The sequence below is a fragment of the Coenobita brevimanus genome, chromosome 67, assembly GCF_032717465.1.
Source record: "Coenobita brevimanus isolate Jiangsu-jjx chromosome 67, ASM3271746v2, whole genome shotgun sequence".
In the NCBI taxonomy this organism is placed as follows: domain Eukaryota; kingdom Metazoa; phylum Arthropoda; class Malacostraca; order Decapoda; family Coenobitidae; genus Coenobita; species Coenobita brevimanus.
In genome coordinates this window covers 11,322,959-11,467,137 of record NC_137020.1, presented here as the reverse complement: position 1 = coordinate 11,467,137, position 144,179 = coordinate 11,322,959, and the positions used below count along the sequence as shown (strand labels likewise).

Below are 144,179 nucleotides of genomic sequence, written 5' to 3'. Positions count from 1 at the left end.
CTACTTTCCCTAATGAGGGAGTGATAGCTTGAATCACAAGTTTCGTGAAATTTTGCCAAGTGAGCTCCGGAACGATTTTCAGTGCTATATTAGCTCTCGCTTTGCCTAGTAATGGGAGCGTGACTGCGATTTTTTGCTTATCATCCTCGATTCCGATATCCAGCAAAGGTTTAATAACTGCCAGGTATGAACATCATACTGTTCAGGGTCGAATTTTGCAATTGCACATGCGGTTTACTTGCCATTTTGATAGTATTTCCTGATCACCTCTCTCGTATGTCCAGGTCAAGAACGACTGCTGTCCATCAGTGTAATGCTAGGTGTTTTAGGGTCGGCCTCCCGTCCCTAGAGCACCTAGTGCAGTGATTTTCAACCAGTGTGCCGCGGCACACTGCTGTGCCACGAAGCAACTGCAGGTGTGCCGTGGGAATTGGGGAAGGAAGATTGATCCTTCCTCAAACAACATGCACATGGCAAATGTGACATCTATGAGTATGAAACTATCATGTGTCACGGCTTAATGACAATGAATTTAATTAATTGTGAAATTATATTAGACCCTATTTGTGGGGGACATACCACACTGTATCTACGAACTGGTAACCCTTATTCCGCCGGGCCTTCAGGCTAACGGATTTTCTCAGCCAGACGGGCCTTCACCACAGCGGCACTTGGATGCGCTGCCCGGCGTCCCTCTTCCTTGTATACATCTTAAAAATAAAGATCAGGACATATGGATAGATTTGTAATTAAGGAACGAACGTTAGAAGATGAGGGCAGTGAAGCTAGTGTGGCCGGAACTAGTTCTGGAAGCAAGACAATTAGGACAGAAAGTATTACTTCCAAATCAGTTGTGCGACAGTATAAAGAAGACTACTTGTCCTTCGGATTCACTTCATCTGGAGAAGAGGAACCACGTCCTGTCTGTGTTGTCTGTGGCGAAAGACTAGCGAATCAAGCGATGGTTCCAAGTAAACTTAAAAAACATCTTCAGACAAAGCACTCTCATTATGTGAGAAATCAACTGAATATTTTAAAAGGCTTATCACTGACCAAACACGCCAGTCTCAACAAATCACCAGAATCATGACTGTACCTGCCAAAGCTCAAGAAGCAAGTTATGCTGTTGCAGAAATAGTTGCCAAAAAAATGAAATCACATACAATTGCAGAGTCAGTAATATTACCAGCATGTAGCAAAATTGTGAACATCATGTTTGGTGAAAAATGTGAAAAAGAGATTTTGAAAATCCCAATGTCAGATAACACCATCAGTCGTCGTATTTCTGATGTCTCAAGACGTTGAGACACAAGTCATAGCTCGTATCAAAGAAGTGAGAATTTTTCCCATCCAGTTGGATGAGTCAACTGACATCACTGGAAAAACTCAACTCTTAGCATTTATCAGGTTTGTAATGAAGACATAATTGAACAATTTTTATTTTGAAAACCACTTCCAGAAACAACACGAGGTCAAGATATTTTTGAGGTGGTTGACCGCTATTTCAGCTCAAATGATTTGTCATGGAAATCATGCATGAGTATCTGCACAGACGGTGCCCCTTCCATGTCAGGGAGCATAAAAGGATTCATTGCACTTGCAAAACAGAAAAACCCTGGCATTGTTTTTACACATTGTTTCCTGCCAGAGGCCCTTATTTCAAAATCATTGGTTCCTGAGTTGTAGCAAGTATTAGATGAGACAATCAGAATAGTTAATTATATCAAAAGTAGACCATTAAAATCAAGGGTTTTTTTCAAGTCTTTGTTCTGCCATGGAATCTGCTCACACACAACTGCTACTGCACACAGAAGTGAGGTGGCTATCTCGAGGGCGAGTTCTTTCAAGGTTTTATGAACTAAGAGAGGATCTTCTTATATTTCTAATGTAATGCTGTGTTTTTAAGGCGACTTCTCGTCGTAAAAACACTAGCTACTGAAGCGGGGTCCTCTTTCTAGACCGGAAGCAAAGCACTAACAAAGGAACAGGACATAAAAACCAGGCAGTATACCTTAACACATCTATTACCTTAATCCTACTCGTAACAATACACATAGAATGATATTCAAGATACAGGGACACAGAGATACAGAGTTAACACTTGGCTCCACAGAGCAATCATATACACCACAATGTTCACACAGGGAGATCGTGAATTATCTATAATATGGTTTACACGTCACTTGGAGGCAGGATATAAATAGGATTGTTCACATGAGGAATAAACAAGGTTGGGAGTCTAGTTTGGGAATATTACTATAAAAGAGGTAGGGTGCGGACAGCGACACTCGACTCTGTCACCTTGTCACGGAGACACGCACACTTAGCTTTTGACTAGCCAGCGCCCTTACCTCAGATGTTCACAGAAAACTCTCTGGCTCTCTTATATGGGGAGGGACTAGGATAATTCACAAAGTTCACTTTCTGTCCTGTTAACACTGAGTTCTGATGGGCCACTATTGACTACGGTTTCTTACGGAGTCACTGTCACTGTTTTCCCTGTTTCCTGGGTAATAGTCACTCTATCTTTCACTTGAAGGTATGGTGCAGGGAGGCTTTCCCGTCTGGGGGCCTCAACCTGGGAGGCGGCCCTTGTAATGGGGCCGCGCCGGTGGGGTGCAGGGAGGCCCTTTGGTCTGGGGGCCTCGACCTGATAGGTGGCCCTCGGGACTGGGGCCAAACAGCCGGAGTAGTCGGGCCTGCCTTTTCCGACTGCGGGGAGTGAGGGAGCCCGAGTCGCCTTCGTCGAGGGTTGGAGAGTCTGGCCGGGGTGTCCTGGGGCTGCGGGCACCAAGGGGGAGAGGCGCCGTCAGGACTAGGCTGCGGCAGCGTCTCCCACGGGGCTCCGTCAGGAACAAGGAACTCCCGGGTGCAGGCGTCTCCTCCGGGGCTATATTCCCGGGTGGTGACGAAGGGCTCCCCGAAGGGAAAGAGGCGAAAGGAGGACTCACGTTGCCCGTGTCCTCTTGGGTGTGTCTGGAGGCCAGAGCCTGGGGTCACCTTCCCCTGTCACACACTCTGGCTGTAGCCGTGTACTTGCCCAGCGTACGGGGGACACCTGTCAGACGTACGGGGCCGTCCTTGCACTGCGGCTGAGGGCCGCCGGCGGGGTGTAGTTCCCGTAGTACGAGACAAGTCGGAGTGAGGGGCACAGAAGCCACACTCCCTCCAATACGGATTGAGTCTACCTTCAGGGGCTTCTCTACCCTGGTACGTGCCCCGGCTGGAGCCGAGTGTCTACCCGTACGGAGAACAACTGCCGGGCGAACGGGGTCGCCCTCACGCCACGGCTTAGGGCCGACGACGGGATGTTGCTTCCGTAATTGGAAAGTGCTACACGTACAGTAGCAGGGGCTCTTTACCCTGATCCGTACTCTGGCCGCAGCCGGTAGCTGATCTACCCTAGCAGGAACATCTGCCGGGCGAACGGGATCGCCCTCACACCACAGCTTAGGGCCGATGACGGGATGTTGCTCCTGAAGAGGAGAACAGCAAGAGAGAGATGCGCTGGGGCAACTCTTTCCTTCTGGTGTGTTAAGGCCAGAGCCTGGGGTCGCTTTCCCCTTCACACTCTGTATCAGGCCTTAGCCTTGGGCCTCTTGCCCTTGGGCCTCCTGCCCTAGAGGGTGTAACAAAGCCGTCAATACGGTGCTACCTGGGACTGATTCTGCTTCAGTCCCACCCCTCTTCTGTTGATCACTGCTCCGCCCACAATGTAGTTTACTTCCCCTGATCACCTGGGGTTGGGGCAATTGCGAGGAATAAGGACCTAGGACCGTAATGTCCTGATGACCCTCTTGACTGAGGTCACTAAACTCACCGGTGTGTCCTCCTGGGGTGGTGGTGGGGTGGCGGCCCGGTGGTGGTGTGGGGGGTGGTGAGGTGGGAGGTCCGGCGGCGGGCACGGCGGGCATTTTACCACCCTCCGTGTTGCTGAAGTCACAACCCTGTGACTGGAGGTGGTAGGTGGTGGAGGTGGATGTCTGGTGGGCCGGGGTAAGGTTTTGGGTGAGGCTGGCCCAGTGGGTGGTGAAGGTGTTGGGCTCCTGATGGGGGTTGAGTGTGAGGTGGAGGGAGGACGGATGGTTGGTCCGGCGTAGGAACTGGAGCAGGTGGTGGGTGCCCCTGATTCTGGTCTGTGGGCAGTTGTAGGGTTTCCAGTGCACTCTCGTCACCTTCATCTCGGAGAATGGTGCCTGGTGGAGAGATGAAATTTGAATGCTGGAGAGTGACGGGAGGTTGGTGGTTTTATGGGGACTAATTCGGTGGGAGGAGCGTTGTCCTTTGGGGAATTGGGATTTGGGAAAATTCCATCGTGCTTGGTGGAGGGGGAGGGTTATGGGGGAGGTGTTTGGGGGGGTATGTGGAGGGGGTGGGTGTTGGGATGGGTGTGCGATGAGTGGAGGTGTTGGGGTGTACCTCACGGGTGGGCGTGAGAGGCGTCCTGATCTGGTGGTGGGAGTAATGATGGTGGGTGTGGGTGGCGATGGTGGTTGTGCGCGTGGTGGTGGCGAGGGTGTGCGGAGGTTAGGGGGGGCGATGGCTGGGGGTGCGGTGTGGCGCGTATAATGAGAGTGGTCATGGGGGAGGGTGGTGGTGGGTGTGGAGGTGGTGAGTGGTGCGGTTTTCGGGGGTGGTGGTTTTGGGCGGTGGTGGTGGTGTGGGCGGCATGAGCGGAGTGGGTTGGAAGGTGGTGGGTGGACAGGTGTTAGGTAGGTGAGTTGTAAGTTGTGAAGGGGTGGTGGTCTCGGCCTGTGGTGGTGGGGTGTCGGGGGGTGGGCTGGTTGTTGGTGAGTTTGAGGGAGGGGGTAAGAAGGAGTAGGAGTAGGAGTCTGGGGGGTAATTCTGAGAAAAGTCGGGGTGGACAGGTGTGCGGGCAGGGGTGCAGATAGGCCTAGCGCGGGGGTGGTCAGTGTCGGGTGGGTGGAAGGGCCGCACGTGGCGATTCCTGTATGTGCGGTGCTGTCCTTGTTGATCTATAATGACTTGGTATGGGTTGGGTACTCGAACAATTTTGTAAGGTCCATTGAATCGGGGGGAGGTTTTGGATGGGGTAGGTAGGTTTGCGACGACTACGGATTGACCAGGTTTGTATGGGTTGGAGTGGGTTATGTCGGGTGCTAGGTCTTGTTGTGAATGTAGATGGTGGAGGCGGCGTTTGAGGTGGTGGAGACGGTCGGTAGTGGAGGGTGGGGTGGGTGGCTGTAGGTTGTGGCGGAGTGGTAGGAGTAGAGGCGATTCCCCGAAAACTCTTTCATGTGGAGTTATTCCGTCTTCTCGTGGGCATGTATTTAAACCCCATTGGATGATCTTGACGTGGGCAGGCCAGTCTTCATTTCCTGTTTGCATAATGCATGTGCGGACCTGGTTCATAAGGGAGCGATGGTTTCTCTCGCAGATGCTGTTACCCTGGGGCCGGTAGGGGGATGAATGGGAGATGTGGTATCCGAATATGTTTGCCAGTTCTTCCAAGACTTTTCCCGTAAATTCTGGGGCATTATCTGAGTGCAGTGCTTGGGGAATACCAAAATAAGGGAATACATGTCGGGTGAGGGCATTGGCAACTGATACTGCACTGTGATCTTTGGCGGGGCATGCGATGATAAACTTCGAATATACATCCACGAAGGTGATTATGTACTTGTACCCTGCTTTGGGTGTGAGGGGGCCGATGACGTCTAAGGAAAGTAGTTGCCATGGTTTTTATGCTGTTAATTTTCCTCCAGGGCCTGGTGTTCGGGTGATGTCCTTTCCTAAAGCACAGGCTCGACATGATTGTATAATGTTCTTGGCGATGATGGATGGATTAAGGGTCCAGTACATGTCGGTAAAGACTTGTAGCAGTTTCTTTGTTCTCAGGTGGATGCCGTTATGGGCATGGAGGTGGAGCATGGTGTTGTGGGCAGTGGTGGGGCTTAGGACGATGTGTCCGTTTGGGTCGAACAGGTGTTCGCCGTGTGGGTGGAGTTTAGCGAATGTGTTCGGTGGGATCCAGGTAGGGCGTTGTTTGTTGTGCCACATTTGGACCAGGTCTAGCTCTGTCGAGATTGCGTTGATTGGAAGATGGGACAGGGCGTCAGCGTTTGTGTGGAGTTTGCCTGGTCGGTATGAGATTTCAAAATCATACTCTTCGAGTGTCTCTTGCCACCATATCAGTTGCGCGTTGGTGGTGTTTGATTGCCGTAGCCATTGCAGGGATTGGTGGTCTGTAAAGACTATCACATGGGTGCCTGAGATGTAGGAACGGAAGTATTCTAGGGACCAGATGATCCCCAGGCACTCACGTTTGGTGGTCGCGTAGTTCCGTTCTGCAGGATTCAGGGTGCGGCTGGCACAAGCGATGATATGCTCCTGCCCATCTTGTACTTGTGCAAGGACAGCCCCTATGGCGATGAGCGATACGTCAGTATACAGGAGGAATGGGAGGTTCTAGTCTGGGAAAGCAACTACTGGGGCAGAGGTTAACTTGGACTTGAGGGTGGTAAATGCAGTTTTCCTTGGTTCGGTCCACACGAATGGCTCGCCCTTTTTTGTTAGGTCGTGTAGGGGTTCGGCGATATCAGCAAATCCTTTGACGAACCGCCTGTAGTATGATGTTAAACCTAGGAAGGCTCTAGTTTCATGTACGTCACGAGGTAGGGGAATGTCAGCGATGGCACGTAGTTTATCTGGGTCTGGTGAGATGCCTTCAGCGTTAATTAGGTGTCCAAGGAAAGAAACAGATCTCTCGGCCAAGACGCACTTTGTTGGTTTTAATTTTAGCCCTGCTTGGCGTATGCGGTGGAACACTTGTTTGAGGCGGTGCAGGTGGTCGGCCCAGGTATGACTGAAGACGATGACATCGTCGAGATACGCCAAACAAGTCTCCCAGGTTAGTCCACTGAGAACTGACTCCATCAGACAGGAGAATGTGGCAGGGGCGTTGCAGAGTCCGAAAGGAAGAACGTTGAATTCATAATGCTTCCCGTTTGATGTTGAGAAGGCGGTTTTGTGTTTGTCGTCAGGGTGTACAAGGACTTTCCAATACCCCGATTGCAGGTCTAGGGTGGAGAACCACGTCGAGCCATGTAAGGAGTCCAGTGAGTCATCGATTTGGGGTAGGGGCGTTGCATCTTTGACTGTGACGTCGTTGACTCAGCGGTAGTCTACGCAAAAGCGCATTGTCCCATCTTTTTTCCGTACGAGTACAACTGGTGAGGACCATGGGCTAGTGGAGTTGGAGATAACGCCGGCGTCGAGCATATCCTGGACCTGCCGGTCTTCTTCTGCCCGTTGCTTTGGATTCTTTCGTCGTGATGTTTGGCGAATTGGAGGTCCGGTCGTGTGTATCTCATGGCTGAGATAGGTGGTATGGCCAAGGTCGGTTGGGCCGGAGGAGAATAGGTCCTGAAAGTCCAGGAGGAGTTGTCGGAGGTTGTTGGTTTGGGCAGGGGATAGGTGTGATGGTAGGTCGGGGAGAGTGGGATGGTCTGGGGGTGGTGCTTGGCACGGTTCGGCTTCTTCTGTGTCGCCAATGATGAGTCCTCTTGGTAGGGTTAGTGGGGTTGTGGCGAGGTTGGTGATACGGATTTCGTGGGCATGTGGGGGGAGGAAGGTGGGGCTTACTAAACAGGAGGAGAGTGGTCCGGTGGGGATGGATGGTGAGAAGAGGACGGAGGTATGTGAAGGTTTGTTCAGCTTTACCCAAGCTTCGTGGTGGGGTGGAATGGTGATTGAGGAGGCGATAGTGGCAGGAAAAGGTAGGAAGGGGTCCAGATGACGTGTGGTGGGGGGTGGTGATGGGGGGGGATGGGGTGAGGCATTTTGCGAGGTTGGGTTGGGGTCAGGTGTACGAGTGGGTTGGGACAGGTGAGTGTTTGAGGGTAGTGTGTGTTTGCGTGGTGCGGGAGGGGTGGTGTTCCTGATTTTTCTTCGATGTTTTTTTTTTCTTTCTTGTTGATTGATGCTTGGTTGGGACGGGCTGGACTGAAGTGGAGGCGGCACTGATGGCAGTCAATGGTGGTGTGGAGTTTCTGGAGCAGGTCCAGCCCAAGATATCCATCATATTGATCGCATGTCGAGTCAAATATGATGAATGGGTGGTTAGTGGATATTTGTTGGTGGGTGTGGGTTTGAAGGGCCCGTGTTTCCCCACGGATAGGCAGGGGGCCGTCCCCCGCATCGACGAGGTTGGCTGAGGTGGGGAGAAGGGGGCCGAATGCAGAGGTGTGGCGGGAGTAGAAGTGGGAGTAGAGGCACGATCTGGCTGCTCCCGTATCCACCAGTAATCGTGCCTTGACCCCGTTCAGCCAAATCTTGTTGTAGACTGGGGGTCTGTAGTTATGTGAGGTGGCCCCCGCCACCGTGGGGAGGTGCGGGGGCGTGCCTAAAAATCCATCTGTTGCGGAGTGGGGTCGTCGTGGTCGTCGTCGTCCATTCCCGAGCAGTGTGTTGGCGGTGCGTCGTCTTCCGGGGCATCGTCGTCTAGGGAGGAGACTTTCTTGCGCCCTTGGTGAAAGTTTCTGCGCCTGCTAGCCTTTAGCTGTTCCCTTATGTCGTGCAAGGGGCAGGCGCGACTGCAAGCCATGAACTCCCAGGGATTTATCGTGATGAGGTTTCCTTGTTCCCTGGGGTTTTGGCGTTTTTTCTGCGGGTAAGCTCTAGGCACAGTGGGAGATGGCTCTGTAGTTGGCTGGTGAGGCGGCAGCTTAGGTTTGGGTGGAGGGTTTTGTTTTGTCGGAAAACGTGTCACCGCGTGGAGTGGCTGTGGTGTGGGGCGGGCGGCGAGGAGACGTTTGACGAGTTGCAGGTCGTTTTCCATGTCCCCTGAGGGATCGTAGATTGAGAAATGCTCCCTGACTGTCCTAGGGAGAATCCTCAGTAGAGCATTAAATGCATGTATATCCCGGGCATTTGTAGGTGCCTCGGGATAGGCAGCGCTGACGAGGCGCCGAGCCTGGATGAATGTATCGTCCAGGTTCCCGTCATAGGTGAGGGCGTCGAGTTGAGAGAGAGCGACAACTCTGCCTATTGATGGCGTAAAAGCCTTTCTCACTATTTGTGAGAATTGATCCCATGACAGTTCTGGGACGATTTTTGGTGCGACGGTAGCGATTATTTTCCCCAGGTTAGGTAGTGTGACTGCTATCTTTTCTCTGTCTGAGTCGAACCCTATGTTTAGGAGGGGTTTGACCATATCTAAATACACTTCTATGTCGCATTGGTCCGGGTTGAATCTCGGTAATTGGATGTGCGGTTTGGCTGCCATTGTGCAAGTTTCCTTTTTTCGTTCCTCCGTGCTTTTACTCGGATCCAGAACCACCGCTTGCCACCAGTGTAATGCTGTGTTTTTAAGGCGACTTCTCGTCGTAAAAACGCTAGCTACTGAAGCGGGGTCCTCTTTCTAGACCGGAAGCAAAGCACTAACAAAGGAACAGGACATAAAAACCAGGCAGTATACCTTAACACATCTATTACCTTAATCCTACTCGTAACAATACACATAGAATGATATGTAAGATACAGGGACAAAGAGCTACAGAGTTAACACTTGGCTCCACAGAGCAGTCATATACACCACAATGTTCACACAGGGAGATCGTGAATTATCTATAATATGGTTTACACGTCACTTGGAGGCAGGATATAAATAAGATTGTTCACATGAGGAATAAACAAAGTTGGGAGTCTAGTTTGGGAATATTACTATAAAAGAGGTAGGGTGCGGACAGCGACACTCGACTCTGTCACCTTGTCACGGAGACACGTACACTTAGCTTTTGACTAGCCCGCGCCCTTACCTCAGATGTTCACAGAAAACTCTCTGACTCTCTTATATGGGGAGGGACTAGGATAATTCACAAAGTTCACTTTCTGCCCTGTTAACACTGAGTTCTGATGGGCCACTATTGACTACGGTTTCTTACGGAGTCACTGTCACTGTTTTCCCTGTTTCCTGGGTAATAGTCACTCTATCTTTCACTTGAAGGTATGGTGCAGGGAGGCTCTCCCGTCTGGGGGCCTCGACCTGGGAGGCGGCCCTTGTAATGGGGCCGCGCCGGTGGGGTGCAGGGAGGCCCTTTGGTCTGGGGGCCACGACCTGATAGGACTGGGGCCAAACAGCCGGAGTAGTCGGGCCTGCCTTTTCCGACTGCGGGGAGTGAGGGAGCCCGAGTCGCCTTTGTCGAGGGTTGGAGAGTCTGGCCGGGGCGTCCTGGGGCTGTGGGCACCAAGGGGGAGAGGTGCCGTCAGGACTGGGCTGCAGCAGCGTCTCCTACAGGGCCCCGACAGGAACAAGGAACTCCCGGGTGTAGGCAGTAAGCCCGATATCGGGCCTTGCCACCACTCTAGCATCTCCTCCAGGGCTATATTCCCGGGTGGTGACGAAGGGCTCCCCAAAGGGAAAGAGGCGAGAGGAGGACTCACGTTGCCCGTGTCCTCTTGGGTGTGTCTGGAGGCCGGAGCCTGGGGTCTCTTTCCCCTATCACACACTCTGGCTGTAGCTGTGAACTTGCCCGGCTTAAGGGGGCCTCCTACCCTAGAGGGTGTAACAAAGCCGTCAATACGGTGCTACCTGGGACTGATTCTGCTTCAGTCCCACCCCTCTTCTGTCGATCACTGTTCTGCCCGCAATGTAGTTTACTTCCCCTGATCACCTGGGATTGGGGCAATTGCAGGGAATAAGGACCTAGGACCGTAATGTCCTGATGACCCTCTTGACTGAGGTCACTAAACTCACCGGTGTGTCCTCCTGGGGTGGTGGTGGGGTGGCGGCCCGGTGGTGGTGTGGGGGGTGGTGAGGTGGGAGGTCTGGCGGCGGGCACGGCAGGCATTTTATTTAACTTCAGAAGGGTCTCAACTGGCTGACCTACTTAGTGATGAAACCTGGTGCAATAAAGTGGCATTCCTAGCTGACATTTTTCAAGCACTGAACACTCTCAATAAGAGTATGCAGGGAAAGAACGAAAACATTCTTACTTGTACAGATAAAATTTATGCATTTAAGGAAAAACTAACGTTGTGGGGATCCAGAATAAAAAAAGAGAACAAAGTTGAAATGTTTGAATTAACAAAAGATTGCAGACTGGACAAAAATCTTTTTACGTTGATTCTACAAAGCTTGTCGCTACTAAGAACACTGAAAAGTATTTTCCATCATTTGAGATATCGTGCTTGGACTGGGTAAGAAATCCGTTGGTGGTAAGTACGTCCGAGTCAGCAGAGCTAACAGTTACCGAAAAGGATGAGCTGACAGAAATCAGGAATGACAGATCACTAAAACTAAAGCATGACTCCACAAACATGACTACCTTCTGGTTGTCCCTTCGAGATGAATACCTTACCATTACTAAGAAAGCAGTTGAAGCTCTTCTTCCTTTCTCAACTTCCTATCTGTGTGAGGCTGGCTTCTCTGCAATGAACACAATAAAAAACAAGAACAGGTCGCGGCTTCAGACACTGGAGGAGGACTTGAGGGTATGCCTCTCCACCATTCGACCTCGGATGAGGCACATTATGAAATAACACCAAGGTCAAATTTCCCATTGATATCTGTATGTATGGAGAAGGCTTTTATTTTTAGTCATGGTTTTACTTAAATGAAATCAATATCTTCAGTTTTAAATTTTCATGTACATTTCTAATGGCTAGTAACTTTATCAAGGACATTGAAATGCGTGGCTTACAAGATAGTGCCCCCGAAAACAAGGTGAGAGAAGAACAGCGTAGTGCCCCCAGAAGCACACCGACACCCCTACCCGGACCCCACGGAGTAGCTGCATCCACACTAGGGAATCCAATGTGACAACAGCATAAGGCAGCCCGGACCGTGCGCCCTTATAACACCCAACCGTCGCACCGCCACCCTAGGAGGAGGAGGACACTACATTCGGGGAGTGGGATTGCCAGATCAGCACGGGGTGGAGCTGATATCTCAGTTCCTGACAGCGCCCCTCTGGAGACGGCCAACTGCCGCTCCCACCTTCGTCAGTCGGCCAAGCGTCGCACGGAAGGTGTTTCCCTCGAGACGGCCTACTGCCGCTCTTCTCTTCTGCCCAAGGAGATGGCCTACTGCCGCTCCTCCCTCCTGCCCAAGGAGACGGCCTACTGCTGCTCTGAAGGCGCTGCCCCTGAGATGGCCTATTGCCGCTCCTCCCTCCTGCCCAAGGAGACGGCCTACTGCCGCTCTGAAGGTGCTGCCCCTGAGACGGCCTATTGCCACTCCTCCCTCCTGCCGAAGGAGATGGCCTACTGCCACTCTGAAGGTGCTGCCCATGAAACAGCCTATTGCCACTCCTCCCTCCTGCCGAAGGAGACGGCCTACTGCCACTCTGAAGGTGCTGCCCCTGAGACAGCCTATTGCCACTCCTCCCTCCTGCCGAAGGAGACGGCCTACTACCACTCTGAAGGTGCTGCCCCTGAGACGGCTGATTGCCGCTCTTCCTTCCTGCCGAAGGAGACGGCCAATTGCCGCTCCAAGGGCACTGCCCCTAAGACGGCCTACTACCGCTCCACCCTCCTGCAGAAGAAGACGGCCTACTGTCACTCAAGAGGTGACCAGAGGAGCGCTGACTCCCCCACACAGGCCATGGCCAATTGCCGGGCCTTGGCTCCCTATAGTTGTGCCCCTGGGCAGCCACGGGCAATTGTCGGGCCCCACAGCCAAAAGGAGGTGTTGTCATCGCCCCTGCATGAGGCAGGCGCCTGGCTCCCCAGCACCAGAGAGACCCCTCGAGGCCTGACGGCTTCCCCTGGCCTCCGGTCTCTACGTTTGGCCCTGGAGAAGACTCACCTGATGGACCCTAGTGCAGGATGGTGCCGCAGCCCCTCCCTGACGGCGCCCCTCGATTCTGGGGACCGCAGTCCTCAGTCCCTCCAGGCCCTCCCCAGGACACCCGGGCGCAACCTCTCCACGCCTAAGAGACGGCGTAAGACCTCCACCTCCGGCCGAAACCTGAGCCAGAGATTCCTGGACCTGTTCGGCCCCAGCCCTGAGGGCCACACCCCTAAACCTAGCCCAAAGACTGCGGGCTCCTGTGCCACCTGCAGCCCTGGAAGCGAGAGGACGCCCCTGCGAGCCGTCCCGTGCCCTCTCGGCACGCCCTCTCTTGGCGGTGCCCCTAGTCCGGCAGAATAGACGCCGGCGTGTCTCCCCGCCGCCCCCACGACACGAGTGAATTATGTTAAGTGTGGTGTTGCCCCAGAACTAGGGAAGTGAAATTATGTTAAGTGTGATGTTGCCCTAGAAACAGGTTACAGTGATACAGTGACTTAATGTATGTCAAATATCAGGGTGAGTGAAATCACGGGCGGATGAGTAAGAACAAGTACCTTGAGTGAGTTCTGAGGAATCCGACTTACAAGTGACGCCCTTGTAGAAAACCAGTAAGACTCTTCCCCTGAGGAATCCTCTGTAGTGAAAATATACCCATGTCCCTTGTTACCACAAAATAATAGAGAAAGTGAGAATAATATCCTCCTGTTTATATTACCATAAACACAGTGAATATCCAGTGCCCCTCTACTCCCTCGCTTCCTAACGAATCTCCTCCCAACAGCTAGCGTAACGTAAACAAGAGATAGAATCAAATGTCAAAACCCTTTAGCTATCAGATGATACTAAGTTTGAATTAAAAATACTTACCCTTTCCCCATATTACTATAACTGTTCCGGTCCGTCACGAGTCCTTCCCCCTTCCCCCCCCTCCTCCCAGCTTGAGCTCTCTCTCCCCGCGCTCTCACGCGCGCCTGTGTTTCCTGTATACCTGCAAGCTAGACTTTCTGTATTGGCAACAGTATTAGTTAAGCCAGTATCCTGCGAGATACTAATATCCTAGTTAAGGTTTTATTTCTGTGTCATATATTGTGTTGTAATATCTGCTGCTTTTGTCCTGTGTCTGACTGTGGTAATATACGTGTAAAAGGTTATTGTCTGAAGTTTTTGTGTTCTGTCTCTCTTTCATTGCACTAAGCTCCGGTCATGAAAGAGGACCCCGCTACACGTTAGGTGCTTTAGGACCGAGGAGTTGGGCCTTTTTCACCTAGCATTACACTGGTGGCCAGCGGTGGTTCTTGACCCGGGCATAGAAGAGAGGTAGTGAGAAATATTTGGCAACATGGCAACTAAACCGCACGTACAGTTACCCAAGTTTGACCCTGACCAGTACGATATACACACGTATCTGACAATAATTAAACCCTAAAGGAATACTGGGTTTGAAAATGACCAGCAGAAAATTGCAGTCACACTTCCACTATTGGGCAAAGCGACTGCGAACATAGCACCGAAAATCGTCCCGTAGCTCACCTGGCAGAACTTTACAAAGTTCGCTGTTCAAGCCATCACCCCATCATTAGGGAGAGTGGTGGCTCTATCCCAATTGGATAGTTTTTCATTTGACGGGGATTTAGACAATACCCTGATACAGGCAAGACGCCTAGTTACTGCTGCCTACCCGGAGGCAAACGAAGAAACCCGGGATCAGCACATGTTTAACACTCTACTCAGAGTGCTTCCGAATGTCGTCAGACAACAATTTACTATCCACGACCCAACTGGAGACATGGATAGGGATATCCAGCTAATACAGCATCTCCTGACCGCCTGTCCTACTCCCCAGCCGATTAATGTGGTGAAGAGATTTCCCACTCAACCTCCGGCTCCTCGAACCATGCCACGACCGCCCATGCCTCACACCAGCCTTACCCCGGCACCCAGTCCACCTAGGGCACACCCTTCCCGTCGGCGCCCCGCCCCGCAGGAAAATCCGAATGTGATTTTGGTGAATCCGTGGGAATTCACAGCTTGCAGCTCCTGCTGTCCCCTACATGATATACGAGACCAGCTCAAAGCTGCTTGCCGCAGACCCACGCTCCTGGGTTCACATAAGGTGTCCTCTTTGGAAGGTGAGGCTCCAGAAGACGAGCTGGCACCCATGGACGAGCTCCATGCGGGAGAACAGGAGCAGGAACAGGAGAATGAAAGCCCCAGACAGCTGGATTTTTAGGCCGGCCCCTGCACCAGCCCCTGCACCAGCCCATGGTGGCGGGGGCCATTACCCCTAAGTATTGCCCCCCAGTGTACCACAAGATGAAATTAAATGGCGTGAAGGCCAGACTGCAAGTCGATACGGGAGCATCCAGGTCCTGCCTATACAGCCACTATTTCTCCCGTCACAGATCGACCTTTGGCCCACCCTGCCCTACCACCACTCACCTTGTGGACGCGGGGGATGGACCCCTGCCCATCTGTGGGGAGACTCAGGCCCTACGGGTCGACACCCATCAGCCGGTGTCCACCAGCATCAATTTATTATTTTTAACTCCTCCTGCCGGAGTTACGACGGGTATTTAGGACTGGACTTCCTCCAAAAACTCAGAGCTACCATTGACTGCCGCCACTGACAGCTCCAGCTCTGTTCCCCACCCCGCCCCACCCAGGCCGTTTGCACCTGCACGCCGCAGCCCCAGCCGGAAGATTCGTCCCCTCCCTCCCTCCCGCCCCCTCTCCTTCTTCCCTCCCTCCATCCCCCTCTCCTCCTCTTCCAGTGTTCCCCCCCCACCCCTGCTCCTTCCTTCCCCACTACCGTCTCCGCTGCTGTTACCATTCGCTCTCACCACGAGGCTTGGGTGCCCCTTAACTGGCCCTCCGGCCCCTCTGTTCTGTTTTCCCCCCTCCTCCCATCGGGAGCCCTTTCTGCCTGCCTTTTATCTCCCACTTTTCTCCCTCCCCACCACACTGCCGTCCGCAAAGCCAACCTCACCCCTTCCCCCCGTACCCTCCCCAGAGGACTCGATATCAAAGAGATGGAGGAAGCCGAGCCTTGTGCCCCATCCTCCTCCCATTTCCCCACCCCACTACCCCCTATTCCCGACCATCTCTCCGCCTAGCAGTCAGACACCCTACATCGCCTCCTCCTGGATTTCCAGGACCTGTTTGTGACAGGACCAGCAGATACAGGGCATACCACATACCTGTCTCATGAAATCCATACGACAGGCCCACCGATTAGACACCCTTCCCAACGCAAGAACCCCAGACAAAGGGAGGAAGAGGACTGCCAAGTACGTGAAATGATCAAGGCCAGCGTCATTTCCCCCTCCACCAGCCCTTGGTCCTCCCCTGTCGTTCTAGTATGGAAGAAGGATGGCATGATGTGATTTTGCATTGATTACCACCGCCTGAACAACATTACCGTCAAGGATGCCACTCCCCTCCCACGAATCGACGATTCCCTAGATTCCCTTTATGGGGCATCATGGTTCTCTACCCTCGAACTCCAGTCTGGGTACTGGCAGGTCCCGGTACACCCAGAACACCGAGGCAAAACAGCCTTTTCCACGAGCAACGGCCGACACTTCGAATTCAATGTCCTGCCGTTTGGCCTTTGCAATGCCCCTGCCACCTTTTCCCAGCTAATAGAATCTGTCCTGAGCAGCCTCACTTGGGAGATATGTCTGGCCTATTTGGACGACGTCATCGTTTTTAGCCAGACCTGGGCCGACCATTCGCAGCGCCTCCGCCGGGTTTTTACCAGGATCCACCAGGCAGGCCTCAAACTTCACCCCTCTAAGTGTGTCCTGGCCACCAGGACTGTCTCGTTCCTGAGACATGTTATCTCCCAGGCAGGAATCTCCCTGGACCCTGAGAAGCTCCGCGCCATAGCGGACATACCGCCACCGCAGGACGTCCATGGCGTCCGCGCCTTCCTAGGACTCACGTCCTACTATCGTCGTTTCGTGAAGGGGTTCGCACAAATTGCAAAGCCTCTTCACGATCTGACCAGGAAGGGGGAACAGTTCATATGGACTGAAGAAAGGCGAGATGCTTTCCAACAGCTGAAAGACAAACTCATCTCTGCTCCCATCATGGTCTTTCCCGATTATGCCCTCCTTTTTCACCTCTACACAGATGTTTCTCTCACCGCAATAGGTGCCGTGCTCGCCCAGGTACAAGCCAGCCGAGAACACATCGTTGCATGCGCCAGCCGCACCTTGAATCCAGCCGAGAAGAATTATGCCACAACCAAGAGAGAATGCCTCAGCATAATTTGGGCCCTCCAACACTTTAGGGTTTACCTTTCCGGGACCCAGGTCACGATCATCACTGACCACCAGTCCCTCCAGTGGTTACGCCAGTCTGACTCACATAACGCCCAACTCATCAGGTGGCGCGAAACCCTGGAAGAATTTCAGTATGAAATTTCCTACAGGCCTGGGAAGCTACATACCAACGCAGATGCCCTCTCCCGCCTCCCCATTCACGCGGTACAGCCAGATTCGGACCTCTTACACCTATGGCATGCAAGGAACGGCCCCCCTGGATTCCCGCCCACTTGTTCATTAAACCATGCCGACAGGGCGACCACCTTCTAACCCCGTCCAGGCATATCCTACTGACCCCCGATGCGGCACGTGATGCCCTGCACCACCTCCATGCCCATAACGGCATCCACCTGGGTACCAAGAAACTAGTACAAGTGTTTAACGACACTTACTGGGCGCCAAACCCCTCCACCCTCGCCAAAGAAATCATTCAATCTTGCTGCACATGTGCACTAGGAAAAGATGTCACCCGGACCACCGGACCCTTGGGCCACATCGCCGCCCATAAATCCTGGCAACTCCTGGCGAGAGATGTAGTAGGCCCCCTCCCCTCCAAATCAGGGTACAAATATATGATCACCTTTGTTGACACATATTCGAAATTTGTAGTAGCCTGTCCAGCGAAAGAGCATCATGCCGTCACTGTTGCCGATGCCCTTCTCTGGCACGTATTCCCTTATTTTGGCATCCCTCAAGCCATTCATTCTGACAATGCCCCAGAGTTCTCCGGAAAAATCTGGGAGGAACTTGCCAAGATCTTTGGATATAAAATTTCCCATTCCTCGCCTTATTGGCCACAGGGAAACGCAGTGTGAGAACATAGTCATCGTACTCTTATGAACCAACTATGTACACGCATTGAGGCTACGAAAGATGATGACTGGCCGGGCCATGTGAAAATCATTCAGTGGGGCATGAACTCCTGTCCCCGGGAGGACGGGTTTTCCCCACATGAGAGAATATTTGGCGAATCCCTTCTCCTGCTGCCACTGCGCCAACACTTGCAACCACCTGCCTCCACCCCCACTACAGACCCGATGCACCTTCTGAAGGGCCAACTGCACCACTTACAGAAAATGCTGGACCTCGGCCCCAACACAGCCTCCAACCCTTTCAGCCCGGGGGACAATGTTGTCATCGCCCAACTTCCGACTCCCCACAAACTCGCCCCCGCTTCACGGGGCCCCACAAAATCACCCATGTTCCAAACCTCTACCAGGTTGTAGTAGATTACAACGGCACTCTGCGCACCCTCTGAAACCGCCACATGCGCCCCTTCCTCACCCCCGCCCCTGCCACCCCGACCCCACACCCCCAACCTCCCCCTTCTCCCGCACCACCTGTCACTTCCACATACGAGTGCTATGTTTCCTCCTTGCCTTCCCCCTCTACCCCTCTACCACCTGAGCCTCCCCCGCCGCCACCACCCCCCGCACTTCACCTGACATCTCACCTGTCACACCAACCTCCCCTCGCTCACCCTTACCCCTTCCCTCCGCTGTCCCACCCTCTCCGCCCCAGCCCACATGTCCCGTCCACACCGCCACCCCCTCAAGACAACCCACTACCACCGCCCTCTTCCCACCACCCTTGCGCACGCCCACTCTGACGGCCTCACCTCCCACCGCGCCCCCAACACGCGGACCAACCCATGCTAACCAACCCTGCCCACCCGGCATGCCCACTTCCCCACCCACACCCACCCTCAGAACCACCACCACCCGCTCCGGCCGACTCTCACGCCCACCCGCCCGATACACCCATACCCCTACACTTCCCGCCTCCCCACAACTTCACACCATTATGATACATCAGGCCCAAATCCCCTCCACCTATACTCCCCAGAGACTCGACACCGCATGACCACGGCACAAAACCCAGCCTCAACCCTCAGTGTCCAGCATACAGACCCCTACCACACCAGCAACATCACCGTCCAGAATGAAGGTGAGACAAGCCATATGGGCGCCTACCATCGGCAAGAATCATCGACTCAGAGGACCACACCACCTGCTTACCCTTCTCCGGTCCACCCTCACCACCTCCATGCTCTTCCTCACCTGCAACGCTGAGCAGGAAGAAAACTCTTACACCACCACTTGGCAAGCCGTATTCCAGCATCTCCAGCCTGCATACGCCACCCATGACACTCACATATACCACCTCCAGCCACCCACTGGGATGTGACTTTTTTCAAGGGGAGAGTGGTGAAATGCATGGCTTACAAGATAGTGCCCCCGAAAACAAGGTGAGAGAAGAACAGCGTAGTGCCCCCAGAAACACACCAACACCCCTACCTGGACCCCACAGAGTAGCTGCACCCACACTAGGGGATCCAATGCGACAACGGCATAAGGCAGCCCGGGCCGTGCGCCCTTATAACACCCAACCGTCGCACCGCCACCCTATCAGGAGAAGGACACTACCTTCGGGGAGTGGGATTGCCGGATCAGCCCGGGGTGGAGCTGATATCTCAGTTCCTGACAGCGCCCCTCTGGAGACGGCCAACTGCCGCTCCCACCTTCGTCAGTCGGCCAAGCGTCGCACTGAAGGTGTTTCCCTCGAGACGGCCTACTGCCGCTCTTCTCTTCTGCCCAAGGAGACGGCCTTCTGCCGCTCCTCCCTCCTGCCCAAGGAGAGAGCCTACTGCCGCTCTGAAGGCGCTGCCCCTGAGATGGCCTATTGCCGCTCCTCCCTCCAGCTGACGAAGACGGCCTACTGCCGCTCTGAAGGTGCTGCCCCTGAGATTGCCTATTGCTGCTCCTCCCTCCTGCCGAAGGAGACGGCCTACTGCCGCTCTGAAGGTGCTGCCCCTGAGACAGCCGATTGCCGCTCTTCCCTCCTGCTGAAGGAGACGGCCAATTGCCGCTCTGAGGGCACTGCCCCTGAGACAGCATACTGCCGCTCCACCCTCCTGCAGAAGAAGACGGCCTACTGTCTCTCAAGAGGTAACCAGAGGTCTGCTGACTCCCCCACAGGCCATGGCCAATTGCCAGGCCTTGGCACCCTATAATTGCGCCCCTGGGCAGCCACGGCCAATTGCCGGGCCCCACGGCCAAAAGGAGGTGTTGTCATCGCCCCTGCATGAGGCAGGCGCCCGGCTCCCCAGCACCAGAGAGACCCCGAGAGGCCTAACGGCTTCCCCTGACCTCCGGTCTGTACGCTTGGCCCTGGAGAAGACTTACCTGACGGACCCTAGTGCAGGATGGTGCCGAAGCCCCTCCCTGACGGCGCCTCTCGATTCTGGGGACCGCAGTCCTCAGTCCCTCTAGGCCCTCCCCAGGACACCCGGGCGCGACTTCTCCACGCCTAAGAGACGGCGTAAGACCTCCACCTCCGGCCGAAACCTGAGCCAGAGATTCCTGGACCTGTTCGGCCCCAGCCCTGAGGGCCACACCCCTAAACCTAGCCCGAAGACTGCAAGCTCCTGTGCCGCCTGCGGCCCTGAACGCGAGAGGACGCCCCTGCGAGCCGTCCCGTGCCCTCTCAGCACGCCCTCCCTTGGCGGTGCCCCTAGTCCGGCAGAATAGAAACAGGTTACAGTGATACAGTGACTTAATGTATGTCAAATATCGGGGTGAGTGAAATCACGGGCGGATGAGTAAGAACAAGTACCTTGAGTGAGTTCTGAGGAATCCGACTTACAAGTGACGCCCTTGTAGAAAACCAGTAAGACTCTTCCCCAGGAATCCTCTGTAGTGAAAATATTCCCATGTCCCTTGTTACCAGAAAATAATAGAGAAAGTGAGAATAATATCCTCCTGCTTATATTACCATAAACACAGTGAATATCCAGTGCCCCTCTACCCCCTCGCTTCCTAAAGAATCTCCTCCCAACAGCTAGCGTAACGTAAACAAGAGATAGAATCAAATGTCAAAACCCTTTTGCTATCAGATGACACTAAGTTTGAATTAAAAATACTTACCCTTTCCCCATATTGTGTATAATTTTAAAATGTGTAAAGTAAATTTTTAAATATAGTAAATTTCTTTTTAATTCTCCGTTGTTATATATATACATCAACCTAAGACTTAGACACAGAATTATTATAACTCTGTTCCGGTCCGTCACAAGTCCTTCCCCCTTCCCCCCCCCTCCCCGCGTGAGCTCTGTCTCCCCGCGCTTTCACGCGCGCCTGTGTTTCCTGTATACCTGCAAGCTAGACTTTCTGTATTGGCAACAGTATTAGTTAAGCCAGTATCCTGCGAGATACTAATATCCTAGTTAAGGTTTTATTTCTGTGTCATATATTGTGTTGTAATATCTGCTGCTTTTGTCCTGTGTCTGACTGTGGTAATATACGTGTAAAAGGTTATTGTCTGAAGTTTTTGTGTTCTGCCTCTCTTTCTGTCTATCTTTCTATCTATTGCCAGACGCCTCAATCCCGTTTGGGGTGGCCACAAACAAATCGCCTCCAAGTCGCCCTGTCCCCCGCCATTTCACTGCCCTGCTCCCAACTCACACCCCCCTCTCTCATATACCTCTCCACCCCATCCCTCCATCTCATCCTCGGCCTCCCCCTCCCTCTTCCCCCCTCCACCTCACTCACATACACTCTCTTCGTCAGCCTTTCACCCTCCATCCTCTCCACATGGCCAAACCACCTCAGTGTGTTCCTCATAACGCTTCCTATCACATCCACATCCACACCACAACGCTCCTTTATATCCTCATTCGTCAGCCTGTCTCTCCATGTGACTCCACAGGCTCCTCTTAAATAACTCATTTCCACTGTCTCACTCTTGACTTGTGTCCTTCCAACAATGTCCAAGCTTCACTTTCATTGCACTAATAGTCCAGTAATTAAAGTAAAAAAATCCACTCAGGTTGGACAAAATTGCTTTATTTTGTTTCTCAACTGATTTTGACAGGAAATTAGGTCTACTAATCAGGATAAAAAAATCTACCCTGATCTGCTCACTGCTAGTACCCCAAATTTGCCCTAATCCAAGATGGCCGCCATCGCGGGTACCGAATGCCAAAAATTAGCATATCTTCCAAACTAATAGGGCTATAAATGCAAACAAAGTGTCTAATCCTATGTTTTTCAGGTCAAGGAGTTCATTTATTATGGTATTATTTGTCTGTATGTGACCTATTGGCAGATAATTGCAATCATACTCTAAATTTTGTGCAAAAAATTGTCATATTATTCTACTTTTTTCTGCCTTATTTGTAATCCACAGCATGCCTTCACTGTCGTTATTTGAAATGTTTCTAGATTGTAAATGGCTTTCGTTTAATTTCTACAGGTTGCATGTGCATGGAATAACAGCATATTTGTGGTGGAGGATAGATGAACTAACTTAAAGACTGAACAGAGATGGCGTGTGTTATCTGCAGAGAAGTGATTGACCTAGACAAGTCCAATGACTATGTCAAACTGACAGAGAAAGGGTGTGTTGGCATTAACAAAGCGAACAAAGAGAGAAACTTAGATGTCCCAGATTTGGTTTTTGACAAAAATCATGATATCCTTGTGCACAAAGTATGCAGGAGCAGGCACACAAATCCCAAAACCATCAAATCTGCCAAAAAGCGTGATTCTTCCGAAGTGGTCAAGGCAAACCTGAGATCAGCTGAGGAAAATGTCTTTGATTTCAAAACCCACTGCCTCTTCTGTGGTGTGTTTGTTGAAATGTCTCTTGCACAGAAAAATTCTACCAAAGCTAGTTACAGATACAGTCATGTTATGACTCTAGGATTTCAAGAGAACATTCTAAGTCACTGTCACACCAGAGAGGATGATTGGGCCTTGAAGGTCCAGTCTCGTCTCTCAGTGGTAAATGACCTACCAGCTGAGGAGGCCCTATACCACCAAACGTGCAAGGACCTGTTCATGAAGGGAAAGGCCCCTCCGGAAATTGCATCTGAAGAATGCAATTCTTCCACCAAAAGAAGAAAAGTTGGTCGACCTAGAAGCACATCCAAAGTTGGTCTATTCAATATGCAATCGACTTTCTGGAAAAGAACGACGATGAAACCATTACATTGCAAGACCTGTACCAAGTTATGCTCAGAGAGAGTGGCATGACCGAAGAGGAAATCTACACCCCCAAGCAACTGAAGCGAGAGCTGGAGAACCACTATGGAGCAAGGGTGTCAATTACCACCATCAGACAACGCCCTAATGTCGTCACTCTGACGTCCAATGTTAAATCCATCATTCAAGAAGCCCATGACAGAGCAAGTGAAATGAAAGAACTCTCCGATATGGACAGGCTTATTGAAACTGTTGGGAAATTCATAAGAACAGAGATAAAGTCCATGGAACGTCAAAAAGAGGAGTATCCAACTTCAGAGGATATGCGTTCTGTTGATTCAAATGTTGCATACCTGCCTCATTCATTGCAACTACTCCTAGGCAGCATTATCAAGAGCAGAAATGCAAAGTTGCATGTGGCCTCAATAGGTCAGTCTATCATGCAGTCCACGTGTCCTCGCTCATTTCTCCCACCCCTGCAAGTTGGTCTCAGCGTGACACTGGAACACAAGTATGGTCACCGTGATCTGGTTGACATGATCAACAAACTTGGCTTCTGCTCATCACATCATACACTGAAGCAAACAAGTACAGAAGCAATGCTGCGGTAGTGCAAGGTGTTGATCTCCCAGAACAAGTTGCATGTTCCTTCCTCCAGTACCAAGCAGACAGTGTTGACCATGCCTCCAGAACCTTAGATGGCCACGGATCAATCCATGTAATGGGCCAAATGGCAACATTCCCCCCAGTTATCCAGAGTACCAGGAGAATCCCACGACTTAAGGTGGACATGGAGGTCGTCAGTGCCAGGAGAATCCCACGACTCAAGGTGGACATGGAGGTCGTCAAGCAATTATAGTCTGACAAATCTAAACATAGGGTTTGGGTGGAGTCACCCCCTCCCTACACTATTGCCATGTTTCCTAACCCTACGATGTATAACGCCTGTGGTTTGTGTAGTAGGAATGATACATAAACATAACTCATACTAATATAACTGTAATGAAAGTGCTGACATGTATCAAGGAAGAATAAAACTATTCTGCATACTATATTATACGATAATAGAGAAACGTGGCATAAAAATTTGGCAGTGTTGCTCTAAAAATATTCTAATTATTATTAACTTCCCCAACACTTCTAACATTGCTAATTAATTTAGCAAGTATAATTGCAAGAAAATTTGAAGGGATAAAAGTGGGAAGAGGCGATCCTTTCATAATTAAAATAAATATATCAAACAGCTCTGGGGTGGCAGCACTCACGCGACACGTGTTTGTGTGTATGCTATGGGAGGTCACCAACCCCCTACAGGATTTAGGCCTATTGGGGAAACCTCTATAAAAAAAAAACGCGCCGTGACTTTTACCTCAAGGGTGGTGCGGAAATAAAGTCAAAATTATAATCCATACATAAAAATGGAAGTAAAAAACCATGGATGACACATAACAAAATCTAGCGAGAGAGAGAGAGAGAGAGAGAGAGAGAGAGAGAGAGAGAGAGAAATAATAATAATAATAATAATAAAACTTTATTTCCACTAAACAGTGGGTATTCTTATACATTATACAGTAGTACAGCATACAGTATGAAAGTTCTATACACAATATAATACAAGTTGATACATATGGTGGAGAATAGTGACAGAGAGGTAAATGGTTTAAAAGGTGTGGGGACACTTAGGTTAAAAATAGATCAATTAAGGGATTTAGGAATGAAGGCAGTGGGAAGGATTAAGACAGATGGGATTGTAAGATTAGGGAGTTTGAGCAATAGGGTAGAATGTATGCTCTCAATAAAAGTATAGCAATTATCAACGGCTAATTATTATACAGGTGTTGATGGTGGGGGTCTATATTTATAGGAGGTGTTGGTGGTGGAGGTATAGCGGGTGTTGTTGATGGGGGTGTTGTTGGGGGTAGGGGTATAGGGGGTGTTGGTGGCAGGGGTATAGGGGGGTATTAGAAAAACGGAGATCACAAGAGGGAAACAGTGTCAAGGTCATCGCTGATGGAGAGGTCAGCTCGGAAACGTGGCAACAGTGCAGGGAGGGGGTGACTCCACCAAAACCCTACGTTTAGATTTGTCAGACTATAGCAAAAGTGAATCTGGTGGAACAGAGAGATCCAAAGACAGTTCTTTTCAAGATTATGTGCACCAATGTTGAAGTGTTCCAGCGAGACATACAGAATGACAACCTTGATGTGATGTGGACAGTGGCCTTCCACCTTCTAGAACCACAACCTATGTGGTCATGGTATATGCAGAGGCTGCATCGCAACATCCCACATCCTGGAAAAAGCTCTGACATATTCTTGCCCATGATTGACCTCACCCCATCTGACCCTACCTGTGTGCGCTCCACTTTGGAGTATGTTGTGGACATGCTAGACGGTACAACACAACTCCAGTCATCACCTTCGACCAGCAGTTGTGGTGGATTGCCTTCATGATCATCGAATCTCAGCCTAGAGAGAGTCCACTGCATCAGATCGTCCTCATCCTGGGTGGATTCAATACACAGATGAGCTTCCTGGGCTCTACTGGTAGTCTAATGGCTGGTTCCGGCTTGAAGGAGGTGATGTCCCAAGTGTATGTTGAAGGTAGTGTGGAGCACATGCTGTCTGGGAAGGCCATGGCACGTGCTGTCAGGGCTCATCTGCTGGTGGACTCTGCTCTGAACACCATGGCTACAGCACAGATGCTCGGTGTCCCTGTACCCTGTGTCTTCAGCGAGGAGGACTCAAGTCTCATAGGTGATCAGATGGAAGGTAGTTTTTCCCTCTCATGTACTTTGTAAATGATATCAATAACTGACAATGTTCTCCTGGTGTTGCATGTTATGACCTCGAGCAGACGCTTGAAAAGTGTGGTGCTGTGTTTTTTTCAGAGTCTTGTTCCTGCTTCTGAATCAGTTGAACGAGACTTGGGTGTACAAGACTTAGTACATGATGACGTACGGGACATGATGGATGAGCATGAAGATGATGATGAGTGTGCAACTTGTGTCTGTATGTAGCATCAAAAGTTTCATGTAGATTTGGTTACATTAGTCATGCATTTATTCTAATTAATGGTGATGGTAATGCACATTAATTTTTTTGCATGTGTAATGCATGGTGCCTGTAGTGGTGGTGGCATGATATATGGTGGTGGTGTTATCTTTCAGGTCCTCAGAGCAGTGCAGAAGTTCTGACAGCAATAGAACATCTTGTCAAACAAGTTTCAGAAGACACCTTGACCCTGGACGAAGCTCTCTCATCTGCAAATATATCACAGCTTAAAGCAGCTTCTGCAGAATGGCGTGAATCTCTGAGTGAACACCGCACAGCCAAGCTCTGGCTCATGTACTTGACTCTTGTTGCTATTCTCCGTGCATTCATCAGGGCTGGTCGCACAGGAAACTGGCTGCTCTATCTACAAGCTCTGAAGGAGATGTTGCCCTTTCTGGCTGCTTCAGGACATCAAAACTGCACAAAGTCCCTTGTCTTGTACTTGAACAAGATGGAGAAGCTTCAGGATACTCATCCACATGTATACAGCAAGTTTGTTGATGGCCTCTTTGTCCTGAGAAGAAGCGAGGACTACTGGGCAGGTATATACAGTGACCTGTATATTGAACAAGTTCTCATGAGGAACGTTAAGGCGGTTGGTGGTCTGACAAGAGGCCGGGGGTTTGAAGTCGACAAGTCTGATATGGTTGCTGTCCACCCCAGCATGTCGAGAAGTCAACAGGGCCATGAGAGAAGTGACCGGCCTTCAAGACATCAAGGAGTAGAGGTCCACAAGGACAGGTCAGCTGCTAGGATGACCAGAGATGCCAAGGATGTGCAGACCATCCTGAACTACTTCTCTGAACGAAAACCCTTCTCCTAGGATTCAAGGGAACTGCATAGTCTGTCATCTGGAGTCATAGCTGACAAGTCTGTGAATGTAGAAAGAGCAGAGTCAGTTGGTCATGCCATACTGAAATCTATGCAGGGCAAACCGGTAGCAGAGCACACGTTCTGCAAGAAAGATCAGGTCACCACACTTGCTGCCTCAACTTACATTGCCGTTGAAGGAGAACGCCTGGAGATCGCCGAAACAGTTGTTCCAGCGCTTCGTTGTGACAGGAACAGGGACTGTTGACACAGAAAGCTTGTTCACATACGAGTTGTCAGCTTACCCCACAGCTCTGTTTGACAACAGTCTCCTGATGCGTCTGCCAGACAAGGCCAGTCTCCAGACAGGCCTCGTGAAGAAGGTACCATCCTGTGTAGTAAGTCGATGTCCAGATGATGTGGTGTACGTCCTTGATGGTGGTGCACTCTTGCAACGGCTACCATGGCCCAACCAGACAACATATGCCAATCTATCCAGTTTGTGTGTGCAGTATGTACATCGCCACTACAGACATGCTGTTGTCATATTTGATGGTTATGGAAGTGGTCCCTCTATTAAGGATGAAGCACACCAGAGACGTTCCAGCTCAAACAACATCGGAGCAGAAGTTGACTTCAAGGCAGAAATGCAGCTGACCATGAAGAAGAAGGCATTCCTCGCAAACCCCAGGAACAAGCAGAAGTTTCTGTACTTCATTGGCAGTGAGCTGGAGAAAGCTGGAGTTGAACTCCACCACAGTGCTGGTGATGCTGACTACGACATTGTGTCAACAGCATGTACTATGGCCAAGAGGAGATCAGTGGCAGTTGTTGGGGACGACACCGACCTGCAGGTCCTGCTGCTGCACCATCTCAGTCCCCAGACATCATGTCATCTTCCTACAGACAGCCAGCAAGATCCTCAACATCCGGATCCTACAAGATCATCTAGCCCCTAACCTTACTGCATCGTTGCTCTTCCTACATGCCGTCACAGGGTGTAATACGACTGCCACGGCAAGTGCGACAAAAACCTGTTCCTGTCGCAAGAATGGACTGCTGTGCACCCTGGCATGTGGTCACTGCAAGGGAATCACCTGCACCAATGCTGGAGTGAACAGTGAAGAGGTTCTAGATGATTAGACTGTCTGGGTGTTAGATTTGGGAATTTGATGTGGATAAGTTCAAGTAGACTAGACTATACACAGATAGTTTGAGTTGTTTAATTCATTGGGTTAGATCATGCCCTGTACACTGACTTGTGGTCATAGCAAGGAAATCGCCTGCACCAATGATGCAGTGAACAGGAAGCGGAGTCTCTGGATGACTATTCTCTCAGGATGTTAGATTAAGTTCGACATATATGATGTGGATAAGTTCAAGCAGAGTAGATTATAGGTAGTTCGAGTTTTCTAACTGGTGGTGGTTGTCTGATTTCCCTGGGTAGCATTAATATTTTACACTGGGCCTAAGCGTGGTCTTACCGAGACGTGCCGTCACTGTTGGACAGAGTATTCACTGTACCTCAGCCCGCAGATCACTATTACACTACTTCACTATGTACCCGGGTGGAGCTGGCGGTACTGGAATTTCAACACAGGGGCCTACGTATGATCTTCATGTGATACGGCGGCACTGTTCACTATGGTAGACTTGTCCTTCACTGTCTCACTATTGCACTATCTTTTTCCACCACTTTCTTTTCTGCTCAAACCACCGGCTCACTTTACTCTGTCACTCCTACACTGTCTTTATGCTGCATGTGCTCATTTTCTCTCACTGTCAGGTCGGACGTGTCACAGTCGGGCACAGGGGCGATGGCAGAGTCTCAGCCTCCCTACTGACGGGGCTGGGATCCGCCAAGGGCTGCTAGGTCCTGGTCGTGGGGGACATCGTGTAGGGGCTTCCTCTCTTGTCCAGGGCTGCTGGGAGTGTAGGGGCCCGAGGCTTCTGGGCTTGGGGTGGGAGTCTGGCCTTCTGGGCTGGAGCCGAACAGTTGCCTGAACTTTTGAGTCAGGCACCTGATGGAGGATGAGGATCTCTGGCGTCTGGGGGCAGGGAGGTCCCGCCTGGGAGTCTGAGGGGCGGTCGGGAGTTTGCGCGAGCTGCGGCCCCCGATGGTCGGGGACGCCGTCAGGAGTGAGCTGTGGTGTTGGCCGGTGTTGGGGTCGGTCAGGGGCATCTCCACCGGCTGTAGGGAGAAGAGCCCAGTGATGGTCACAGGGCCTCTCCAATACTCCTCCAGGCTGGGAACCCCCTCCAAGTCGTGGGTGGGTGGACCGGGCTCAGCACCTGACGAAGGAGCAGCTTCAGGCTGTCTCTGGCTGTAGGGCCCAGCTACTGGTCGTGGCTGTCTCGGGGCACCTTTGGAGTGGCCACCGGCCGCCTCTTGCAGGATGGTAGAGCGGTTGCAGGCCGACTTTCTGGAGGCACCTTCAGAGCGGCTGCCGGCCGTCTTCTGATGAAGGCGGGAGCGGCTACCGGCCGTCTCCTGATGAAGGCGGGAGCGGCTACCGGCCGTCTCCTGATTGATCTCCGGAGCGGCTTCAGGCCGTCTCCTGTAGGAGGGGGAGAGGCTACAGGCCATCTCTCCAGGGGCACCTTCAGAGCGGCTTCTGGCCATCTCCTGATGAAGGCGGGAGCGGCTACCAGCCGTCTCTTGATTGACCTCTGGAGCGGCTTCAGGCCATCTCCTGTAGGAGGGGGAGCAGCTACAGGCCATCTCTCCAGGGGCTCCTTCAGAGTGGCTTCCAGCCGTCTCCTGATGAAGATGGGAGTGGCTACCGGCCGTCTCCTGATTAGCCTCCGGAGCAGCTTCAGGCCGTCTCCTGTAGGAGGGTGAGCGGCTACAGGCCGTCTCTCCGAGGGGCACCTTCCGAGCTGCTGCAGGCCGTCTACTGATGAAGGCTGGAGCAGCTTCAGGCCGTCTCCTGTAGGAAGGCGAGCGGCTACAGGCCGTCTCGTTATAGGGCACCTTCCGAGTGGCTGCAGGCCATCTACTGATGAAGGCAGGAGCGGCTTCAGGCCGTCTCCTCATTTTCTCCAGAGCAGCTTCAGGCCATCTCCTGTAGGAGGGTGAGCGGCTACCAGCCGTCTTGGCTGGGGTGCTGTTAGGAACTGGAGAAATAGTTCCACCCCGGTCTGACTGATGGGCAGCTCGCTCTGCAGTTTGTCTTGTATTCCTGCTATGGTGGCAGCAGGCTAGTTCCATGTCATAGGGGCGCGCGGCCCAGGTGGACTTAGGCCGTTTCCGCCCGCAGCTCATTCGCGCCGTATATACTCCTCAGTAAACTCATTCTGGTGGATTGTTGCTGTCTTTTTCGATGTCCTGCAGTATTTTAATATACACGTAATATCTGTAGATTATTCGTATAATTTTAATGCATACCGATCGTTCACTTAAGGTTATTAGGCAACTATATAACATAAGGCTTGTAGGCAGCCCCTCGTCAGGAGTGTCGTGCCCCTCAGCTGCAGCCTCCCCAACCCCGCAGAACACAGCGGAAAAGGCTGCAGCTCGACGCTCCACTAAACATGGCGACTACCACCACCACCGCCAGCCCTCCACAGCCCATGGACACCGACAGCGCTCACCCTGACTCAGACCTGCGCAACACACCGCCAGCTACCGAGGAGGACACCGCCTCTCCCGTCCCACCCATCTTCCAGGACGTGGGAGATCGTCCTCCCACTCCATCACCATCTGCTGACGGTGTGTCACCTGCCGATCCATGCACTCAGGAGGTCCCTTCCCCTTCTCTCAACCCACCATCACCGAGGAGAAACAAGGGGAACACTGCTACAAATCCCCCTCCCACCAAACACCGTGCCTTGCCTCGTGACGCCTGCGAACCCACGCCCAGGAGCCCTTCTCCTGCCGCCGACGATCGACCCTCTATCCACGTTGCCCCCTACGAATTCATCACTTTCAGTAACAGCTCTCCCAGTCCAACTTCCTCTCTAGCTACATCACCCATCCTTCATCATTTCCTACCGACTAGCAACTGCTACCCCTTCGTTATCTGCTTCCACTGGCGGGCCTCACACTGTAGGCCCGCTCCCATACTGCTTTAACAGGTGGGAAAATCTAAACATGTATGCAGCCTGTTAAACCACGAAGTGAAACATCGTTCAGTACATATCTGATTTGCATTTCATTATATTTATCTATTTTTTTCGTTCATACTATTTGATGCCACATTTTCATTTACTATAGGAACAATAAACCACAATCACTTCCCAACCATATAACTCAGAATCTAGTATATACAGTGTGCTAAATAAACTGGCATGATAATACATGACGGGGAATCGTTCAGACGGCGAATTGTTTTGTTTTGTTGTTGTGAGGGCGAGTTGTGCCGGCACCTTGACTAATCCGCCAGCCACCACACAGATAAGCCTGTGTGTCGCACTAACTCCACGTCCACCTACATCAGCATCTGTAGCTTTGTGGGTCTTTTCCCCGTCAGGACGATCGTGTGGAAGGGGCATGTAAATAATTTAAAACTGCATGAACTAAATGGTCAACATATTAATTCCAGTCTTCGTTAGTTGTGTGTAATTCCGAAATAATACTCATTACTCTGGCATTCAAGAAGAGTCATCACCGGTAAGTTATTGTTATCGATGTGATATGCCAATTTTGATGTTTATCCGGTGTTCTTCGGTTCGTTTTAATTTTTCATTCTTTTTTCAGAGTTTTCAAGCTGTAGTCACTTGTATAGTAATCATCCAATTTTCATGACAAATGTAGAAATTATTGGCTTTAATACTGGGAATGGTAAATGTAAGTTACGTTTTACATCATGCAGTAAATTGATCTTACCAATTCAATCCATATTACTCCAGTTTGTTCTCTATTTTCTGACTTCATGGTGGTAAACAATATATATGTGATTCATTCTTCACAAAATGAGCACAGCCTTTCCTTATTTTCTGTTGAAATGAGTCTTTCACAGGTAACCTGGATTACCACATTTACTTGGCACAATTATAAACTCACCCCTGAAAGCTCGGTTAGGTTTGGTGAAATCCCATTGCTTTGACACAGGATACACTGATGCATCTAGTCGGAGCAGTGGTTGGTAAACATTGCAGCCAGCTGGATAGATTGTCGGTAAACATTGTCGTGGGCGACCTGGCCACTTCCAGAAATACCCAAAATAGGTATGGTATAGTTTTTGCCTTTGTCCATTCACTTCTTGCAGTCACAATGGAACAGTTATCTGTGTTGTTTTGTACCAGAATTACTTACCGGTACCTTGAGATTGTGAGTTTGGTATAATATAGGTGGAATTGTTGTGCCCGTTTGGTAAATCATTACCATTTTCTGTTGACTTTTTCACTTTTGTTTTTATCATTACCGGCATGTGCCTTAGCCTATGTCAAAACAGCACTTGTAATGACAGTAAACGTACGGTACGCTTTACTTGAAGCAGCAGAAGGACTTTACCAATTCAGCTCATATTCCTTCAGTTTGTTTTCTTTTTTTTTCTGACTATTTTCAGGGTGGTAAATTACCATTTCCTGCCGAAAAATTTTCCACTTTGTATCTTTGACCTTTAAGCCGTACCTACGATTGTCTATCCAACTCAGCATACTCAAAGGTGGTTTTCATTTCCCAACTTCCCAACTGGATGCTAGGCAAAGCTAGTTTAGGTTAAGTTAAATTAAATTATTAGGTACAGTTAAGCTCAGTTAGGTCAGTCCCTTCCACCATCGATGACCAAATGAACTGACACAGCAGAACATAGCAAAAAACAACAGACAAGCGGATTTCACATGAAACATTTACTTACCACCTCAGAAATAATGAGAAAAATATAACAGACTGTCAGGAAGAAGAACTAATTTGGTAAGGTGCTTCTGCTGTTTCAAATAAAGCGTGTGTACATGGCAGACTTACTGGGTAGCTGAATCTTGGTTAAGTCAGGTTAGGTCAAATTTCTTGGTTAGGCTGAAATGTACTGGGTAGCTAAGGTTAGGAAGAGGTACAGTCGTGGCCATAAATAATCACCTATCCTCTTGAACCTCGTGCCTCAGACTGGCTCGTTTATGCACGACATGTCACGCTGGAGTAAGAGGGGCGGAGAAGAAGGGGCCCGAGAGAGAAGGGAAGGTGGGTGGGAGGGACCAGTGATGGTGTTGGGGTGGATTGAGGGAGGGGATGGAGGGTAGGCAAGGGAGGGAGAATGAAATTTGAAATTGTGGTCACATAATTTGTCTATTTTCTTTCATTCATAGGATGATATAAAGGAGAATTAATAAGCTTTAGATACTGTAGGTGGTGATATCAAGGGCTGGCTCATGAGAGAAGTATACTGACGTGACAGATCAAACATTAGTGCGGAGCCAGATATTTGTGTTTGTCTGTGTATTTTGACATTGGACGCAGAATGGAATCTGGATGGCTTTGACTTCCGTAATGTTTGTGTAAGAAATGTCCTCTACCCTTACATGTAATTAATGTTTGAAACTAAATATTATATGCAACCTTTGACATGGCTTTGTCCACAGTAAATAAATGATCACCCTTGCGGTATACACTCCCTCTATACAGTCACCATCATTTCAGATCGATAATTATTTAATGTCATCTCTATATGAAAAGGCTATTTAAAATAATTGTGCATAAAAGGTAAATAAATTTGATGTCTCTGCCCGTGGGTGGATATGATAACGGTATCTCTCATAATCTGTTAGAAGGAAAATGAAACAAAATCCTACCCAAACTCCCAAAATATATCTATGTCAATGTTTACCGACACTGGTCAAGCCAGAGCAACCAGGAATGCCTTAGTAAGTAGTCCAGTGGCCTCATGCAGCTTTCACGGCACCGAGGAAACAGTGTTGTTGATGGTTTGCTGGTTTCGCTTGAACAGCTCCCACTCGTCGTTGGTGTGCTGGAGGAGGCTTGCCCGTGTCCTCTTGTTCTCTGGCTTCCACGCGTTGACAATCTGGGCCTACACAATCTCAATGGCTCTGCACTAATATCTGATCTGTCATGTCAGTTTATTTCTCTCATGAGCCAGTCCTTGACATCACCGTCTATCTAAAGTTTGTTATCGTTATCTGACGCCGCTATACAAGGTGTAATGCAGCTTTATCTACAGAATATTAACTCCTTCATAATATAATTCCCTCAATGAAAGAAAATACACAACTTATGTGGCCACAACTTCACATTTCATTCTCCCCTCCTACCTTCCCTCCCTCCCATCCCCCACTCCACCCCAGCACCATCATTCATTCCCCCCACCCACCTTCCCTTCTCTTTTTGGCCCCTCCCTCTCCGCCCCTCTTAGTCCAGTGTGACTTGCCACGCATAAACAAGCCAGCCTGAGGCACGAGGTGTAGGAGGGTGGGTGATTATTTATGGCCACGATTGTACAGTGGCTACTAAAAGGTGACAGGGACATATGTTGGAGTAAGTGTCCGCCATTACTCTTGAGAAACAGTCGATACAGCAGAAGGAACATGGCTAAAAACATTAGGGAAAGAAGTACACATTCATTTACCACCCCAAAAATAACCAGAAAACTTCAGATCAGGAAGAAGAAGTGAATTGATAAGGTGCTTCTGCTGCTTAAAGTAAAACTTACTTTTACCCTGGGAATTATTTCACTTGTAGACTGTCAGATGTTGATTTTTTTTTCTTTATTAAGCGAATCATGAGAACAGTACAGTCATATCCCGCTATATCATCCACTCACTTGATGTAATGCTGCCTACTTCCTTAGCTTTTATCATTCTTTTTCTGTGCCTGCCCTCCTCTCTTCCTATTTCTCCTATCTTTCCTGTCACTTCTTATTCCTTTTCTTTCCGTTACAGGTGGCTTTACATTGAGTGACAAGCCAAATGGTTTCCTGTAAGCCAAGAAATTATTTACAACGCTGTGTGACTCTCTGTTCTTGTAATAGGTGAGTCTTGAGTTTTTATTATTATTTTGATAATTGAATAGCAGTAGGAGTTAAAGATCAATACATGGAGTTGATCTTGATTTATTATCTTCAGAGAAAGTCTTAAGTTGAGCAGCGTATGTATTATAGAGACTTAATATACTAAGTCTAATTGGACCCCTCTTCTTATTCACTCTCTCCACTATCTGTCGGTTCTATGGCTAACCTCCTTCTGAGCTCTGCTTCCTAAATTCTGGTGTACCAGGTCGTGTCACGTGTGTTACACTGTTGTTGAAATGTTCTAGAAGCCTGTGTGTAAGAATGTGTGTATGGTCACTAGGCGTTCTTCGTATGCTTATCTCGCTGACACACTATCTATCTCATCCCCTGACTTGCTGCTTCCGTTGTATTGTCAACATTTCCTCACTTACACTTGCAAGCTCATATCCCGTTCCCAGGCTTGCCTGGTGCTCTGTCTATCTATCTATCTATCTATCTATCTATCATGTTTTCTATAATTAATTGTATTTATAATATGGAGTCCTGACACTGCTCGGTCACGCACTGGAGGTCCTCCGACAGTAATTATCATTGACATATGCTAATCTATTAGTACATAATATTGATTATAATATTGTATACAGATATTCATTCTTAGATCTTTAGTGGAAAAGTTTCTAGAGAAGGGAAAGAAGTTGTATGTGGCTTTCATGGATTTGGAGAAAGCATATGACAGGGTGGATAGACAAGGATTGTGGAAAGTGTTAAGAATGTATGGAGTAGATGGGAAGTTGTTGAATGCTGTGAAGAATATGTACGATGGTGCGAAGGCTGCAGTGCGTGTGGATGGTGAACTAAGTGAATTTTTCTCTTTGAAAGTTGGTTTGAAACAGGGATGTGTCATGTCTCCATGGTTATTCAATCTGTACATGGATGGGGTAATAAAAAAGGTACAAGGTAGGGTAGTGGATGTTGGAGTGGCCCTGGTGAGAGAGGATAGTGTTTGGAAACTCCCTGTACTGTTGTTTGAAGATGATACTGTGTTGTTGAGTGAAGACGAAGGGGAGCTGCAAGGCTTGGTGGATGAGTTTGGGAGAGTGTATAAGAAACAGAATCTAAAGGTGAATGTAGGGAAGAGTAAAGTGATGGTCTTTGAGAGAGGTGAAGTCAGTGAATGTACAGCGAGGTTGGATGGTGAGGAATTGGAAAATGTGAGTACGTTTAAGTACTTGGGTAGTGTGATGAGTAAGGATGGAGGTTTGGAGGGTGAAGTGCTTGAAAGGGTACAGCAGGGAAGAAAGGTTGCTGGTTCTTTGAAAGCAGTGATAAGAAACAGGGAAGTGAGCATGGAAGTGAAAAAGTTACTACATGACAGTATTGTGATACCAACTCTAACGTATGGAAGTGAAGCTTGGACGTTGTTGGAAGGACACAAGTCAAGAGTGAGAGCAGTGGAAATGAGTTATTTAAGAGGAGCCTGTGGAGTCACATGGAGAGACAGGCTGACGAATGAGGATATAAAGGAGCGTTGTGGTGTGGATGTGGATGTGGTAGGAAGCGTTATGAGGAACACACTGAGGTGGTTTGGCCACGTGGAGAGGATGGAGGGTGAAAGACTGACGAAGAGAGTGTATGTGAGTGAGGTGGAGGGGGGAAGAGGGAGGGGGAGGCCGAGGATGAGATGAAGGGATGGGGTGGAGAGGTATATGAGAGATGGGGGTGTGAGTTGGGAGCAGGGCAGTGAAATGGCGGGGGACAGGGCGACTTGGAGGCGATTTGTTTGTTGCCACCCCAAACGGGATTCAGGCGTCTGGCAATAGATAGATAGATAGATTGTATACATACAGTAAAAGTCCAATATTTCGGCATCCAATTCCCCGGCAAATCTGACATTTCGGCAGTTTTGAGAAATAGTCCCATTTACTAAAATCTCCGATCGTTCGGCAGATTCTCCAATTTTTTTTGTCAGTCTTGAAATTCTCCATGAGGCTCGCCAGCTAGCTACCCGCCTTTACCCGCCTTAGTGAGTGAGATAGTGAAAGTGATGGAACAAGTCTACCACTGCCATGAAGCTCAGAGGCTAGCTCTTTCTCCTATAGCATAAAGAGAGGACAAACATGTAGTGAGTCTAGCATGGGAAAGAGAATCTGTTTTGCCATTCTTCCGAGTTGTTGCCGTGCTGCTGCCGACTTCTCTTGATTCTTCTGTGTGCTTTGTGAACTTCGTACCGAAATACCTCTGAAATTACTATTCGAGTGTGCTGGGGACTTCTTCCAGCAGTAGCAGACTCCAATCAACCCCTTCTATTGTACATATGTAAATAAGGAACCTACTATAAGTTTAGGTAAGTGCATGTGAACTTGTAGGCCTACTGTACCATTACATTGATATACAGTATGTTCACTAATTTCTTTATTTTTCATATTCATGTACAGAGATAGCCCGATTATCCGGGCTATATGGTGTTAAGGGGTGCCTGATTAATCCGAAAGCACGATTAATCCGGCGGAAACACAAGTACTGTACTGTTAGACTGATTTATTTACCGGTAAATGTACACTTAAGTACCAGAAAGACCTTTCCAGTTCAATCTATATTCCTCCAGCTTGTTTCAGTATTTTTCAGACTATATTCAGTTCGGTAAATCACGTTTTCTTACTGAAAGATTTCCTCCCTGTTAGTATTGTCACGTTCTAAAGCTGTACCTACGATTGTTTCCAGCACAATGGACGAAACTCATCGTACTCAAATGTGGACTTCGTTTCCCAACTTCCCAACTGAAGATTAGGTTAGGTTACATTATTAAGTGCAGTTAAGCTAGGTTAGGCCAGATTTAAACACTTAGATTAGAACAGTGTCTTCTGCCATTACGTTAACGAATCAAGAGTCGTCACACCAGAACAGATAAAAACAGCGGGGAAAGATTTAACAAGAAATGTTTATTTACCAGCCCAGAAATAATCAGAAAAATATAACAGACTATCAGGATGAACTGATTTGGTAAGGTGCTTTTACTGCTTACAGCAAAGCGTATGTTTACCCCCCTCAAATACTCAATGTTCGTGAGTTCAGAAATTTGTGTACTCCCGTGGCAGACCTTGAAACCATTTTTTCAAAGTTATAAAGTCAGTTTCTTTTTCTTACAGATGTGAAAAGACTCGTCTGGTACACCTGGCTTTTTCCCCTCCTCCCTAAACCCATCTTGTGATTTGTTATGATTCGTGAAAGAAAATTAGGGGGCATGTTACATTAGAATTTAAACATAAAGTTAGGGTGCATGTTACTTTAGCATTTAAACATATCGGCGAAAACATCTGGGATGAAAGGACCGCCGAGCTGTTTGGGATTGTAGAATAGGGTCGTATAAACATACCAGTGACCTTGGTTCCCTTCCCATAATTGTTCGCAGTTTTTATGGCTCTCCCTAACTTAACGTTACTGACACCGGTACAGTAAAGCATTGTTCAAGGCTAACAGCCATAAGGGGTTAATGGAATACATTATTGTTTGTATCAATACTCTCTTTCACACATACACGAACGAACAAAAGAATGTGCAATAAATGTACACTTAACTGTAAGGAGCAGAAATAACTGTATGCTCTGTCGGTCCGAAATGTGTTGGGAAGCGACATCGAACAATGAATGTGGAACTGAATGCCACCTTACAAGAACACGTGAGATGAAAGTATTTTTTCTTATTAGTAAACATAATTGTTCCATTTCGTCCCCTATAATTGTGAAACTCTTAAATTTTCGTCCAAGCATACAGCGTAATAACCTTACCAATTCAATTCATATTCTCTAGTTTGTTTTTGTATTTTTCTAGTTTGTTTTCTTATTATCATAACGTTCCTTAACCCGCCCCGTCCCGACGACGTATGGGTACGTCACCACGATTTGCATTTGCCAGTCCCGGCGACGTACCAGTACGTCGTGCAATTGCAATGTGCATAATTTCGACAATTTTCAATTTTCGCGCTTGATTTGCGGTACGTACCCTCGCCTGACCTTCCCCTACCTGCCACCAGGCGGGGACGCTCGGCGACCCCGCGCGACCCGCGCTAGCCCGCCACTCGTCCACTCACCTGGTAGCCACGGTCCTGCTCAGACATGGCTAAGAGAGGTCTCTCAGAGAGCGAAATTTAAGTCGCCCTGGACACCTTTACCGGCGACAGTGATTCCCCACTGGATGATGAGGAGATGGACAAAGATTATGTGCAGCCAGAGGAGGAAGAAACCACCAGCAGTGACGAGGAAGTTCCGTCACCAAGGAAGCGGCAGTACGTGACTTACCGTGCTGCAAGAGAGGGGCAGGAGGCAAAGAAGGCACGTGGTATGTCATATCCCTATCCCCAGCGTGCCTTGGAAGCCGAATTCGAGGTCGAGGACGAGGACGAGGACGAGGACGAGGACGGAGACGTGGGACGTGCTGCCACGTGGTATGGGCGGGAGGTGATTACGCATCGTGGCCCAGAGCGCACACCACGTCGTCTAAGCAGGTGTGGGCCTAGCATTCTGTTTGGGGCGGTAGGAAGTGAAGTGGAGGGAGTGGAGAGTGAAATGGACATTCCTGGGATTAGGGAAAGTGAGAGTGAGGTGGGTGAGTCATTGCTCTCCCTACGCAGTGTGAGGCGGCAGAGTGGATCACGTGGGCCAGTGCGGGTGCGTTCCTTATCACGTGGGGTTGTGAGGGAGGGGGAAGGTGGGGAGGAACCACTCCAAAGCACGTCTTATGCTCCCCAATATCCCCTAACACGTGGTCGAGCAAGGTTGCGTGAGAGAGCACGTGGTGTGGTAATGGAGGGGGAAGGTGGGGAGGAACCACTCCCCAGCACGTCTTCTGCTCCCCAATATCCAACTATTTCATCCCCACAGCCCCCTAATGTTCCTCAAGGCCGTAAGGGTAAGGGAAAGGGAAAGGGTAAAGGCAGAGGAAAGAGGAGTGACAGTGGGGAAGCCCTCCGTACTCCTTCTCCCCAGCCTCCCCAACCAGGATCTCCTCCCCACCCAGACGAAGGCGGTGATGGGGACGAGGGATTTGTGTCATGGGATTGGGAGGATGGGAGTGATTCAAGCAGGTTGGATTTTTTCCACCTGTTTTTCAGTGAGGCCTTCGTTGATCAGATCGTGTTTCAAACAAACCTGTTTGCAAGCGGCCAGCGGCTAGAAAGTGAAAGATTGGGAACAAGGAGTAGGCATTCAATGATTTATGATTACCCTGTCTCCATTCCAGAAATGTTCTTATTTTTTGCCCTTGTCCTTTTGATGGGTATAATAAGAAAAAATAGAATTCCTGCTTACTGGACTAGGGACCCTGTTATGTTTACCCCCATATTTGGTCAAGTGATGAGCCGTAATCGGTTTCAACAAATTCTAAGTCGCCTCCATTTTTATGATGCTAATGACCCTGCAAATGCAAACAACACGGACAAAATGAGGCGAATTAGGCTGGTCTTTGATCACCTCAGGCAAACCTTTCGATCCTCATTCTATCCCTATAGAGATCTCGTCATAGACGAGAGTCTCGTGTTGTGGAGAGGCAATATTTCATTCAGACAGTATATACCCAGCAAAAGGCACCGTTTTGGGTTCAAGATCTTTGTTATGTGTGACTGTAGGACTGGATACGTGCAAGACATAGTCTTGTACACCGGTGCACAGACAGACATAATAGAAGATCGAAGTATAGGACTTTCGGGAGCAGTGGTAAAGACGATGATACAAGACTACCTTCATCGTGGTCACGTTCTCTATCTCGACAACTGGTACACTAGCCCTCTTCTCGCTCGTTATCTTCACAGACATGAAACGGGAGTCTGTGGAACCGTAAAGGTGAACCGGCGTCACATAGTCAAGGTAGGGCGGAAACTTGCAAGGAGTGAGGTTGTCTTCTTCAAAGCAAACAACATCCTTGCAACAATGTGGATCCACAACAGAGAAGTAAGCCTCTTGTCCACGGTTCACCGCCCCTTGATGCACCGTACTGATTCTGTTGATTACCATAGCGAGAGCAGGCGTCGTGTTTGGAAACCTGAATGTGTCATGGACTATAATATAAACATGCGCCTCGTGGACCAGTCAGACTCCATGATATCGACGGTAGAGTGTGCCAGGACCACGATGAAGTGGTATAAAAAACTGTTCTTTCACTTGCTAGATATCACTGCTCTGAATTGCCACCACCTTCACGCCATGACCACAGGAGTTCAGGAAACCTTTGAAGGGTTTGTGAGGGAGCTCACACGAGAAATCTTTGCAAAGTATGCTGTTGAAAGGCCCCAACAGCGCCCCCGCACTGCCCATATTACCCACACTCCCCAGAGAATATCCGCCCGCCATTTCCCCACTCCTATCCCGCCCCAGCCCAACAGACCTAGGCCCCAGCGCAGGTGTCACGTGTGCAGTCATTCCCAGGTGAGACTCCACGACACAGAGGAAGGACACCCGCTATGAGTGCGTGCAGTGTGACGTGGGTCTGTGTATTCACCCATGTTTTAGTGAATATCACACGTTGCTGCACTTTTAGCATGGTGTGAATGCGAAAGGACGCAGAAATTATGATGTAAATGCGACAGACAGACGCTCTGTGAAAATATCAGTCATGTGGATCGCCAAATATTAGTATAAAGTGCCTACGGGTAGAACATAAGTGAAAACATTGGGTGTAAGTATATAAATCTGCCCTAAGTTGAAACTTACATAGAGAGGGTTGTTTGATGCGATATTCTGTCGCTCAGTGCAATAAATACGGCCCCTTATTATAAATTTTCTATTATGTGACATTCTTACGGGTATAATATAAGTTCAAATTATTGTATATGATGATGTATTTCCTAAGTCAAATATTCATAGCGTGTCTGTAAAGATAAGATTTCCTGACGCTTAGTCGAATGAATAAGGCACGTATTAGTCAAAATAAAAGTCAGCAAGTGATAAAGTGAATAATTAGTATATAAGTGTGTGAGTGAATTAGTATATAAGTGTGTGAGTATTATGTATGACGTAACATTCCTTGCGAGGGTATTTTCAGGCGATATTCTCACGCTCACTTGAATAAATAATGGCAGTAAGTATGTACAGTGCATTGGAGGGGTGTAAACGTGTGTAATGTAAGTGGGAAAATATAATTGGAGTGAATAAATAAAGTAGATGATGAAACACGAGTGTTTGAGATCGTGGTTGCTACGTGAATAGGCGCTAGCATATCGCTAAATGCCCTCGTAATGAATGAAAATAATTGAAAACCTTCACAGTGGTGGGGGAAAGGTTCTATGTAAATGGGAAAATAATTGGAAAGTGATTAAACAATTTGGTATGTTGAAATACGAGTCATAGCGAGTGCGCTTACTAAGCTGATGTGCGCTAAACTTATGCTGCATGTCATCATAATGAATGAAAACATCTGAAATCACTTACAAACAGTTGTAATTGGTAAATTGTCATTGAAACAGAAGTATACAAGTAGAAAAAATGATAGGTTGACTCATACCAGAAACTTAGCATATAGCATGTTACGACTCGGACCTAACTCGCTATGCTCGCGCGATGGTACAATGCTTATTTTTCCTATATATGTGTCTGAAATACATTATATTGTTACTGTTATTGTTTATTAGTACAAATTCAATAAATGTAGAGGTGTTGTGTGTTGTTTGTCCCATTACTCCTTACCATAGAAAACGTTAACGCATATCCAGCCCATTACAGAATACGATACCTGCGGGGGGAAACCGCACCTGTATAGACCACTTATAGACCGCAGAGACCACTTTCTTCAAGATTTTCCATAGTTTCTCGACCTAAGCGGAAGTTTCATAAGAAAAATTTTTTTTCCAAAAAGGCTCGGGACTGGGGGATGTCATAGGTGCGGAAAGGCTCGGGACGTGACGGGTTAAGCCTTACCTACGTTTGTTTCCGGCATATTGGAAGAAACTTACTCATAATTAGGGTGCATGTTACATTAGCATTTAAACATATCGGCGAAAACATCTGAGATGAAGTGGCAGGCCGCCTGACTGTTTGAGATGGTAGAGGAGGGTCGTGAAAACATACCAGTGACCTTTGTTCCCTTCCCATAATTGTTTGCAGTTTTTTATAGCTCTCGCCAACCCAACATCCCTGACACCGGTACAGTAAAGCATTGTTCGAGGCTGACAGCTATGATGGGGTTAATGGAATGCATTATTGTTTGTATTAATTCTCTCTTTCACACATACAGTACACTTAGGAACGAACAAAAGAGTGAACAGTAAATGTAAGAGGAAGAAATAACAATGCTCTGTTGGTCCGAAATGTGTTGGGAGGCGCGATACCTAACGAAAAATGCAGAACTCAATGCTAACTTACGAGAACACATGAGATGAGTATTTTTTTTTTCTGATTAGCAGACATTCTTGTTTCATTTCGTTCCCTAAAACTAGGAAACCCATTACTTTTCGTCTAAGCATACAGCCTAAAGACCTCACCAATTCACTTCATATTCCTCCAGTTTGTTTTCTGTGTTTTTCTATTTTGAGGGTAGTAAATTACCTTCTCTTGCTGAAAGATTTTCTCTTTTATCACGTTCTTTAAGCCGTACCTACAATTGCTTCGGGCATAATGGATGAAACTCATCGTACACAAAAGTGGATTTAGTTTCCCAATTTCCCAACTGGAGCCCAGGTTAGGTCAGGTTAGGTTAAATTATTAAGTAGTTAAGCAAGGTTAGGCTACGTCAGGAGTAACAGTTGCCTCACCAAACTCCATCCTACCACCCTTGTGATCGAGTTGTGAGCAGGAGGTGTGGGTGGGGGCAGGGTGAGCAAGACTCTCTCTGGTTTATCCATGCCTCTCTCCCTAGAAACTGGATGCTTCCTGTTTAAACCGGAGCTATCGGACGGATAATTCTATGAATTACTATACCACTGAACCATTGGGTCAGGGCCTGGATATACCGAAAGCTGGATAATCGAGCTTCCACTGTATAGTACTGTATTCATTACAGTATTTTACAGTATCAAACAGTATACAGTACTCTCTCCAAACACATTTGTAATGATATGAGTAATGATAATAGTGTTCACCGAAACATATAAGGTACTGAGTGGGTAGGGTTTTCGATAATTCGGCAATTTTGATATTTCGGCACTTGCCTGGTCCCATAGATGCCGAAAAATTGGACTTCTACTGTATGATATTCATGGTAAATTGCAGTGATCTAGTGATATTACATTTTAAACAAGTTGTATACATATTTGAATAAATGCACTAAAGTTAAACTATTTAACTGTAATACAGTTTGTAAATCGGTTATTGTAGTAAAATGCATACATGCAAGAAAAATAAAAATAGTTTAAAGTTAAGATTATGGTAAGAGCTATTAATATTTCATTTAAAGATAATGCTACTAGTATAGCATACTTCTATATCATGGGTCATTCTTCTTTGTATTATATATATAATTAATACTAAAAGGATTGGCGGAGGGCTAGTGCCCCTTCCTGGAAAACAACTAACTAAAAAAACAAACAACAAGCCTCGGACAAGGACTGACCAAACGATGACGACCCAGGACCGGACAAAGGACTTGGTAATGGCTACGTGGAATGTAAGAGGAGCGAATGATGAGGTGAAAGAGAGAGAGATTGTCCAGGTGCTTGAGGGTGCGAAAGTGGATGTATGTGGAATAACTGAAACAAAATGGAGAGGAGAAAGTGTGAGAGAATGGGAATATGGATGGGGTATATGTGCAGGAGTAGGTGAGAATGAGAGGGCAAAGGAAGGAGTATGTATAGTTGTGAGTAAAAGATGGAAGAGGAGCATAAGACAGTATGGATCAGTTGGGTCAAGGATTGTGTGGGTAAAGTTGAAAGTTGGAATACAAATGTGGGCGATTGTGTGTGTGTATGCGCCAACACAAGATCGTGCTAGAAGAGTGAGAGAAGAGTTCTGGACAAATGTAGAAGTGTGCATGGAAAAGTTTGGAAGGAATGAGAGAGTGTTTTTGATTGGTGATATGAATGGTAAAGTTGGGAATGTGAAAGTGGATGGAATAGTTGGTGAGCGGGGTGTGCCTGCTGAGATAGATGAGAATGGGAGTGCGTTAGTGGACATTTGTGCTGGGAGGGGGTTGGTGATAGCCAATACCCTCTTCAGGCATAAAATGATCCACAGGTATACATGGCGAGTAATGAGAAGGGTGGGTGGTGAACTGAATGAAAGGAAGGCGATGATTGATTATGTGTGTGTGGATGAAAGGATGCGAAGATGTATAATGGATGCAAGAGTTTATAGAGGCTGGGGGAGTGGACTTTCTGACCACTACTTGGTGGTGGCCAGAATTAAAATTCAAGTAAGATGGAGGAATAGAAGAAGGGAAAGACGAGAGGAAGGAGTAGTTGCAAGGAGAGTGGAAAGGTTACAAGAGGATGAGAAAAAGGCAGAGTATAAGAGAGAAGTGGAGGAACGATTGGGCAATTATGAATTGGAGCAGATGGGAGACATGGAAGGTGTGTGTAGGATATTTACAGAAGAAATATGTGCAGCATGTGATGTGGTGTGTGGAAGGAAGAGAAGACGGAGGGGGGGTGCAAGGAACAGCGTGGTGAACTGAAGAGGTGAAACAGGCTGTGGCACAAAAAAAGAAAGTATACAATGAATGGATGAGAAATAGGGCCGTGGAAGAAGTTGAGAGGCGGAAGAGAGAGTTATATGTAGAAAGAGAGAGAGAGGTGAAAAGATTAGTAAGAGAGAGTAAGAAGAGAGTGGATGAGGAATTTGGAAGGAATTTGAGTGTAAAGTGGAGAGACTGTAAGAAAATGTTCTGGAAAGAGGTGAAAAGAGTAAGGCAGGGTGGAAGTGAAGTTAGCAGGGGAGTGAAAGATAAAAATGGTAGATTACTAGTGGAGAAGGGAAAAAAGGGAGCAGATGGAGAGAACACTTTAAGGAATTGTTGAACGTAGAGGATGGAAGTAATGCGAGTATAAGTGGCTGGGGAATGGCTGGGAGAAGGAGGGAGGTGAGAAGACAGGAAGAAATCAGTAGGATAGAAGTTGTGGAAGCAATGAAGAAAGTTAAATCAGGGAAAGCCCCAGGAATTGATGGAGTGTGTGGTGAAATGCTGAAGCATGGGGGAGAGATAGTAGTAGAATGGATGTGGAAGATGTGCAGATTGGCCTGGGAGGAAGGTAGAGTCCCGGAGGATTGGAAGTCAGGTATAATTATTCCCTTGTACAAAGGAAAAGGGGAAAAAGAAGTGTGTGGTAATCATAGGGGCATTTGTCTTCTTAGTATAATAGGAAAAGTGTATGGTAGGATACTTATTGACAGAGTTTGAGAAAGAACAGAGAAATTAGTTGGAGAAGAACAGGGAGGCTTTAGGAAGGGAAGAGGTTGTGTAGATCAGATATTCATTCTTAGATCTTTAGTGGAAAAGTTTCTAGAGAAGGGAAAGAAGTTGTATGCGGCTTTCATGGATTTGGAGAAAGCATATGCAGGGTGGATAGACAAGGATTGTGGAAAGCGTTAAGAATATATGGAGTAGATGGGAAGTTGTTGAATGCTGTGAAGAGTATGTACGATGGTGCGAAGGCTGCAGTGCGTGTAGATGGTGAACTAAGTGAATTTTTCTCTTTGAAAGTTGGTTTGAAACAGGGATGTGTCATGTCTCCAAGGTTGTTCAATCTGTACATTGATGGGGTAATAAAAGAGGTACAAGGTAGGGTAGTGGATGTTGGAGTGGCCCTGGTGAGAGAGGATAGTGTTTGGAAACTCCCTGTACTGTTGTTTGCAGATGATACTGTGTTGTTGAGTGAAGACGAAGGGGAGCTGCAAGGCTTGGTGGATGAGTTTGAGAGAGTGTGTAAGAAACGGAATCTAAAGGTGAATGTAGGGAAGAGTAAAGTGATGGTCTTTGAGAAAGGTGAAGTCAGTGAATGTATAGGGAGGTTAAATGGTGAGGAGTTGGAAAATGTGAGTACGTTTAAGTACTTGGGTAGTGTGATGAGTAAGGATGGAGGTTTGGAGGGTGAAGTGCTTGAAAGGGTACAGCAGGGAAAAAAGGTTGCTGGTTCTTTGAAAGCAGTGATAAGAAGTAGGGAAGTGAGCATGGAAGTGAAAAAGTTGCTACATGACAGTATTGTGATACCAACTCTAACGTACGGAAGTGAAGCTTGGACGTTGTTGGAAGGACACAAGTCAAGAGTGAGAGCAGTGGAAATGAGTTATTTAAGAGGAGCCTGTGGAGTCACATGGAGAGACAGGCTGACGAATGCGGATATAAAGGAGCATTGTGGTGGTGATGTGGATGTGATAGGAAGCGTTATGAGGAACACACTGAGGTGGTTTGGCCATGTGGAGAGGATGGAGGGTGAAAGACTGACGAAGAGAGTGTATGTGAGTGAGGTGGAGGGGGGAAGAGGGAGGGGGAGGCCGAGGATGAGATGGAGGGATGGGGTGGAGAGGTATATGAGAGATGGGGGTGTGAGTTGGGAACAGGGCAGTGAAATGGTGGGGGACAGGGCGACTTGGAGGCGATTTGTGTGTGGCCACCCCAAACGGGATTGAGGCGTCTGGCAATAGATAGATAGACTATATACAAAATATTTATGCTTCATTCAGGGGGGTTAACTTGGATGTTAACTCTACCCCCACTAAATACTGACTCCAAATTTGCAATTCTTGCATGCATTCTGTGCATTGCGAACAGCACTACTGCAAATACAATGCAGAAGATTATAAAGGCAGTAGGTGCTGGGCTATACACATAATATGGGTTGAACATACTCAAACTCAAATCATCCCAGGGCTTCATTGTTTCATTGATCATTTGCATAGTTTCAAACTTAGGTGAGGTCAACTTAATACTTGTGCTCATGTTTAAGTTCATATCAGGCAGTGGGTTGAAATGTTTGTGTGTATGATTGAGGATGGCGTAGTGATTGATGGTGGATAAAGTGGACATGCCTGGTATAAATACCGCACAGTAGTCTGGTGCTATGTATAATCCTGAGGGTGAAGTATGAGATGGTGGTATATCTGGACAGACTATGTAAACTGATGTGTTATGAGTGAAATAAAAAAACTGTGAGTGTCCGATGCATTGATGGTGTACAAGCTTATCTGGAGCAAAAGTAAAGTTACAGTGATGATGCATATTGTTATTTCTGATGATAGTCATTTCACAAGGGACTGTATCAGTAGGCTGAAACGTGAAAATGTACGCAGGACAAAGATGAACAGCATGTAAGGATGTGCGGCACTTTCATTCAATCGTTGATTCACTTGCGAAAGTGACAGTGTTCTGTCTCTTGGAGACCATGATGAGTTCGGTGTCTGTGTTGATGTTGATGATGACCAAAGTGTTATTATTTTTAGAAGGGAAGGGGTGTATTTGGTATACTGTGAACAGGTCTTCAGTTATGAATGGTACATGAACTACTACTGATGTTGGTGTTAGTGTTGCTTCTAAATATGGATAATATTGCATGAATTCCCTACTTCGGAACAAAGGCTTCAATTTATGTTTATGTATGCCTTGACTAATTATCTGACGTAGCTCATGAACTGGAAGTAAGTCAATTGGGATCTTGCCATCACCAGCATTCGAAATTCCTTGCATAAGTGCCCTGTAACGAACTCTAGTGTTGTCTAATTGTAGTAGAATTGTGTCAATATGTTCTGTGATGATGGAGAAGTGTTGGAAAAGTGTTATGTTACCTTCCATTTCATTTATTTTATCTACACTTTCGAGAGCTATGTTTTCTGCCTTTTTCAGATTTTTCACAATTATCTTCATTGCTGAGTTATGTCCTGTGATGAATTTATCTTGGTATGTTAGTGCCTGAGCTATTTTATTAAATTTGTTGTTTACTTCTTTAAGGTCTTCCTCTGTAGCCAATCCAAAGATGTTCCCAAGAATTGCGCCACCCAGGTCAAACAAACCGTGCTTTTGGCGAGTACGTGTGATGTTCTTGTTGATCAATACCTCCGTTCCATAAGATGGGAGATCTTGGATCATGATGAGCATAGTTGACTTAGCCTGTTCTATTTTCCATTTCGCTAACTTCACTATTTCATTCACTTCCTTTGTGTTATGTGCTTGTGAAACATAGCCTCCTATCATGAAGGCCAGGGTTCGCATTGGTCTTTCGATATTTTCTAGATAAGAAGGTAATTCATACAAGTAATCCAGACTTATTTCAGTACTCATGACGTCTTTTACGATTGAAGTCATGGCCATTGGAGCTGTGAGGCATCCTTGCCGCACTATGTGTTGGGGGTCTAAGTGCGCATATCCTCTTGCTATGTAGAGGAGAACCCATAGCATAAGTCCCTTCATCGATGATAGTGATGATGTGCGCCTTCATCGATGATAGTGATGATGTGCGTTACGGTTGATTGTTATTTCATTTATAGAAGGCGTTTAAATCGATATTTAATTCTCGTAAATGATGTACTGTAGATTTTATTGGAACAGTTGCACCTATGTTTGATTGTTTGGAATATGACCTTAATTTATTTTTGTAATTATTGTTGTTTTCTTGATTGGTTTCTTGAGTTACGTTCGCTTGTTCGGTTGTATCCGATGCTGAATAATTATTGGATAATTCCCTTGAAACTCGTTTTAAATGGTCAGTATGAATTTGTTTCTCTTTGCCACTAGACAGTGACTTAATTAAAACTTTGTTTGCTTTTATATTAATTACTCTGTATGGGCCCTCAAATTCTGGGGATAATTTATTGTCTCTCGTATGAATGATGCCATAAACAATGTCTCCTAAGCTGATAGGTGAATCTCTTGCCTTCTAGTTAAATGCCTCCGTCATTTCTTCCTTAGACATCGTTAATTGTTTTTTGACTCTTTTGTGAATGTCCTGGAATTCACGTAAACGGAATTTAGAGTAATCATCGTAATTGTATATGGGCATAGTGTCACCTTCTAGGAGCTCATATGGTAGTTTTTTATCTGTTCCATATGTAATGAAATGTGGTGTGTCACCTATGGATTTATATATAGATCCATTAATTGAGGCTTCTACTCTGGGAATCCAATCATCCCAGCTTGCATAATTTTCACTGAGAATGTGTCGTAGCACATCTAATACTTTTTTATTATGTCTCTCTACCAACCCATTCGATGCTGGGTGATAGGCTAAAACGTTAACCTTTTTGATGTTCTATTGTTTACATATTTCTTGTAAGATATCAGAATTAAATTCTCCTCCATTATCACTTATTAGTACCTTTGGAGTAGTAAAGCGACATTTTACATTATCTGTTATTGCCTTTCCTACTGTCTCTGCTGTTTTATCTTTAATTGGAGCTAAAATGACATAACGGGAAAAATGATCTGTTGCTACGAATAGGTATTGGTTATTATTGTATGATAATGGCATCTTGAGTAAATCAACAGCGACAACGTCCCATGGTTGATGTGGTACAGGGTAAGTACCCATCGGTGCAGGTGTGATTGGGTATCCTTTGTGTTTTGCACATGATTCGCATCTGTCTATATGATTATTTATATCTTTTCATAATGAAGGCCAGTAATATAACAGCTGGGCTTGTTTGAATGTCTTATCCTTTCCAGCATGTCCTGCATGTGGGCTATCGTGTATCGTTCGTAATACTTGGGGTATCATGTCATTAGGTACTACCAACTGGTTAGTATTTCTTTGGTGTTTTGGTTGTTTCGGGTTGATCTTGTATAAAGTATTATTGACTACTGTGAATTGTTCAAGTGGTACATGCAGTTTGGGTAATTGTATGTCATCTCCTCTTTCTAACTTGTATATAACTTTAGACCATATTGGGTCAAGTCTTTGTGCTTTTGCGATATCCTCGTGGTTTGGGATATTTCCTTTGAGATCTAATGCTGCGACCTGAATTGTGTTCGGGTTCCTAGATAATGCGTCGGCTACTTTGTTAATTTTACCTTGTATATAATGAATTTGTACATTGTAGTTTTCAACTGTACATTTCCATCTTGCTCTCCTCCCAGAGAGGAGTTTTTCTTTAACCTCTAAAACGCTGCCATGGACAGCCGACCCCCCCCGGGTGGCGGGGTTGGATCGCGGTCTGAGTATCTGTAGGAAAATATTAGCCAAAAATCAGAGATTAACCCTAGAACATTATACTTGGTATGGCAGATAGTACTTACATTCAGCTTTCTCCAGAGACAGGTGTTGAGCCTTCGTGGACTACCCAAGGACTTGTGGAGACTTGCAAAGTTTGGTAACAAAATCTTCACTTTCACACCTCCAGCAACCCGGTTTCCCCTCTACCACAGCCTCATTCTGTCACAGTAAACTTTACACTACAACGTACAGGTAGTTTGGAATCCATATTTCTACAATAAGTACTGAAAATCAGGCTAAAATCAATGAAGCGTACGGCCGACATGCAGCGCGGCGGCGGTCTTCCCGTCACTCAACAAACATTTCCATTTTCACAGCTAAAAACACGTATACTACATTATTTTCAGTCATATTACTTCCCAAAAGATCACCACGGCGCGCTTTTATTCTGCCTTACGCCCGTCACTTTATTCTCGTTCCTGTCGGCCGCTCACACTGACTCGGAAGAGCTAGAACTCGCTATAATGTCACTTTGAAAGCCTGCGTTATACTGATGCTAAACAGGGGCAAAATGCGCGAAAAAAAGCTAGTATGACAACTGGAGAAACAAGCATTTCCTATTAGCATAAACTGCTTGTGAGAGGAGAGCGCAGATTTACAGTTCTGAGCAGTCAGAGCGCTGCCATACATCACAGCCAGGCTGGCCGGGCCGTGGTGGGGGGGGGAGGGGGGAAAACGCGATACTTAGCAACAACGGAGGTCAGTAGTACAAAGGTCAAGTATGCTAATTGTAGCTAAAGGGTGTTGGTACTGATAGACAGTACCAGCTGGAACATCCTTGCCCGCGTTTATTCAAAATTAACTCAAATCGCAAACGCGATGATCCGCTGTTATGTCCTTTTTGGCGATCGTCGCAAAAGCGACGATCTGCCTTTAAAGGGTTAAACATACCCACTAATGGTTTATGGTCGGTGAATAAGTGTATTTCGTAACCATATACCAAATCTCGAAACTTTTGTAATGCAAAAACCACTGCAAGTGCCTCTAAGTCTGTAGTGCAATAATTTTTGTCCGCTGGCAAATGCAATTGGTTGATTCTGTCCTCTTTTATCTTCCTGCATCAGTACAGCCCCTAATCCTTTAACTGATGCGTCTGTACAGATAATAAATGATTTTGTGAAATACGGATATGCCAAACAAGGTGCATTTGTTAGTTTAATTTTTAGATTGTTAAATGCTTATTTTTGTTCTTCTTCCTATTGGAATATAGCATCTTTTTTGAGTAGTTGGAATAGAGGAAAGGCTATATGAGAGAATTGTGGTACAAATGACCTATAGTACCCAGCTAGACCTAAAAATTGTCTAACTTCGTCAGTCGTAGTGGGTTCAGGAAAATCTCTCACTGCCTGTATTTTGTCATCAGTGGTGTGAATAGCATTAGAACTTAATTTGTGGCCTAAGAAATTTATTTCCTTAAAGCAAAATTTGCATTTAGAAAGCTTCAATTTAAACCAGCATCACAAAGCTTTTGAAAGAGTAAGTCTAATTTCTTGAGATGTTCTGTAATATTTTTCGTTGCGAATATAATATCGTCAAGATAAACAAATATTCCTTGTCCTAAAATTCCGAACAATACGCAATTCATAAGACGCTGGAATGTACCTGGAGCTGTCCTCAGTCCCATCGGCATCCTTGTATATTGGTAGTGTCCTCTATGTGTGGAAAAGGCAGTGTATTTACGTGACTCCTCTTCAACCGGTATTTGATAATAGCCATTTAGTAGATCGATTGTGGAAAATATATTATTTTCCGGTCCAATATTCTGTAGAACGTCGCCTAGCAATGGTATGGGAAATCGGTCTGGGATTGTGTGATTGTTTAGTTTACGGTAATCTACTACCGCACGCATTTCTCCATTTCGTTTGGGCACGAAGAATAATGGGGCATTCCACTGGGAGACTGAAGGTTCAATAATTCCAAGTTTTAACATTTCATCGACATACTGATTTGCAAGTGTATGTTGAGTTTGTGGGATGCGGTTGGCTGGTACTAAAATTGGTGGTGTTTCTGGATGCACATTAATCTTGTGATTAATCAGGTTAGTACACGCTAATTGTTCTCCGGGTAATGCTACGGTGTCCCTGTGTGTTTCCAGCAGGGTTAACAAATCATTTTCTTCATCAAAGGCACCTGAGTGAATTAAATTCTCTTTTATGCTTTCTCTATCCGTAGATTTTATCTCACTTGTGACTCCAGCTATAACTATTTCCTTCACAGGGGCGGGACATTTTTCAATATTAACTATGCAAGTCCCCTTTTTCAACTGTACTTCCCCATTCATGTGATTAATTATGAATATCTGAGTTTGCCCTTCGTCGTTCATCTGACATAATGCGTTTTCTACTGACAGTCCCTTTACTTTACATAATTCTTCTAAGACAAGAACAGTACTATTCCGTATTTTGCTCTTTATGGTAACTTTCATATAGGAATTAGGTGGTATAACTAAATCATTGGTGAGATGGGCGGGAAAAACTGATAAATCAGTACTGTTATCTGGGTCTCTAATTCTGGAGGCTGGGGCTGGTGGTGGGAGTGGATCTATACACTCATCTGTTTGTGTATGTTTGTTTAAGCCTTTAATATTACCAATTCTTTTTGGTTCTCTTTTACTAATCGGTGAGGGCTCTGATGGTATTTCCTCTATGAATTCATTGTCAAAGTCTATTCCATTCATTTGTGGGAGTCAAGTTATGTTCTCTGCTCTCATGCATCTTAAGCCCAGTAACATATGAGCTTTAATTGCTAAGTTCTCAACGATACAGAAAAATGCAGAGAATGGTCTTGTAGTCTCTGTGAAACTGATATTTAACCTTATCATACCTTTTACTGTGATTTTTTTCCCATCTACTGTATATAAATCTAAATCAGCTTCTTCCAGAAAAGTTACTTTCTTCTTATTTTTAAGAATTCTATTTATTTCTTCATGTGTTATTAAGTTCACTGGAGAGCCTGTGTCTAAAAATAAGGAAACGTTTTGATCCTCACATACAGCTGGTATCAAGATACTGTACACTCATTTCCCAACATGCCTCCTATGTGAATTTTAAACTTGCTTTTCTTTACGTTTGTCCGTTTTTTGTCATGACATGGTCGTCCCCCGATTTGAACATAGACACAATTTTTTCTACTGTTTTGCAGTTACTGGTCCAGTGCCCGTGGCATCTATGATGCCTACAGTATGGACCAAATCCTTGTGTCTTTTGTCTATCCTCTTTTGTTTTGATAAAGCATTCATTCTTTGTGTGTCCTGGTTTTGCACAATAATGATATAGATTGGACCTATCTCTTGACTGTGATCTACGAGGTGATTTCCCATATGTAGTGTTGTTTGTGGCGCGAGATCTTCTTGGGCTGCACGAAAACTTATGAAACTGCCTGTAGCCTGGTGTTTGTGATCGAACCCTTGACACGTTTAGTTGTTTGCTCTGCCTGCTTTCGGGTCATGATCGATTTTGTTCTCTGTTTGGGGTTGTTGTAGATGTTTTCACAGCTGATACTGTCTCAGGTACTCTCATTCTACTAGAATGTACATGTGTTTCGATCATCCCTGCTTTACTGCACTGCATCTCTACCTTGTTCATTAAGTCTAGTAAGCACATGCCTGGGGTGTACACGATCGTCTTGGCGATCTTAAGGGTCTTATCAGGTAATTTACACAAGGCAGCTATATGACCAATGATGTCCACGACAAGGTCTGGGGACATCTTTCCATCATCTGTTATCCAGTTTGAGTTTTCCAAAGTAACTATGTGGAGACATCAGCAGTTATTTCACTGAGCACATGGTTTGTAGTGTGCTTCCTTACAAGATCTACAATCTTATGTAATTCTGGAATTATACCTGGCAAGAAGTTCATTCCTCCAGAAAATTTCTTCAAAAATTCAGTTTTAAATTCATCGTATGTCTTAGCCTTGAGGAGCTTATCTGATCTTAGTAAATTGCTTGCTGGACATCTTTCCTGGCTTATGCAAGATAAAAAAATGGCAATTTTCTCTTGTTCATCTAGTATGTGTCTTTTGATAAAGATTTGTTCGCACTGACTGACCAAAGAAATGACATCAATACGATCTTTTTCTGTGCCAGAGAATTTTGGGGCAGTTTTATCATCATGATAAACATAAACTTGAGGTGAGGATGTTTGATCCGCGGTATGTGTTGTGTTATTCATTTTCACTGTTTGCTCTGTTGATTTAACTTGGACTTGTTTATCGTTGTGTGAGGGAATGGTGGAATAGGTTCGGCCTGAATGGTGAACCCATTTAAGTATATTGTCATATGTGTGCAAGTCAGCGACAAAGTCCTCACTTGCTACGTCAGAGGGGGTTTCCCACTCATCATCTAGAACTGACGTATTTGTTTCTTGATCTATAGTTTGTGTTGAGTTTTGTACAATGGATGTGTTGCCTTGGTGCACTCCTAATTGTGGATCCGCTGTGGGCGCTAATTGTTTATCATCTGGTATTAACGTGGGTGGTGGCGAAAATATCCGTTATTAAGGTATGGTGTTATGAAATACGCCTTTTGTTTATGTCCTAACTAAATAGATGAGTAAATGAGTTGTAATAAATGATAGATAGTGAGTGTATATAAGTGTATATTTAGAAATAAGTAAAGGAGTTGAATATACCTAATTTTAGCACTGAGAAGAAATGAGTAAGTATAATTTCACCCACTTGATACAGATTGGAGAGGCGTGTCGATGCAACTGTCGATCTCGGAAGAAAAATACAGGGTTGAGTGAAGATCTCTTGATAATTCTAGGGCTGTGTTGATGGACGATATTACTCAGGAAATTCCATGGCCTGGTGCTTGTGGTGGTTAACAGCTGTAGTCACAAGCAAACCTCAGCATAGAACGTCGAATTTCCAACTCAATACTGTGGAAATAAATGAGTATGAGTAGGAGCTATGTGGATTATGAGTAGTGAGTAGTATGTGAGAGAGGGGGGTGTGAGTTGGGAGCAGGGCAGTGAAATGGCGTGGGACAGGGCGACTTGGAGGCGATTTGTTTGTGGCCACCCCAAACGGGATTGAGGCGTCTGGCAATAGATAGATAGATAGTAGTGGGTGAGAAGTGCCTGGTGTCAGTTACACGTTGAATGGCGTGGCCTTGTGTCAGCAAACTCGCGTGGTGATGTCATCTCAGCAGATACACATGGTGACGTCGGCTTCCCACACTGGTATCTGTGGTGAGTAACTGAGTAGCGATGAGTAACCTGAGTGAGGAAAGGTGAGTAAGATGCGTTATAAATGTGGCTCTGGTGTTTTACTGTGTCTTGACCTCTGCGTCAGCGATGGAGGTAGGCGGGAGAGAGTGTTGGGGTTTTGTGTGCTTGTTGCTTTGGTCTTTCTTTTCCTTTACTTGCTTTGTTTTTTTTCTTCTTGCTGCTGCTTGAAGTTGCGTGAAGATTATAGAGTTGTTTTGTAGACTTGTAGGCTCATAGGCTTGTAGGCTGTATTTTGTAGGAATTCACTGTAGAACTGAAGCTAATCTTGTAGTCTCTCGCCTGCTTTTGTAGAAATTCACTGTAGATTCGTAGACGAGGTTTGTACGTTCGCTGCCGCCAGTGTGACTCTCTGTTCTTGTAATAGGTGAGTCTTGAGTTTTTATTGTTATTTTGATAATTGAATAGCAGTAGGAGTTAAAGATGAATACAGGGAGTTGATCTTGATTTATTATCTTCAGAGAAAGTCTTAAGTTGAGCAGCATATGTATTACAGAGACTTAATACAGTATACTAAGTAAGTCTAATTGGACCCCTCTTCTCATTCACTCTCTCCACTACCTGTCGGTTCTATGGCTAACCTTCTGAGCTCTGCTTCCTAAATTCTGGTGTACCAGGGGTCGTGTCACGTGTGTTACACTGTTGTTGAAATGTTCTAGAAGCCTGTGTGTGAGTATGTGTGTATGTGTGTGTATGGTCACTAGGCATTGTTCATATGCTTATCTCGCTGACACACTACCTATCTCATCCCCTGACTTGCTGCTTCCGGTGTATTGTCAACATTTCCTCACTTACACTTGCAAGCTCATATCCTGTTCCCAGGCTTGCCTGATGCTCTGTCTATCTATCTATCTATCTATCATGTTTTCTATAATTAATTGTATTTATAATATGGAGTCCTGACAACTGGGTGGTAACCATATAACCAAAACATACGTGCTCCCTACGTGTCAGCAAGTGGGTTGGGGGAGGGTTGGTGCCCCTCCCTGTAAAACAACTAACTCATTGTCAAATGGCCACCCTTTACGGGATTATGGTGTCTGGCAATAGATAGATAGATGAATCCCCTTTATGCAATAGCCCACCATTGCGATATAAAACAATTAACACCCTTCCCTGCCTATCAATGGCCAGTCCCTGGTTATCTGATGAGAGTTGTTTGTTGATTAAAACTTATTTTAATTTTTTTCAGATTTTCATGATATTTTAGACTTAATTTTTGTATTTAGGTTGAATTATAAACTGTTTTATGACTTAGCTTAATGTGTTTTAGTCATAGATGGGGTGGACACTCATATTGAGGTACAATTCACTAAGTTTTTTTTTTTTTTTTTTTTTTTTAATGATTTTCAGATTTTATTTTTGGGTTAAGATGAGTTATAAACCCTGACACAGACAGAGGGCTGGTACTACAATCCCAGACAGATCATCTTTTCATGCTGAACAATCTAGACCAACATATCCATATCCCACACCAAGCCCTCTTCCTCCTATCATCTCCAGACATCACCTTCTGCTCCCTAAACCTCGCTCCCACTACATCATGGAGAGCGGTCAAAACCCTAGGTTCTGATCACCTCCCAATCATCATCACTACCAAAACCAGAATCACCCCAGCTGGCCACAAACACACATACACTAATTATAAGAGAGCCAACTGGGAGGCCTTTGTAACTGAAACAGAACAACATTTCGAAACACTAAACAGTACACCCATCACAGACATCAACACCGCTGTGCACACTTTCAATACAGTTATACAAAATGCAGATAAAAGACACATCCCTAGAGGCAACAGAGACACAACCCCAACGTCACACTAGAAATTCAAGGCCTCATCAGACAATGGGACACACTGCGACACTACCCAACACCCCATACAGAATACACCATACAAAAGTACAAGAACTTAACACTCAAATAAAGAATAAAATATCAGAACAGCAAACACTACACTGGAAAAACTACCTCCAAACACTTGACCACAAAACAAACATCAGCAAACTCTACAAAACACTAAACAGTATCACACTTTCCAACAGCAACACCACACAATCACACGCTGCCATCACAACAACAGACACCATACCCTCAAGCAGTCACTCTCATCAATCACTTTTCACAAGTCAGCCATCTAAACCCCCATCCTGAAGATCGACGTATCATCCAACGTAAGAGACAGTTCCCCACAGACCCAGACTACACGCCATTCACTTACAACCAGACAAAGCACATCATTAACAACCTCAAGCACTCATCTGCCTGTGGACCAGACAACATAAGTAACATTCACCTTAAACACCTTGGACCACAAGGCATACAAGCACTCACCAACATATCAAACTACAGCTGCTCACACAACATAATACCCAGCATCTGGAAGCATGGCATTATCATCACTATCCCTAAACCCAACAAAGACCCCATGTTATCCTCCTCACACCGCCCCATCACACTCCTATGCACCCCCTCTAAAGTCACTGAACGACTGGTACTACAACTAGTCAAACCTCACATTCCCCTAGCCCAGTCACAATATGGCTTTAGGCCACTACACTCCACAAACACCCTTCTTAAACACCTTACACAGAGAGTTTTCGATGGCATGAATTCAGCTAGGCCACCACGCAGAACACTTCTAATCACACTAGACATAAGCAAAGCTTTTGATGCCATCCCCCGCCACAACCTAAAAACAAAATACTCAACACAAACATGCACAATAACACAAAAAGATGGTTGGCAAACTACTTAGCAGGCAGATATGCACATGAAACATTTGCCAGTCAGTCTTCTAACATCAGAAACTTCTCAAATGGCGTCCCCCAAGGATCTGTTTTGTCCCCTACACTCTTTAACCTATACATGCACGACATACCCACACACCACAGATGCACATAGCTTCCTATGCAGATGATATAACACTTACATGTATGGACCAAAACACAAACAGTGCTGCACACATCCTCCAACCTTACCTCAACACACTACACAAATGGTTCACCACAGACATGCTCAAAATAGCCCCAGCCAAATCTACAGTGACCCTTCTCACAAACTGGACAGCAGAACACAGTCACATCCCACACCTCACCATAAACAAAACTCCCCTACCACACACACACACACACACACACACACACACACACACACACACACACACACACACACACACACACACACACACACACACACACACACACACAAAATCCTTGGTGTAACATACAATACATCAGTGTCATTTAAACAACACACCACAAACATTAAAAATAAAATAACACCAAGACTCAATGCTTTGAGGTCACTTGCCCATACAACATTAGGACACAACAAAGAAACCACCACCACAGTATACAAACAATACATACATTCAGTGATGAATTATGCAAGCCCTGCCTGGGCATCTAACCTCACCAAAACACACTACAACACTCTACAGACCATACAGAACAAGGCCCTAAAAATAATCACAGGCTGCACTACTACTACACCCAGTTTCTTGCTGCAGCCTCCTCAAACTCACAACATCCAATTTATTACATGGCAGCACATCCACCCACACCAAGGAACATCAAAACAACACCCAGCACACGATACCATACACAAATACTGTCATCTCTTCCCCCTCGCCCACCTCAGACCAGCTTTCAGAAACATATCCACACTCAGATCACTCGCCGCTCCATTCAGTCACTTAAAGACAACACACAGCTGCATGCATGACCTCCTGACATCCAAACTTCTGAATCCTATCTCCCTCGTGAGGACAGGGTCCACCTGGCTAGGCTGAAATGTGGGCACCATCCAGCCCTATTAAGCTACCAGAAGAGGCTGGATGACTTTGTCGCTGATGCCTGTCCAGGATGCAACACAGCACCCCATACTATTAAGCACATTATGGAAGATTGCATTGCACACAATCACCTACGCCAACAACACAACATACATTTTTTGAGAGCTCTATGGGAAAGCCCGGTCTCGGCCATGGCCATCCTAAGGGACTTGGGGCTGTTCGGCCAGACTACCTAGGGAACAACTACTACTACTACTGCTTTTAGGCTTAGTTTAGCTTGTTTTAAAGCTATCTGGGGGTTTAGGTGAGCTAGAAACTTGTATTTGGACTCATTTGGGTGGGTTTTGGACTTGGTTGGGGGGGAGATCCCAAGGCTCCCAAATGCATCCATATACAGTACTGTACTTTTTATGTTTGAACGTCCTCGGTAACTGATACTTCGGTTCAGTGATGGGTTTTCTCAAATGCACCTCATTGTTATAATAGGGAGCTACTGTACCATTCCGCTACGCAGTCTTCACAAATATTGTTCCACTATGCAGTCTTCACGAGTGGTACTGTACTGTACTTGCACATTCATTATAGGGCAATAATTAAAGTGAGGATTTCCAGACTCAGGGAAGTCAAGCTGGCTTTTCAGAAATTAAAGTTCAAGATGCAAAGTCGTTTGATAATTGTCAAACTTCTGTGTCCCTTTTTAGTAGATTGGTTTGTATTATGCTCATAAATAGTTTGAACAGATGGTATGATTGAAGAATGATCTGGTTATGACCAAAGATATCTTCCATTTTTGTTTGGTTTGAAAGTTTTTAATTATAATACCCTGAATTTCACTTTTTTTTTTCAGTTAATACATTTCCTTAAGGGACATTCTTTGACCCATAACTACAGAGATTGTTTTCTACTAACTTTTTCAAGTATTTGACTTTAACCACGGGATCACAGAAATATGTGGAATTCCATGGTAGTATGGCCAACCATCTACAAATTGTGAAATGGATCTACAACTTTCAAAAAGTCCCATGGCCTAGATCACGTGTTTTTGCCCTTAAAAAAAAAAAAAAAAAGCAAATGAGGCATTTAGTCAGGTAATGACGAACATGCCAAATCAATGTTTTGAGATAAACAGTGTTAAAATTTGTTTCATTGTAGCTCGTTAACCAGTAGCCTGAATTCATTAAACATGTCTCAAAAAATAGAGCTGGTAAAATACTTTAAGACACATGAGAATAAAATACAAAATATATGATATATCAGGTTATAATGCTGTTCAGTTATTAACCCAATACTATTGTACCTTTATGGAAAAAAGAAAAAAACTAATTTGAAAATAACCAAAAATATGAAAAGGACAATTACCAACCCATATACAGTACTGGTGCATGTATTTATGTACTGTGGAGGGTGTGAGGATAACGGTAGGCTAGTGTATTATTGGTTTCCTGCCTTCCGTTCATCACTAACTTGTTTCAGATTAGGGCCAGTGCCTCGCTTGTCAGTTTCCACTGATCCAGCTACAGTCATTTTGTCGAGTACAGAATGAACTCTACGCTCACGTAAACCATGAACGCTGAGGAATGATGTTCGACAAACATCGTAAGTCACATTGGCATACCGATACTCAGCACAATAACTAATCATACATGATGCCTATTTTATGGCCTTTGACATGAGGCTGCTTCATAGCAACACTTTTCACATGACTGGCAAAGTAACTGGTCTGTCTGTTATAATCACTATTGCCTAAAATGCTGTAAATAGATCACTTACTTTTTTCATTGCCCAAGTTGTTGAAGCAGCTGAGCCACACTTCCAGGAAGGACCAGTTTTCCTAGCTGGTTATTCCTTTTTTGTGCTATAACTCACGTATGCATCCCCAGCATTTTGCTTTTGCTTGGCAGCTGCGTGTTTTCAAAAAGATGGATTATGTTTTCAATTCACATTATCACTTCTGTGTATGCTCAGAGGCCTCCTGGTTGTTACCACTGTTAGTCACTCATGTTGTAATGTAAATCACTGTAAATCTGAGGTGAAAATAATGTAATAAACCAAAAGCACGTCTGTGTGGGTAACAGTGTAAACAGAAGTAGGAAGGGCAGGATCTGGTCACACCCACCAGCTGACACACCCACAAAACACGGCCACTGATTGGCTGTGAGTGTGACGTCGTAATGAGACCCACCGCTCATTGGCAGCCTGGAGGAGTGCTTGCTGGCATGTTCGTTTTTCTTCCATTACGCCTTTCTTTGGGAGAGACACAGGCCATGTGTACCAACCTGCAGCATGTTGGGACAAGAATCTACTCTGTTGTACTGTATGGACTTTCGACCATGTTTTAAAGACGAACATGCTGTGAAAACGTATCTACCGGATAGAAAAGTGGCAGACGGGTGTGTTGCGACCTAAATCTTAATTTTAAATGTTTGGCACGTTTGTTGTTATTTGAGTAAATGCCTCAAATACAGTTTGGTCTCGCTAAACAGGAGGGTTGTGTCAAGTGAAAACCTGTTGCATAATGATTTATTGTATAGTGAGGTTGATATAGGTTCAGTGAAGTTAGGGAGGGTGCCCTCATCTGCAAAGCCTAAAATGCCCCAAAAGCCTCTGTCACAAACCTGTAGTGGTACTTTATTTGGGAGTAGCTCTACATTGAGTCGCAAGCCAAATGATTTCCTGTAAACTAGGAAATATTTGATATGCTGGGTGTTAGCCTTATAACCAACCAACACATGTTCCTTATGCACCAGCAAGTGGATTGGCAGAGGGTTAGCGCCTCTCCCTGGAAACCTATCTGTCTATCTATCTATCTGTTGCCAGATGCCCTAATCCTGCATGGGATGGCCACAAACAAATCGCCTCCATGTCGCCCTGTCCCCTGCCATTTCACTGCCCTTCTCCCAGCTCACACGTCCCTCTCTCATATACCTCTCCACTCCATCCCTCCATCTCATCCTTGGCCTCCCTCTCCATCTCCCCTCATCCACCTCACTCACATATACTCTTCTTATCAGTCTCTCACTCTCCATCCTCTCCTCATGGTCAAACCACTTCATTGTGTTTCTCCTAATGCTTCCTATCACATCCACATCCACACCACAACGCTCCTTCACATCCTCATTTGTTAGTCTGTCTCTCCATGTGACTGCACAGGCTCCTTTCAAATAACCCATTTCCACTGCTTTCACTCTTGACTTCTGTCCCTCCAACAAGGTCCAAGCTTCACTTCCATAGGTCAGAGTTGGTGTCACAATACTGTCATGTAATAACTTTTTCACTTCCATGCACACTTCCCTGTTTCTTATCACTTCTTTCAAGGAACCAGGAACCTTTCTTCCTTGTTGTACCCTTTCAAGTACATCACCCTCCAAACTTCCACTCTTACTCATCACATTACCCAAGTACAGTACAGGTAAGCCCTTAACTCACGCGAGGGTTACATTCCCAAACCCTTCACGTATGTGGTAAATTCGCGTATATGTTCTGCCCTTGTGTGCACATAATTACCCATGTCTACTAAGTATATTACTTCTGAATAATACTGTTTATGCACTACATACACCTTATAAACTAGCATAAAGTATGAAAAACAACAAAAATGTAAGAAATTTAACACTGAAACCTGACAAGCACAGGTGTAGATGGAGACACTTCAGCAGTCTGGTGCACAAGCCCTCATTGCTTCCCATATGCTACATTCTGCCTTCTTTATTGTCCAAACAGTTGACTCATTCACCCCAAACACACGGTTCCAAGCCAGTTCATAGGCGTAGGTGGAGACACTTCAGCACAGTCTGGAGCACTAGCTCTCACTGCCTCCCATATGCTACGTTCTGCCTTCTTTATTGTAAGAAGAGTTGATTCACCCCAAACACACGGTTCCAAGACAATTCACCACGAAGTCAATTCACCATCAAAACATGGATGATTTCCTGTCATTCTATAAATATACTTATTATTGATTAATTAATACTTTAATAACTAATTTTCAGGGGGATTTTATAACTTATATACGTAAAAAACTAGTGTACTGTACTTGCTAAATAAACTGGTATGTACATAAATGACGGGGAATCGTCCTGACAGAGAATTGTCGCTGACATTCCTCCCTTAAGTTTGTCCAACACTTTAACTTTGTCAGCAACATCACTTTACTAGTCCGTTTTGGTGTGTTACCACATGCATCACTAGCACTACACTTAGGCCCCATGTTGGCAGACAAGGCAAGCAATCACTGGAAGGCAGAAAAATAAGCCACAAATAACGATTCGCGAGTCACGCATGGTTCGACTGTCGGATTCAAACTGACTGTGTGGTGCGTGGTAGACCAACCTCCCACACACACACACACACACACACACACACACACACACACACATATGTATGCACACGGGCAGCAGGTAGGCATTTTTATATTTTATTTATTTCTCTTGTATATTAAAATTATTTATTTGAATACTATAATTTTATATTTTAATTATTGTAAGAAAAATTCGTGGATAACCGAAATCACGTGAAAAAAGTTCACGTGAATTAAGGGCTTACCTGTACTTAACCCCTAAACCGCGGGGTTGTTTTGGCTCGACTTGTGTGTCCTGCTTGGATATTCGCACTCCGACAGACTTTCTAAAAATATTTGCCAAAAATCAGTTATTAGTCCTAGAATATTAAAATTACATATGCATATGGCACATACCTTCAGCTTTCTCCTGGGATGTTTGTTGAGCCTTTGTCGAGTACCTTAGGACTTGTGGAGACCTCTGAAGTTGGGTAACGAAGTCTCCACTTTACACTTCCTGACAACCCATAATATGATTACCACAGCCTGATATCACTAGAAACACTATTCTATGATTTTCAAATAGTTTGGAATCCATACTCCAAAAAAAAAAAAAACACAGTGAAAGCAATGAAAATTACGAGCTCGTATGACCTTCCCACTTTTTCTCATTCGCCGCTGGTATTCTGTCATTTATTATTCATAAAACACTCACACTTTATATTCCTGTTACTATATAACACATATATATATTTTCAGTCTTTATCCATAAGTTTCTTTCAGTAATAGTAGTTTATTGTCACTATAGGCATTCAATTTCTCTTTCAGTAAAATACGTAGAGAGCCACGTTTTCACTTTCACTGTCATTATTTCAAGTATTTGTACTCATATTCTTATATTACTAATTATTTACATTTCTCTTTACATTTTCTTTTGTATTTTCAATATTTACACTTCTATTTTACTTACACTATGTAATGCACTGTCCCTTGCAGTAACTTATAAAACTATATTACACTGTTCCATCATATTTACATCCATTGCTTTCACTGCTTCAGGCTGTGGTAATCAAAGAAGCAGGTAACGCAGAGGGGAACCTGGCACTCAGCGCACTGCCAAGAGGTGCGTTTGTGCTCAGGTGTGCGTCAGGTGGTATGTGCACACACCTGGCACCTGTGGATTGCAGCCTTCCTCTTGGTTGTGGCAGGCATTTGCACCAGTCTGTGCCGATCCATGTACGCCCTCAGCTCAATTCTGTTGGGAAGTCTTACTGCATGCCGCCTTGGAGTTGCTGCTGTCACCCTACCATATCTCTCAAGCAGCTGCTCAACACAATCCTGGTGGACAACCTCAGGGAGAAGGACTTGGGTGGCCTTACTTTCATCTTGTACAGGATGAAGGCGTTCAGCATCGTCATGTCTATGAGATGCAGAAAAACTTTCCTATACCACCTAGTGTTCTTCCTGAGGCAGTCGATCTCTCCAATCATCATATCGGACTTGTCCGTCAGCTGCATGTTGATATTATAGTCTATGACAGCATCAGGTTTCCTCACAGGCTCGCCTGTCCTACGGTCAACCTTCATTTCCCCCTTGTGTACAGTGGTGAGCATGTGCACGACCCTCTTGTCATGCCACTGTATTGCCAGCATCTTCTCACATTTGCGTAGGTGCACGTCTCCTCGCTGTGAGTTTCCTGCCTCTGGGAATTTGGGGAAGTGGGCACGATTGCTCTTCACAGTGCCACAGGAGCCGATCCCATGCTCTGAAAGATATTTAGCAAGTTTCAGTGCTGTATAATAGTTGTCAGTATACAGCACATGATTCCCACCAAAATATCTTTCAAGCAGCACTTTCACTACACAGTCTGAGAAGCCTAGGGGGTGTGTTTTGTCCAGATCGACGGTGCTGGCCGAATAGATGACGAAGTCAAGGATGTACCCCGTCTTACAGTCACACAGTACAAAGAACTTGATTCCAAAGCGATGGCGTTTGCTTTGAATGTACTATACAAACCTAAGACGTCCTCTGAACAAAACCAAGGATTTGTCTATGACAAACTTCTGAAAGGGGTGGAAGAATGTCATAAACTTATCCTTCATTCTGCTCAGAATCACCTGGATCTTCCAGAGTGGGTCAGTTTGGGAAGGTACATCGTTGTTGGCAAAGTGCAGGTTTCCCATAATGTTCCGGAAGCAATCTCTGGCCATGTATTTATTGAAGGTGGGTGAGGGTAGTAAGGGGTCCATGGACCAGTATTCTTCCAGCTCATGCTTTTTTGAGTGTGGCATGAGAAGCATGAGGGCGAAGAACACATACAGCTCCTGCACTCCCAGCACGGTCCACTGTTGCATCTTCGTTGCACCTGCACAACTTGCCGCACGTTGTGATTTGTACCTGTTTGTCTCATCACATATATGCTGCATGACTTCATCATTGAGGAAGGCCAAAAGGAAGTCCACACACTCAGCATCCTCATCAAGAGTGAAGGCAGGCTGTATCCCTGAGGAACTCTCGTCAAAATGAAGATGTTCAGTGACGAAATCGGAACCTTCCGTCCACACGAAGGCGTCCAGAATTCCCTGTCGTGGCGGTGTAGGGTAGGTGAGAGTGGAGGGTGGCTGTGAGGCAGACTGGGCTGTTTCAAGGTCACTCTCACTGACCCTAGGTTGCCGTGTAGCACTAGCAGCCCTTACTCTAGTTGCTACTCTACTTTTACGAGTCAGTGATTTACCTCGTCTCCTACGGCCTGCCTTCACTGTAGGTGCTGGTGGAGACTCTGACGACAAAGACTCAGGAGAAAATTCCTCTGAAGATGAGGAAGAAATTAGTTGAGAGGCTGTGGGAGCAGGGAGGTGAATCACCTCAGGACTCATGGTGGCCTGGGTCACTCGGTGCCATTGTTTCAGGGCTAACCCGCCGCCTTTTCACTCCCTTCCCAAATTCCTTCCATCTTTGCATTAAGGGGTCCTTTCCCCTGGAGCTAGGGATAACTTGGGACACTGAAGCACTCGTACTAGGAGTTTCTGTAACGATTTCCTCCCCAGGCTTATCACACGATTCACCCGAAGGATTAAAGTCACGATCCATCATTATCATAGATGATTCTCCCAGTTCACGTTCCACTGCCGAGTCACTAAGTCCTTTACTGCTTCCCACACGAGTTTTTCTAGGGGTAGAGGTCACAGGGCCCTTTGCAATGGGCGTAGAATAGCGGAAATGGCGGGACACGCTTGCAACGTGGTTTCACCTCAGAAGACGACAAGAAACTGATTTCTGCGGCATATATGGGCAGGCAAGGGTTGACAAGGTCAATAGGGTGACAGTTGCTTATTTACATGCTATTAAGCAACGTTGGGTCTGGTTAGTATTTGGATGGGTGACCGCCTGGGAACACCAGATGCTGTTGGCATCCCTACGTGTCAAGTGGGGTTGGTGGAGGATTAGTGCGCCTCCCTGTAAAACAATCAACTCTAAGCCCTTGGCCACCCCGTTTGGGATACATGGCGTCTGGCAATGAATGAATGAATGAAAAATGATTGGTAGGAAATCTCTGTCTATCTATAGCCTGACGCCCTAATCCCGCAAAGGGTGGCCGCAGACAAAACGCCTCCAAGTCGCTCTGTCACCCACCATTTGACTACCCTCCCCCCACTTAACCCCCCCCTCCCTCATATACCTCTCAACTCCATCCCTCCACCTCATCCTCGGTCTACCTCTCCCTCTCCCTCCCTCCACCTCACCTACATACACCCTCTTAGTCAGTCTTTCATTTTCCATTCTCTTCACATGTCCAAACCACCTCAGTGTATTTCTCCTAATCTTCTCAACCACATCCACTCCACAGCATTCCTTCGCTTCTTCATTCGTCAACCTGTCCCTCCACGTCACTCCACATGCTCGTCTCAAGTAACTCATTTCCACTGCTCTCACTCTTGACTTATTCCCTTCTTGCAAGGTCCATGCCTCGCTTCCATATGTCAGGGTAGGGATCACAATACTATCATGCAGTGACTTCTTAACTTCCATACTCACCTCTCTATTTCTCATCACTGCCTTCAGTATACCAACGACCTTCCTTCCCTGCTGTACCCTTTCACTCACTTCATCCCCCAAAGTTCCATCCTTACTCATCACACTACCCAAGTACTTGAATGCACTCACATTCTCCATATCCTCACCATCCAACCTCACTGCACACTCTGTGACTTCATTCCTCTCAAACACCATAACTTTACTTTTGTTTACATTAACTTTCAGATTCCTCCTCCTACACACTGTCCCAAATTCATTCACCAAACCTTGCAACTCCCATTCATCTTCACTCAACAGTACTGTATCATCTGCAAACAGCAACACCTGAATCTTCCAAATCTCACCCTCATTCATTAGAGCCACCGCCACATCCACTGCCCTGCCCTGCACCTCCTTTACAACCCCATCCATGTATATATTAAACAGCCATGGAGACATCACACATCCCTGTTTCAGTCCCACATTGAGATCAAAGAACTCACTCAGCTCACCATCCACTCTCACCGTAACCCGAGCTCCCTCGTACATACTCTTCACAGCACTCAACAATTTCCCCTCCACTCCATATATTCTTAATACCTTCCACATACCTTGCCTATCTATTCTGTCATAAGCTTTCTCCAAGTCCATGAAGGCAGCATACACTTTCCTTCCCTTCTCTCGATACTTCTCCACTAAACATCTTATAACAAATATCTGATCTACACACCCTTTTCCCTTCCTAAATCCCCCTTGTTCTTCTCCAACTATCTCGACAATACATAAAAAAATGGGTAGTTCCAGGTGAATGTAAATATCACTTCGGCTTCTCCCTTCCTTTCATATACAGTAATCCCTCTACTTTCCGGACGCCCACTTTCCGGACATTCCCACTAACCAGACATAATCATCCCGGGATCCAATATTCCCAAAATGGTCCGAAAACCGCAAAAAGTTCGAAAAAAAAAATATTTTTTCCTGCCCGTAATTTGAACTTGGCACACGGGGCACGGGACAGCTTTGTTGTGGCGCATCATTCCTCCGACGTCCGCTAGAGCGCCCCTGCATCCTCCCCACTTTCGGCCTGTCTCTTGTCGCGAGTGAACGTTCGTCGTCATGGCTGCCCATGTGCTCGCTTTTTTGGTGGTGCCTTACCTGCTGCAGGCACTCCTGCTGCTCTCGTGCCTCTCCTTCGTGTGTATGATGATGGCCCCGCCGCCTGAGAAGAGGAAGAGAGTGGTATTGACTCTGGAGAAGAAGCGGGAGATATTGGAGAAAGTAGATGCGGGATGGTCTTCTTCACGCATCCTCCGTGAGTTTAACCTGGCCCGATCTACTTTGTTTGATGTTAAGAGATCCCAAGACAAACTCATGCAGTACACAGCGGACTTCTCGTCGAAAAGGAAACGCATCGTGGAGAGGAAGATGATGTTTACTCCCAAGTTTGCTGAAGTCAACCGCTCCACGTTGATTTGGTATCGACAGCAAAGTGCTGCTGGTGTGATGGTACGTGGTACAGAGCTGAAGGCTGCTGCTGAGAAGTTCGCAAGGCTTCACGACACCTAGACTTCAAGGCATCCGAGGGTTGGCTCTTTGCGTTTAAGTTACAGCATGGCCTTACCAACCCTAAGTCTCATGGCAAAGCTTTGGACGCTAACGAGGATGGAGTAGAGGAGTTATGGCACAAGGTGAAGGGCTTGATCGACAGAGAGGGCCTCACTCTCGGTCAAGTCTACAACGCTGACGAAACTGGTTTATTCTATCGCTCTTTGCCAACGAACACTCTAGCCGAGGAGACGGAGAAGCGTGTACCTGGCTGCAAGCTCTCCAAGCAACGGCTATCTGCTTTGTGTTGTGCCAATGCTAACGGCATGCACCGGCTTAAGCCCGTTATTGTTGGCCGTGCAAAGCAGCCTTGGTGTCTTCGTGGGGTGATGGATGTCCTTCCTGTCGTCTGGTACCATTCTTTGAAGGCATGGTTCACAGCCCAGATTTTCAAAGACTGGTTCCACCGCCATTTCGTCAAGGAGGTCATGCATTACCAGATGGAGATACTGGGAATCCCACGCGACCAGGTAAAGGCCCTCCTTCTCCTTGACAATGCACCTGCCAACCCGTGCGACAAGGACTTTGTGGCTGAAAATGGCCGCATTAGGTGCATGTTTCTGCCACCTAATACTACTGCTGTCATCCAACCAATGGACCAAGGAGTGATTGTGGCAACGAAGCGCCTATACCAACGGAAGTTCCTGGACGAGGTGATGGTTGTTCTCAAGGATGAGGACGAGCGCAGGGAGGGACGGGACATCCGAGGCCAGCAGACTTTGGAAAACCTTCGCCGCTACAACATCAAGTCTGCCATTTACAACTGGGCCAGTGCATGGAAGGAAATCCCTGTCAAGACTCTAGAAAATGGTTGGTCTCGTCTGCTTCCCGGAATGGATGCAGAGTACGATTTCCTAGGTTTCAACGTGGATGACTTCCATGCACATCTACGTGCGCACGGCAATGATGTTGATGTGGACAAAGTGTGTGTGAGTGGTTGGATGATGACGAGGGCAGTCCTGGGTATCAGACCCTGTCTGATATGAAGATCGCATCTTCAGTTGCAGGTGTCAGTACCCATCTTGAAGATTCTGACGAGGACGGCGACGATGATGCGGACTCCTCTCGGCATGACAGAACTCCAGCCATCCCCAAGCTGAGCGCACTCTGGGAACACCTAGAGTTCGTTCTGGGCTACCTGGAACACCCGAACTGCGACAGGGAGATGGGGCCCTTAGGACTTGTGGAGGAAGTGCATGCTTTCAGGCAGCGCATCATAAATTGTCAGAATCATCGTTCCTTGCGTCAATCAACGATTGACAGCTTTTTCAGGCCCATGACCCCTGCTGTGCCCAGCCCTGGCTCCACTCTGTTGCCTTCCCAAGACAGGCCCTCATGCTCCGAGCCACAGCCCAGCACATCAGCCACGGTGGAGTCACCGCTCGACGTGAGTTTGCGTCTATCTTCAGAGTCATCTGCAGTGGGTATGCCATCACCACGACCCAGTGACGCACCCCTAGGTCACTTGCCAGCGATACTCTCAGACTCAGACAGTGATTAAACGGCAAGAACTTCTCCACTAGACCACACGGGAATTTAGTGTTGTGCAGTGAAAGAAAAACAGTGCATACAGTATTGTAAAGAAAGTAGAAATTTGAGTGAAAAGAAAATTTTTAGACTAAATTTAACATAAATACTGTACACTTGTGATTTGTTTTGAAATTGGTTTTATGAGTGGAAAGACTTAAAGTGCAGATTGCAACACTTATTAAGTTACAATGAAGCATAAGTAAGACAAAGAGTGTGCAGTGTGAAGAGAATGGACTTCTGAGTGCGAATAACTAAGTTCAGTGCAAGACTTCATGAACAGTGTACTGCAAGTGCTGCAGGAAATCCTTCTTACTGTCAGACTCTGAGAGGAGGCGGTTATTCATCGAGATGGCCATGGATTTGCTGTAAGTAGGCAGAATGTTTCATACTGTACTGTATTTTCCATACTATCTATTTATCTATATAGCACGGGCCGAACAGGGTAGTACTCCCGAGGGGAATGGGAATGCTGGTGATAGGGAGAGCTGGAGCTCCTGTTTCACTAGCTATCTAACCATCCCCCTTTGCTGACCTTTTCAGTGTGACAGTAACATGGAGAGTAGACCAGCATACTCTCCCAAACATTTCCTCTAACTATCTATGCACTACACCACATGCACTTTACATTTCACACAACGTATCCCACTACGTTACAGGGGTTGGCGCCAGCAAGGGCATGCGGCCAGAAAACTTTGCCCCCGCTACCTAGTGGCGGACTTCTGGGGGGAGGCGTGGCGGGGGTTCCGCCGGCATAGATCATGGGTCCAGGGCGAGATGGGGCTCGGGGCCTGTGCTAGAGGGTACAGGGCACTGCGGTTCCCAGGCTGCCGCTTCCGCCCAATAGAGAGGGGCCCGAACCTGGGAGTAGCGTCCCAGGAGGCTGCCCTATCAGTGGGTGTATAATGGCGGGATAGTTGCAGTGCCAAGACGCGCTTGGAGGGTGTCCCTGCAGCTGTCCTGGCAGGGTGCCCCGAGGCGACTACCACAGCCACTGGTAAGCTGGTGGGCTAGGGGTCCCAGATCCATTGCCTGGACCTGGGATTGTGCGGTGAGTGGGACCTGTGCTGTGTCTGTCCCCATTTATTAATACTGAAGATGACAAAACAAAAAAGGTTTCAAAGCAAGCCTGAGGACAGTAAATCACCCATGGGGATGAGGGTGGGTTCATGGAATGTGGGAAGTTTGAGGGGAAGAGCAAGGGAAGTCGTTGAGGCATTCAGTTGGAGGTGGGTGGACGTGGCGTGTTTGTAGGAAGTCCGGTACAGGGGTGGATCAGCCAGAAAGATTGTTGGGAAGGACTGTTGCTATAAGTTGTTTTGGCAGGGGAGGACAGACGGATATGGAGGTGTTGGTGTGATGGTTGCGGAGAAATGGGTGGAATATGTTATGAATGTTTTGAGAGTAAGCGATAGGATATTGGTTGTGAAAATTCTGTTGGGAAGAAAGATAGCTGTGATTATATCGGCATATGCTCCACAGGCAGGATTGGATGAATCAGAGAAAGATAGATTTTGGGATGATTTAATTCGTGTAGTGGGTGGTATGCGGGATGATGAGATAGTGATTTTGGGAGGGGACTTAAATGGTCATGTAGGTGAAGCAGCCCAAGGTTATGAAGGAGTGCATGGGGGATGTGCATATGGTCTAAGGAATGCAGAAGGGGAAAGGATACTCGAGTTTGGGGAGGCAACGGACATGATTGTGTGCAACACATATTTTAGGAAAAGAGACAGTAGGTTAATTACGTATGAGTCTGGGGGAAATAGCAGTCAGATAGATTATTTTCTGGTTAGGAGGGCCGATAGGAGGTTAGTGAGGGATGTTAAAGTTATAGGAAGTGAGGAGTGTGTGCAGCAGCACAAACTATTGATTTGTGATATGGTGCTTAAAGAACAAATGATGAAAAAGAGGACTTATGTACCTAGGAGGAAAATATGGAAGCTGAAAAACCAAGTAGTAAGGGATGCCTTCTATAGCGAGTTGAGGAGAGTGGTGGCTGAACAGGGAGCTGTAGACAGAGGCGTTAATGAACAGTACAGAGCCCTCAAGAACAATTTCTTGAGAGTTACTGATGTAACATGCGGCTGGACAAGAGGACCACCAAGACATAAAGTAACTTGGTGGTGGGATGAGGGTGTAGAAGTTGCAATTAAGGAGAAAAGAAGGCTTTTCCGGGAATGGAAGAAGGGTGGTAGCAAAGAGAAATATTTGGCTGCCAAGCGTAGGGCTAGGAGAGAGGTATACAGGGCAAAGTCTGAGTCACAGAGACAATTACTTGATAACCTAAATCATGGGGAAAGGAAAAATATATTTAGGGTGGCAGGTCAGGTGAAGAGGGATAATCGGGATATCATAGGTGAGCAGTGTGTGAAGAATGATGAAGGAAGGGTAGTGGTGAACAGTGAGGATATTAAAGATGCATGGAGAGAGCATTATAACCGGTTGTTGAATGAGGAGTTTGACTGGGACAGGGAAGGTTTGGAGCCAGCAGATCCAGTGTCTGGCCCTTGGCCTTTGATTGATACTGCTACTGTGAGTGAGGCAATAGGCAGGATGAGGGTGGGGAAGGCAGCAGGTGTGTCTGGGTTGACTGCCGAAATGTTGAAGGCCTCAGGCGATATAGGGGTGAGTTTAGTCACTGACCTGATAAATAGGATTATTTATGAGTGTGTTGTCCCAGATGATTGGCTGAAGAGTGTAATTGTAAATGTGTATAAAGGGAAGGGTGATGCCCTGGAAAGAGGGAATTATAGAGGTATAAAGCTTTTAGATCAGATAATGAAGGTAATGGAGAGAGTTTTAGAAGGTATGATTAGAGAAAGAGTGAATATTGATGAGATGCAGTTTGGGTTTATGCCAGGTAGGGGGACCACTGATGCCATATTCATTGTTCGACAGCTTCAGGAAAAATATATTGGTAGGAGAAGGGATCTTTATTTTGTTTTTGTTGATTTGGAAAAGGCCTTTGACAGAGTCCCTAGAGAGGTGGTGAAGTGGGCAATGAGAAAGCTTGGCTTGGAGGAGTGGCTGGTTAGGGTGGTTATGGCCATGTATGTGGGTGCTCACACCCAGGTGAGAGTGAATGGAGATTTGAGTGATGAGTTTTCCGTGAATGTTGGTGTGCATCAGGGGTCAGTCTTGAGTCCCATGTTGTTTATCATGGTACTTGAAGCCCTTTCACGTGACTTTAGAAACGGACTCCGTGGGAGTTGTTGTATGCTGATGATTTGGTGTTGATTGCAGAGAATGAAAGGGAGGCGGAGGAAAGGTTTAGGAAGTGGAGAGATGGTATGGGGCAAAAGGGTTTAAGGGTAAATGCAGATAAAACAAAAGTGATGATATCTAGGGTTGGTGGCGGTACTGTCAAAGACGAGGGAGAGTGGCCATGTGCAGTTTGCCACAAGGGCGTGGGAAGTAATTCCATCTTGTGCGGTGTGTGTGATAAATGGGTGCATAAGAGATGTAGTGGTATCAGAGGTAGACTGCGAGATAATGCTGATTTTATGTGTACGGCGTGCCGGGGTGAGCAGGTGGAGATCGTCAGACGTGAAAGAATTGAACTTGCTGGTGAATCTCTTGAGTGTGTGGAAGAGTTTTGTTATTTAGGAGACATGTTAGTGTGCTGGAGGTGGGGCTGGAGCTAGCTCTGTGGCTAGGGTGAGAAGTGGTTGGAAGAAGTTCAGGGAGCTCTTGCCTCTCCTGACATTGAGAGGGCTCTCCCTACGTGCTAAGGGGTCTTTGTATGCAGCGTGTGTTAGGAGTGTAATGCTGTATGACAGTGAGACCTGGGCAGTGAAGGAGGAAGACATTCGCCGGCTCAGACGTACAGAAATGACAATGATTAGGTGGATGTGCAGTGCGTCCCTGCGTCCAAGGCCTGGAGGGGCTGGGTTTACAATGGAAGAGTTGAGAGGTAGGATGGGACTGGAGTGTATTGGTGTTGTGATGAGGAGAGGTAGATTGAGGTGGTTTGGACATGTGGAGAGGATGGGGGATGATAGTTGGGTGAGGAAGGTGAGAAGTGTTAATATTGGGGGTGGGGTTATGAGGGGTAGACCGAGAAAGACATGGGACGAGGTCATTAAGTGTGACCTTAGGGTTAAGGGACTGAACAAGGAGGCTGCAATGGATCGTGCAGCATGGAGAGCCGCCATTAGGTGACCAAGGCCGACACATGCAAGCATGTTGGAGCCTTTAAAAACGAAAACGAAAACGAAACCTAGGCTGCTTCCCCCAAGGAAAGGGAGGTAGCCAAGACAGGACGACACACTCCCCATTTACTCATCCATTCAAACACCTCATTTCACAATTTTATGTCCCTTATTGGTGTGAATATGTTGTCTTAGGTGCTATGCATGTGCAGTAGGGTGTTTTTCTGAGTTAGGCTAGGTTAGGGTCCATAACTACCAGTCCAGGAGCCAGGGACTTGTAAGTACCCAGAATGTTTAATATTGTATGAACCTACCTCAAAAACCTCATTTTATGCTTCTTTTGCATTTATTTCAGTCTTTTATGTCCCGTATTGGTGTGATTTGGGTCTTAAATAGGTACTATGCATGTCCAGAGGGAGTTGTATAGGTGTTTTTCTGAATTAGGGGCCATAAGTACAAGTCCAGGAGACTGGTGCCCATTATCCGGACAGGACCACTTTCCGGACATGCCTATGGCTCTATTACGTGGGATAGTGGAGGGATTGCTGTATATATTTTTATTACAAGAATAGATTATACGGCATATTTCAAGGGGAAATTACCTGGGGAAATTAGCGAACGAGTGCATGTGAGTTGTTGTCAGGTGATAATTAGCCAATTCCAGGTGTATGGCACTATCACTTACCTTATTTCTTTTTTGTATAAATTATTTTGTATAAGAAAATGGCATAGGGCTTATTTCAATGGATGAAATCAGTGGAAAATTCCGGGGAAGATTTGCTTAGCGCAGCGCGGCCGGGCAGGCGAGAGGAGAGGGTAATGGAGGGGAGGTAGGGAGGGGAGTCCAGAATGGGGAAAAATGACTAAATTGTCAACAATGGATGTGAGTACAGATGAGATTAGGAGTGCTGACTAGTGTTGGACATTGGCATTACTGATAGATAATACAAGCCACCACTTGTAAGCCCAGGAGAATTCAAAATAACAAAGAATCACAAAAGTGACGCCCCGCGGTATGATCCACTGCTCCCAAGCGTCACAAAAGTGACGCCCCGCAGTTAAGGGGTTAAATGCATTCATATTTTCCATTTCCTCCTCATCCAGCCTCTCTGTACATTCACTTGATTTCACTTCTCTAGGAGACCCTAATTTTAGTCTACCCTTCATTCATCTTTAGATTCTGTTTCTCACACACACTCCCAAACTTATCCACCAAGCCTTGCAGCTCCCCTTCATCTTCACTTAACAACACAGTATCATTTGCAAACAACAGTACTGGGAATTTCCAAACACTGCCCTCTCTCATTAGGGCCACTCCAACATCCACTGCCCTACCTTGTATCTCTTTTTATAACCCCATCCATATACAGATTGAACAACCATGGAGACATGACACTTCCCTGTTTCAGTCCAACATTCAGGCATAAAAATTCGCTCAGTTTATCCACATCCACTGCAGCCTTAGCATCCTCATACATACTTCTCACAGCATTCAGCAACTTTCCATTTACTCCGTATATTCTTAATATTTTCCACATTCCTTGTCTGTCCACTCTGTCATATCCTTTCTACAAATCCATGAATGCATACAACATTCTCTTCTCTAGGAGATTTTCCATGAAAGACCTAAGGATGAATATCTGATCAACACAACCTCTTCCCTTCCTAAAACCTCTCTGTTCTTCTCCAACTGTTATTTCCCTGTCTCTTTCAGTAAGTATCCTACCATATAATTTTCCTACTGCACTCAGAAAACAAATGCCCCTATGATTACCACACACTTCTTTTTCCCTTTTTCCTTTGTACATATATATGTTTGTTATATTCACCTGCAGGAGATACTGAAAACCAACTTTTAAAAAGTTTCAGGCAGTGGAAAGATTGCTGGACTTTGTGTCAAGTCAGAGGCAGCCTACATGAGGGAGATTAGTGTCCTGGCTCATCAGGTTAGCTGTTTATTTTTTAGAGCCTACAGTTGGATACTTTCTGAGCAGACCTTGTATAACCAACCCACCCATTCCCTACCTGTCAGCAAGTGGGTTGGTGGATGGTTATTGCCCCTTGCTGTATAGTCCAGCAGCTAAGGCCAAATTGTAAGGTCAATCGTTCACTTTTTCAGGAAAGCACCAAATTTTGCACAGGTGTGGAATGAACCCATACGATCATTTTTCGAGATGGACCACCCAAATTTGGGCCCCCTGATGGCTGCCATCTTGGATTTCAAAATGGTCGCCTAGCAACTCTATTTTCTTCAATAACTCCAATAATATGATAAGTAGAAGCAAAATTCCGATGGCTACCCATATGTTTTCAGGGTCTGGCAATCCAGTGGGATCATTGCTGGACTTGGTAGAGGTTGTCCATCTTAAGTCCAGTATGGCGGCTGGCTGAAATTGGTCTTTCGTTATAATCTGTCTATCTATTGCCAGACGCCTCAATCCCGTTTGGGGTGGCCACAAACAAATCGCCTCCAAGTTGCCCTGTCCCCCGCCATCTCACTGCCCTGCTCCCACCTCACACCCCCCTCTCTCATATACCTCTCCACCCCATCCCTCCATCTCATCCTCGGCCTCCCCCTCCCTCTTCCCCCCTCCACCTCACTCACATACACTCTCTTCGTCAGTCTTTCACCCTCCATCCTCTCCACGTGGCCAAACCACCTCAGTGTGTTCCTCATAACGCATCCTATCACATCCACACCACAACGCTCCTTTATATCCTCATTTGTCAGCCTGTCTGTTCATGTGACTCCACATGCTCCTCTTAAATAACTCATTTCCACTGCTCTCACTCTTGACTTGTGTCCTTCCAACAACGTCCAAGCTTCACTTCCGTACGTTATAGTTGGTATCACAATACTGTCGTGTAGTAACTTTTTCACTTCCTTTCTCACTTCCCTGTTTCTTATCACTGCATTCAAAGAACCAACAACCTTTCTTACCTGCTGTACCCTTTCAAGCACTTCACCCTCCAAACCTCCATCCTTACTCATCACACTACCCAAGTACTTAAACGTACTCACATTTTCCAATTCCTCACCATCCAACCTCGCTGTACATTCACTGACTGCACATCTCTAAAAGACCATCACTTAACTCTTCCCTACATTCACCTTTAGATTCCGTTTCTTACACACTGTCCCAAACTCATCCACCAAGCCTTGCAGCTCCCCTTCGTCTTCACTCAACAACACAGTATTATCTGCAAACAACAGTACAGGGAGTTTCCAAACACTATCCTCTCTCACCAGGGCCACTCCAACATCCACTACCATACCTTGTACCTCTTTTATTACCCCATCCATGAACAGATTCAACAACCATGGAGACATGACACATCCCTGTTTCAACCCAACTTTCAAAGAGAAAAATTCACTTAGATCACCATCCACATGCACTGCAGCCTTCGCACCATCGTACATACTCTTCACAGCATTCAACAACTTCCCATCTACTCCATATATTCTTAACACTTTCCACAATCCTTGTCTATCCACCCTGTCATATGCTTTCTCCAAGTCCATGAAAGCCGCATACAACTTCTTTCCCTTCTCTAAAAACTTTTCCACTAAAGATCTAAGAATGAATATCTGATCTATAATGCAGGGCAATAAAAGATAGACGGAAAATTTCAAAAGCAAACCCTGCCTTTTCGTTGGAATCATTTTCGTGATCATCTGGTGTTGGCCATCCTGAAGTCCAAGATGGCTGCCCAGTTCTGTGAAGTTTATACTCAAACACACCTCTTGTATTTTCTAGGGTTTAGAGATCTATCATATAGCACAACCATTTCCACGACTGTTTCAAATCTGTTCTTATTGGATTTTCAAATACCCTACACACATGTTTTTCGTTAGTTGACTTTAGTTGGTTGCTGCCTTCCATATTGAAAAGAAGGTACTGCCATGAAACCATATCACATTTTCAGTTATCTTATTTAACTTCATTATAATTCTAATCAGGCACAATATTTTGAATAATCTGGCTGGAAAATTATTTCAGAGCCAACTGTTGGTAGGTATAAACATTATGAATGTAAAAAGAGAATATCAATAACTGAAATATAAAAGCCCAACTTGCTTGGCCCTTCTCCACATACCGGCATATGAGAGGCCATTTCTGCAAAATTGAGTAAGAAGTACATTTATACCATTTTCTTTCAGTTCAGAGACTACAAGTTCATTCTCAAGTTCACCTCACAAGACACACATGAGTTGTGTCAGTTCTTGTGTTCATGTATGTGTACAGTGATTTATGGTGCTAAAGTACTGTAGTTGGATCTGTGGGTGTTGAGGTCTTTGGGCAGGAGAGTTAAGTGGGATTGCTAGGTGGATTAGAAACGAAAAGTGGTAACGGTTGCAGCATACCGGCTTTATCAGCTCTTGGGTGCAGAAAAACAGAGGCATTGGCCTTTTTTCTTGCCTTCACAGGTTGTGATACTGTGTCATTCTTTACCACCAAAGGTAGGATGACAGCCTGGCAGGCATGGGAGCTGTTTCCTGACATCACAGCCAGTTTTCATGCTCTGTCCATGTCACGGGGGGATGTGATTTTATGATTTAAAAATTACTAGATATTACTTGAAAAGAGAGACAAGGGATTGACTTGTGAAAATCAAGTAGTAAGTTTTACTCTATGCCAGCTTACTTCTCCGAATGTCTAAGGACGAGAATTTATAAACTTTCTCAACAGTACACAGCAGAGACTAATTACTCACGAGTGCTGTTTGTAGTACTGTTAGCCTCTCGAGAAAGTGACTCCACCCCCGACAATCAGTAACTAATGCTAATAATAATAGACAGGTTCTTGCCAGTGCTTAACTTCTGGCTGGCACAACGGATTTATATCTGATACAAAAGAACTGGCCTAAGTACCAGTTATGAATAATGTAAGGAATTTGTGCAAACTAGGAGCGGCAGCTAAAATAAGCTTAATGTGGAGAAATAAAACATGGGTCTAATTACATTAAGCTCAAAGAAAAGAACTGTAAATTTATTGATTACAATAAAATAAATTTACATTATATGAATCCCAAAAATGAATTCAAAAAGGGAATTCACAGTCACTAGGGGACTCATGAATTCAAATAACAAGGAGAATACACTCACTCACTCATTCAAAAGCTAATCAAACTTAAGCCTAGGAAAAAACAAACAGAAATACTGGTCAGTGGAGGGGAGCCGAACGAAAAGTCTGGGCGCCTGCGTGATGAATACCAAACACTGCTATTCGCTAAGCCCGCTTCACCAATTTACCGTCTAGGTGGAGATTCAGGAATTCGCTGTACAACGGAGGCGCTGCTCTACGCTGGGCACAAACAGTCCTATCCTCGAGGCGACTCAAAGCTGACTAAGTTCAAACTGCGAAAGGGGGCAAGAGATGGCCGTGTTCGTTGGAAGTAGGCGTGGCCTAACTTCAACAGTCAATGGAAAGAGAGCGAACGATATAAAAATATAATAAATCACTCCGTGAAAGCACTAATATCGTGGATAAGAATAGTCACTTGTGAAACAGTGACAAATGTTCTGAAAACCATCCCGATCGAAGTGAATACGAGGACAGTTGAACTGAGTGATGCCCAGTGGGAGTTCCACTAGAGTTTGTGGTTTTCTCACCAAAATACAACGTCATGCATTTGTATAAATACACTCGCGCGAATTCGTGACATTACGCCCCATCAAAATCAAATTTTTCTTCAGAAAAATTTTACGAAATACATACTGTACATATAAATCCTAACAGTCACACAAGATTCACACTATGGTGTGTGTACTATCCTGCTACAGGAGAAAATCAGTCGCCCATGAGCGTTAAAACCTCGTATTTACGTTAATAGAAGCAAGCTTGAGGAAAAAACTCCATGACAACGGTGAAAAATCCTGTACTCAGGTCAAACTGAGCGAAAAGTTTGCTACATTTACATTAATAACTAGTTGTTATGTAGCGTGGTGTATGTAATACATGGTATTGTTGTGACAGTTGTAGTGTAACTCTACCTATGTGTAAAATGATATGGTACAAATTAATAGTAAATGGAGACAACGAGGCAGAAGAGAAGAGGCGGCAGCATGCGGCAGAGATGATCAGTTGATCTGCTCGGCAAAACTGCTACACCCGCCAGCTGCACCTGTGAAATCAATCAAGATGGAGCACCATAAGTGTCAGTGCGACAAACAATTTTTATTAAATTACAATGTCTCTCTCTGCCTAGTAGTCAGTACTTATGTTACGAAGAGTACACTATTATTTTGTTAATGGATACATTATTAACCTGGAAACGTAGTCTTTGGATTGCTCAAATCTCAGAGGACCCCTGTAGTTTATTGGTTAAACCTACATTATTAACCAGGAAATGTGCTAGTCCTTGGATTGCTCAAATCTCTGGGAATGGGCAGTTTACTGGCTAACCCCTCTGTGGCCGCCGGCGTCGTTTGAGCGTGGCCCGTAAAAAACTGCAAAAATTTTTGGGAAGTGAACGAACATTCTGAACGTCTTCACACTGACGTACACTACACTCCCATACACCCCATCAAGCAGTTCAGAGCCTGCTGCTGTGATGAGTGGATTTTTTATTATTTCACTCCTGGCCATGCCTTAACAAGCACAACTACACCCATTATCTCGACCCAGGCAGAACATATCATCTTTGTCCTCTATTGCAAAACACACACAACCACCTGTTTATGGCTTTGAAGTAATACAGGCACATACAGAAAAGACATGATGATAAGAGAAAAATACATTTTTGTCTTGGTATCTTTACCTATTTACTGAGGTTTGTTGTAATGGTTTGGATCATTTGATGCAGTGCAACTTGTAGAAAACTGTGAAAACTTTCAGGAAGTGAATGAAAATCTGGGACATGAGACTGACCTTGACTTCACCCTCTCACATATCATCTGTCAATTCACCACCGGCTGTTGTGACGAGTGGATGTACGATTTTTTTCACTCATGGCCATGCCTAAACACACACAGTTACACCCATTATCTCGACCCAGACAGAAAATACAATCTTTTTCCTCCCTTGCAAAACACACACAACCACCCTGTTTACGAGACAGCAATATATATTGCAAAAATAATATGGTAAAATGATAAAGGTGAACGTAAAATGATAGAGAAAGATGAACATGTTATGACGGAAAAAATATGTTTTCCCCATCTGTTAGCGTATTTATTTCTGCTCTGTATTTTTATTCGTAATAATTAGACTTATTCTTAGTTCTGAAACTGCATTACGATTCTATTTTTAGCCATGCTCGTGGTGTGGGAGCTGGAAGTTGCGACTCAACTTCCGTATTGCTAATTGGATCTGACTCTCCACTTTATTCTCCCATGGCAGAGTCTAGCCTTGGAGGACGTGCAGTTTTCTCATTTAGGACTGAAAATTCAACTCTTTCGCTCCCTTTTCCAAGCATGGGCACAACGATAACTTAAAAAATAACTTGAAATTACCATAAACATATTTTATATCAAAAAGGTGAAAATGTATTCATAACATTTTTTATTCCAGCCATTCCTAACAGATTATGTACTGAAATCATTCGATATCATCATATCTCATATATGCACAACATTTCAGCACCATTCGCATTGTCTTGGGAGGTAAAACAAAAAATAACACCTGCCCAGTTGCGATGCGGCAGTGCCCGTGGGCGGCGATATCGGTCGCCGATATTTCTGCAACTTCCGCTCTTCATTGCAAGCAACAAAATTCTTCTAGGAAGCTGGGATTTGCACTGTTAGGTGCATCTGAAGTTTCTCTTCAATATGGCAAGAAAAAAATCAATTCTCGAAACTTCAAAAAATGGCCCCGGCGTTGGCCTGGGGTGCACAGAAAATTCCGGGCCTTCAGCCACGTAGGGGTTAAACCTACATTATTAACCAGGAAACATGCTAGTCCTTGGATTGCTCAAATCTCAGAGAACGGGCAGTTTACTGGTTAACCTACATTATTAACCAGGAAACATTCTAGTCCTTGGATTGCTCAAATCTCTGAGAATGGGCAGTTTACTGGTTAAACCTAACACTACACTTACGATTAATAATAGCAAGCTGAGAATCCCTACGCAGTCTCGGGCAGGTCACATTTTAATATCCAACGTGGGTGTGAACACCCATGTGGATAATGTGCATTCTCCGGGAATCCTCAGAGAGGCCTACAGCTCGAGACACCACAAGGTAATTCAAACACAGCCTCGGATTGCCCCTATGGGGGTCTCGAACTTTCCCCTTAACCTACGGTACATATGTATAGGCCCTTGATATAATGTGTCCTGTGGGGCCAACGGCAGGTCTGCACCCACATCACCACTGCCCTCTCAACTGACTCAGGGATTATGAGTGTGGATTCAAATGGCACAGGAAGGACATGTTCCTGATTGGTGGTACGTTGACACACATTGCAGGAACACACAAAGCTATCCATTTCTTGTCTCATTCCTGACCAGAAAAAGTCAGCACGGATATGGCCCTGGGTTTTCCTTTTGCCCATGTGACTTCCTGAGGCTGAACAATGACCCCATTCTAACACTGCTTGATGAAACTTCGCGGGAACGACAAACTGGAGTCGAACCTCAGCCTGGGGTGTTTGTGACTCACGGTACAGCCATCCTTGTTTACGAAGGTACCTGGCTTGACCTCCCCGCGAATACAGTAATCCCTCAAATATCCGAATGCCCAATATCCGAACATCCCCACTAACCGGACATAATTGTCCCTGGATCCAATATTCCCAAAATGGGCCAAAACTGCAAAAAAAAAAAAAAAAAAATCTGACTTTTTTTTTTTTTTTCCCTCCCATAATTTGAAATTGCCGCGTGGCGTCGAACAGCTGTTACACCATGGTCCCTTCACCCCTTCCTTCCTCCCCCCTCCCCTGTCAGGGTTGCCATTTGGTATATTTCATTACCAAGTGTGGGCCTATTTGGTCATGAAATATTTGTTTGGTAATGAATCAGAGTAATGCATTACCAAATGGATTTTTCACATGTATGAGGATACACAGGATGGAGATGGTGGATTCTTTGCTCTCTCTCATTAATCTGCTACCCTGCATAGTGTGAAAATAATCAATATGGTGTTAATTATAAGGAGAGTGATTACATGTATTTCCACCTGTTTATATAATTAGTGAAGAATAAATGCTAGCTTTACGAATTTGGTAATGAAAAGTTAAATTTGGTAATGAAAGTTGAGGAGATTGGTAATGTGGCCATTGCGATCTGGCAACTCTATTGCCCCGCCATCATCAACAGTCACAGCCAAACTCCGATCGAGAGCAGATGCTTATAGCAGTGCAAGCCACAGGTGCTTGTTTTTTGTGAATAAACAGTGTATAAACTCCAATACCTCGCCACTAGAACACACGGGAATTTACAGTGTTGTGCAGTGTTAAGAAATTAGAATTTAGAGTGCAGAGACTTGTAAGTACCGAGAATGTTTGATATTGTATAAACTCACCTCTAAAACCTCATTTTATGGTTCTTTTTCATTTATTTCACTCTTTTATGCCCCTTATTGGTGTGATTTGGGTCTTAAATAGGTGCAATGCATGTCCAGAGGGAGTTGTATAGGTGTTTTTCTGAGTTAGGGTCCATAAGTACAAGTCCAGGAGGCTGGGGCCCAATATCCGGACAGGATCCCTATCCGGACATGCCTTTGGCTCTATTACGTCAGATATTGGAGGGATTACTGTACTTAATCACTCTACCCTTTTGTTTCTTCCGCACAGCAGCAAGTGTCAGCTCGGACTGTTGTTCTTGGACAACATCTTGACTACAAATCAGATCTTGCGGCAATGCAGTGGTCACCGGGGTGACAGTTCGGAGTCTTGGCCATGGCTCATGTTACTGCAGCCGAAGTCTGAGTAGCGTCATCTATGGTACAACTATACTTGGCACCTGATATGTTGCCTATTATTAGGTCAGACAAAGGTTCTGGCATGACTACGGCAAGCGTCATACCGGTGTAAAATGGAGATGCCACCTGGATACATGCCTCAGGGAACTATCTCACTGATCCATCAATAGGCTGAGCTTGAATCTGTCGACCTGTGTATTCCTCTGGCTGAACTAGACTTTGTCTGACAGAGCAACTTGAGGAACCATTATCTCTCAGGACCTTCACAGGAATGCCTCCCACAAACCCTGGCTGAACAAGGAAGGCACTGTTACCTGTGGGAGGGCCTGTGGAGGAAGTAGCCAGCCACTGATGAGGCTGCGAATAAATGATGCGGCAAACATGGTGCCTTGAGAACTAAATACCTGAGGGGTCGTACTCACCGTCTGGGGAGATGGAGCATTGACCACCTGTGGAGGAGGGTTCACTGTCTCTGGGGGACTAGTGAACTGTGGGGAAGTACCTGTGCTGCTAGGGACGATACCACCATACTGCTGTTGAGGAATAAAGGCTGCGTTTGCCTCCTGCCTCCGATACACTATGGCTGGTGCTGAAAAGAATAGTCCCGACGGTTGATTGCGTGGCTGATACTGCTGCTGGTTAGGGTACTTGTTATACCCTTTCTACTCAGGTTTCTAGGTATTTTGCCCCTGGTCCTTCTTCTGCAGTTTGTTTGGACCTTGCCCATTATTCTGAGAACGTCCTTGATGCTGGGGTTAAGTCTGAGACGATTTTCCAGATTAGTCAACTTTCCTGTTCCAGGTGTGTTGCTTATGAGTTTGGTACGCGTACGCTGTGAAGAATGCATCAGCCTTCACCATTTGGCTGGCATCCCTTACCTGGCAGATCTTAAGCTGAGCCATAAGCTCAGCAGGCCACAACGTTTCTAGCTGCATGCGCAGCATAAGGTCATTTATCCCCTCGTGCATGGGAGGAGTTTCATCTTTCTCCATCCACTCATCTAAGTAAGCAGTAAGTCGATGAAGAAACTGAACAACAGTCTCCTTTTCTTGCAGACGCGCCCTCATAAACTGACTCCTGGTGTCGTCAACTGTGAGGCCTTACACTTTGATGAGTGCGGCCTTCATCATCTCATACATGAGATTGTCTCCACGAATTCTGTGGAAAATATCGAGGGCAGGGCCCTCAAACAAGCTAAGAAACTGGAGCCGCTTAGCTGCCTCATCCAGCTGGTACAACTGCGCCATGTCTTCAAAACGAGTTATGAACGGCTTGATTCGCTCTCCTTCCTTGTACGAAGGAAGCTTGAGGTGTTGGGTTGCCAGAACATGTGCAGGGAGAGCACTTGTGGAGCTTGGGTTAGTTGCACCAGATGTGTCTGAAGCCAAGGAGTCTTGCTTGGACATCAGCATCTCAAGTTCATGTTTCTCGCGTGCCTCGCACTCAGCACGTTCGTGTTCTCGTTCTCTCGTTGTTCTAGCTTGTATTTACCTTCTTTCTTGCGTTGTTCTCACTTGTATTCGCGTTCTATCTGGCGTTCCTTGCGCTGAATTCTACACTCTTCACGGGCATCATTCTCACGCTGCTGCTCATAACTAAACCGTGAGAGCACATATTCTTTAGTTTGTTGGGAGTCAGTAAGCCCCATATCTTTGGCCTCCTGTACATAATGTATTAGTAGTCATGATGCTAACTCAATTAAGGCTGAGTGGGCTAAAGACTGAGTACTGACTGCTGTTCTGCTGAGAAATGCTAATAATCAAAAGTAAACAATATAGGCACAGTTGTTGGTGATTAGTTTTATCTAAACCGGTAAAGAAAAAAAAAAAAAAATGCAACTGACTGGGAAAAATATTACATAAAATTAATAGAAATGAATCAATAACCACCAGTAAAATAATGACTATAGACTTTACTGATAACAAATATCTAGGTGTGAGTTAGTATTATTTTGTTAATAACTTTAGAGCTAGGAGTTAATATCCTGGAATGAGGTCGCCAGATGTCATGGGGGGATGTGAATTTATGAATTAAAAATTGCTAGATATTACTTGAAAATAGGGACAAGGATTGACTTGTGAAAATCAAGTAGTAAGTTTCATTTTATGCCGGCCTACTTTGCCGATTCTCTAAGGACGAGAATTTATAAGTTTTCTCAGCAGTACACAGCAGAGACTAATTACTCACGAGTGCTGTTTGTAGTACTGTTAGTCTCTCGAGAAAGTGACTCCATCCCCGACAATCAATAACAGGTTCTTGCCTGTGCTTAACTCCTGGCTGGCACAACGGATTTATATCTGATACAAAAGAACTGGCCTAAGTACCAGTTATGAATAATGTAAGGAGTTTGTGCAAACTAGGAGCAGCAACTAAAATAAGCTGAATGTAGAGAAATAAAACATGGGTCTAATTACATTAAGCTCAAAGAAAAGAACTGTAAATTTATTGATTACAATAAAATAAATTTACATTACATAAATCTCAAAAATGAATTCAAAAGGGGAATTCACAGTCACTAGGGGACTCATGAATTCAAATAACAAGGAGAATATATTCACTTGCTCATTCAAAAGCTAATCAAACTTAAGCCTAGAAAAAAACGAACAGAATTACTGGTCAGTGGAGGGGAGCTGAATGAAAAGTCTGGGCGCCTGCGTGATGAATACCAAACGCTGCTATTCGCTAAGCCCACTTTGCCAATTTACCGTCTAGGTGGAGATTCAGGTATTCGCTGTACAACGGAGGCGCTGCTCTACGCTGGGCACAAATGCTCCTATCTTCGAGGCGACTCAGAGCTGACTAAGTTCGAACTGCGAAAAGGGACAAGAGATGGCCATGTTCGCCGGAAGTAGGTGTGGCCAAACTTCAACGGTCAACGGAAAGAGGGCGAACGATATAAAAATACAATAAATCACCCAGTGAAAGCACTAATGTCGTGGATAAGAATGGCAACGTGGAACAGTGACAAATGTTCTGAAAACCACCCCGATCGAAGTGAATACGAGGACGATTGAACTGAATGATGCCCAGTGGAAGTTCCACTAGAGTTCATGGTTTTCTCACCAAAGTACAATGTCACGAATTTCTATAAATACACTTGTGCAACTTCATGACAGTCCACCAAACCTGCGTCTGTCTCCAGTGAACTCCACAAACTAGAACGGTTCATGCCAGTGATGTATGACAGGACAATGGACTTGAAGTCTGTGAACGACGTGCACAGTTTCTTATTCCCAAAGAGGGCAAGGACAATTGAACATATTCCCCCCACAGCTGATGCTCTTGAGGAACATTCCAAAAGAGCATTGTACCAGGCTGGACATGTTTGGGGCCAAGCTTTAGTTTCCCAACCAGAGCTCCCATCACCATCTGTCTGGGGTTGGCAGAAACTCAACAGTACCTGGCACCCTGTATGGACAAAGTTCCCTATTGTCCAGAACACCTGCTCAGAATTAATCAGTTGCCACTGTAAAACTGCTTGCAAAGGGAACTGCAAGTACTACAAGGCTAACTTACCATGTATGTCATTATATGACTGCAATGGACATTGTTTTAATATCTGAATTTGATCGAAAAGACATGCAATAGATGTTTGCCATTGTATCAGAGTTATAACAGAAACGGGCTTCAGCAGGTAGCCACCTTGAATTCCAAGATGGCCGACCATCCACATCGGACAGTGATTCCATTGGATTGCCAGACACTGAAAACATAGGGTTAGTCATTGGAATTATGTTGCTATATATCATAGTATTGGGGTTATTGAAGAAAATAGGGGTTCAAAGGCGACCCTCTTGAAATCCAAGATGGCCGACCTTTGCTGGGTCAAAAAATCATTCCATTCAAGTGCCAGACCCTAAAAACCTGGGGTTAGCCATTGGAATTATGTTTCTGTCTATCATATTACAGTAAACCCCCGCTATAATGCGGTTCAGATATTGCCGGTTCACTTTATCGCGGGATTTTCATTGGAACCTAAGTATTTTTACATTGCAGGAAACCCCGCCTCATCGCGGTTTCCGCAAAGCCTACTACGGCTATTTTTAGGGTACAGTACATATTTTACATCTTTATTTTCAGTACTGTATTCTGAAATGGATATGTTTAAGGTATTTTACATCTTTATTTATTCTAAAATATTAATAGCTGTATTAATTAAAATAATAATTAACCCGCCCCGTCCCGGCCACTTTTCGACCACTGGTACCCCCCAATCCCGGGCATTTTTCGACCCTTTTTTTTTTTTGCTTAAACTTTCGCTTTTGGTCAGAAACAATGGCCGGTGGCAAAGAAAGTGGTCCCCGGGGTCCCTAATTAGCTTAACCAGGTATGCCTTGGTCCCACCTGGCCCCGTGTTCTCCCTATGCGGTGTGAGCATCAAACGTTTTCTATGGTATTATAAGTTTGGGAAACCAATGAAAGTAAGTAGAAATGAATTTATTACAAACATAAAAACATGTGATAAAAGAGTATATTGGATTTTATACAAAAATAGAGCAGAAATAAGCATTGTACCATCGTGAGAAACGAGCAAAATCGGCCAACTTGGTTCCGATGAATCGCTAACATTCTAAAATCATGATACATATAATTTTTTTTACTTACATAATACTTCTACAATAACATTATACCATTTTACATTTTATTGAACTGTTTTTACGTATTCACAGGCCTTTTGATAACATTTAGCGTAATGCTAGCGCTTATTTACGTAGTGAGTGAACTCGCTGTGACTGTTGTTTCAACTCGTATTGTGCTTTTTCTACTTACATAATACTTTTCTAATATTATTATACACTTTTCAACTTTATAGAACTGTTTTGAGATTATTTCAGGCCTTACGTAAATATATAGCGTAATAATGCGCATAGTAACACACACGGTGAAGTCGCTATGACAACTAATTCAACTTACAACCTATTTTTGTACTTATATAATAATTCTGCACTAACATTGCACATGTAAACACTTGATATATTTGATATTACATCATTTCTGAACGTACGATGGAACTTAGCGTCATATTGGCGCGTACTTACACAGGGAGTGTTATCGCGATATCATTTGTTTCATCTGACACTAGTAATCAACTTATAAAATACCTTACTACTAACATTACAACATCTTCCACTGTATATAATTCCTATCACATGCTTACTGACCAGAATGTGGGTGTACTCGTGACCCTCAATTATGACAACTTACAGTAATGTTCAACTTATACGTTTTATTCATGCTAACATTACACCCGTTTCCACTTTATTTCCTTGCTATCACATATTTACTGACCAGATTTACACAGTGGGTGTAGTTTTGATAACAATTCTTTCCACTTACACTAATTCTCATCTTATACATTACTTTTCTGAAAAAATAACACCCGTTTCAACTTTATATTTGACTTAGCACCTACTGACTGGCCTTACCATTATCATGAGCGTCATTTCGCCTTCCCACACAGTTTCAGAAGTGTAGGAAATTATGATATTCCTTGAAACAAGGCTGAAGGCACAACGCAACATTGCACTCGACACACTCATATCTTGTGTCTTTTCTCTGCGTGGATGGTCTGACTGTCGAGTGCTTACATACATGGCAGCGACGCTGGGGTTTACGACGGTTTGGTTCGGAAGGGATTGCGCTGGGGTAGTGGCGGCCTGCAAGACGTAGGGGTGTCTGAGCAGCCCGGGGGGCGTGGGGGCGGTGTGGGGGTCTTTCCTGGGCATGCTTGGCGATTATTTCACGTGCCAGCTCCCTCACAAACCCCTCAAAGGTCTCGGATACTCCGGTGGTCATTGCGTGCAGGTAGTGGGCGTTCAGGACCGTGATGTCGAGCAAGTGGAAAAAGAGTTTCTTGTACCACTTCATCGTGGTCCTGGCACAGTCAACACTTGAAATCATCGAGTCTGACTGATCAACTTGCCTCATGTTCAGATTATAGGCAAGTACAGACTCTGGTTTCCATACGTTGCGCCTCCTCTCGCTACGGTGATCCACGGAGTCTGTGCGGTGCATCAGGGGGCTGTGAACAGTTGATAGGAGGCAAACTTCCCTGTTGTGGTTCCACAGGGTTGCAAGGATGTTATTGGCCTGGAAGAAAACCACCTCATTCTTGTCAAGTTTCCTCCCTATCTTGACCATATGGCGTCGGTTTCTCTTGACTGTACCACAGACTCCGGTGTCGTGTTGGTGGAGGAACCTAGCGAGAAGAGGGCTAGTGTATCAGTTGTCCAGGTACAACACATGAGCACGATGAAGGTACTCTTCTATCATTGTCTTCACCACGGCCCCAGAGAGTCCTATACTCCGATCTTCTATTATATCTGTCTGTGCGCCCGTGTACAAGACTATGTCTTCCACATAACCAGTCTTACAGTCACACATAACAAAGATCTTGAACCCGAAACGGTGTCTCTTGCTGGGTATGTACTGCCTAAAGGAAATATTGCCTCTCCACAACACAAGACTCTCGTCTATGACGAGGTCTCTGTAGGGATAAAATGAGGAGCGGAACATTTCCTGTAAATGATCAAATACCAGCCTAATTCTCCTCATTTTATCGGTGTTATTTGCATTGGCTGGATCATCTGCATCAAAAAAGTGGAGGCGGCCGAGAATAAACTGAAATCTATTACGACCCATCACCTTTCCAAAGAAAGGTGTTAGGATGATTGGGTCCGTTGTCCAGTAGGCAGGAATTTGATTTTTCCTCACCACACCCATCAAGATTACCAGGGCAAAAAATAGGAACATCTCTGATATAGTCACGGGATAGTCATACTGTTCTGCATGCTTGCTTGTGGTTCCTAGGCGTTCACTTTCAAGGCGCTGGGATTGTGAAAATATATTTGTCTGTTCTACTATGCGCCCAACAAACGCCTCACCAAAAAACAAGTTGAAAAAATCTAACCGTGACGACCCAGCATTTACACCTGGAGCCGTGCAACCTGACCGCCACTCCTCAGTGAAAGGGTGAATGATGGGAGTAAAATTACTCCCATCCTCCCAGTTCCACGTGACACCACCGTCTCCAGCCACGTCACCATCGTCCCCTTCGTCAGGGTGGGGAGGTGTGGGTGGTGGGGGTGGTTGGGGTGGTGGAGAGCGGCGCCTCTCATCACTCGCACTTCTCTTCCCTCTCCCTTTTCCTTTACCCTTTCCCTTCCCTTTCTTTCCTTTCCCCACATCCTGGGGCTGTGGGGAGGAAGTTTGTGAATATTCAGGGGCGAAAGAAGTGCTGGGGAGTGACTCAGCCTCCTCTCCCCTAGGCCTACGAGCACCACGTGCTCGTGCTGCCTCCCTCACACCACTGGCCCCTTCACCCCGCACTACCCCCACACCACTCTCACTTTCACCCCGCGCTGCCGCCACAACACTTTCCCTTTCTCCCAGCAATCCCACCACACCACTTGCTACTTCCCCAGACAAAGTACTTTGACCATACCTTAGGTGTCGTCTCGCCCCACCTTCTGATCCACGTGGTGATATTTTCTCCTTTCCCAACCACGCGGCGATATCACGTCCTATGCCTCCGTCATCCTCATCGTCCTCATCCTCGTCCTGATCAGAATCGTGATGGAGAGATAGCTGTGCACGTGGTTGGGGAGCAGGCTGGCCTTCCCTTGCCTTATGGTATGTCACATACCGCGTTTTTCGGGGCGAAGGGACCTCCTCATCTCTGCTACTTATTTCTTCCTCTGGCTGGACGTAATCGCGATCCACCACATCATCATCGAGTGGAGAATCACTGTCTCCAGTGAAGGCTTCCAGGACGGATGCAATTTGCTCGTCTGAGAGACCTTTCCGCGCCATGTCTGACCTGGGTCACTGCTGGCAGGTGAGTGACCGAGACAAGGGCGAGCGCGGGTCATGCGGGGTCTAGGACGCTGCCCGCCTGGCGGCAGGTTGGGGAGGCTTGGGTACCCGGGCGAAACGAAAATCTCCCGCGAATTTTGAAAATTGTGGAAATTATGAACCTTGCAATTGCAGGACATTGAAGTACGTCCTCGGGATTGGCTGTGACAAAACGTGAGGACGTGGAAGTACGTCCTCGGGACGGCGCGGGTTGAAAATCGGCTAATATATTTGATAAAATACAAGCGAAATCGTGGCGTGGGGTGAGGAAATACCCAGACTCATTGGTAGGTGGCACACAATTGGCTAGAGCCTTACCAGTAGCCAATCCAAACACACTTTACATTTTTACTTGCCGCTGATTGGCTGCTGCTGACGCGCCATCCTCAAAGAAAGGAGCGTGACCGCACCGCACCACCATACCGCACCTCCCAGTTTACCGCGTGTTCCTGCCCCAGCTACATCGCCATGCCCACTTCAGCCTTTCACCACTTGTTTTTGCCGCTTTCTCCTGGTTTTCTGAAGCCCCTGCAATGCAGTACAGTACAGTACTGGACAGTATTGTTACTTTATACAGGTAAGTCCTTAATTCACGCGAGGGTTACGTTCCCAGACCATTCGCGTATGTGGTAAATTCGCGTATACATTCTGCCCTTGTGTGCACAATTACGTATTTCTACTAAGTATATTACATCTGAATAATACTGTTTATGCACTACATACATCTTATAAACTAGCGTAAAGTATGAAAAACAACAAAAATGTAAGAAATTTAACACTGAAACCTGACAAGCACAGGCGTAGGTGGAGACACTTCAGCAGTCCAGTGCACAAACTCTCACTGCCTCCCATATGCTACATTCTGCCTTCTTTATTGTCCAAACAGTTGACTTATTCACCCCAAACACACGGTTCTGAGCCAGTTCACAGGCATAGGTGGAGACACTTCAGCACGGTCTGGTGCACTAGCCCACACTGACTCCCGTTTAGTCCCGTATGCTACGTTCTGTCTTCTTTATTGTATGAACAGTTGACTCACCCCAAACACGCGGTTCAGAGACAATTCACCATCAAAACATGGATGATTCCCTGTCATTCTATAAATATACTTATTATTGATTAATTAATACTTTAATAACTAATTTTCAGGGGGATTTTATAACTCATATAAATAAAAAACTGGTGTACTGTACTTGCTGAATAAACTGGTATGTAAATAAATGACGGGGAATTGTCCTGATGGAGAATTGTCGCCGACATTCCTCCCTTAAGTTTGTCCAACACTTTAACTTTCTCTGTCAGCAACGTCACTTTGCTAGTCCGTTTTGGTGTGTTACCACATGCATCACTAGCACTACGCTTATGCCCCATCTTGACAGACAAGGCAAGCAATCACTGGAAGGCAGAAAAATAAGCCACAAATAATGGTTATGCGAGTCACGCATGGTTCGACCATTGGATTCAAACTAACTGTGTGGTGCGTGGTAGACCGACCTCCCACACTCACACACACACATATATGTATGCACACGGGCAGCAGGTAGGCATTTTTATATTTTATTTATTTCTCTTGTATGTTAAAATTATTTATTTGAATACTATAATTTTGTTTTAATTATAGTACGAAAAATTCGTGGATTACCGAAATCTCGTGAAAAAAGTTCGCGTGAATTAAGGGCTTACCTGTACTTACGTTTCGCTCACCGCCCGCAGAAATGTTGTCATAGGTGCCCTCTCAAGAGCTGCACAACTAATATACACCTTGTACTGAACTTCATGATCATCATCATCTTCAATTCATCTCATTCATCGTCAGTGAGTACCCGTACTGGTTTTACTTATTAATAGACAATAAATAGCCATTTTAGGGGTAGCGTCGATACATCGCGGATTTTTGCTTATCGCGGGTGCCTTTGGAACATAACCCCACGATAAAGTGAGGGTTTATTGTATTGGAGTTATTGAAGAAAATATGGGTTGAAAAGCAGCCATTTTGAATTCCAAGATGGCAACCACCAGGGGCCCATCTCAAAAAATAATTGTATGGGTCCATTCTACAACTGTGCAAAATTTGGTGTTTTCCTGAAAAAGTAAACGCTTGTTTGCCTTATCCGCTGGACTAGTAAAACCACTAACTCAGAGACAAATGGCCACCCCTTATGGGTTTATGGTTTGGCCCTAGATAGATATAGGGGACAGGGTGGCTCAGTGATAGAGTGTCAAACTCGGGACCAGGGGGTCATTAGTTCGAACCATGCCTGGTAGCTGCCATGCCGGGAGGGGTAGCGCCCTCTTGTTGCCTAGCAGGGCTATATGATCTAATAAGGCCTAGCTCAGGGGAATATTTCCTCTTTTCTAGATTGATAGATAGACATGCTCCTATCATTGTTTCTTAACTTTGCATCATCCCTTAACTACCCGGAAGTCATCACTATCATCTAGCTTGGGCTCATCCTTGACCACCCTTGTTTCTAAATTACCTGCCATGCCTAACACTTCTGCTGCCACTTACTCTACCATACCAGCCTCACATTCCCACGCATATAACCAGTCCTTCCACCCTTGTTTCTAAATTACCTGCCATGCCTAACACTTCTGCTGCCACTTTACCATACCAGCCTCACTTTCCCACTCATATAACCAGTCCTTTACATTAATGACCTCACTCCTTCAAATTTCTCTATTAAGCCTACGTGCTAAAATGCAAATTAATATTTTTTAAGGACTAGATACATGCAAAATAAGGGCTTACTGGGCAGTGTTTTTAAATTCATAGAGATTCTTGTCTAATGGCAGCTCTTGTTGCAGGTCCACAGCTGAAACTGACTCTGCAAAGCAGACCTTAGCAGTGTGGTCATCAGAGAGCCACCTGAGTATTATGTACATGGTAAAGTGTTGACAGATATGTAGGCACATGTTGTGTTGTCTCAGTACAGTACTGTACATCCTGCATGAGGTGCCTCTTCCAAATATATCTGGCTTATACTCATTGTTCATATCTTTCATTGTAAGAAGTATGAATCACTGGATGAGTGGTAGGAGTTGATCCAGGATCATTTAGCTGTTGTGATATCCTTTGCATTTACTGGTGTTCAACCGCTGAATAGACACTGGATAAGAACTAGTAAAATAAGGAACCCATTGGTATTTTAGACTGTATTAACAGCTTAAAACTCAGCGGTGAACTATTTATTTAAAAATATGGTTACATGGTACTTGCAGGTGCAGAAGCAGGTATTATTTGGTAATAATGACCTTTGTATCAGCAATATTGTTCAGTGGAGACTGGTTTGTGGCAGGAATTAAGAGAGTTTGGGGGAATCTTATGACAGGGTGATTAAGGAAGAACCAAATGTAAAGACATATACTGTAGAGTCTGAGGTCAAATGTAAAGACATATACTGTAGAGTCTGAGGTGGGTGACAAAATAGTATAGGTGGCAAAAGAAGAACCAGATGTAAATTTGAATATGAGGTGAATGACAAAATAATGGAGGTGGTAAAGGAAGAACCAGGTCTAAAGTTACAGTGTGAAGTGGGTGACAGAATAATGGAAATGGTAAAGGAAGAACCAGATGTAAATTTAGAATGTGAGGTGGATGACAAAATAATGGAAGTGGTAAAGGAAGAACCAGATGTAAAGTTAGAGTGTGAGGTAGATGACAAAATAATGGAAGTTGTAAAGGAAGAAACAGATGTAAAGTTAGAGTGTGAGGTGGGTGACAAAATGTTCCTCAGGGACAATGAGACTGTCCTGGATGCAGTGGCCTCAGCTGAAGTTAAGCAGTTCAGATGTTTAGAGTGTGATAAAACATTTTCTTTTAAGGAAAGTCTTATCCGACATGACGTTGTTCATTCAAGAGCGAAGAATTTTAAGTGTGACGAATGTGGTAAACAATTTACAGTTAATGCAAGTCTCACCAAACACCAATTAATTCATTCAGGAATGAAGAATTTCAAGTGTGGTAAATGTGGTAAACGATTTGCAAAGAAGGATGACCTCACCCAACACTTACTAATTCATTCAGTAGTGAAGAATTTCAAGTGTGATGAGTGTGGTAAACAATTTGCATTGAAAAGTACTCTCACCAATCACCTATTAATTCATTCAGGAGTGAAGAATTTCAAGTGCGATGAATGTGGTAAACAGTTTGCAATGAAGTGTAATCTCACCCAACACCTATTAATTCATTCAGGAGTGAAGAATTTCAAGTGTGATGAATGTGGTAAACTGTTTTCACAGAAGGGTGGTCTCACCAGACACCTATTAATTCATTCAGGAGTGAAGAATTTCAAGTGTGATGAATGTGGTAAACAATTTAAATTGAAGGCAAGTCTCACCCAACACCAATTAATTCATTCAGGAATGAAGAATTTCGAGTGTGATATATGTGGTAAACGATTTGCGAAGAAGGTTGATCTCACAAAACACCTATTAATTCATTCAGGAGTGAAGAATTTCAAGTGTGATGAATGTGGTAAACTATTTGCACAGAAGGGTGGTCTCACCTATCACCTCTTAATTCATTCGGGAGTGAAGAATTTCAAGTGTGATGAATGTGGTAAACTATTTGCACAGAAGGAAGGTCTCACCAAACACACATTAATTCATTCAGGAGTGAAGAATTTCAAGTGTGATGAATGTGGTGAACAATTTGCATTGAAAAGTACTCTCACCAATCACCTATTAATTCATTCAGGAGTGAAGAATTTCAAGTGTGATGAATGTGGTAAACAATTTACAATGAAGTATAATCTCACCCAACACCTATTAATTCATTCAGGAGTGAAGAATTTCAAGTGTGATGAATGTGGTAAACGATTTACAATGAAGACAAGTCTCACCAAACACCTAATAATTCATTCAGGAGTGAAGAATTTCAAGTGTGATGAATGTGGTCAACTATTTGCACAGAAGGAAGGTCTCACCAAACACCTATTAATTCATTCAGGAGTGAAGAATTTCAGGTGTGATGAATGTGGTAAACTATTTGCACAGAAGGAAGGTCTCACCAAACACACATTAATTCATTCAGGAGTGAAGACTTTCAAGTGTGATGAATGTGGTAAACGATTTGCACAGAAGGGTGGTCTCAGCCATCACATACTGACTCATTCAGGAGTGAAGAATTTCAAGTGTGATGAATGTGGTAAACTATTTGCACTGAGGGGTAGTCTCACCAAACACCTATTAATTCATTCAGGAGTGAAGAATTTCAAGTGTGATGAATGTGGTAAACGATTTGCACTGAAGGATGGTCTTACCCAACACCTATTAATTCATTCAGGGGTGAAGAATTTCAAGTGTGATGAATGTGGTAAATTATTTGCACATAAGGGTAATCTCACAAGACACCTGTTAATTCATTCAGGAGTGAAAAATTTCAAGTGTGATGAAAGCTGTAAATGATTTACAAGGAAGGCAAATCTCACGAAACACCTGATAATTCATTCAGGAGTGAAGAATTTCAAGTGTGATGAACAAGGTAAACTACTTTCACAGAAGGTTGGTCTCACTCAACACCTGTTAATTCATTGAGAAGTGAAGAATTTCAAGTGTGTTGAATGTGATAAGCATTTTGGTAGGAAAAGTCATCTCACTAAACACTATTAAATCATTGTGGAGGGAAGAATTTCTAGTGTGCTTAACCCTTTAACCGCGGGTGTCATTCCAGAATGACGTTGCAAAAACTGGACCAAACCGCGGGTGTCATTCTTGAATGTTTGTGAATATTTTGAATACCCCGCGTTTTTTCCGTGCGCCAATTGTTTCAAGGGAGAGTAGCTATTAAGTTCTTTCACTCCAGCCGACCCCCACCTCCCTCTTCCCCCCCCTGGGGCCCCACCTCCCACCCCCTGGGCTCCCCACCCCACCCCTGACCAAGCACGCATCAGTATCTGTCCAGCTGTGTGAGTGACAACACATGCTGATGTGGCAGTGAAGTGTAGGCAATTACAGTGCCTTTTACCTGTCTCAGTGAACACAGAGTGGGTGTTTATCGTATGTGCAGTGTTCATATATGTTTACAGTATTATTATCAGAATGTGATTGGCATTTGGTAATGGTGTGTGAGCGAAAAATAGTGATTACAACACCGCTGATGTGGCAGTGAAGTGCGGGCAATTACAGTGCCTTTTACCTGCCTCAGCGAACACAGAGTGGGTGTTTATCGTATGTGCAGTGTTCATATATGTTTATAGTATTATTATCAGAATGAGGTTGGCATTTGGTAATGGTGTGTGAGCGAAAAATAGTGATTACAACACCGCTGATGTGGCAGTGAAGTGCGGGTAATTACAGTGCCTTTTACCTGCCTCAGTGAACACAGAGTGGGTGTTTATCGTATGTGCAGTGTTCATATATGTTTATAGTATTATTATCAGAATGAGGTTGGCATTTGGTTATGGTGTATGAGCGAAGGTAATGGTGTGTGAGCGAAAAATAGTGATTTTACACCCCTCACTTCTAACGGCACTGCCCGTCCTGTGAAAGTCAACAAAGTCATGAAACCTACATCAATGGAAAGCTGAAGGTTAGTACTTTCTAATGGTACCTTATTTTTTTCTCTAGCTTTATTTTGTGCAGAGTTATTAAGGTTTAAAGGTTTGTTTACATTTGGCTGAAACCCCCGCGGGAGAGGACAGTCAGACCAAAACAATACCCGCGGTTAAAGGGTTAAAGTGGTAAAGAGATGACTCTGGTGATATCATCTAACACTGTTTAATTCATTAAGGAGCGAAGAAATTCAAGTGTGATGAATGGCGTAAACAGTTTTATTATAGGTTCTCTCCAGTATCGGTTCAGGAGTGAAAAAATTTGAAATGTGATGACTGAAAACTGTGTAGAAGAAAATTTTTTGTTCACTTGGCACCTGACAGTTCTTTCTTGCGTGAAAACAGTTATACAGGTATGATAAATGTGGCAAAGCTTGAAGAAATCAGGCTTTAACCAGGCATCCCCCCTGTTTCCTTGCTGGGTGTTGTCATGGGGGGGCTTCAGAGACGTCGATTGGGTCATGATGAGTGGGGGAGTTATGGTGGGGTCTCCACTCTGCCCTCTCCCATCTCCTTGGGTGCCTGTCACTGCTGCAGGCTCTTTTCCTAATTTTATTGCTTCTTCATTTTCCCCTATCATTGCCAAATAGTGGAGGCCTTTGGTGATGATACTAGTCTCCTCCTCTTTTGTCATTTGGACAAGACTGCTTCCTGCCTATGTGTTTGCCGTGTGTGGCGACCCATATATTCGTTTTGCCCTTCTATCTGGGAGTTGAGTCCACCATGGGGCAGGGTGCAGTTCCCTGTGGTGGGCAACACGCTTCTTTGGTAGGTGGGTTGGGGTAAGACGCGATCCAGTGTGGCCCCGCTGGGCAAATCGGCTGGCCGTGTGTTGGCTCCATCAACCTCGGCTAGGGTCAAGCAGGCACTGGTTTGTGGGGACCGCATTGGTCCGCAGCTGCCACTCCACACCAAATCGTGTCCGCGTATACTTCTCCCGCTATCCCTGAGGCTGCTGGGTGAGTTGGACCCAACATCAGCCTCCCCTCTTTGGGCTCCATGGTGTCCTCTGTCTCCCTCTCCCAACCTCGTCCTTCTTCCTATGTACCTGCCCCTTCCCTCACCTCAATTTTCGGATCACAGACATGGTAAAAAAATTTCAGTGTCCATGATACGACCAACGACCTCTCACTCCACCTCTCTCTACTTCGACAAGTAGGCAGGGATGTCACCTTCTTGGCTTATCTGAATGGCTCCCACCTCCTTGTTGTTCACAGTGCTGCCCAAGCCGAGAAAGTGACATCCCTGGTCAGCAATGCAGGACAACCCATCTTCGTGTCCTCAGACATCCAGCTCATTTCTGCCACTGGCACCGTCTGTTTACCATCTTCGATGTCCTTCAGCCAGAGGGCTTTCACAAATTGCTCTAATGACACTGAGTTAATCCTTTCAGAACAGCATCATCGAATACTTTTAGTCCATTGTTATACAATTCCTCCTTGTGTATGACACAAAGAACCTGCTAATATCATAAAAATAGTTTTTGCCTTTCGCGATCTGCTCCCCACAGTCATCATTGGAGGCACTGCTCTCCAAGTACGTGAGTATATTCCATCTCTTCACCAGTGCACATCTTGCCTCTTTGGCCACCCAGCCAAATACTGCCAATCATCTGCAGTCTGCACCAACTGTGCACTGGCCAGTCATACCACCTCAGAATGCATTTCCACCATCTGATGCTGCCCTAACTGTCATGGTAGCCATTCTGCCACCTACCAACAATGTCCCGTCTACCTCTTCAAAGCAGAACTGTCCAGCGTCCGCTGGAAAACTGGCCTTTCCCTTCTTGAGGCTCGTCACAGAGTTTGCTGCCTCAGTCACCATCCTAACGTTACCTATGCACATGTAGCTTGTTCTCCTCCTGTAGTAACTTCTAGTACCAGTTCTGTTTCTTCTGCCCCATCTGCACCTGTCTCTGTATCTGCTGCCCCTTCTTCCTCTCCTCTCACCTTGTCTTACCACCTCTAGAGCACTCTGTCCCTACCCCTGTGACTAGTATCTCCTCTTCTCTTCCTCCTAGTACTCATATTTCCACCACTTCCTCCTCTCTACCTAATCCCCCCTCTACCTCAGTCTTCCCCTTACAGACTTCTCTTGATCCTGTCTCTAATTCTTTCTCTGTTTTAGATTCCTCTACCCCTACCTGTTGTCCATGCCCTTCCTTACCTGTTCCCTCTCCTCGTCCTGCCTTCCATTCCCAACCTCGTCCCTCCTCTCACTCCTCCAATTCTGTTTTTCATACCAGCCGTTTGGCACCTCTGGCCCAACATCCTATCTGTCCCCCATCCTACTTTAGTGGTAAGTGCAGACTACCCATCACGTCGAACTCTAACAGCCGTATGCTTAAAGCTAATGTAGGGCCTTTCCTAAGGGCCCTATAACAAAACGGTATGCTAAAAGTTTAAGTAGGGAAAGACTTCCCTCAGTATGTAGGGGTTTTTCCAACATTTTTTAAGAGGAGGAATGCTTGGCTTTCACAAACCCTATATTTAATTATTTGTTACAAAGTAACTCTGTACCTCCAGAAGGCATAGAATAATGTAAATATTTTATGTGAAAAATATTTTAACTTGCTAAAAGTGCAACGCAAACATACACGGGAACTGAACCGTTGGTTATTAAAACACGGGGAATGTACCTTACCGAGTAGTAGGTCAAACTCGGGCCCGTCTCTGCTCTGGCGGTGACGCACTGTCATTTTTATTTTTTTAAGAGTAGTTAACAGTTGTCGAGATCCTAAAATTGACACGTGTAAACCATTTTTATACGTTACCCATGTGATTTTACTGAATATAGAACATTCAGTCAATGCTAAAGGTAATAATATACGTTAATATATGTAACGAGAATGGTACTGTTCATCTCTCATAGGCCAAACAATGAAGCATCATGCCAGCTATGGATCATCTTTGCGTTTTAATCTCAGGCAATGCAAACTGTTTTTCATTTTCTTATAATACCATTTTTAGTTATTTATCAGCAGCATTGGTGGATGAGTTTGAGAGAGTGTGTAAGAAACGGAATCTAAAGGTGAATGTAGGGAAGAGTAAAATGATGGTCTTTGAGAGAGGTGAAGTCAGTGAATGTATAGCGAGGTTGGATGGTGAGGAATTGGAAAATGTGAGTACGTTTAAGTACTTGGGTAGTGTGATGAGTAAGGACGGAGGTTTGGAGGGTGAAGTGCTTGAAAGGGTACAGCAGGGAAGAAAGGTTGCTGGTTCTTTGAAAGCAGTGATAAGAAACAGGGAAGTGAGCATGGAAGTGAAAAAGTTACTACATGACAGTATTGTGATACCAACTCTGACGTACGGAAGTGAAGCTTGGACGTTGTTGGAAGGACACAAGTCAAGAGTGAGAGCAGTGGAAATGAGTTATTTAAGAGGAGCCTGTGGAGTCACATGGAGAGACAGGCTGACGAATGTGGATATAAAGGAGCGTTGTGGTGTTGATGTGGATGTGATAGGAAGCATTATGAGGAACACACTGAGGTGGTTTGGCCATGTGGAGAGGATGGAGGGTGAAAGACTGACGAAGAGAGTGTATGTGAGTGAGGTGGAAGGGGGAAGAGGGAGGGGGAGGCTGAGGACGAGATGCAGGGATGGGGTGGAGAGGTATATGAGAGAGGGGTGTGTGAATTGGGAGCAGGGCAGTGAAATGGCGGGGGACAGGGCGACTTGGAGGCAATTTGTTTGTGGCCACCCCAAATGGGATTGAGGCGTCTGGCAATAGATAGATAGATAGATTCTATTCATAATTCTTGGTAATCATTAAGGAGACATAGGACCACCTTATTTTGCATGTTTTCGTTGCTTTAGCCCTTCATGGAATTCTTCAAGTACTCTTGAATTGTGTTTTCAAGTTACAGTGTTTTTTGTTTCTTTTAAATGTGGTGAAAAGTGCATTAAAAAGTGGTGTCTGTTCATAGACAGCCACTATCTTGCGGTGCACGAAGACAGATGGACGCCATCTTAGAGTGCCATGTACGATCGAAATAACCCTTGCAGGCCTACTTGAACAAATCTAACCTAAACTTTTGTAACAACCCATCCTTATTTCTCCTAACGTTCTGTCTATCTATCTATTGCCAGACGCCTTAATCCCGTTTGGGGTGGCCACAAACAAATCGTCTCCAAGTCGCCCTGTCCCCCGCCATTTCACTGCCCTGCTCCCAATTCACACCCCCCTCTCTCATATACCTCTCCACCCTATCCCTGCATCTCATCCTCGGCCTCCCCCTCCCTCTTCCCCCCTCCACCTCACTCACATACACTTTCTTCGTCAGTCTTTCACCCTCCATCCTCTCCACATGGCCAAACCACCTCAGTGTGTTCCTCATAACACTTCCTATCACATCCACATCCACACCACAACGCTCCTTTATATCCTCATTCATCAGCCTGTCTCTCCACGTGACTCCACAGGCTCCTCTTAAATAACTCATTTCCACTGCTCTCACTCTTGACTTGTGTCCTTCCAACAATGTCCAAGCTTCACTTCCGTACGTTAGAGTTGGCATCACAATACTGTCATGTAGTAACTTTTTCACTTCCATGCTCACTTCCCTGTTTCTTATCACTGCTTTCAAGGAACCAGCAACCTTTTTTCTCTGCTGTACCTTTCAAGTACTTCACCCTCCAAACCTCCATCCTTACTCATCACACTACCCAAATACTGTACTTAAACGTACTCACATTTTCCAATTCCTCACCATCCAACCTCGCTTTACATTCACTAACTTCACCTCTCTCAAAGACCATCACTTTACTCTTAACTACATTCACCTTTAGGTTCTGTTTCTTACACACTCTCTCAAACTCATCCACCAAGCCTTGCAGCTCCCCTTCGTCTTCACTCAATAACACAGTATCATCTGCAAACAACAGTACAGGGAGTTTCCAAACACTATCCTCTCTCACCAGGGCCACTCCAACATCCACTACCCTACCTTGTACCTCTTTTATTACCCCATCCATGTACAGATTGAACAACCATGGAGACATGACACATCCCTGTTTCAAACCAACTTTCAAAGAGAAAAATTCACTTAGTTCACCATCCACACGCACTGCAGCCTTCGCACCATCATACATACTCTTCACAGCATTCAACAACTTCCCATCTACTCCATATATTCTTAACACTTTCCACAATCCTTGTCTATCCACCCTGTCATATGCTTTCTCCAAATCCATGAAAGCCACATACAACTTCTTTCCATTCTCTAGAAACTTTTCCACTAAAGATCTAAGAATGAATATCTGATCTACACAACCTCTTCCCTTCCTAAAGCCTCCCTGTTCTTCTCCAACTAATATCTCTGTTCTTTCTCTAACTCTGTCTATAAGTATCCTACCATACACTTTTCCTATTATACTAAGAAGACAAATGCCCCTATGATTACCACACACTTCTTTTTCCCCTTTTCCTTTGTACAAGGGAATAATTATACCTGACTTCCAATCCTCCGGGACTCTACCCTCCTCCCAGGCCAATCTGCACATCTTCCACATCCATTCTACTACTATCTCTCCCCCCTGCTTCAGCATTTCACCACACACTCCATCAATTCCTGGGGCTTTCCCCGATTTAACTTTCTTCATTGCTTCCACAACTTCTATCCTACTGATTTCTTCCTGTCTTCTCACCTCCCTCCTTCTTCCAGCCATTCCCCAGCCACTTATACTCGCATTACTTCCATCCTCTATGTTACCTAACCTATTTTAGACTAACCTGACCAATTTTATGCTAACCTAACCAAACTTATCCTAACCTGTGCACGAAGATTGACAAACGCCATCTTTGAACGCTATTTTTCAGCGAAATTGCCCTTTATCAGTGCTCATTTACCCAAACCTAACATAAGTTTTCGTAATTCAACCCAGCCTTATTTATCCTAACTTGTTTTAAGCTAACCTAACCAGTTTTAAGGTAACCTAACCAAATTTATCCCAACCTAACCTGACCTAACTCCATCGCTAACTATCATATTTACAACATAAGTATTGATTGAAAAGTTTATTACTATAATAGTATATAATGTATACGTACAAATAAGTGCTGATATATAAAAAAATGACGGGAAATTATTTTGTTTTGGTGCTGATTGACATCGTCTGGACAAAGAATAGTCACGGCGACTCCCATGGGAGCACTTCCGATGTATCAGCTGGTCACACAGGGCAACCAACCGCCCCCTTTCCCTTAATGTTCTCTTAGCATACCGTGTAAAAATTGAGGGCTTTGCTCGTGCTTTCCTTAGTGTGTAAAGTAGGGAACAATGTAAGGCCTCTCCATATGTGTTTAACCCCTACACCGCGGGCTTGTTTACCAATGACTTGCGTGTCCCTCGGGGTTATTTGGGCTCCGACGGACTCTCAAAAAATATTTGCCAAAAATCAGTTATTAGTCCTAGAATAATAAAATTACATATGCTTATGGCACATACCTTCAGCATTCTCCTGGAATGATTGTTGAGCCTTCGTCGGTTACCGTAGGACTTGTGGAGACCTCTGAAGTAGGGTAACGAAGTCTCCACTTTACACTTCCTGACAACCCGTAATATGATTACCACAGCCAGATACAAACACTATAAACACTATTCTACAATTTTCAAGTAGTTTGGGATCCATACTAAAAAAAAAAAAAAACACTGTGAAAGCAATGGAAATTACGAGCGCGTCTGATCGTCGCACTGGCACTAGTTCGCTCTTGGTACTCTGTCATTTATTATTCATAAAACCCTTCACACTTTATATTTCTATTACTATATAACACTTATATATATCTACAGTCTTTATCCATACCATAAGTTTCCTTCAGTAGTATTAGTTTATTGTCACTGTAGGGATTCAATTTCTTTCAGTAAAATACGTAACATTCACTTTCTTGTCCTGTATACTAGCATTGAGAGTGAATGTCACTTTCATCTTCACTCTCATAACTCATAGCATTCAGACATGCTAGAGTGAAACTTTCACTTTCATTACTCCTAGGGTATATACTCGTATTCTTATAATACTACTCATTCACATTTCTATTTACGTTCTCTATTTTATTTACGTTATTTACATTTCTATTTTATTTACACTGTGTTATGCACTGTCACTTGAAGTAACTTATAAAACTATTTTACATTGTTCACGTATATTTACATTCATTACTTTCATTTGCTGTTTACACATTACACATTATTTACAATTCCACTTGCACTGTTTTACGCATTAGAAAGATCGTAGTCACTCTTTTATCAATTGTCAGCCCTTTACCTCTTTCCACACGAGGTTTAGTAGGGGGTAAAGGTCACAGGGCCCTTTGCATGGAGGTGAAAAAGTCCTTGAAGTCAGCAAGAAGAAACATACGTACCCTCACTTCGGAAGATGAGCGTAAACTGATAACGGAGGGCCGGGGTAGAGGCATACATAGGGGATATTCAGAGCTACCAATGTTAGCTCTTGAAACAGCTATGTCAAGCACTGAAATGATTGGCAGGAAATCTAGACAATACATTATAAATTAGGTAGTTCCAGGTGAATGTAAATATCACTTAGGCTTCTCCCTTCCCTCCTTACATGTATATTTATTACGAAAATAGATTATACGGCATATTTCAAGGGGAAAAAAACAGCGAAAATTAGCGAACGAGTGCACGTGAGGTGTTGTCAGGTGATGATTAGCCAATTCCAGGTGTATGGCACTCTCACTTACCTTATTTCTTTCTTGTATATATTATTTGGTATAAGAATAGGACATAGGGCTTATTTCAATGGATGAAATCAGTGAAAAATTTCAGGGAAGATTTACTTAGCGTAGCACGGCCGGGCAGGCGAGAGGATAGGGTAATGGAGGGGGGGTAGGGAGGGGAGTCAAGAATGGGGAGAAATGGCTAAATTGTCAACAATGGATGGGAGTACAGATGAGATTAGGAGTGCTAACTAGTGTTGGACATTGGCAGTACTGATAGATGATACAAGCCCCCACTTGGAAGCCCGGGTGAATTCAAAATAACACAGAATCACAAAAGCGACGCCCCGCGGTATGATCCCTTGCTCCCAAGCGTCACGAAAGTGACGCCCCGCGGTTAAGGGGTTAAGCATACAGCCGTTAGACCTCTCCTGCCCATCCTCCTACTTTTCTGGCTCGTATAATTCATGCGACGAATACCCGTCCCTCTCGATCGATACACTCTACTGCGTCAAAGTCCACATCTCAGCAGTCTCCTCAGTCATGTCCCTGGACTGCTCCACCGCCGGCTAATTGTAATGACAAAACCCTCTGGCGATGGCAACAGTGAAACCATCCCCAAGATTATGTATTACATTTTAACTTCTACACCAGATTCAGTAGACAATGCTGTACCCTCTCTGTTGAAGTTCATCCTGTACCGCCTGATCTCCCTCCCACTCCCTTCCCTCCTTCACCTTCTGTCTCCTCCTCCTTTTTGCCCCCCTCTTCTTCCACTTCTAATACTCCTTCCCCTCTATTCTCGCCATGCCTACAGGCTATGGTGACCATCCTGTTCGTCCACCAGTTCCACCTTCTGCCCCTATTCCTGCTATCTTAACGACTCCTACTATTGTAATGACTCGGTAATACATGTTACTATTCTGTAATATACAGTAATCCCTCCAATATCCAACGTAATAGAGCCATAGGCAGGTCCAGATATTGGGCCCCAGCTTATGGACTTGTACTTATGGACCCTAACTCAGAGAAGCACCTATACAACTCCCTCGGGACATGCATAGCACCTATTTAATACCCAAATCACACCAATAAGGCACTAAATGGACTCAAAATTTTGGGTCCGCAGCCCCGGAGTGGGACAATTGGAGACGGAATAATCGCAAGATTTCGAGTGATTGGATAGAGGGTTGAGAGTGCCATTTCTATTAATTGGAGATTGGTCAATTGGAGAAAGCGATATAGTATATAAGGAGAGTTGGATATTGGAGACATCCAATTAGTGTCTCCGATTAATTGGAACTTGTAATTGGAGTTCTCCATTCTCCGTTTCTCTGTATATACTCTAATGGCTTCTCCAATTCTCTATTCTCCATTTATAATCTATGGAAGGATCATAGCAAAGACTCGAATTCCCTTCACCTGTTTTATTTAGTCATGTTTATTACACTTGGGTACAAGAGTACAATATAAAACAGTAAAAGATTTTTTGTCCTTTACGAATCCTAAATGTAATTTGCTCTCTTCCAAGAGATCAGCAATGCTACAATCAGACTTAACATTATCAAGGATGGTGTCAGCTCGACACTGCATCAGGGAAATCATTTGTGTATTTACATAATATTTCTCCTCTCTGTTATTCATAGTACATATTGAGTATGGGTGTGTATCTGCCGCACTTGGTATAGTTGTCGTCCACGCAGTTGATTGAGAACTGTTGCCCATCCGGAATCGTGGTCATCGACTTGATGGTGAAGGAGTCCAATAGCTGCTGCATTCTACTTAGAAATCATAACAGCCCATTACCATATATTTATAAGACTTCTGAGCGGCTACATCAGTGTTAGGTTGAGGCAATGGAATGGGAGCAGCGTGATTCTCTGGATTCGGATGGTGCCACAGTTCTCTAATGTCCTTAAGATTAAACTTAAAAGTAATGAATTTCTTGATTTCAATGTCAACCTCCTCCTGCTTGGGAGCCATGGTATCAGTGCAGTCTCCCTGTTGCTTGTGGAACATGATGAGTTGAGGGGGATATGTGTTGTAAGTGTGATTGTATTTGATATGCTGGAGGTTCTGTTTGTTGGTCTGATAGTTGTTAACATCGTATGTAATGGAGTTACAAGCAGCGTGATCAAAGTTGTCCATGGTAGGCAAGAGACAAGGTTTGGGAGATACAGTGGGCTCGGAAGTACCAGCTATGACTAGATCATTGGCCATGGGTTTATACTCTCTCAGGCTAGAAAAGTCCTTAGTGAATGCCTGTCCTACTGTCTTTAGAGTCATTGGATATCGCAAGAGCTGACCGTACACGTCGGCTTTGATATCCTCTTCCTGAAAGTTTTGGGAGCTTGTATGGCTCCGGCTGTGTTGTATGTACTCTTATTGGTGAACTTCATAGCTAGAGGAGACTCTAAAAAAAGTAAGCGAGCATTATCATTTCTCTCAGTAGTGTAGTTGTTGGTAATTGTACTCTGTTGAGCCACCGTCTGAGTCCTGGATGCAAGTAAGTCAATTGTATATCCACATTTTATGATTTGAGCAGAGTAAGACCTAGGTGCATGGAAATCATACTCTTCAATAGAGTTTCCTGCCCCGTAAGTGTAGAAAGGTATCTCATGATCATAGACCATATAAACCTTGTTGGAGTATAGTGTGAGATTGTATGTGGCTTCGACAGTTTGGTATCTGTTATTGGTGATGATGGTTAAGTAACGTGTAGTGTCGGGCAGGATCTTGTTCAAGTAATAGTTCTTCTTAAAGGTGATGCCTTGAAGAGAGCCAACACCCGCCTCTGTAACAACAATTGGAGATTGGTCAATTGGAGAACGTATTATAGTATATACGGAGAGATGGAGAATGGAGAACTCCAATTAGTTTTCTCCGATTAAATGTAGTACTCACCTATGGCTCCTGTCTTTGCGGGTTGAGTTGATCTCTCACTGCGATGATTGGTTCCCAGACCGCTGTCTTCCGCATCGAAGTGCATGTCGGAGAAGTTGAGCCGTCTCTTCTTGGGTGTCTCCGGATGTATCGAATCCGCCATGGAATTGAGTCAGGAGCTGCAGGTCCTCGATGTGTTACTCGATGGACTGCTTCAAAGAGAGTAGCTATTTGTGTAGTGTGACGTCTTTTATACGTCTGGGATGAGGTGCTATTTCAGCAGTTGCCGCATAACTATATTTGATTCGCTGAGTCATGTCGTACTTGATGATCCTGCACCTTATGGCTTCTTTGGTGTCGCCATCTAACATCTGTCCCAGTTCTGTTACTCGTGAGAAACCATGGAATTCTCTCAATGTGTTCGAACGTCTGATTCTTCTTATTGGTCTCCAGTTCTTCGCCTCCCAATGCGTTTTTGTTAATGTTGATGTTTGTGTAATTGATGGAAGGTTCCTCGAAAAGGCAACAGGTGGCGTCCGGGAGGCGACTGAGCAGGAAGCGATCATTCTCGGATGTCTTGGCTATGATTGCCGGTCTCATCGCTCGCAACAGCAGGTTCACTAGCATCGTTTTTCCGGTGTTGGGTGGGCCCTGTAAGACGAAGGCGTTCTTCTTGTTGTCAAGCTTGTTGAATATGAACATAAAGCTGGCAAAGAAAGTTTTCCAGTAGATGTTGTTGGCGGACAGAAGGTGGAGGATCCATTTGATATCTCGTTTTTCGTCTTTGGTGAGGGAGATGTCGGTGTCGCCGTACAGGTCCTCTAGTCTTTGGTAGTAGGTCATCATCATCTGTTTGGTGAGTAAGTCTTTCAGCCATATCTCAAAACAGTTTTGCAATTTGACGGTGTAGCTGTCACCGTATAGGCGGTATAACATGCGGAGTTCTTCTGTCGGTAGGAGCTTCAAGTCGCTGCTGGTGGCAGGTTTGTATTTGTCGAACAAGTGGTACAGCGTGGTCAGTGCTCTGGCGTTTCCCTTCTGGAGAGAGTCCTGTTTGTCGATGAGTTCAGCGGATCGCTCGTCTCGCTTGTCGTTTATCATTTCTTGGCAGTTCTGTAGGGATTTCTCCAGGGATAGCTGGTCGTCTTCGTTGCCTTCGTTGTCGCGGAGGAATTCGAACCACCATTGCATGTTCGGTGTGGATGTGGTTAGATCGGTGAGGCCGTGGCGAGTTAGGTAGCAGTAGAAATGTTGAGCATTCCGTACTTGTTGAAGTGTTGCATGAGCCTCAGTAGAATTTGCGTTAGTTTCTCCGAAATGGCAGATAATTCGGTTAAGCGTTCTTGTTCGGTATTTGTAGGAGCTGGGGTAGATGAAGTGGTAGTGTTGGGCGTCTGTTCCTTCTCCGTGGGCGATGTACCCATATTCGGGTCTCTTTCCAGGTCTGATAGGAAATCTGATAGGTTCTCGTCTATGTATGATGAAGGTGAAGAGGTGGTCTGGCCAGAAGGTTCGGTCGGTGCCTGCCGTTGTTCCTTGGCCTTTTTCGCCGTGTTCTGCATCACGAGATGTCGTTGCTCTTGGGCTTCCCTGTCGGTGTGTTTCCTTTTCCTGTTCTCGAAGTCTTCTCTTTGCTGGGCGGATAGATTCCCAGTCAGGGGTAGGTGACGGACTAGTTCCAGTTCTGGAGGCATGTCGATCCAGTGGTGGAGATTCCACCGTTCACACTCGTTCCTCTTCGCTAGAAGAACTTGAGTCAAGAATGGGTTCACGTTCAGATGGTCGTTTAGGTAGGTAGTTTCGAGGTTCATGGAGGGATAGTATAGATTCACTCGACGAGCTGAAGTCGAGCTCTGGTTCCCGTAGTCCTGGATCCACTTGCAGACCTGTTCGCGGATGAGGTGGCTGCTGACGTTGATCAACTCGATCATGTAGAGATCTGTCGCGCCTTCGTCGTAGTGGTAAAAGTTGACTTCCAGCTCGATCCCTCTTAAGGGCTCGGAAACGTCGGTCAAGGTCAAGGACTGGAGGTTGGCAATGAGTTGCCGGAGTGTGGAGATGTTTTGTCCCTCATCCTCCAGTAGAATCTGTATCAGTCGTCCTTGCATGGTATTTCCGTTTTCCAGGGTCCCCTTCCTCTCCGCTTTCTTCTTGCGTGTCTCGGTCTTGGTCATGCTGTATGCCTCTCACAGACGCTGGTAGGTAGCAAGGGCTAGTGGATTTTGTAGTGCGGTGGAAGTGCCACCCCCAGGAGGTGGTGGATCGACCTCCAAGCCTGCAGCTAGCATTGCCGTCAGGAGTACATCGTCCCCTCTCTCGGGAGCGTGATCGACTGGGTGCTCGGGATCTTTGGTGTCCGGTGCCGGGGGTTGTATGCGTTCGGGATGTGGGACGGGATGTGTGTCCGGAGCTGGTAGGGCTGGCAGGTCCGGGCGTTTCAGGTTCAGTATCTGATTCACTCTCGATGTCACCGCATAATTGACGTAAGGGAAGGTTCTGTCGAATTTTAGAGTGATGTCGGTCACGTACTTCTTGAAGTTGTTGCGGAGCAGTGTCCATACTTGTTGAGGGGTCTGTAGGAGGTGACGTCCTTGTGTGGAGACCACCATGGATGGCCTCGTTCTCATGAATCTCTGCCAGTAGGTGTTTAAAACCGACATGTTCAGGAGGTGTTTGATGGTGGTCGAGAGACTCGTCGCTAGAGTGTTGATGGCCTGGGTCAGGTTGAGTGAGTCCAAATAGGTTCTCTGGCTCAAGGTCATCAGTTGTTGATCGATGTCGGTCTTGATCTGGTTGGCCTTTGTGTGGTAAATCGTGCTGTTTACTCGATCGTTCCTGAAATGAGAAGAGAATGGTATTATAATTGGAGAAATATACAGTAAATGGAGATCTCCATTCTCCAACTCTCCATATATATTATAATGGCTTCTCCAATTGACTAATCTCCAATTAGTAAAAAAGGGGTATAGGTACTCACACTCTGTTCGGCGGTTGCAGACTCAATAGCTTGTCGCCGAAGTCTTTGATCACAATGTATCCAGTAGGGCCAGTTGAGTGGGTCTGTATGAACTGGTATCCCTCCGTCAGTTGGTTGGGCGCATTCATCCCAATATCCTTCACAGGGTAGGTTATGCATGGGTGTCCAATTAGGAAATCGGTGGATAAGATGGCCGGTGGCGGTCGAGGTTCGATTCCAGTCTCCATCTTCAGTGGCGCAGTGAAGCTCGGCTAATAATTCGTCTTGTGCACTGTCTTCTTCTAGACCTTGGATGAGATCGTTGATGGTGTTTCCTTTCATGATAAGCCAAGTAATTGGATATCAGGAGAGGAGTGCTCCAAAAGCCGGTCCAAGCGCGACTGATCTTGCGATTATTCCGGCTCCAATTATATGAGTCCAGATGCCGATCTCCAATTGTGGTACTTGGCATCAGGACAACAACTAATGCAAAAGAAGCATAAAATGGGGTTTTTGAGGTAGGTTCATACAATATTCAACATTCTGGGTACTTACAAGTCCCTGGCACCTGAACTGGTACTTATGGACCCTAACCTAGCCCAACTCAGAAAAACACCTTCCTACTGCACATGCATAGCTCCTAACACCCTATTCACACCAATAAAGGACATTATAGAGTGAAATGAGGTGGTTTAAAGTATAGTATGGAAAAAAGTACAGTATGAAACATTCTGCCTATCTACAGCAAGTCCATGGCCATCTCAATGAATAACCGCCTCCTCTCGGACTCTGACAGTAAGAAGGATTTCCTGAAGCACTTGCAGTACACTGTTCATGAAGTCTTGCACTGAACTTAGTCAGTCGCACTCAGAAGTCCGTTCTCTTCACAGTGCACTATCTATCTATCTATTGCCAGATGCCTCAATCCCGTTTGGGGAGGCCACAAACAAATCGCCTCCAAGTTGCCCTGTCCCCCGCCATTTCATTGCCCTGCTCCCAACTCACACCCCCCTCTCTCATGTACCTCTCCACCCCATCCCTCCATCTCATCCTCGGCCTCCCCCTCCCTCTTCCCCCCTCCACCTCACTCACATACACTCTTTTCGTCAGTCTCTCACCCTCCATCCTCTCCACATGGCCAAACCACCTCAGTGTGTTCCTCATAACGCTTCCTATCACATCCACATCCACATCACAATGCTCCTTTATATCCTCATTCGTCAGCTTGTCTCTCCACGTGACTCCACAGGCTCCTCTTAAATAACTCATTTCCACTGCTCTCACTCTTGACTTGTGTCCTTCCAACAATGTCCAAGCTTCACTTCCGTACGTTAGAGTTGGTATCACAATACTGTCATGTAGTAACTTTTTCACTTCCATGCTCACTTCCCTGTTTCTTATCACTGCTTTCAAAGAACCAGCAACCTTTCTTCCCTGCTGTACCCTTTCAAGCACTTCACCCTCCAAACCTCCATCCTTACTCATCACATTACCCAAGTACTTAAATGTACTCACATTTTCCAATTCCTCACCATCCAACCTCGCTGTACATTCACTAACTTCACCTCTCTCAAAGACCATCACTTTACTCTTCCCTACATCCACCTTTAGATTCCGTTTCTTACACACTCTCTCAAACTCATCCACCAAGCCTTGCAGCTCCCCTTCGTCTTCACTCAACAACACAGTATCATCTGCAAACAACAGTACAGGGAGTTTCCAAACACTATCCTCTCTCACCAGGGCCACTTCAACATCCACTACCCTACCTTGTACCTCTTTTATTACCCCATCCATGTACAGATTGAACAACCATGGAGACATGACACATCCCTGTTTCAAACCAACTTTCAAAGAGAAAAATTCACTTATTTCACTTAGTTCACAGTGCACACTTTTATCTAACTTATGCTCCATTGTAACTTACTAAGTGTTGCACTCTGCACTTTAACTTTTCCCACTGTTTGAACCATTTTCTAAAGCAAAAAGAAACAAGTTTATTTACGTTAAATTTTGTTCAAAAATTGTCTTCTCACTCACAACTGTAAATCCGTAACACAACACACTTTTTTTCACTGCACAACACTGTTAATTCCCGTGTGGTCTAGTGGAGAAGTTCTTGCTGTTTAATCACTGTCAGAGTCCAAGAGTATCACTGGCAGGTGACCTAGGGGTGCGTCGCTGGGTCGTGGTGATGGCGTACCCACTGCAGACGACTCTGAAGACAGACGCAAACTCACGTCAAGCAGTGACTCCACCGTGGCTGATGTGCTGGGCTGTGGCTCGGAGCATGAGCGCCTGTCTTGGGGAGGCAACGGAGTGGAGCCAAGGCTGGGCACAGTGGGGGTCACGGGCCTTAAAAAACTGTCAATCGTTGATTGACGCAAGGAACGACGATTGATGCGGTGCCTGAAAGCACGCACTTCCTCCACAAGTCCCAAGGGCCCCATCTCCCTGTTGCTGTCCGGGTGTTCCAGGAAGTCGAGAACGAACTCTAGGTGTTCCCGGAGTGTGCTCAGCTTGAGGATGGCTGGAGTAGTGTCATGCTGAGAGGAGTCCGCATTATCGTCGCCGTCCTCGTCGGAATCTTCAAGCTGGGTACTGACATCTGCAACTGAAGATGCGATCTCAATATCAGACAATGTCTGATACCCAGGATCGGCCTTGTTGTCATCCAACCACTCACGCACATCGTCCACATCAACATCGTCGCCATGCGTACGTAGACGTGGATGGAAGTCATCCACGTCAAAACCTAGAAAATCGTACTCCACATCCGTTCCGAGAAGCAGACGACGCCAACCATTTTCTAGAGTCTTGACAGGGACTTCCTTCCATGCACTGGCCCAGTTGTAGATTGCAGACTTGATGTTGTAGCGGCGAAGGTTTTCCAAAGTCCGGTGGCCTCGCGTGTCCTGTCCCTCCCTGCGCTCGTCCTCGTCCTCAAGAACAACCATCACCTCGTCCAGGAACTTCCTTTGGTATAGGCGCTTTGTTACCACAATCACTCCTTGGTCCATTGATTGGATGAGAGCAGTCATATTAGGTGGCAGAAACATGCACCTAATCCGGTCATTCTCAGCCACCAAGGCCTTGTCGCACAGGTGGGTTGGTGCATTGTCAAGGAGAAGGAGGGCCTTTACCTGGTCGCGCGGGATTCCCAGTGTCTTCGTCTGGTAATGTATGACCTTGACGAAGTTGAGGTGGAACCAGTTTTTGAAGATCTGGGCTGTAAACCATGCCTTCAAAGAATGGTACCAGACGACAGGAAGGACATCTATCACCCCACGAAGACACCGAGGCTGCTTTGCACGGCCAACAATAACGGGCTTAAGCCGGTGCATGCTGTTAGCATTGGCACAACACAAAGCAGATAGCCGTTGCTTGGAGAGCTTGCGGCCAGGTACACGCTTCTCCGTCTCCTCGGCTAGAGTGTTCGTTGGCAAAGAGCTATAGAATAAACCAGTTTCATCACCATTGTAGACTTGACTGTGAGTGAGGCCCTCCCTGTCAATCAAGCCCTTCGCCTTGTGCTGAAACTCCTCTACTCCATCCTCGTTAGCGTCCAAAGTTTTGCCATGAGCTTTACAGTTGGTAAGGCCATGCCGTAACTTGAACGCGAAGAGCCAACCCTCGTATGCCTTGAAGTCTAGGGCGTCATGAAGCCTGGCGAACATCTCAGCAGCAGCCTTCAGCTCCGTACCACGTACCATCACACCAGCAGCACGTTGCTGTCGATACCAAATCAACGTGGAGCTGTTGACTTCAGCAAACTTGGGAGTAAACATCACATTCCTCTCTACGTTGCATTTGCTTCTCGACGAGAAGTCAGCCGTGTACTGCATGAGTTTGTCTCGGGATCTCTTGATATCGAACAAAGTAGATCGAGCCAGGTTGAACTCACGGAGGATGCGGGAAGAAGACCATCCCGCATCTACTTTCTCCAATATCTCCCGTTTCTTCTTTAGAGTGAACAGCACTCTCTTCCTCTTCTCAGGCGGTGGGGCCATCATCACATACACAAAGGAGAGGCACGAGAGCAGCAGGAGTGCCTGCAGCAGGTAAGGCACCACCACAAAAGTGAGCACGTGGGCAGCCATGACAACGAGCATGCACTCGTGACGAGAGACAGGTGGAAAGTGGGGAGGATGCAGCAGCGCTCTATCGGACGTTGGAGGAATGACGCGCCACAAGAAAGCTGTCCCGCGCTGCCTGCGCCAAGTTCAAATTACAGGCGAGAGAGAGAGAGAGAGAGAGAGAGAGAGACCCCCCCACCCCGATTTTTTTTTTTTTTTTTTTTTTTTTTTTTTTTTTTTTTAATACAGTAAGGTCCCGGGTTACGTCAGAGTTCCATTCCTGAGACATGACGTAAGCCGATTTTGAACGTAACTCGAGTTTTATACAGTACGTCGTATGATTATACTTACCGCAATGCATCTTACAGATTTTTCAACCATACATTGCATACTATACATGTAATAATCTTATAACAGGTATGTATAAGAAACATAGTCTTTTGAACTGATGATATTTATTGAATAAAATATAAGTTGTACTAGCTAAGAGTCTTCGTCACAGTACCACACTCGCTGCGGTAACAGCACTTCTCATTGTCATGGCAGCAGAGTTACGCCACCACTGCCTCACCCACAACTGAGTCTGGCTGCCGCTCCCTCACTCTCCCGTCCTTACACACGTGCACACTGCCAACACACATTTTATTCCTATATTCAAGCACTTTTCATACTTCATCATACAATAAAGTTTACTGTAAATTACTGCCGTGAAATATGAAATAACATCATTACCAGCACGATAATGTAAGCATTTCTAACATCAAGTTTGATGGCTTTTTTTTTTTTTCTTACTCGGACAGCAAAATTATTTCAGTGATAAAATGACCGATTACTGTATGGTACTGTAATAAAAGATACATACTATGTGTCACTACATACCTTCTGACATCAACTTGACTCGTTACTGGGGTTGCGATGTGGAAGGCACTGCATCAGGGGAGTCAGGGACCGGAGCAGGGGAGTCCAGGGCTGAAGCAGGGGAGTCCGGGGCTGAAGCAGGGGAGTCAGGGGCTGAAGATAGGGAGTCAGGGGTTGACGATGAGGATGAGGTAGCAACTGGTGGTGAAGTTGTGGCTCGGTGTTCAGTTCGCTTGAAAAACTGGAGAATTGAAGACTGCTTGGCGGCATATTTCTTTTCGTCATAGATTTGACGATAACAGGACACTGCATCCTCAATTCCCCTGTACACTTTGGCAGACCTCTCTGCATTTGGGTCCTGATCTTCAAATGCAGCCATTGCTTTTTCTAGGAAGTCGAAAGCATTTGCCATTTCCTTAATCTTAAACTGTCTTAGCGGTTCTGCCTCATCACTTTTTTCATCATTTTCCATTTGTTTTCCTAGGTATAGCAAGTCTTCATTACTCAGCTCTTGATCATGTGAATCAACAAGTTCATGTACATCACTCTCGTCTATGTCCAGATTTAAATCATTTCCAATTTTCACACAGTTGCGCTTGACTTCGTTTATACTGTCTTCATCAAATCCTTTAAAGTCATTTACGAGGTTAGGGCACACTTTTTTCCACACTCCGTGCATATTTGTCTCAGTCACTTCAGCCCAACATTCTCCAATATTTTTAACTGCTTTATAGATGTTGAAATCTTTCCAGAATTCTTTGAGTGTTACTTTACCATTTTCTGTTGCTCGAATTGCCTGTCTGAATGTTTTTCTCAGGTAGTAAGCCTTGAAAGCTCTTATTACACCTTGGTCCATGGGTTGTAGGATTGATGTTGTGTTTGGTGGCATAAACACAACTTTTACATTAGGGTGCAACTCTGTCAGGCTCGAAGGATGACCAGGAGCATTATCAATAATGAGAAGAGCTTTGAATGGCAGATTCTTCATAGCACAATACCGTTCAACCTCTGGCACGAAACACTTTGAAAACCAGTCAATGAAAATTGCACTAGTCACCCAAGCCTTTAAATTACTTTTCCAATGAACTGGTAGGCTAGCTTTAAGGATCCCCTTAAGAGCTCTTGGATTTTCGGAGTGGTACACGAGTAGCGGTTTAAGCTTGAAATCGCCTGCACAGTTTCCCCCAAAAAGTAGCGTTAGGCGCTCTTTGGATGCTTTGTGACCTGGCATGGTTTTTTCTTCTTTAGCAATATAGGTTCTGGTAGGCATTCGTTTCCAGTTTAGTCCCGTTTCATCAACATTAAATATAAGTTCTGGAATGTAGCCTTCCTTCTCAATCAACTCCTCCAACTCTTTAACGAATGTTTTTGCTGCTTCGTCATCTGCACTGGCTGCTTCTCCGAAAATTCTTTTGCTGGTTAGGTTTGCTCGAGCCCTGAAACGAGTAAACCAACCTTTTGATGCCACAAATGTCTCGTTGGTCTCACTTTCCTCACTTTTTTCTTTCTTAAGGTCTTGGTAGTGTGTGCGTGCTTTTTCACAGATTAACTGTTCACTCAGAGGCATGCACCGTTGATTATTGTCCTCAATCCACAGCATTAGCATCCGTTCCATCTCAATCAACAGTCCCGATCTTTGCTTGGTAATCACAGTTGATTGCATGGGAGTTGCACCTTTAACGTGAGTCAAGATACGTTCCTTGTCTTTAAGGATGGTAGCTACGGTAGTACGGCTCATCCCAAGCGCACGCCTGATTGCTGATGCCTTTTCTCCTTTCTCATTACGCTTAATAATATCGACTTTTTCACGTAATGTGATGGTCTTGCGTTTCTTGGAGTCGTTATGGTCACCAGGAAGCTGTCTCTTAGGCATCTTGGAATCAGGATGGCGAAAAACACAAGAAAATGACGGTATCACTGTATCAGGCGGTGGTAGCAGTGAGACTGAGAGCGATTGTTGGTAGTCAAGCGTGAGGCGGGAAAACGCCAGAGACATCTCGCGGTACACAGCAACACTTCAAAACCCACGCTTTACGTATTTTTTCTTTATTTTCTTATATTTTAAAATTTCCACTCACGAACCGACTGTCGTAACCTTGAATTGACGTAAGTCGATACTGACGTAACCCGGGACCTTACTGTATTGGATCCCGGGACGATTATGTCCGGTTAGTGGGGATGTTCAGATATTGGGCGTTTGGATATTAGAGAGATTACTTTTACTTCCAGTGTAATATATTGTACTTCCTATGTACAGTATTTATGTTTTATGTTTTGTGTATTATATTTTATCTTTAGTATTAATTTCCTTTTATACTTTCTTAGACTCTATTATTCTCTTAGGTTTTCCTTTTATTTGGTGTTTTAAAGTTTTAGTATGTCTGTTTTACAATGGAGCATACACAGTTTTACGGCCCATCACAATGACCTTTGCTATCTTCTTTCAGTTCACTGTCCATCCTTAGTCTGTGTACAAGAACCCGTATGTCTTCCCCTCTGGTACCTTTACCCGGCAATTGTTTCTTGTTCTCTCCTGCTTCTCTTTCTGTTTCAGCTATCTTTGTCCACCATACAGTTCCTCTTGACCGTCTGTCCATTAACACCACTGTTCCATGTCATTTTGTTTGTGTTTTTCTCAGACATTGGATTACAGTGGTTTCTGTTTATTTATTTCCCTCCCAGCCTATTGATTTCTTTACCTTATCTCTTTTATTATCCCAGTTACCCACCCCAATTTTATTGTTGGAAGATTTTAACGGTCGTCATGCTTTATGGGGCGATGCCGTTACTAATTCGCGTGGCCGCCACCTTGAGTCTTTTATTTTTAATAATGATATATCCTTATTGAATACAGGAACTTCAATGCATTTTGATACTAAGACTCTTACTTTCTTCTCTCTAGATCTCTCCTTGTGTTCCCCTTCTCTTTCTTTATATTTCCATTGGTCTGTTCTTTTGGATGTTGTATATGTGATCACTTTCCTATCAGTTTTACTCTTACTGAATATTGTCCCTTACTCAGACCCCCTTGATGGAGTTTTCCGAAAGCTGACTGGCCGTCATTTACTTCTTTAACTCTTCCTTCTATACCCCCTTCTTCCCTCTCTACTGTTTTAGATACACTCACCTATTTTATTGTGTTAGTTCTGAGTGCAGCTTTGACTATGATTCCTAGTTCATCCCATCCTTTTACTTTGAAGTGTGTGCCTTGGTGGGATTCGGATTGTACTGTGACACTCCGTGATAAACGTGCACGTTGGAAGAGTTACCTACGCAAATGCAACACCCCAGATGAACAGAGTGCATTTCTACTGTTTGAAAAGGCCCGCATTCTTCTTTGTAAGATTGTTAAACAGACTAAACGCTGTAGCTGGAGATGATATGTTTCCACCAATACTGCCAATACACCCATTGCTTCCGTTTGGAAACGTATTCGCAAAATAGCTGGTAAGCACCTTCCCATGCCTTCCCCTGTCCTCCATTTGGATGGGGAGTCTGTTGCAGATGCTCATCTAGTTGCTAATGGCTTAGGTCTTCATTTTAGTAATGTTAATAGCAGCTCTCATCTCTCACCTCAATTCCATGCCCTTAAAGCTGCTTCTGAATGTACACCTGTTGTCTTCAAGCTGTCATCTAGTCAGTCATATAACGCACCGTTGATGCTCCATGAATTGTCCTCTGCCCTTCATCTTTGTAAGAACACTTGTGAGGGCCCTGATGGCATGCACTATAATATGCTGCGTCACCTTTCCCTCCAGGCCCTGGCTTTATTATTAGCTATGTATAATCTTGTCTGGACAGAGGGTGTTTTGCCTTCCTCTTTTCATAATGTTGTCATTCTCCCATTTCTTAAACTGGGAAAGCAAGGCCATGCCCCTCAAGATTATTGCCCCATTGCTCTTACTAGCTGTCTTTGCAAATTGTTCGAGCATATGATAAATCATCGTCTTATGTGGCTCAAGGAATCCAAGCAGCTCTTGTCCTCTTTACAGTTTGGTTTTCGAAAAGCTCACGGCATCTTTAACTCCCCTCCTAAATCTGGAGACTTATATCCGTTCAGCCTTTGCCACTCAGCAATCTGTTGTCACAGTGTTCTTTGACCTTGAGGAGGCTTATGACACAGCTTGGCACTACCATATTTTACACACAGTTCGTTCTTGTGGTATTGATGGTAACCTTCGTGTTTTCTTAAAGAATTATCTATCAGCTCGTTTCTTTAGAGTCTGTGTTCAGCATACTTATTCAGATCCATTCCCACAATATGAAGGTGTTCCCTGAGGCAGAGTTCTTAGCACTACTATTTTTTTTTATTGGTAATTAATAGGCTTGTTTCTTGTCTCCCAGTTGGTGTTCGCTCTTCTTTATATGTTGATGATTTTTCAATATGTCCTTCAAATTGTGATATCTCTGCCCTTGGTGGTCTTATTCAACATGCGGTTTCTGCTGCCACAGAATGGGCTACTTCTCATGGCTTTCGGTTCTCTCCTCTTAAGTCTCATGCTATTGCTTTTACTCATTTTCATCTTATTTCTAAACCACCTCTTTTTCTCTATGGCCCTTCTCTCCCATACAAAACCTCCGCTTCCTTTCTTGGCCTTCTTTTTGACTCCCATCTTATTTACGAGGATCACATTGCCTCCTTGAAAATCTTACAACGCCTCTGTCTCTTACAAACATTGTCTCGTGTCGTGGGGTGCTGATCGGACTACTCTCCTTCGTCTCCATATTATTCTTGTTCTCTCCAAACTTGATCATGCTTGCCAAGTTTATTCTTCCACTTCATACACCGTCCTCCAACAACTCGATTCTGTGCATCATCACGGTTTGCGTCTGGCTCTTGGTTCCTTTAAGTCCTCTCCAGTTGAGAGTCTGTATGCTGAATCAAGAGTTCCATCACTCTTCTACCATCGTGCTCTACTTTCTCTTCGTGCCTATGCTAAGTTGCACTGTTTTCCTCGTACCCCTTCTCTACTTCCTCCCAGCCCTGACTTAGATATGTTTGCCACTCCTAGGACCAAGCCACCTTTTGCAGTTTGAGCTTGTACTCTCCTCTCACACTCCTCCCTGACTGTTAGTAATATTTTCTCTTTCTGCACATGTCTTTTTTCCTCCGTGGCTACTCCCACAACCCCATGTTTGCCCTTCCATTTTCCCATATTCCAAGTCCAATTCTTCTTCATTCATTCTTCGTTCTCGATTTTCTGACTTTCTTCCACCATTCCTCTGCAGTACCTGTATACATTGATGGTTCAAAAACCCCTGCAGGTGTTGGATTTGCAATTCTCTTTCCTAACACCTTTTATCATTTTAGCTTTCCTACTTATGCAGGTGTTCTAACAGCGGAGTTATATGCCTTCATGTTTGCATTGCAGTATATTTGTCATGTCTCCTCTCCCTCATTTGTGATATTCTCTGATTCATATAGTGCTCTGTCCCTTCTTCAGTTACCTTCTACTTCTCACCCTTTAGTTCTTCGTATCTTAGAATGGTTGTTCCTTATCTCCTCTCATCGTAAAACAATCCAGTTCTGTTGGGTTCCCGGACATGTGGACATCGCGGGCAATGAATGTGCTAATCAGTTGGCTCGCATGGCTGTTACCAGGGATGTCTCTCCTTCCTTCCTCATTCCTGTCTCTGACTTTCTTCCTGCCCTATCTTCCTGCAACACCGGTGGCAGTCTTGTTGGTACTCAATCACTAATAATAAACTACGTGCTGTGAAACCTTTTATTTCCTTTTGCTTGACCCCTTGCCACCGTAATAGGCAGTGGGAGACTGCTTTAGCTCGTCTTAGAATTGGTCATACTAGACTTACTCACCCATATTTGATGTCTGGTGGTCGCCCTCCCGTTTGTACTCGTTGCAATACCATTCTCTCCATATGTTATATTTTCCTTGATTGTCCTCTTTACACTGTATTTCATTTCCTTTTTTCTCCCATCTCCAACGTCCCCCCCTTCTTGCAGACTTTCTCCAAGAATCACCGTATTTTTCCTTCCATAATATCATGTCCATCCTTACCTCTATTGGTCTTCTTTCCAACATCTAATTCCGTTCCTTGCTTCAGTAGCCCCATCTGTGATATGATATACTTCTCCCATTGACCCATTACTTTCACGATGCCGTGTCTGTGCTCCTGGTCAACCCAGCGTACATGACTTCTTGCCGATGATCCAGGTTCACGCTGGATTTTGGCACTAGGTTCGTATTGTTGTTGTTCTTCTTTAACCAGGCATAGTGCCATTCACTAACAAGTGAGGGAGAAGACATGTTTTATCTCTTAGGCTGGTTTGAGAGTGAAATGGAAAATTGTTAAAAGTGGGTTAGAGAGAGGGGGGGGGGGAATCTTGAGTTCTTTGGTCTGTAGTGCCCCTTTAGCCACTGTTGGTACTTGTGGCAGGCCACCCCTCATGCAGCGTGTCATATGATCTACTGAGCCAAGACACAATTAACCATGATTGATAAAATAATGTAAAACTCAAGGTACAGTAAACTTTGATATAATGAACCCTCTTTCAATGAATTTCAGTTTTAACAACCACTTTGAGTTGGCCGAGCATTATGATCTTCTAACAGACTTTGTTTGGTGATAGAATGGACGTGCAGGAAACACTCACCAGCATGGTGTGTCCTCCCCCCCCATTCACAGACTGTGTGTGTGCATTATACACATGTTTACTGTACATGCAGCTGTTCTGTATATACTCTGTTATGTAATACAGTATTTAATGTAACAGTTAATGTACAGTGAGTTTACACACACTTTCCCTGTTAATACTAAACAACAGATGTACAGTAGTGTATAGGCATTGTATGGTATATTGCAGAATTGTAGTGGGGTTATCAATGACTATCTGTGCCAGTGGTGGAATGCAGTTTATGTTTAATGTACACTCACACCAAAAAGTATTGGTGCACACTTGACGCAAAGCAATTTGAGACATGGACGATGGCTACTGGGACTTGAACAACGATTTTTTCCCCGTGCTGATAAACTTGCTCTCTCAAGGATGCAACATATGGCTTGTTTATGACATTTTCTAGTCCTTATTGTTATTAGATGCACAGCAAAGTGGTTACAAATAAATCTTACCGAGAATTCACGAGCTACAATGGTCATTTCGGATATCATCGTGCCTTATCTGCGCGATACTTTTTGGTGAGACTGTACATGCAGCTGTTCTACTGTTTGGTTTGCTATTCTCTGATATCTAGTATTTACTGTAATGTAACAGGTAATGTACATTGTGAGTTTTCTTTACCTACACTTTCCTTTTAAATACTGAATGACAAATGTATATAGAGTTTTCCAAGGCCTATTTGCAATGCAGTTATGCCCAGAAAGGTAAGAATAAACACGTCAGTTAGTAAGTAGAGCATTTATTGATAAATAAACCATTTAGACCTACCTGTAAGTTATTGTGTATGAGTATACGATCGAACAATGCTGTATACAGTATTTAACAATCTTTGTTCGGGAAAAGCCACAATGCCTGGGAAATTACTGAACAGCATGGTGTTTGGCTTTGATGTCAAGGATCTGGTACAAAGTAGTTGGTTATATTGAGGGTGCTTTGTATGAGGAGAGGGCTGTTCACTGTGATAGTTGTACAGCAGTACAGGGCATTCATTTAGTACACAGTAAACTGGGCAGCAAGGTGCACTATACAGTAGTTTGCACAACATCTGTACACAAAAATATTGTACATATATGTATTGCTGGTCTTTATGGGCAGCAACTTACCTTATTGTATGACATTTTATTATGGGATAATGGTGTTTAAGCACATGGCAAGTGCTCCACCTTGTAGTGAGAGTAATCTCGTTTTCACTTCACTGGGGCAGGTCTAATGGAACACAATTTTTACGGTACTTTTTCCTCAAGTTTTCTTTTATTTTTGTCATGGAGAGGTACTTTAATTGCAAGGTAGAGCACTAGCTGAGTGGTTAGATCACTAATGTCAAGTATCCCTTGAAAAATATTGGGCAAAAAACGAGTAAGAGATGTCACCCTAAATAGCATTAGTGCATTATATGTTTGTGGTATGCATTTTTCACTGGCATGGTGTATTTTATCACCCAAATCACCGTGTACAGTTGGAGAAATTTCCGCGCGGGACACTGTGTAGGTGGCAGCAGCAGCGACAGACAGAAATGATCTGTTAACAGTGCTGGGGGTGAAGCAGGGGTGGGAGTTGCGGAGAAGGTGAGTGATGGGGGAGAGGAGGGGTGGTGGTGGGGGTAGGTGAATATTAGGGAGAGGTTAAGTATCCATTAATTGTGCCAACAAACTCTGCGTCGATAATCATTCCAATACGATTTTTCTATTAATGATAAAAGGTAGTGGCAACAAGCTGCTAATGATGGTTTAGTATTTGATGGAATAAGTTCAGTACCTAAGCAAACATGTATCGCCAATACGTAACCTTATCCTTCGCCTCCGTCATTCTGTCCCCTCATCGGAAAGCTTTCTATTGTTGACAAGGAATTTACAAATATTTAGAACTGATTTCAGCTGCTTCTTATGCAAGTTGCTTAACAAAGATACTGCAGCTTTCATTGCAACTTGAATCGAATACCGAATCTAACATCCTGTAATAGCCCATTTTATATTTGTATAAGTCAACTACTGTTAACTTAAGACCAAACGCTGGCAGAATAAGGAAAATCCATCGTTTAGACTGACGGCATAATTTGTTACCCTTTCATAGTCATGTAGGAACTTACCCTGCTTACAGATGGATGAGCCTGGCCTTCATACCAGACTATAAATTTAAGCATACTCCAGTCAACACTTTCTTAGGGCCAATCCCTCATATCATAATAGGCCTATATAACTTATGCTTATGTGCATTGTGCTTGATTATATGAGTATTAAACGTGCATAATCTCTCTCTCTCTCTCTCTCTCTCTCTCTGACACATGCAGATTACCTTACATACAGTCACATTGGTAACCTTTCAGTTGGCAGGAATAAGATACAGTCTATTTGTCAGTTGTCATATATTGTGAATACGGACATAATGTCGCTATGAAAGATGGTGATGTATTTGACAAGATACACACGACACATAAAATTACCAGCACTATGTAAGACTTGCATTGCTACAAATTGTGCATGCACTTAACGTTTTACAAAATTTTCGTTATGTAATACAGTCTCTACAAACGTGCTGGCAGTAGCGGTCACCCCATCCACACAGTTGTTCTGACCAGCCTCCACACACACACACACACAACTGGTGTAGTGGTAATTCTTTCGCCTGCCATCTAGTAAGAGGGGGGGGGGGGTTGCTCCGGATCGGGTGCAAAAAGTTTCACGAACAAAATGGGCGGTTACTGTTCCTCTTGAGAAAGGGAATGGTTGTGTGCATGTGTGAAGGTCACAGCCTTGCCCTAGATCGGATTATATGAGCTCTCAGCTCTCTTCCTTGAGGGTAATGAGCTGACGATCACTCCAATCATGTTATCCTGACTGACCCAGTGAATTACACATGCTCACCCAAACACATTAAATTTTGGCAGGCAGTTCTCCTCTCTGCCCACTCCTTCCAGACACACTAAGAGATAATATCACATACTTATTGTCTCATACAACTCACAGTTGAGGAGAATATAGCTGAATAATAATTCTTTCTGGGAATTAGGTCGAAGGAATGACTTATTTGTCCTATTACATTTAAACAAGCATTTCTCAAACCAACTATTCTGTTGAGTTTCTGATAAACTTCATGTATCTAGTATTACGTGCTCTAACATTTGTCTGGAAAAACAAATATTATTAACTGAACCAAGAACAAAAACGTCACTGATAGAATGTGTCAGTACCAATTACTATGTTGGGTTAGCACTCGGTTAGCAATGCTCTTGTAAACCAGTGCTTTCCAAACTGGGAAACGCGCCCCCTTTTGGGGTGTGTGAGGTAGATGGACGAATGACCTGAAGCCATTTTCCAAAAGTTGCTATTAAATTGCCATATGTAACAGAAGCTTGGGCTTGAGGAAGAATGAAAAGAAACAGCTGGAGAGGACAGAGATGAGGATGCTGCGATGGCTGATGGGAGTGTCACAGAGAGAGGAGGAGGAATGATGACATCAGAGCAGAGGCAAGAGTTGTGTCAGTCATGGAGAAGGCAAGAGAGGCACGTTTGAGGTGGTATGGGCATGTGACAAGGATGGAGGAAATTGATCCTGTGAAGGTGGCATGGAGGAGTCAGGTGGAAGGGAGAAGAAAGAGGGGAAGAAAAAGGATTGGGTAGAGATATGGAATTGAGAAAGAAATGAGGCAGTTAGGCCTGGAGGAAGAGTGCAGCGGACAGAAGTTACTGACGACAACATGTAAGAGTGGCCAACCCCACCAGGGACTAAGGCAGTGGTTGACAACCTTTTTTAATTCTGCCCCCCCCCCCTCACTGAATGACATGTTCCCTGCGCCCCCCTTCCTCAAATACTGTAGTTTACTGGCATGGTTGGCACATGTCAATAAATATCATAGATTCTTAATCTTTGAAATTGTTTGTATATTCAGATAACTAGATTTTTTATTCATATCTGAAATATTTTCTCCATATTTAGAAATTACTTAATCCCATCATAATTCATAGTTTTCAAACATAATTACCCTCTTTATCAAGCCTTCGCTTCCTCCCCAGGCAGCCTTTTGTGTCCCCCTAGTGGGATGCGCCCCACAGGATAGAAACCACTGGACTAAGATAACAATTATATATATCTATATCTATATCTATCTACAGTATATATATATAAAGTAGCCTTTTTAGAATGGTTATAGTTTACTTGTTTTTACAAGCTGAACCACACTTGCATCGGCTGTTGCATACATTCTTATTCATATAACAACGGCAGTGGTTGTTTTGGCATAAAATGGATCAGTTACACTTTATAAAACCTTAACTGCTTACCCTGAGGTGGCAGCGGTAAACTCACCACCTCACTGCTGCCTCGGGATTGGCTAATCCCAAGGTGTGACACTATGATGAGTAAACTACAGCATCCTTAAAGGAAAACAGTAGTTCACCTAACAACAAAGCAACATACCCACCCTTGCTTGACCTTCAGTAGTGTCCGAGTGATAACTGTGTCACCAGTCACACCAGCCAAACCAGTACATGAACGACACACACACACACACACACACACACACACACACATAATCGAACCACAATCATTGACAACTGGTTACTTGTTTACTTTCATATTAAAAATTTCTGTTATTTCTTGTATAGTAATGTTAACTACTTTACTATAATATTATTAAAATACCCACCGCCGGACCACCCACCCCGCCACCCCCCACCCCACCACCGAGCCGCTACCACACCACCACCCCCCCACCCCACCAACGAGCCGCTACCACACCACCACCCCAGGAGGACACAACGGTGGGGCTAGTGACCCAGGTCAAGAGGGTCACCGGGACACTACTGTCCTGAGTCCTTTTTCCCCGCAACTACCCCAACACCAGGTGACCGGAAAAAGGCAACGACCTTGCACGCGGGACAGCCGTCACCAGAATCGGGGTGGGACTGAACAGGATTCAGTCCCAGGTAACACCTCGTCGACGGCCACCTTTACCACCCCAAGGGCAGGAGGCCCAAGGCTACGGCCAGAAGTGTACACCAGGGTAAGGGGACCCTCGGCTACGGCCTTAGTGTGCACCGGGGAGGGCGCTGCCTCTGTGCATCCCTCTCCTGCTGTTCTCTCCTACGGAAGCAACACCGCGTCGACGGCCACTGTACGTGATGGGGAAGGAGCGGCCACTGTACGCCCTTCAGTTGCTTCCCAAAGGACAGGCAGGCTTATGGCTACGGCCGAAGTACACACCAGGGTAAGGGGACCCTCGGCTACAGCCTTAGTGTGTACCGGAGAGGGCGTGGCCTCTGTGCACCCCTCTCTTGCTTTTCTCTCCTACGAGAGCAACACCGCATCGACGGCCACTGTACGTGACGGGGAAGGAGCGGCCACTGTACGCCCTTCAGTTGCTTCTCTAAGGGAAGATCAGCTACCGGCTACAGCCAAAGTACGTACCAGGGTAGACAGGCCCTTGGCTACGGCCTCAGTACGTACCGGAGAGGGCATGGCCTCTGTGCACCCCTCTCCTGCTTTTCCCTACTACGGGAGCAACACCGCGTCGATGGCCACTGTACGTGACGGGGAAGGAGCGGCCACTGAACGCCCTTCAGTTGCTTCTCGTAAGATGGGTAGGCTTACGGCTACGGCCAAAGTACATACCATGGTGAGGCAACCCGAGGCTACGGGTTTAGTACGTACCGGAGAGGACTCGGATTCCGTGTACCTTTCTCCTGCCTTTTCCTCCTGTGGGAGCCCTTTGTCACCATCCGGGAGTGTTGCCCCGGAGGTGTTGCCAGAGTGGTGGCAAGGCCCAATACCGGCCCTACCTCCTACCCCTGGGAAATCTCTGTTCCTGTCGGACACCAGACGGAGACGGTGCCGCAGCCCAACCCTGTCGGTGCCTTTCCCTACAGGCGACCGCAGTCCCAGGACTCCCAGGCCCAACCAGCAGCCTCCAGACGAGGGCAACCCAGGCTTCCTCACCCCACGGAGCCAGAGGCGACAGGCCCGCCTCCTCCAGCTGTTTGGCCCCAGTCCCGAAGGCCACCTCTCAGGTCAAGGCCCCCAGACCGGAGGGCCTCCCTGCACCCCACCAACGAGGCTCCAGTACGAGGGCCTCCTCTCAGGTCGAGGACCCCAGACAGGAGGGCCTCCCTGCACCTCACCGACGACCAGGATCCGGGCAGTGACTCCCCTGTGGGCAGTGTATTGCCCCTTGCATGCAGGCTCCCCCTAGGGCCTTCTCCTCACGCCCGTACTTCAGAGTGATCTCTACCCAAGATACACGGGTAAATAGTGATGCCCCCTTGTACCGAGAACAAACCAGGGGAAATAACAGTGAACAGCGACCAAGTGAAGTCCAGTGTAAAGCCAGTGACAGTTACTATTAGTCTATAAGAACCCGATACCTGGCAGAACAGAAAATAACTTGAACCCTAAGAAAGAGAACTTATAGTGATTGTGTGAGTCCTAAATAAAAGAACTTTCAGTAACTGTGAACGGAGACTAAGGTGCGCGTCGAATCAAAAGTCTGTGTATAAGTGCCGCCGCGACTAAGTGACTACATCGAGTGTCGCGATCCGCACCGTGTCCAATTATAGTAGTATTCACCCCACGGACTCTTAAATCTTGTTCATTCCCCTTGCATCCAATTAAATATATATTCTGCCTATGGTTGAAATACGGGTATCGCTACATATAACTAATAACATAAGTGTACATGCATTATACTGTGTGTTAAGTGTAACTGTGCATTGTGGTGTCAAAGGCTAACTCTGTGTCCCTGTCTCCTGTATGTCCAACATCACTCTGTGTTATATTGTAATGGTGTAGAATTAAGGCAATAGATGTGTTAAGGTATACTGCCTTTTTTTTTTTTTTATGTCCTGTTCCTTTGTGGGTGCTGTACTTCCGGTCCGGAAAGAAGACCCCGCTCAGTTGCTGGTGTTCTTAGGACGAGAAGTCGACCTAAAAACACTCAGCATAACAATTATAATAATATGTTAACTATTTTAATACTGTAAGAAAATACAATTGGAAACAAATAAAACTGTAACCATTAATATAACTGGCAACTTGATATTTTGTTATTTTGCAAACTGACAGAATAGATTATCGATGATTTTCAAAATTCCCATTTTTCATGTTTTTTTTTTACAAAGTAACCAGACATTTAAGGTAATTCCGCAAACTCACCAGGATTTTGGTTTATTTGCAAACTGACCGGGAACTTTGTAAAATCACCGATTTTGCAAAAAAAAAAAAAAAAAAAAAAAACGTAACATATATATATATTTACAATAATAAAAAAAAAATAATAATTTGGTATTACGCCAGGTATCCCCGAAGGGCTAAGGAATTGCCCCTGAGTAGAGGACTTCTGGACTGGAGCGTGTAGCATTTTATGACCGGATGCCCTTCCTGATGTCTACCAATGACCCTTGGGTGGTTATATATATTAGTCACAGGCCATGCATGCGCCTCAGACTCTGGTGAGTCAAGTGGTAATACACGAATCCATCTCATTCAGCTGCTGTCTACTGACCAGGTCACGATCTTCCCAACCACAGCCAATTAAGCAGTATATAATTCACTATGGTCTGATGGATATTATGACTTTATTGCAGGTTGAAGTTATAATAACCAGGAAGTTTCGAAGAATATGCCATATAAGTAAACAAAAAAAAATAGGAATATGCACTTGCGCTCATAAATGGCTAGAATATGCATTTGCACATGCACATATGCAAGTGCATGATTATCCTAAGCCTATTTATGAGTCTCTGTGAGATAAACTGAGAGAGTTAGACAGCAAGAGACTCAGTATTATACACTGCACAACACAAACACACACACACACACACACACACACACACACACACACACACACACACACACACACACACACACACACACAGACGCTACTGATTTCACCGGAAAAGGTCTAGGTCTGGTTTATGCTTAAATTAGTTAGTGACAAGCAGCCAGCATGTGCTTACGATTTAGGAAATAGTAATTCCTCCAATATCTGACGTAATAGAGCCATAGGCAGGTCCGGATAGTGGTCCTGTCTGAATATTGGGCCCCAGCTTATGGACTTGTACTTATGGACCCTAACTCAGAAAAACACCTATACAACTCCCTCTGGACATGCATAGCACCTATTTAAGACCCAAATCACACCAATAAGGGACATAAAAGACTGAAATAAATGCAAAAGAAGCATAAAATGAGGTTTTTGAGGTAGGTTCATACAATATTCAACATTCTGGGTACTTACAAGTCCCTGGCTCCTGGACTGGTACTTATGGACCCTAACCTAGCTTAACTCAGAAAAACACCTTCCTACTGCACATGCATAGCACCTAAGACAGCATATTGACACCAAAAAGGGACATAAAAGAGTGAAATGAGGGGTTTGAGGTAAGTATAGTATGGAAAATACAGCAGAGAACAGTATGAAACATTCTGCCTACTTACAGCAAGTCCATGGCCATCTCGTTGAATAACCGCCTCCTCTCGGACTCTGACAGTAAGAAGGATTTCCTGAAGCATTTGCAGTACACTGTTCATGAAGTCTTGCACTGAACTTAGTCAATCGCACTCAGAAGTCCATTCTCTTCACAGTGCGCACTCTTGTCTAACTTATGCTCCATTGTAACTTAATAAATGTTGCACTCTGCACTTTAACTTATTCCACTCTTATAACCATTTTCAAAAGCAAAAACACACAAGTCTATTTACATTAAATTTAGTTCAGAAATTGTCTTCTCACTCACAACTGTAAATCCTTAACACAATGCACTGCTTTTTTCACTGCACAACACTGTAAATTCCCGTGTGGTCTAGTAGAGAAGTTCTTGACGTCTATTCACTGTCAGAGTTCGAGAGTATCACTGGCAGGTGACCTAGGGGTGCGTCGCTGGTTCGTGGTGATGGCGTACCCACTGCAGACGACTCTGAAGACAGATGCAAACTCACGTCGAGCGGTGACTCCACCGTGGCTGATGTGCTGGGCTGTGGCTCGGAGCATGAGGGCCTGTCTTGGGGAGGCAACGGAGTGGAGCCAGGGCTGGGCACAGCAGGGGTCATGGGCCTGAAAAAGCTGTCAATCGTTGATTGATGCAAGGAACGACAATTCTGACGATTTATGATGTGCTGCCTGAAAGCACGCACTTCCTCCACAAGTCCCAAGGGCCCCATCTCCCTGTTGCTGTCCGGGTGTTCCAGGTAGTCCAGAACGAACTCTAGGTGTTCCCAGAATGCGCTCAGCTTGGGGATGGCTGGAGTTGTGTCATGCTGAGAGGAGTCCACATCATCGTCGCCGTCCTCATCGGAATCTTCAAGCTGGGTACTGACACTTGCAACTGAAGATGTGATCTCGATATCAGACAAGGTCTGACACCCAGGATCGCCCACGTCGTCATCCAACCACTCACACATATCGTCCACATCAACATCGTCGCCATCCATACGTAGACGTGCATGGAAGTCATCCACGTCAAAACCTAGGAAATTGTACTCCACATCCGTTCCGAGAAGCAGACGGGACCAACCATTTTCTAGAGTCTTGACAGGGATTTCCTTCCATGCACTGGCCCAGTTGTAGATTGCAGACTTGATGTTGTAGCGGCGAAGGTTTTCCAAAGTCCGCTGGCCTCGCGTGTCCCGTCCCTCCCTGTGCTCGTCCTCGTCCTCGTCCTCGTCCTCGAGAACAACCATCACCTCGTCCAGGAACTTCCTTCGGTACAGCCTCTTCGTTGCCACGATCACTCCATGGTCCATTGGTTGGATGAGAGCAGTCGTATTAGGTGGCAGAAACATGCACTTAATGCGGCCATTCTCAGCCACCAAGTCCTTGTCGGACGGGTGGGCAGGTGCATTGTCGAGGAGAAGGAGGGCCTTTACCTGGTTGCGTGGGATTCCCAGTGTCTCCGTCTGGTAATGTATGACCTTGACGAAATGGCGGTGGAACCAGTCTTTGAAGATCTGGGCTGTAAACCATGCCTTCAAAGAATGGTACCAGACGACAGGAAGGACATCCATCACCCCACAAAGACACCGAGGCTGCTTTGCACGGCCAACAATAACGGGCTTAAGCTGGTGCATGCCATTAGCATTGGCACAACACAAAGCAGATATCCGTTCCTTGGAGAGCTTACGGCCAGGGACACGCTTCTCTGTCTCCTCGGCTAGAGTGTTCGTTGGCAAAGAGCAATAGAATAAACCAGTTTCATCAACATTGTAGACTTGACCGAGAGTGAGGCCCTCCCTATCGATCAAGCCCTTCACCTTGTGCCGAAACTCGTCAAATCCAGCCTCGTCAGAGTCCAAAGCTTCGCCATGAGCTTTACAGTTGGTAAGGCCATGCCGTAACTTGAACGCGAAGAGCTAACCCTCGGATGCCTTGAAGTCTAGGGCGTCGTGAAGCCTTGCGAACTTCTCAGCAGCACCTTTCAGCTCCGTACCACATACCATCACACCAGCAGCAAGTTGCTGTCGATACCAAATTAACATGGCACGATCGACTTCAGCAAACATGGGAGTAAACATCACCTTCCTCTCCACGTTGCATTTGCTTCTTGACGAGAAGTCAACCGTGTACTGCATGAGTTTGTCTCAGGATCTCTATCAAACAAAGTAGATCGGGCCAGGTTGAATTCGCGGAGGATGCGGGAAGACCACCCCGCATCTACTTTCTCCAATAGCTCCCGTTTCTTCTCCAGAGTCAACACCACTCTCTTCCTCTTCTCAGGCGGCGGGGCCATCATCACACACACAAAGGAGAGGCACGAGAGCAGCAGGAGTGCCTGCAGCATGTAAGGCACCACCACAAAAACGAGCACGTGGGCAGCCATGACAACGAGAGTGCACTTGTGACGAGAGACAGGCGGAAAGTGGGGAGGATGCAGGGGCGCTCTATCGGATGTCAGAGGAATGACATGCCACAACAAAGCTGTCCCACGCCGCCCCGTGCGCTAAGTTCAAATTATGGGCGGGATTTTTTTTTTTTTTTTTTTTTTTTGTGTGTGTGTGTGTGTGACCATTTTGGGAATATTGGATCCTGGGACGATTATGTCCGGTTAGTGGGGATGTTCGGATATTGGGTGTTCGGATACTAGAGGGATTACTTATACCAAATTCACATTGACAGCTAACAAAGATGCATTTGTCTTAAAATCTGACATACTTTAATGCCTTTTGGGGTAAAAAATACTAATGGTTGACTGAAACAACAAAGAAATGGAATATTATATGTATACTTCATTTTCCGTATACTACATATCTACGATACAATTAAGAATGTATGAGCAATTTTTCTGAGAGGTATCTGAGGTAAACGTCTGATATTAGTCTGTGTTAAAATAGGGATGTTATAGATGCCTAAGGGGGGCAAGTCATTATATAAGGTTTCATGTTGGTGATGTCTGTGTGTTTTTATCAGCCTTGCATGATCACTGAACTGACCATTTTTCATCATGTCATGAACCATCACTTTACAGCTTGTTGCTGCTTCATGTGTTTCCCTGTCATAAGAACACATTCATTTAAAATCAAAGCAAATTATGTTACGACATTAAATGGCTACTTTAGCCTCTCCCCAATACTCTGCTACTCCTACTCCCATCCCTCCCAATACTCTGCTACTCCTACTCCCATCCCTCCCAATACTCTGCTACTCCTACTCCCATCCCTCCCAACACACAGCTACTCCCATTACCTCCCCATCCCTCACGTCCCACCCCACCCACCACACAGCTACCCCCACTAACCCCCCAATCCCCCACCTACCCCGCACGTCCCACCCCTCCTTTACCCGCAACACTGTTACCAGATCGAATTATTTGCCGCCCCTGCTGCCTTCTACATGGTGTCCCGCGCGGAAATTTCTCCAACTGTACTATGGTCGTACCATTCTAAAGTGGCGGTTTGGTTGGGGCACGAACCTCTGTACAGTGTTGTCACGTTTTCCATACTCGCGATGCCTTTCTCTCTCTCTCTCTCTCCTGGGGGGATGTGCATCACCCTAGGGAATTTTGTTTCTTTTATGTCTTATAAACTTGTGCTTTCATTTCTTTATTTTGTTTTTTATTATATTATTGTTTTACATATGACGCCAGATGACCTCGGTGTTACGGCGCCTTTTCATTCAATCATTCTCGCCCTCCTTCCTTCCCTCCATTCATCTCTCCCTCAGCTTGACAATGCACTCAACACTGCCTCTTGCCTGCCTTCTCTCTCTCTCTCTCTCTCCTGGGGGAGATGTGCTTCACCCTTGGGAATTTTGTTTCTTTTATGAGTGACTTATAAACTTGTGCTTTCATTTCTTTATTTTGTTTTTATTATATCTAATTATGTTTAACCCCTAAAACGCGGCTGTGTACGCGCGATCCCCCCCCTGTGGCGGGGTTGTAGCGGGGTCTGAGTACCTGTGGAAAAATATTAGCCAAAAATCATAGATTAACCCTAGAGCATTAAAATTTTTAAGGCATATATTACTTACATTCAGCTGTCTCCTGAGCCACATGTTGAGCCTTCGTTGACTACCCAAGGACTTGTGAAGACTTGCAAAGTTGGGTAACAAAGTCTTCACTCTCACACCTCCAGAAACCCGGTTTTCTTTCTACCACAGCCTCAGTCTGTCACAGTACACTTTATACAACAACGTACAGGTTGTTTGGAATCCGTATTTGTAAATAAGAACTGAAAATAAGGCTAAAATGGACAGAGCGCACGGCCGACATGCAGCGCGGTGGCGATCTTCCCGTCAATATTGTCACATTTGCCTTTTCTCGGCAAAAAACACGTATACTCCTTTTTTTTCCATCATAGGACTTCGCAAACGTTTGCCTGTCACTATTACGGTAATAAAAATCAATGTCACTGCCAGTATTGTGGACTGGGAATGAGGAAGACCACCGCGGCGCGAGTTTATTCAGCCTTACGGCACGCACTTTATTCTCGCTCCTGTCGGCCACTCGCACTTCATTTCTATCGCTCACTTTCACTGTATCTTTTTTTTTTTTGCCTTATTCATCAGTGTCACTGTCCAGTGTTATAAAAATAATATTTTATACACAAAAAACTTTTACTTTCAGAACATAGAATAGGAAAATATGCTTTTATCTTTTTACACTGGAGTGACTGTCACTCGCAATACTTATATGATTACTATGTACAATTATTTACAACAAAAAACACTGTAACTGTCAGTGCTTTTACAAGTACATACACTAATTTACACTCATCAGGCTGTCACTGTCAGCACGTAAAAGAAAACTAAACAATATTATCACTGTCACTCTCAGTATTTTTCCCAATATTTTTACCCTTATTTTCAAAATCTACTTAGGCTGTGGTAGTCGAAAAACACAGGTAAGCACAGAGGGGAACTTTGCACTCTTTGCACTGCAAGGAGGTGCGCCTAAAAGTTCTTTCCTGCCTGGTAGTGTGGCTGCACACATGACACCTCCTCAGTGCTTTCCCCCTCTTTGCAGTGGCTGGCAGTGGCTCCAGGCGGTGTCGCTGAAGGTAGGCCATACACTGTAGGCGGTCTGGAGGTGTGTGAGGGTGGCGTTTGGGACCTGTTGAAAGCACCTGGCCATAACGCTGAAGCAGCTGGTAGACACAAGTCTTGGAGAATCTTCTGAGAGAGTAGTTGGCTGGCTTCCTGTTCTTGATTTTATACAGGATGAAGGCGTTCAACATGCACATGTCAATCAAGTGCAAGAGCACCTTCCTGTACCAACGACGATTTTTCCTCAGACAGTCAATCTCTCCAATCATCATATCCGACTTGTCCACCAGCCGCATATTGACGTTATAGTCAATTACAGCATCAGGCTTCATCACAGGCTCGCCAGTCCTTCTGTCGACCTTCCCTGTTGCCAGCATTTCACCCTTGTGTACTGTGGTGAGCATGTTCACGACTCTCTTATCATGCCACCTGATCGCAAGCATCTTGTCAGATTTCTTCAGGTGCACGTCTCCCGCGCTTTGACTTTTCAGCCTCTGGGAAGGCAGGGTAATGTGCCCTGTTACTTCTGACAGTGCCACAGGAGCCGACGCCGTGTTCAGAAAGGTACTTGGCGAGTTTTGGAGCTGTATAATAATTGTCCGTATACAGGACATGATTCTCGCCAAAGTACTTTTCCAAAAGCACTTTCACCACAGAACCAGAGAATCCAAGGGGGTCAGTCTTATCCAAGTCGACATTGCTGGCGGTGTAGATGACGAAGTCAAGGATGAACCCCGTCTTGCAGTCGCACAGCACGAAAAACTTGATTCCAAAGCAGTGGCGTTTGCTTGGAATGTACTGGACGAACCGAAGACGGCCCCTGAACAATACCAAAGACTCGTCAATCACGACTTTCTTGAAAGGGCGCAAGAACCTCGTAAACTTATCTTTGATCATGTTCAGGATTCCCCTCACTTTCCATAATGGGTCAGTTTGGGAAGGCTCATCATTATTCGCGAAGTGAAGATAAGTCATCAGCTGCCTAAAACGATCGCGGCTCATGTATTTATTGAATATTGGTGTTGGGCACAGCTCGTCGGAACCCCAGTACTCTTCCAACTTATGCTTCCAGTTGTGCGGCATAAGCAACATCAAGGCAATAAATACAAAAAGCTCGCGGATCGTCAAAGGCACCCATGATGCCATCCGCGACGTGGATGGCGTCGCAGCCTCACCACCTTCTTCGCGAATTGGCGCACATTGCCCCTCGTACCTGTTGGTCTCGGTACAGATGTGCTCCATAACCTCGTCGTCAAGGAAGGCCAACAGGTAGTCAACACATTCACCATCGTCGTCCACAGGGAAGTCAGCCTGAAGTCCACACTCACTTTCGTCAAAGGGCAGATCTTCAGGCACAAAATCTGATCCCTCTGACCACACAAAAGCATCTAAAGTTCCCTGCCTAGGCTGGGAGGTGCTTGGGGCGGCGGGGGGTGAGGCAGGTCGTGTGGGAGTGGGTGAGGCAGGCTGGGCAATAGTAGGTAAGGGAGAGGTTATCCCAGGCCGTGTTGGTGTTGTGGTGGTGGTGGTGGTGGTGGTTGGAGGGAGATTATCGCTTGGGTCAAGGTCACCCGCGGTGGCGTGACTCCTGAGTTGCCTAGTGGGAGTTAGCCTAGGGGACTTAACTTTACTCACACGAACACTAGGCCTACGATAACCTCTCATACCTAACATTGCTCGTCTACTTCCCTTTCTCGGTGGTGATGGAGACTCCGATGACTCAGGAGACAGGACAGCAGACGAGGAGGACGAGAGAAGAGGGCTGGGAGAACGTGGCGGGCTTGCGGTGGTGTGGCGTGGCGTAGTGGACAATGCCGGTGCACTGCTGTCTCCGCTCCTCTTCCTTTTCTCTCCCTTTCCATATTCGAGCCCCATTTCACCGGGGCCTTCCCTGTAGAGGTGCTGGGCACAGTCACAGTTTCCTCGGGCACAGAAATCATCACTTCCGGGGCTGAATCAGCACTCGATTGTGTCTCTGATTCAGCCAGGCTAGACAAAACACCCACGTCACTGCCGTAGTCCATAGAGGCTTTCAACAGTTCAAATGCTATGGCCGAGTCACTTAGCCCCTTGGTAGTCACTTGTAAAGTTTTGAAGGGCGTAGAGGTAACAAAACCCTTTTTTGGAGGGCTAGAAGGCACGGAACTAGAAGAGCTAGAGCCTGACATGGTGTCACCGTGGCAGATTTGCGTGGACTGACGCTAATCTGGGGCAAACCGCGCGAAAAAATGACAGTGTGACAACTGGGGAAACAAGCGTTTCCCAATAGCAAAAAGTGCTTGCGAGATGACGGCGCAGATTGACACGTATCAGCCATCCGCGCGTTGCCATATCGCACGACGAGGGAGGGCCGCGCATCGGTGCGTCCGTGGGTAAAAAAAATGAGACTTGGCAACAACCGAGGTCAGTAGTACAAAGGTCAAGTGTGCTAAAAGTAGCTCACGGGTGGCGGGACTGAGAGACAATACCAGCTTGAGCCTGCTTGCCCGCGGTTATTCAAAATTAACTCAAATCGCAAACGCGACGACCCGCCGTCTTGTCCTTTGAGCCGACCGTCGCAAAAGCGACGATCCGCGTTTTAGGGGTTAATAATATTATTGTTTCATATATGGCGCCAGATGACCTCGTTGTTATGGCGCCATGATTTGTTTTCATTCAATCACTTTCTCCCTCCTTCCTTCCCTCCCTTCCTTCATCTCTCACTAAGCTGCACTCAACACTGCCCCTGGTCTGCCTTCCCCCCCCCCTCTCTCTCTCTCTCTCTCTCTCGTCTGTGGTATTTTAGGATACATTTTGGTTATTTTCTTTTACGTTATAATGAACATATTGTAAATTTGACTTTATTTCCACACCACCCAGGAGGTTAAAGTCTTGGCGCGTTTTTTTTAAGAGGTGTCCCCAAACAGGCCTATTCCTCTATTCCTTACAGATGACCAGGTCGGACTGGGTGTGTGTGTGTTGCCGCTCACGAAGGTTTAATGTATATATTTTTTTTTACTAAGAAACTGACATATTTTTGCTTATATTCCTGCACATTATCTTATAATCATAATTGTGACATTATTACCAACCCCAGAAATACGGTAACAGCCAATAAAAGTGACTACTTTTTTTTAAGCAACACTGTAAAATAATTATGCCACGTTTCTGTATTGCCGTATAGATATTTTACACATAATAAGTTTACTGTTCTTTCATATATTATAATACACACGTTACCATTATATGCTTATGTGTTTATCTTATTGTGATGCCTGTTTCATATATCAGCCGTTCACATAGCGGGTATGGAACACTTGGCAACACTGTACAGAGGTTCGTGCCCCACCTAAACCGCCACTTAAGATTGGTACCACCATAGGAGATGTGCAGTGTAATAGGAACACCTTACATCCAGCTAAATGCATGATAATATGAAGGCATGTAATCAGAGGGTATGATGGAACTTGGCAGAAGGGCAAGATATGATAAAGTTTTAGTGGCTGTGAAAGAAAAAGATTCAGGAATCTGTTGAAAGTATATACATTCATTCATTCATCATCTAATCTTGTGTTGCCCCAAGGTGTTGCCCCAAGAGGAGTGTAGGAGCCTGGGGCTAGGTGAGTTGGTCCTGACATTCAAGTTGAGAGTGACCAGCCTCACTCATCCCTGATTGGCATTACATGAGCAATAAACTCCAACCAGCCCTTGGATATAAAACTGCACCAGCTCAGTCCAATCGGAGCACCTTAATTACCCACTAAACCATCAGGGGCCATAATATGGTTATATGTATAGGAAACCATTTGTCTTGTCACTCAGTGTAGAGTCACCTGTGGACAGAAGGAAGAGGGATTGAAAGTATAACCAAGTTGTTTTTGAGGTAGAATGTGATGATTATTTATGATGGCTTGATGCCACCAATTGATGGTGGGTGGGAGCACTCACCATCCACTCACTCGATGTAGGGCTGCTCTGGGCGTCTACCCTTTCCTCTCTTCCTTGCATCCTCTTCTGTCTTTCCTTCATTCTTTCCTCTTCCCTCTGCCTATGGGTGATTCTACACTGAGTAACAAGCCAAATGGTCTCCTGTACTCCAGGAAACCATTTACTATGCTGGGTGGCAACCATAGAACCAAATTATGGCACCTGGTGGTTTAGTGGGTAAATCAGGCACTCCAATTGGATTGAGCTGGTGTAGGGTTATATCCAAAGGATGGTTGAGGTTTATTGCTCACATAATGCCACTCAGGGATGAGTGAGGCTGGGCACTCTTACTTTAAATGTCAGGACCAACTTGCCAAGCCCCACACTCCTACGGTCCTCATGGGGCAACATAAGATTGGATGGTGGATGGATGCATGATGCCACCAATAGGTTCTCAGAGTGAGATCTACTATGGCACAACATGTGCTGTGACCATATTATGATGGGACAGTCATTCACAATGGGATGCCATCACAAATCAGATTGTGATTTAAAAGACAGTGCCCATGTTAAGACAGGTCAGTCATTCACAGTAGCTTGATGTTAAGCAATTATGCCAAATCAAGAGGTTACTTGCAGGAGTAGATTAATCACTAGGCTAAATGCCTCACAGCCAAGGCCCCCACCACTGAAAAAAAAAAAAAATAATTAAAAAAAAAATTCAAATGAATTGATAAATGATAAACAGAGGTTTACCTCCCTTTCCTTGGGGGAAGCAGCCTAGGTATATAGATAGATAGATAGATAAACTTACTGTGACTGGCATCACATAAGACCTCATGATGGGGGCCCCTTCCCTGGGTAGGAGCCCCAGTATCTAGTATAGACTATAGCTGGTGGTCTCGCTACAGCCCCCCAGAAAGTTAATTTGTCCCTGATTACCTGGGCCTCATCCATGGAGAGGATGTCAGTCCTCAGGACAGGGATGAAAATCCCAGGATAGAGTGGGATGGGTCGACCATCCGTGTCCTGGAATGGTTCCAATATGTCTGCCCTCAACAGGGTAAAAGAAATCCTGGTTAAAGGATGGTCTACTAATATGAATACTGGGATTGGTGAACCAAGGTTAGGGTCGATCCAACAAAGGTGGCAAGGGTCACTGCTGTAAAGATCTGGGAGCGATGGCAAAAGCTGTTAGTCCATCACATGGCTGAAGTAATGTTCCTCAATCCATACCTGCCCAACGACATCCCTGAGGTGTACACAGGCCAGGAGATGGAGGGTAGTTTAGAAAACCATCCCAGGGTAGCAGAGGCCAAGCATGGCAAAAATTAGAAGGTGGCATCCAGCCTGTGGTTAAGCCATGAGACAGTGTTATCCACCCCATGTTTAACCCTTTCAGGTCTCCTGGCCACGATCGTGGCTGTATCAGTATGGGTCTCCTGGCCACATTGTGGCTGTATCAGTATGGGTCTCCTGGCCACAATCGTGGCTGTATCAGTACGGGTCTACTGGCCACAATCGTGTATGTATCAGTACGGGTCTTCTGGCCATGATCGTGGATGTATCAGTATGGGTCTTCTGGCCACAATCGTGCCTCGTCCATTTGCCTGCGACTCAAAACTGGCAGGCAGCTGGTGAATGTTATCAGTATCTTTCAACATTTACTCATTTCCTGGGTATTTGACAATTCAGTTGAGAAGAAATAAACACATTTATGAATTTAGGTTAGCAGGAGTGTTTGTCATTTTGTATACAGAAATGTACTGACCTGGGACACAACACACCGCTTACTATGCAGCTTCCCATCGTTAGTGTGGCTCTTGTATGGTAAGTAGAGCCCTAATATTTTGTAGACAGGTGCATTTTAGTTCCTAACTCATGAATATTATGTATCTTCCT

The 144,179-nt window shown here is 45.5% G+C and overlaps 2 protein-coding genes across 2 annotated transcripts; one reads left to right on the top strand and one right to left on the bottom strand.

Annotated features, from left to right (window-relative positions):
- Positions 1–30,463: 30,463 nt before the first annotated feature.
- LOC145405548 (uncharacterized) lies at positions 30,464–101,662 on the top strand. Its single transcript, XM_080276886.1, has 7 exons — positions 30,464–30,641; positions 89,040–89,121; positions 96,068–96,146; positions 97,253–98,660; positions 100,712–100,772; positions 101,031–101,127; positions 101,324–101,662. Exons 1-7 carry the CDS (start codon positions 30,464–30,466, stop codon positions 101,660–101,662), a joined length of 2,244 nt encoding a protein of 747 aa, XP_080133012.1.
- A 9,008-nt stretch (positions 101,663–110,670) lies between these two features.
- LOC145405546 (uncharacterized) lies at positions 110,671–111,567 on the bottom strand. The gene has a single exon (XM_080276885.1). The coding sequence runs from the start codon at positions 111,565–111,567 to the stop codon at positions 110,671–110,673; it is 897 nt and encodes a 298-aa protein (XP_080133011.1).
- Positions 111,568–144,179: the final 32,612 nt, after the last annotated feature.

Bases quoted from the DNA above. Each gene is read 5' to 3' on its own strand.
- LOC145405548 (XM_080276886.1), top strand. From the start codon at position 30,464: ATGGCGACTACCACCACCACCGCCAGCCCTCCACAGCCCATGGACACC. The intron at 30,642-89,039 runs GTGTGTCACCTG...GGGCTTCAGCAG, and splicing joins TCCATCACCATCTGCTGACG to GTAGCCACCTTGAATTCCAA. The intron at 101,128-101,323 runs GTCTGTTTACCA...TGCTCCCCACAG, and splicing joins TCATTTCTGCCACTGGCACC to TCATCATTGGAGGCACTGCT.
- LOC145405546 (XM_080276885.1), bottom strand. From the start codon at position 111,567: ATGCAATGGTGGTTCGAATTCCTCCGCGACAACGAAGGCAACGAAGAC.